Source organism: Parambassis ranga, unplaced genomic scaffold, assembly GCF_900634625.1.
Source record: "Parambassis ranga unplaced genomic scaffold, fParRan2.1 scaffold_21_arrow_ctg1, whole genome shotgun sequence".
NCBI lineage: Eukaryota > Metazoa > Chordata > Actinopteri > Ambassidae > Parambassis > Parambassis ranga.
Window position 1 is genome coordinate 7,752,075 of NW_021144767.1, and position 125,105 is coordinate 7,877,179.

At 41.5% G+C, this 125,105-nt stretch overlaps 1 protein-coding gene across 2 annotated transcripts; it reads right to left on the bottom strand.

Moving 5' to 3' along the window:
• Window positions 1-9,191: 9,191 nt before the first annotated feature.
• On the bottom strand, window positions 9,192-118,754 carry fam184ab (family with sequence similarity 184 member Ab). Of its 2 annotated transcripts, XM_028398406.1 has the most exons (22): window positions 118,153-118,754; window positions 75,494-75,613; window positions 73,655-73,813; window positions 71,180-71,419; window positions 70,945-71,028; window positions 70,591-70,842; window positions 66,244-66,379; window positions 63,744-63,925; window positions 59,463-59,648; window positions 49,408-49,530; window positions 48,344-48,505; window positions 47,687-47,808; window positions 40,676-40,826; window positions 39,014-39,226; window positions 32,907-33,060; window positions 31,477-31,604; window positions 25,383-25,567; window positions 22,975-23,121; window positions 18,649-18,766; window positions 17,417-17,521; window positions 14,574-14,833; window positions 9,226-9,321 (listed from the first exon to the last, which is right to left on the bottom strand). In XM_028398406.1, exons 1-22 carry the CDS (start codon window positions 118,294-118,296, stop codon window positions 9,240-9,242), a joined length of 3,453 nt encoding a protein of 1,150 aa, XP_028254207.1. In that variant the 5' UTR covers window positions 118,297-118,754; the 3' UTR covers window positions 9,226-9,239. The 2 variants fall into 2 exon arrangements, with proteins under 2 accessions (XP_028254206.1, XP_028254207.1); XM_028398405.1 differs by lacking the exon at window positions 14,574-14,833 and having other exon boundaries at window positions 9,192-9,321.
• Window positions 118,755-125,105: the final 6,351 nt, after the last annotated feature.

Consider the following 125,105-nt stretch of genomic DNA (forward strand, 5'->3'; position numbering starts at 1 on the left):
CTAATACTGGACTTTTTTTTTTTACGAAGGTTTGAACTTTGAGTGTTCAAGAGAGAAAAGTGTGAAAATGTTCATGCCAGTCTGGGAAAATTGTATAAAGTGTGTAGTGAGGGGTTTCACAGCCTTAAAACATCTATAACAATTGTAAAAAAAAAAATAAAGCTGACTTTGCGGATTTTGACTATTGTGGGTTATTTTTAGAACAAAACTTTCATATGTTCTGAAAATGGAGTCCATTCGTATAACCCAAAGCAGCTGGAAATCACTGTGCACTGTTCACCGTCTCCTACGGAGGGTGTACATGTTCTTCAGGCCTTGGGTAGCTCGCCATCTGAACAAGAGACCTGGCCAATATGAATTAACATCATATCCTAATGTTAGCTTATCAAAACAAATGCTAACAGCAATATTATTTCCACATAATTCAGTTTTAATATTTCAATGGTAATTGCAGTACAAAACCCCCAAGCCTGAACCCCCAAGCAAGATTCAGGCTCTCTGTTTCTGTAAAGAGACAATGTTGATTTTAAAAGGTGCTATATAAATAAAACGGAACTATATTGAATTGAATCATAGGGGCTGGCACTGAATAATTTCTAAAAGGCACCACGGTGATACAGAAAAACCCAGCAGAGCAGAAATGCTCCCATGACCTACACTTTTGGCGGCCTTCTTGTCCATCTTACTGAGGGTTCCTCCAGATTTTGTTGTGTTGTGGTCTCTGTGCAACAATACAAAATCTTCAGGTTGGTAAACAACATCACAACTGCTGTTATATAAAAAGAAAAAGTAGGTCCTAAAGCAGCAGAACTTCAACAAAACATGGTTTAATCCTGCAATTATGATAGCAACGAAGGGAGATACTCAAGTTCACCGGAACCATAAGCACAACAACGTGAACAGTAATTTCAGTTCTGTATGTCAGAGGCTGGACACTGCGTAGTATCTGTCAACAGCAGTGCAGCACTGGTTCAGAATAGTGGGGTTTTTTTCACTTCACTTCAGCACCAGTTCTTCACATTACCTGACATAGCAAGACACCAGCCTCATAGCCATAGTTATTCCTCGCCGAAAATTGTACTTACCTTTTTTTTTTTCTCCTTGTCTCAGGTCTCCCAGCCATGAAGCACAGCAGCTCCTCTCATTGCCTAGCAATGGCATTCAAACTATTGTTCTTCACCCTCTTTCTTCTTCTTCTTCTTCTGTACGTTTTTGGCGCAGCGTATCTTCAGCATACACTGACCGATTTCAGCCATTCAACTATCAAAAAGTCCATCTCACAGAGGACATTCCAGGTTGACTTTTGAATTTTTCAACTATTTATAGTTTTTCAAATACTAAGCAATTTCGGTGTCAATTTAAACATGGAAGTCTATGAGAGAGCCCTTCAACGAGGGTCATCTGCCAAATGTATCTCCTCCTACAAATCCAGATTTTTTTTTTAGTCATTTTAGTCTTAAAACGCTCATTAGATGCTGCTCTATCAATCTTGCCCTGTATTAATGCCATCCCGTCCTCCATTCTTTCCAACATGGAACAGCTGAGTAGACATTACATTATCGGCTCGTGTCAAATCAGAAACAAGAAGTGTTGCCTAGGGATGTCCTGATCAGGTTTTTTTGCCCTCGAGTCCGAGTCCAAGTCATTTGATTTTGCATATCTGCCGATACCGAGTCCCGATCCGATCCTAGCAGCAAAACGTGTGTGTGTGGCGCACGCTAGGAGATTTGACACACGCAGCCGCTCATCGAGGTCTCGAACCAGGACCTCTCGCGCCAAAAGCGACTGTCATACCCCTACACTACAGAACACAGAGCCACCTTGCACAGAAGGCGTTAACTTTGAGAGTCCTGATAAATATATTTTCGAGTCCTGATCGGGAGGTAATGTCCGATTCCGATCGAGTCTGAAATCACGTAATCGGGCCTGATTTCCGATCACGTGATCGGATCGGGACATCCCTAGTGTTGTCCCCACCTTTTTCCATAATCTTTCATGTCATTGTATTTTGACCTTCAGGGCCACCATAATGCTGCCCCATCAAATAAATCATCAGCCTGGATTAGCATGCATCCCATCTCCTATAGATTTCAATAGAACAGTCAGTCAGTTCCTACAGTGACTTCTTTTAAGCCCATTCTTGTGTATTTGTGCTAAACTGTAACTGTGTTTGTAGCTTTTTTTAATATCCAGAGTAGTTTAAAAAGTTTCAAAATCAGATCTTCAGTGTTTGTTTACCTGACAGCTCACTTGTCTTGATAATTATGTCTCTGGATAGAGCATCAATTAGAGGTGTGAATGCAATGGTGTGGTAGGGAGTCCCTGCGCTGGCTTTGTCACCAAACAGCACACACACACTTACACACTCACCTGGATCATCACACCTCTTCAACATGGGGCCTTACTGGTCTCTATCAATAACAAACACAGCAACAAAACAAGCGTATTATCACATAATTGTGTAAGTAACAACATAATACTCCCACCGAGTCCAATTTAAACAGAATATTTCCTGTTTATTTACTAAACAACAAACCCAAAGGTGCGACATGGTTTAGACTGTAAGGATCACTTTTAGTTACATCATGCCGACTGGACAAAAAACACAAATGATACTTTACTTTATGATCTACATCTGTAGATCTGTGGAGCTGGACTTTAAGACATTGTGTTCCTTCCCCAAAGTGGCTTCTTCAGCTCTGAAGTGATGGAAAAAGTCAACAACGTTTTTGATTTGAACATGACCCGAATGGCTTACGGTACAGCTGCAGGATTATAACAAGGAAATCATGCAGAATCCAACACTTTCACAGTCAGATAAGGAAGTCAAGGGGTGAATTATTATCACCCAACAAACTGTTATACCTATATATATATATATATATATATATATATATATTATATTTATAATATTATACATGCTGTTAATGGAAATGGCCTGTTGCCTGTTTCATTGTTGACATATAGAAAGAATTACAGAAAGTGTTAGATGCTTTTTAAAAGGATTTGGTTTGTGGACTGATCCTTATCCTGCAGGCATTATGATGTGTGTGATTTGTTTAGTTTGATGATGAACACATTTGTTGTGTTGTAAAGAGAAGAGCGTATATTACTTATTCTAAAACATTGATTTAGGAAGCCACATGTTAAAGGATTTAAAACAGCTAAATTATTATTTTCTTTATTGTAATTACCAACATAAATCATCCTTACATTGAGTCTAATCTGGTCAGGATGGCTGGTAATGATATAACAATCACCAAATAATACATGTATGTCTTAAACATAGTGTGTAGGGCTGGTAGTTATCGGTACAGTCGACATGGCCTCAGCCACAGGTAGAACAGGTATCATAGGGCCGATAAAATCGTAACTTTTAGCATATCTATGTATATATATATATATATATATATATATATATATATATATATATATACGTAGATATAGATATCCACTATTATATAATCAATGTTTCTCCTCTCTCTCTCTCCTTCATCCTCTCTGTCCTGTCTCCCTCTTCTTCTCCTCTCTCTCCTTCATCCTCTCTGTCCTGTCTCCCTCTTCTCCTCTCTCTCTCTCTCCTTCATCCTTTTTTTCAATTGCTTACACACTAAAATTAAAGCGATGCCACAATGAACAAAACCTAACACTCAAGGAGCAAAACACTGGCTTAGATTTGCACAAGGGGAAACATCAATGGCCACAGGGCTATTGTCAATGTACCAGGGCAGCGTGGGGGTAACATTACCCTTTGTGCTGCAATTACAAAGAATGGGGTCCTCCACCGCCAACTTGGGTCCTTACAACACTGACCTCATTCTTACATTTTTAGACAGATTACAAAATATCATCACTGCAGCATAACAAAGGGACCAGATGCAATACATTGTCGTCTGGGACAATGTAGCTTTCCATCGTACCGCTCCGGTCCAAAACTGGTTTCATTAACACCCACAATTTACAGTTCAATACCTTCCATCATACTTCCCCTTCCTAAACCCCATTAAGGAGTTCTTTTCAGCATGGCGGTGGAAGGTTCATGTTCTTTAACAATATCTCAAAAAAGAGAAAAAAAATCAAACCCAGACTGCATCATTAGAAAGGCAGAAATGTTCCAAGTGTTTAAGATCGAACACAGCAGTGTGTCAGTGGTTCAAACAGAATCTGATGTATGAACCATTGTATTGCTTGTATTGCTACTGCTAGCCTAGCCGGACCTATTGATTTGAATGGGCCGGTTAGCATGGGCTTTTAAGCTTTGTTTCTCAAATAATGCAAACTTAAATGAAGTGTCCATAACTCTAATAATGTCCTGTTACTCTTTGAATGTTTGCATACAACTTGACAGAAACTTTGTCAATGCAAATTGATTGAATTTGTTGTCCTATATTAGCACTGTGCATTAGAGTATTGTTTTAATGACTTGTAAAATAATATAGTTCAATATTATCGAATATACATATTATATCAATATACACTGATGCACACTGACAGTTTTGTTAATGTATATTGATTAATATTGTATGTGGTCTATTTTGACATTATATTTATTGATGTACATTGATGGATGTTACATTGATATTGAATTGGGAAATGTATTTAATGCAGCTGGTAATTACTGTTATTTGTGTGCACACTAACTGAAGCCCTGTGTCTCATCCAGGCCAGGTTTTGATGGCGATTCATCTCAACTCAAGATGGGAAAAGACTTTTCCACCTCAACCCTGAGGAGTCCCCTTTCCAATAGGCTCGTAGAAAGCTCCTGTAGCCTACACAAACGTTTGCCCCCCTGCATTACTTCTGCCACGTCCCTCTCCACACAGACAACTTCCACACTGCTCCTTTTGGGCAGCTGTGTGGCATATGGACATTGGAAGAATTTGGGAAGTTGAATGAATAACATTTAAGGCACAATCATGTCGATTGTAACCATGTAATGTTGAAATTGATAACTACTTGAAATTTCCATCCATTCAATCCATTCGGACTCTTTGTTTCATGTCTGTTGTTTGTTGTTTGTCTGCAAAGTCCATAATATAAGGTACCATCAAAACACAAACCTTATGTCTCTGTTTCTCCCTCCAGTAGATGTTTCCTAACTTCTGATACTAGCCTGGGCTGTCAATAATAACTAGCATATTTGCTACACATCCATGATAAAATATATATTTTTTTTTATATTTTAAAAAATAACATTGATTATTACAAACAAGATGATATGACACATTCAGTAGCGTGTACACACAGTGCAGCCTATAGGATGATGAAGCATCTGATGCTGAGGTGTTGGTATGAAATTTTGGTTAGGGCCCCTGTTGTTACCTCTTTAATTTGCTACCTTGATACCATGTTACCATGTTACCTAGTTACCTTAGTGTCTCCATTAGTCCACGTTTTTGTTTTTTTTTTAGTTTATGCTAGAGTCAAGTTTATGTCAAATGCCTTTTCTGTTACATGGCTTTGGCTGCTCAATATAAACCCTTCTGGGTAGGGATGCCCCGATGCGATCACATGATCTGAAATCGGGCCCGATTACGTAGTTTCAGACTCCATCGGAATCGGACGTTACCTCCCGATCAGGACTCGGATATATATTTATTAGGGCTGTCAAAGTTAATGCCTCCTGTCCAGCATGCCTCTTTAGCATGTAGTGTAGGGGTATGGTCTTTGGTTAGAGAGGTCCTGGGTTTGATGACCCATGGGCAGTTTGGTGAGGTAGCACACATGTGGAAATGTGCAACCGATGTGGCTGTGATGAACAGTCAGCGTGCTCATTAGGTGCTGTGGACACACACACCGGTTTGCTTGCAATAACAGGCAAAACATTGTAGTAACCCCGCAACGGCACAGGACAGCACAGCCAACATAGCACAAATGAGCCCAACAAGTGACTTGCTACTTGCCTTTGTAGAGAACCCTAAAAGTATCGGATCGGTACTCGGTATCGGCAGATACTCCAAATCAAACAACTCGGACTCGAGGGCAAAAAAACCAGATCACATCCCTACTTTTGGGAACATTGCCTCTCTGCCTTCATCGGAGTCCTCTCCTTCACCAAACCCTGACACTCCACCATCTGCTCTGGTGACTTTCAGCACTGTTCTCCTTACCCCGTTTCTGGAACTCCGCCCCCTACCTGCGCTTGTGTCCTTCCTCAAATCCCTGACATTATCAGTATTTCATTCATTGAGATCTAGTGTGTTTTATTATTTATTTTATTTGCTTAGCAGTGTACTTTTAAAAACTTGAAACTGAGTAAACTAAGTGTCCAGCTGAATGACTAGATGAGCTAAAAAAAACCCAGAAGATCCCTCAGGACAACATCCACCACCTTCAGGAGCATGCCCAGGTGTTGTAGGGAGGTCATACAGGCACATGGAGGCCACATGGCACAGGTGATTTTATTTTATTTTATTTTATTTTATTTTATTTTATTTTATTTTATTTTATTTTATTTTATTTTATTTTATTTTATTTTGTTTAGTTTAGTTTACTCACTCCTAAAATTGTTTCATATTTTAATGTAGCTTGTTATTTGCAAACATTATTTGCAAACATTATTTTTTATTTGGTGATTGTTGTTGAAATTATTGATGAAAATATCCATTCAGATAGTTTATTAGTTAAGTTAGTCAGTTAACTTTTGGGTTGTTGACATTTTATTTGTTTGACATTTACAAATTTTGTCTATAATTTATATTTTAAAGTCAGCTGTTCTTTTATTTTATTTTATTTTTTGAAGGCAGAGGCTTCCATTTATCAGGTACACATGAGGAAAGAATTCCACATTTGTCAGGTTAAGGGGTGTAGGTATACAAATGTGTACGGAGAGTGCCCTCTGCAGGTTGAAACCTTGTAACTGTAGCTAATTTTCCCAGTTATATTAGGTACAAGCTGACATCATAAACCATTCAGCCACAGAAAAACAGAACAGAACAAGAGGTGAAGTTGCTCTTTAATTTTTCTAAAATCAGCTTGCATAAAAACAGTATAGGAAGTGTACACACTCTACTACTCCAGAAGGTGGCACTAATGTGCCAATAATCTGTGGGTCATCTACACTCATCATAAAAATAAAGGGAACACGTAACAGGTGGAAATGAGAGGCAGTTATCAAGACAGCCCCTATAAAATCTGCCTGATGTTTGATCACTTTTGCATTTTGTCAGTGCTCTCACCCCTAGAGGGAGCATGAGGCGGTGTCTACAACCCACAAGCTGCTCAGGTAGTGCAGCTCATCCAGGATGGCACATCAATGAGAGCTGTGGCAAGAAGGTTTGCTGTGTCTGTCAGCACAGTGTCCAGAGCATGGAGGAGAAAGCAGGAGACAGGCCAGTACACCAGGAGACGTGGAGGGGGCCGCAGGAGGGCAACAACCCAGCAGCAGGACCGCTACCTCCTCCTTTGTGCAAGGAGGAGCAGGAGGAGCACTGCCAGAGCCCTGCAGCATGACCTCCAGCAGGCCACTGATATGCATGTTTCTGCTCACACTGTCACCGGTTTGGTGGTGGGTCAGTAATGGTGTGGTGAGGCATTTCGTTGGAGGGCCGCACAGCCCTCCATGTACTAGCCAGAGGTACCCTGACTGCCATTAGGTACTAGGATGAGATCCTCAGACCCATTGTGAGACCATGGCTGTATTTGAAATCACTCCCTAATCACTATTCACTTTGGCCCTATATAGAGCCGTTGCCATTTTGTAGTGCTGTCCGAAATCTTAGTGAGAAATTATAGACCCCATATAGGGCCCTCAATGTATCCCACAATGCATCTTGAAAAGTAATGTCCATCCATATGGGAAGTAGGGAGTGAGTAATTTCGAACACAGCCCATATGCTGGTGCAGTGGGCCCTGGGTTCCTTCTGATGCATGACAATGCTAGGCCTCATGTGGCTGAAGTGTGCCGGCTGTGCCGAACTGGTCATACAGGCACGTGGAGGCCACACACACCACTGAGCCTCATTCTGACTTGTCTTGAGGAACTTCCACTCAAGCTGGATTAGCCTGTGATGTGATTTTCCACTTTTATTTTGAGGATGGTTCCAAATCCAGACCTCCATGGGTTAACAATTTTGATTTACATCGATCATTTTTACGTTGTTTTGTCCTCAATGTATTCCACTATGTAATGAAAGAAGATTTTCAACTGGAACATTTCATTCATTGAGATCTAGGAGGTGTTATTTTATTACAGCTGATGGATAACTGTACTAATATTCTAATGATAAAGCTTTGATTGGTTATATGTAGTTACATGTACACATTTGGATTGATTTTTTTTCCTTTTTATTTACATTTACAGGTTTGACATCACAGTTAAAAAATAAATAAATAAAAATAAATGACAAGCAAAGACAAGTAAATGTCACAATAATTATTTATTAAGCATACACATTATAATAATATAAATATAAAATATGCTATTTTTGTTTTGTTTTGTTTTTTTCAAAATCGGTGAGACATCATTATATCTGTGTTGAGACAGACAGACCATACAAACAGGTTATTTTATTTTATATTCTACCAAAATCTGCCGAAACTTCTACGCAGCTGTAACAAACTCGGCCAACGACGCGTGCCGTCCTAAAATTCAGGAGCCTGTATGCGGAAGGCCCACTTACAGAGAGAGAGAGAGCACAATAACCTACTGTATACTTCTTTATATATATATATATATATGTATGTATATACATATATATATTTCTTACTGTAGTCCAACAATGGCAATTAGCAGCATGATAACGCACCACTCATTTTATTTTCTTAATTCCGAGAAACTGCAAAAAAATGTTAGGTAAAAAAAAAAAAAATGAAACAAACATCGAACATACTGATGGATCATCGTCACTGTACTAAGAGAAAAAACTCGTCCACAGTGAAACAATCAGAGAGAGAGAGAATTCAAACAATCAAATTTAAGATCGGAGTGATGATGAAGATCAGGATCGATTCACCGTCAGCTCAGCCAGCTCATGAAAAGTGAATGACATCAAATTCTTTTGACACGTCCGCCAGAATATAATGAAATCCGGGCCACCACAAAGGTGCAGCTAAAACTGAAGCTAAAGGTGAACTGATCCCTCCCCCTCCCCCCAAAAAAGCTATCAATGACAATAAATAACAAATAGTTTGATTTTTTTTTCAGTTTTTTTTTTTTTTTTTTTTTACATTTTTCTTTTTCAAAGTTTGGTTGACATGCTGAATCCTTTCGTGTTTTGCAGGTTTTTGTTGGTGGTCGATCAAAAGGAAAAGTACTGGGCGAACAGCTCCTGGCGCTGAGCATCTGGGGAGTCCATGGTGGAGTCCTTTGTTTCAGGAGGGCTTCGGTGGGGGTGGGGTGGAGGGGCGACAACCAGCACAACACAACAAGTTAAACACACAAATCAATTTCACTCATGTCTGAAACATGGCTGCCTCGACAGTCAGTACAATGTGAAGCAAACATATGTGTTTTGTTTATAGTGACACCTGTGGCTATGAAGCGAACTGCAGTCTACTTAGGTGTTGATTGATGTTTTTCAGCTCATGTTTGTTGTGCTATGACTAGGAAAAACAAAAAAACACTCGGGTACTCAAAGTGCTTCATACTTCACATTAACCCCTTTTGTGCACACAAGCACACACACATTCACACACCAGTGGTGCAACGTAGGGTTAAGTGTCCTCAGCTTTCCTCAGAACTGCACCTGCTGCTATGTTTTTTTTAAATTTGACTTATTTTTCCTCATTCCTCACACCGCATGTTGTCATGTGTTAACTCTCCTTGTGCTGGTGTAACTCACTTTTCTGTCCACAAGGTGGCAGCAGAGCCTATGTGATTACAAGCATGTGTTTCAGCCTGACCATCGGCGTACTGAAAGAGGACTTCAGCATGACGAATGTCTTTCTGTAAACGTCCTACACCTTGTTATGAATATAACCAGATAAAGCTGCAGTTGTTTCCTGACTCATGTTAATGACACAGAAAACATATTGTCCCCCAAAGTTTACACTAATTAGCTACTATGCATCAAAAATAAACACCCAGAGGAGCCAGTTCTGCCTCTTTAATTGGCTACTTGTAGAAAAAAAAAACAGGCCCCAGGGTAATATTTATAATTCGGAGGGTTATTTTTTTGTTAAGGAGGTCAATTGCTTCCCAAAAGATTCCCTTATGTTTGCTCAGGCTAATGAATTGTGTTTATACTGTAGATAGTCCCAGTTCAGACTGATCAATGTATTAAATGTTTATGTAGGGTGTCATTTTTAAAGAGGAACATAAAACATTGACTGTAGGTTAGCTTAGTAAAAAAATGGGTTACTGACATATTAAAGTGCCATCCTGTCCTAGTGGAGACAATGACATCATCGGGTTAGTCGGTGTGGAGCTACCGAGCTAAAAGCGACACAACCAGTGAAAGGTTGTCCACTTTCATACGTTGTTAATTGTGATGCTAGACTTTTGTTGAGATAATTGTGTACAGAGTGTGCAAGACCAACAAGTCCACTCTGCTCCCTCTGGTCTACTGGCTGTCTGACTCATTCAGCTGTTAGCATTTAGGAAGGCCGGTAAGAAAAAAAACGGGTCTGTGTGCCGTTGACCTGTTAACCTGTTACCATCCCACCGCTGCTAATTCAGCTAATCGGCTGACTGAGTCAGACGCCTGTAGCAACAAGTCCAATGCTGTGCCAATGACCTGCTTTCCTTAGCAAATGTAGAACAGCTGAGTCGGTCTTATAAGAGGGGGAAAGTCAAACTCATAAAACTTGTTGATACAGCAAATGTACCACGGTGTACCTTAAAAACCATCCCAGGTGTCCTCTTTATTATTATGACACCAACAGTATTCAAATACACCTAGTGGCTGCTGAGATATACTCCATTCATTTCGGGGATGTTATTTTCAAACCGAGGCCTTAAAAGTAGACTTATGTGGTGAAAAGGGTTAATCCTGCTTTACTAAAAAGTGTTAAAATCCAGTTTGACATGAATAATCTGTAAAAAAAAAAAAAAAAAGATCTTTGGATGCTTCTGCACACATCTCTGGAACAAGTAAGGGGAAATAAAGTACAGGAGTCGTCGTCTGGTGGAATGAAAATGCGAGAGGAGGTGCAGGGCAGGAAAATATGACGGAGAGGACATGAGAGGAAATTGGCAAAAAGATGAAACGATGAATCAAGGTCAGAGGGAAAAAAAGGGCCAGGAGATAAGAGAGAGGATCAGAGGGAAGGAAGGGAAGTCTGTCCGTTTATGACGATGGCCTCTCTTTACACCTGCTTTTAAAGGCAAATCAAAATGTCTGTAATTGATCAAATTACAGACATGGGGGATAAAACTGGTGCTTCATGCCACTGATTGTTGGAGTCAACAACTAGTTAAAAGATCTTTCGCTGTCATGCTTTGTGTCTTATGTGCTGATTGGTTCATTGACACACAACCCTCCAATTAGCCATAATGCTACCATTAGTGACCTCTGTGTGAACAGGCGCTAATGTGGCTGGGATGTGTTTTTAAAAACACGCTGTTGACTCACTGTACCAACAAAGGACAAGATGGCGCTGTACATGTTCACTGACAGTGTTAATTAACCCTTTAGACAGATGATGCATCTTTTATATTGTGCTAAATACAGTCAGTGTTTCATTTCCTCTTAACTGTCCATACTATATAGTTGATGAGAGTATAAAAAGAAAGCTGGATCATTACTTCACACAACATGAACTTCTCCCATCTTCAAGTTTCTTTGCTCAATTTGTGGCTAGCAAGTCTAACTGACATGCCAGATGTTACAAATAACCATCTGGAAAGTCCTTCTGCTCGTCCTTCTTGAAGCACACCGATGCGCCTTGATCACCTTTGTCGAGCCACAGGCACCTGTTAAGGGTGAATTATTGTGCGACCTTGTGCTCTAAGGCCCCGTTCACACTGGAGAAAGTCAGTCCAGCTAGAGTAGGATTGAATCCAGATAGTCTTTAAGCTGGATACATTCAGACCTATTTTCAAATCTGGCTATCACACACGCGTGTCCACACTCAATCCGGCTTGTTTGTTGTCCTCCAAACCACTAGGTGGCACCTTGTAAAATACAGAGTCCGTTCAGGCCACGTTAGGACCGAGTGCGTGCACGCTTCACGTTTTTTTTGTCCTGTGTCGCTCGTTCTGTTTTTTTTTTCAGTTTAAAAAGCAGTGTATTCCTTTGTAGCCCTCTGGAAAATAAACTCGGGCAAAGCTGTCGTAGTTCGACGGTTGTTTACATACGGCTTTTGTACACGACCCCGACACTGTCCGCGTGAACCCGAAGTATCACGTCGCTAGCCGGATTCGCTGGCTGCATTTGCATTCAGACCTGAGCCAATCCAGCTAGATCCACCTCCAAAAGGTGGATTGAAATCAAGCTGGATATAGCCGGATTCGCAGTGTTCACACTCAAATTATCAGGATATATCCAGATACGGCCCGAATCTCGCTCTAGCCGGATTGATTTCCCCAGTGTGAACGGGGGATATCTGGATATATTCGTATCGTTTTTTGTTTTTTTTCCTGAGTCTGAACAACGAGAATCCGGATATATCGCAAATCCGTGCACGCGATCTTAGCGCGACCTGAACGGACTCTGAATTTTACGAGATGCCACCTAGCGGTTTGGAGGGCAACAAAGACACTCGGTTAATAGGTCTGAACGTATCCAGTTTAAGGGCTATCCGGATTCAATCCCACTCTAGCTGGATTGACTTACTCCACGTGTTAACGGGGCACTAATTCACACAGACTCAGGACGGCACGTAGCTATGTAAACACAGGTCATTTTCATCGCCTTAAAAATGTAACCACCATTTGATTGATGTCTGTAACTGACCAATCAGAGCAGATTATTTTGCCTGCTTGTTAAGAACAAAGAGTGCACGGCGGCATCAGAGTGGATCTATAATATCTGACCTCATACTCTTACGGCTTCACTTTGTTGTGTGTGAGAGCGTGTTGCTGCTGCTCTTAAGATTCCCATCAAACGTAATGTTATAATGTGTTGTGTGGCATTTTGTAACAAGCGTAACAAAGTGTTGGTCCCATAGTAACAGCAGGAAAAAAAACACACATGCAGCAGTATGGAGAGTAATACCCGCTCACACGCATGCTATCGACCTGAACACCAATGCTTTTTTTTACACGTTTTGCTGGCATGCAACTGCATGTTTTAATGTGAGAAGCACGTTGCATAATTCATCATCGCGCGCACACTTCATCATGAAACAAGCGCAGCATTTAAAACAGCAATGAAAGCTGCCACCAGCACCACACACAGAGAGGGGGAGGAAGGACAGGCCATGATAGCAAAAGACAATATCTACTTCATTATAAACTCATTAAGTTTATTTACAAAACCCTCTTGGAGTCAAGTTTAAAGTGCAACATGCTTAAAATTCCCATGAAGAGGAGGATGAAGAATCACAAAAATGGCACAATGCAACAATGACAACAAACAACAAAAAAGCCACATATGAACAAGTTGTATAACTTCCTGAACAGAAAAACAAAAGTGTCAGCATGCAGGACAACACGTTCAGACAGTCATGAAAAATAAAATAGACATGCCCCTTTTTTTGCATTCCAAGGCCATTTATTGAAGCACATGGGACTTCTCTTTGTGTTTATGTTATCCCTCCATATATATAAAAATATATTTATCACATTTGTTCATCAGCATTGACTGAAACTGAGGAGCCAGGACTTGCCAAACCCCCTTTTCACCCTGACACCCAGAGGGGCCCCCAGCTATACTAAGATCATATTCCTGGATTACACAAGTGCTGGAAGACTGCATCTGTTACAGTTACATATGACTAGCTCCTATAGCTAATCCGAATATGGGCAAAGATGTTGGAGCTTGAATGCTAACTTTTGTGTACCGGGCTGTTTATTTCTTGCTTTTGAAGCCAAAGCCCCTAGTGGACAATCATGATATTACATTTTTTTTTTACTAGACGTGTACAAAAATACGCTATGTTTTTTGTCTATATTTTCCACGTCATCTTGCGAGGATGCTAGCGTTATCAATGCAATATTCTTTATTAACTCTGGGTGCAATGACCAAGCGGCAACTTCCAAGGCTAAGAAGTTAAGCCAACGCCTGTCTCTCCCCCATACAACTCCATGTTAAAATGTCCATCTTTATGGTGAGTAACAGGCAGGTTGCACAGTGTGATTGCGAGCTGCCTGCAACCTCCGGCGTATTTGGATTAAGTAGAAGTAAATATATAAGTATACAAATAGTTTAGCCCTTTAAATAATTATTTTAAATGGCTAAAACTTCACACTTGTTTTGTTTTTGTGCTTTTAAACAGACACAAAATTTTGATTGTTCATTGCAGGTTAGTTTTAGGGTTAGCGACCTTGCTTGCTAAGCCTTAAATAGCCATAGTCATTTAAATCTATGTGAATCTGCCACCATTGTGAAGTCAAAAACTAAAAGGGGTAGGGATGAGTGCAGGTTTGACTCAGTCCAATCAAATGTAAGAACCCGCACTTTAAACCGAGGCCCTGTGATTGGATGATTAAATGACTGACATGAGCTGCCGGGGGCTAAGAAAGGTCTCACCTCATGAATTTCTTGGGTTCGGTGGGAGGGGTCGGCGGGGCAAGAGGTTTGTTGGAGTTGAGCTCAAGGTGGTGAAGGGGGGAGTTGGGGATGGGTTCTAGGCGGCTGGGCGGGGTTGGGGGTGGGGGTGGTGGTGGCTGTGGAGGCTGCCCACTCCCTTGACCCACCACGTTCAGGCTCAAACCTGCTGTCTCCCGAGCCCTGAGATTAGGAGAGCTGCCGAATCTGCTGGCTGCTGTTTTCTCATTCTTTTTCTTTTGCTACACAAGAAAACACACAAAGGAAAGGGGAGGGGATGGGGGGAGAGGGTGGGGGGGTGAAAAAAAGGGGAGCAAGAAGGAGGTTTAAAAAACAAAGAAATAAAAATGAGAAGGAATGGAAAACTAGGGGAGGAATGGGGGGGGGGGGCTTTCGGTCGAAACAGTCCAGCCGATGGGAGACAGGAAAGAGCGGCAGCTGACTTGATCATATTTAAAAAATGCTGATTGAAGCAGCAGTGAATGGATCGATCATCTGAAGACTGGCCTCACACTCAGTCTTAAAGCAACAGTCGCTCTGAGCAGAAATGAAAGTTCAGATGAGAGGAGGAGGAGGAGGAGGAGGAGGAAGAGGAGGAGATGTGTCGAAGCAGGAAACATCTCTAACGCTATAACAAATGGCTTGGAAAGCAAAGGGAAAGCTGGAGGAGAAGACAGTTAGGAGGACCGGTCCAAACACATACACACATAAAAACGTAAATAAAAATTTACAGCAAGAAAAAAAAAAAATGGAAGTTATAGAACCTGAGATGGAGTCAACAGTTTAATATTGATCATGCAATGGAAACAAAACACACATGAAACATCACAACCAGGTGAGCTGGAGAAAAAATATCTCCTGAACTAGCTTCCTTGCTGGAAACAAGAGTAATGTTACATAATTCAACCAGCTATGGAAAATCCTAAACTGGTGTTCAGATTATTTTATGCTAGAAGGAAGAAGCAAAAGTTCCTTGTTGTAATCTAATCTAGTTGAAAGGGCGAGCCAGTCAGTTCTTCATCAAAACCTTCAAACTGATCTGCAACTTATACACTAAAAAAAATGCAACAAATGACCGATCAGAATTGAATATTAATATTCGAAGCATACCGAACACATTTTTATAGTTTTTGAGGCACCAGGCATTCACAGGATTCGCTAGCCGCATTTGCTAGCAACGTCATACTTAGGTCGCGTACAAAAGCTGTGTAAACAACCCGAAATACGACAGCATTGCCCAGAGTTTATTTTCGACAGGGCTACAAAGAAATAAATTGCTTTTAGAACCTGGAAAAAAAACGAAAGAACGAACGACACAGGAGAAAAAAAACAAAAGAAGACACGACGTATCAACACGTATCACAACTGTCCTAGCACGGCCTGAACGGACTCTGAATTTTACGAGGTGCCACCTAGCAGTTTGGAGGACAACAAAGAAGCCAGGTTAAGCTGGATTGAGCGTGGACACACATGTGTGATAGTAAATTTGAAAATAGGTCCGAACGTATCCAGCTTTGGAGTGTACCTACTCCACTGCACATGTCTTTTGTTGACACTAGTCTGATGATGGCAGTTTATTCTGCGTCTATTGGTACTGGTAGAACAGAAAAAGGCTGCGTCTATTGGCCTGTGTGTCTTGATAATTGGGGTGCTGCTTGAATAGCGATGCGTACAGATTGTACAATGACCATTTACGTCACAGGTTACGACGTACGCCAACATGCAAGGAGGACGTGGACGTAGAAGCTGTCACACTGTGAAACAGTCATCCTAAATTTCTGATACCGCTAGTATTTTATCTCAGGTTGCCTTTAGTCACAAGACACTGACACTGGCCATCATTGAACCTGTCTCTAAGACAGTTTCAGAGCCACGACCAAAGATATCTCCACGATCCTTCGGTACAATGGTCGTCTTTTGTCCAGGACAGCCCAAAAAATCGTACAGTGTATACCCGGCATTAGAGGTTTCCTTACTCTGATGCACTATGAGTGCTCTGAATTCACAAGACCGTTACCTTAATACATAGAACATAGTCCATCGAACGTGATATCATGCCATGGCGTATAAATAACATCCAGTTGAAGCGTCCGCATGTCACTTTGACCCTATTTTGCATGAATGGACTCAAATGTTAGGCTACTGGTGTGTTATTTCACACTGTTGTTTGGCCACAAATGACAAAACACTGGTTAAAAATCAGCTGACGTCACCTCACACCCCATGCGCTCATGGAATGACAAAGCAATGAAGGTTCGTATAAGGCAGAAGGTTGGGTAGGGTGGTACGGTGTAGTCTTAGGTTCGCCCAACTGCAACTATACACGCCACTAACTGTTTTGCTTTCACTTGCGATAACCTTTTGTTTTAATGAATTTTATCTGTTATTCATACGCCATTTTGGTGATACCAGGGACATGCTTATAAAAATGACTTATAAAAAAACAAGAATACAGAAAACAAGAAAATACAAACACCAATGTTCTTTTCAGTCATGCTGCTCTCTGGCCTGGACAACTTCTGTCCAATAATGGATTTTTCCATCGTCCCTTTATCATCTTCTATAAACTTTGCTGTTTTTATGGGAACGTAGTAATCCTGTCCTTTGCTATAAAACACATTTATTCCCTACAGCAGATTTTCTTGTGTAGAGGGCGATTGGAACAACCCCCATCAATCGTCCTGGTTGATCAGCACAAATGTATATGAAATGACGTGGAGTGGATATCGTCTTTGCTATATGCAGTAAAACAACAGGGACAGGCTTATCATAGATAGTGCCCCTGTGTGTGTGTGTGGTGTGATACCGGACATTTAGGGCCTTACCTTAATGAGTGGGTTGATGACTCCTACATTAGGACTGGCGTTGAACACTTTGTTGAAATTGGTCTCTCTGTTGACCAGTTCCAGCTGGTAGAACTTCTTGTCGTCCTGAGAGGAGAAAATCGCGTTAGCTTAATGGCCCGCCTGTGAGTCCGTGGATGATGACAAAAAATGTAATTTGTTCAGTGAGTTCTATCACGGCTAACGAACACATACTTAAAAAAAAAAAAAAGAATTCTGACAATAAGCTTCATCTTCCCACCTGGATTTAGTCTCTTTGTGTTACCCAATAGCCCCACCCCCATTCCACTCTATGGGCTCTAGAAGTGCAACGGACAAGTGTGCGAAGAAATGTGTACAACTGATGTGTACAACTATGTATTTTCTAACAGATATCCAGATACCAAGTTTGAAAAATGGGATATCTATCTGATGAACAAATCCAGATCAGGCTCAGATTCAGCCCTTCAATTAACCTTGTAAATTGTGTAGACTGAATCTGAATTATTCATAAACCATAATGGCCACAGCAGCACACTGTAAAGCCGAGTTGTTCAGTCGCATTCACAAGGAGTATATTACAACAAATTTGGAAATTTTGTTGTCCTTGCCTATCTTACTTCATCCATATTCTACTGGCCTTAAATGATCCTCATTCAACAAATATGGTGTTCCACTTGGTTGTACCTTGGGTCCTGTCTAAGTCATTGTTTTCCATACTTATACCCCCTAACCCCTAACCTTATAAGACGCCAAACATCTCAGGCCATTGTCAGGTATGAGTGAGCACACTGTAAAAGTGAAACTTATAAAGAACAAAGAAATCCCAAGTCAGCGGACTCCAGAGGACCTCTGCAGAGACCTTAATGAAAGACAGGCAGCGAGGAAGGAGATTACAGAGAGGGAGGAAGGAGTCATGCAGAGGGCAATATGGAGGAAGATAGTTCTGTGGTCTCTACAGTTATTCAAGGAAGATTTCTAACCATCTTGGGTGCCACCTACCATTTCCCTCCTCTCTCCTGTAGCTTAAAATCTGCAGTATTTGTGATGCAACTTTGTAGTACCAACCCAAAGATTGTATTTTTTTTAATGTTCGAACAAAAGACAAATAAAATGACATAACTTAGCATTTTGGAAAGTTGTGTAAATGAAATGCTACTACACCTGCCTACCAACTACCACAAAATACTTTAATAGCTTTGGGTATGGGTATTACCTCCTCGTTTGCCACCTACCACCAGTTTCTTGACCAGAGATTCTCTTTCGGAGACCATGTCCTTCAGCTCAGCGATGATCTGCAGATCCTCAGGGCGGCTCTCTCGGTTCCTAAACTTCTCCTCTGTTCCTTCCAGCCTGCAGGCAAGTGAGCAGATAAAACATCAATCAAAACCATCAATATTCTGAACAAAAAAAAAAGGCCACTATTCAGACAAATTATATTTTTACAACTAACCATCAGCAGAATTGTGTGTATAGTTCCCTGCGTATGCATGCATTCTTAATAGAGGTAGAGACAGGGATTGATCATGTAGAGGATGTCAAGAGGATGCTGATTTTCCCCTAAGTGTATTTTATTTTGAAATCTATTTTGATAGTCTGTCATATTTGAAGGCACTCAGGCAACTTCCTGTAATTGGTTTGGGGTTATAATTGGGGTTAAAAGAAAATGATGAATAGCAGTATTATACAGGCAGGATGGAGCGCATCGATCGCTATATTTGATCTTCCACTTTGTATTGCATGTCAAGAATTAAAAGTGTGCAGATGAGCGAGTCATAAGCTTTCCTTCTATATTAGCTTCTTATCAATAAACACTAATTGTCCTCTCTATAATAAATAAATAAAAAACAAACAGATGCACAGATCTTCTACAAGAACTTTTAAAATCAATCAATGGTTTTCAGAGAACTGTAATATATGTGATAAAAACACCATCTGGCACCATTAGCTCAAAGTAATGGTTTAAAACAAGCACAAACCATCATCCCTCTGCCACCGTGCTTGACAGTGTGTATGAGGTGTTTCATGCTGTGTTTGTCAGGGTTTGAGGGTGGAAGGCGGACACAAGTGCAGGACAGCAGGCAGTTAAATGAAAAAAAACAGTCTTTTATGATACATGACTGTATCAATCCAACTGTTGTGTAAACTGACTTCTTTGTTTTTATGCCAGAGAGAAAAACTTTAACTAATATCAAGGAGAAGAGTTTTTTGCTATGTAAACTCCTCAAATGCCTTTTTCCCTTGTGCAGCTGCAAAGTTGGTCCCACAGAGGCCGGTGTGTTGTTCCAGCTGGTGTTCAGTGTATGTATCTTTGTGGTTGAACTGCAGTTTTCTCTGAGCAGGAGCACACTGAGGCCAAATGTTCGGTGTCCAACTATTTTTCGGCTGAGTGCAGCAGCATCAGCAACCCTTCAGTGAGCAGGAAGACCCTCTGTCACACCCAGCTGGAGTGTCAGTGACACAGTGTCACCCGTGGCTCCATCATATTTTTTGGCTTTCAGATCACACGGACAGAATATTTCCAGGGCTTGAGCAAAAAACGCACCTGCTGTTTCTTTGATTTATACGGAAACCATCAAGCCGATTTTCTTCAACACAAGCTGCAGGGGTGGGGGGGACTCCACTGCATGGTTAAGCTGATAAAAAAAAAAAAAAAACACCGGAGGAGATGCTGCGCTGAAATGTCAGCAGGAAGTTGTTCATTTCTGGTATGGGTGGAGTCTGTGATAAGGTGATGACTTAAGAGTCAGAGGTGTTGGAATATAATATTACTGAAGCTGACAATGACTGATGGTCAAGAGAACGTTCCTGTTATCTATCACTACCTTCTGGTCCTCTCTTAAAAAATTTCTCTCATACTCTCATACTGCTGCAGCGATGTTAGACTATGTTCCTCTGCAGGAACATAGTCTAACTTTTTTTCTAACCCTGAAATAAATCCTGCAGAAGTCCTACAGATTATGATCCGTCAGAAGGAAGACGCACAAGGGTGTACATGCCTAAAAAGACCAAAGGATGAATTAATGGTGACTGGGACATAAGGTTTAGTGGGTTACTCTAACTACTTCATCATGAACTTCTGCTATTGAGAAGCAAACTGGAGACATTTTGTTGCTATGGTTACTTGCGGTTAAATATATTTAAGCCGCTGATGTGTTCTATAAGTGTTGAATGTAATTATGTTTTTTCCAGATGTGAAATTTTGAAGTCCCAGAGGATCGAGCAACACTGGGACAAAAATAGTTCAATATTCACAAACAGGTGGGGGGTAGGGATAAAGAGGGAGGGCGAAGCTGTCATCACAGTAGTGATTAATTAGGTAGGAAGACTTGTTAAGATGTAGTTAATTAGATGAGAGACAGTGGATCAACTCTGACAAGAGACCCAGAAATGCATCTTTAGGGAGAGTGAGGATGCAAATTTGGTCAAAACGAAAGTGTGTAACTTCACTTCACTTCATTAAAGCATCTGTTGGAGACAACACCGTTTGTCAAAGGCCCAGCAGGTGGCGCTGTGCTCTCAGCTGAATGCAGTAAAAGGAGGTCAGCTGAGAGGAGGAAGCTGGCTCTCTCTGCATCTTTTCCTCTCACCCCTGTTTTTTTTTTCTCTTTTGAGTCTCGCTCTCCTGAGATCTGCCTCAGTCCATTTCCTCTGCGCTTTGGCATGAGCTGCTGCCCACCAGCAAGGAATTACCTTTCAACTCACTTCGATCTGTTTAGGTTTTCTTTCTTTTTTTTTCCCCTCTCTCTCTCTCTCTCTCTGTCTACAGATGCATCTGACCAAACCTCATCAATATAACAGACCTCCCTCTTCATCTGCAGGAAATAAAAAAATAAAACACTACCTAGAGTCATAGAATCATTTCTTGCTGATCTGCAAGGTCTTCAGATGAGAAATGTACAGATGCTAATACAGTTTGTGTGATTTCACTCACTTAAATGTAGCATTTTAAGACACCAATGTGAACAGAATGTTTAAATTAAGCTGTTTTTGTGTCTGATGGGAAATTATTCCCTGATGACCCCATATATCACCATGGCATTACCCCTACAGCTGCTAAACTGCATGGCTCACATTGCATTTCTGCCTAAACAATAAATTCATCAGGCGCAATCATCTCACGGTCATCAGACTATCATAAAAAAAATTGCAGCTACTGAAGCTATGAAGATATAAAGCTATTGGAAATGCAAGTATGTCAGGGTTGATAAGGCCAACAATGGCAGGCACAGCAGCTAATATCATTTAGATCATCATGATCCCCAAATGAAACAAGAAAAAACAACCAAAGCTAGCAGCCGGAAATTGATGTAGAACAGAGTGAGAGCCACGGTGACAGTGTTTTGGTATTAGATGGTGTTTTTGGGACTAAATCTTACTCTCATAATTCTCAACATGCTGACAAAGTAAGCCCAGTGCATTCTGGGTGTTAAAATTTAATGACTTCTGTGGCACAGACAACCACACAGCCTCTTCCGTCTGCTTTCTCTGGCCCTGTAGCACCTATGGTCATGTTCAAAAGTTAGCACCACTTCACGACTGAGGTTCAGAAAACTGCATCTGAACAAAGAACAACACTTGTGGAACAATGTCCTATGGACACATGAGACCAAAGTGGAGTAGTTTGGTCTTAATGATCACCACCATGTCTGCTGGACACCAAACACAGCATGAAACATCTCATACACACTGTCCAGCACGGTGGTGGGGGGATGATGGTTTGGCCATAGGACCTGGACACCTTGCAGTTGTTGAGTGGACCATGAACTCCTCTGTATACCAGAGCATTCTAGAGACAAATGTGAGTCCATCTGTCTGACAGTTGAAGCTTGGTGGAAATTGGGTCATACAACAGGACAATGATCCAAATCATAGCAGCTGATCTACATCGGAATGACTGAAATATGACTCAAGGTTTTGGAATGGTCTGGTAAAAGTTCAGACCTCAACCCAACTGGCCTTAAGTCATCTGAACATAAGTGAATGTTCACAAACCTCAATGAACTGAATCAATGTTGTGAAGTACAATGGACCGAAATTCAAGACGCACAAGAGACTGATAAAGTCATACAGGAAACCATTACTTCAACTTACTGCTGCTAAAGGTGGATCTACAAGATACTGAATCATGGAGGTACTTAGTATTCACCACATGTTGTCATTTTGGTTTCATTTAGACTAGGGCTCACATCAGATTTTAATGAAGAGACAAGTGGATCTCCTCAAGTCATGTCGGACAGTTTTGCATTGTTTGTTTTGACAGCACAGTTTCAGACACACAGATCCATTTTTAATATTAATCTTTCATTAAGTTGGAATCAGTTGTCTGAAAAACGTTCGTCATTGTTATTAAATTGATTCCACACATGGATTGGTGTGTTGCCTCCTGCATACAGAATCAGGCCCTGGACCAGTTGTTTGCTGTAAATGATTGGATATGAGCCAGTTCCACCCCCTTCTTTCTCATACTGGACATCACCTTTCCTGTGGTTGACTCGAGTGGATGTGGGTTACAGAACAATAGAAATGTTGTGCTATAGGACGGCACGTTATGTACTTACAGTATCTGCAGGGCGGAGATCTTGTCTTTGAGCACTTCCTGTGCTTTGTTAAAGTCTGACACCATGTTCTGCGTCTCTCTGCTGTGGGCGGTGCTCAGCTCGGTGAGTTCCCTCTCGTGCCTCTTTGTCAGCTCCTGTTCGTGACCACTGCAGAAATAGGAGAGCAGTCAGCAGAGGAAATCGAAGAACCCTACCCTACCCTATGGTAGAATGGGTTACACGGGTCCAGTTCTACAAGCCATGCCAAGATGACCCATGTCATCTCACATCGGACCATTGACAAAATGACCATCTAATAATGTCAGCCACGTTAAAAGAAGCCTTCAAAATAGGACAACCTAATTGTGCTCCAGTGATGCCATCGCTCTACAAACGCATCCCCTTAACTGGGACAAGGCCTGCAGTGTTTACAGGGGCCAACTACGCTGATCTCTGAGACAGCTAGGTTTCTCTGAAGAGCTGTTTTGAGCGTCCAACCATCACTATGTTGGCAGCATCACAGTCCTTCTAAACTCCAAAGAGGTGGAACTCAGGTGGAGCTGAGGCAGGTGGGCAGTTGTGCTGAGTTGAAGGGACATCATAGAAGGGACCTTAGTACAGCTAGTTGCATGTCAAATGGTAGCAATACAGAATATCTTCTTTTTCATTTCAAGCTAATTGTACATGCACTCATAGAGTATGACATTATGACCACCATTTAATTTAATTGCGTATGCACAACATCCTGGTTTAAGACTTAATCAGGACCTGCTTCCTCTCTGTACGTCTCTCAGGAGAAGCAAAATGAGGTGCTTCTTCTCAGTGCCGAGATTAGGAAAGGGAGACTGATGCATGGACTGCATTCTAAATGCATGGAAACATACAAAGAACGGAATTATTATTGTTATTGATTCAGATTTAGACGCTATGACACACATAATGCACAAAAAACACAAATGTAGGATGACGTAAGTGGTATTTATATGACGTCACATATGAATGCAAACACATGTCCAGAAATGTGTGGAATGAATTATTCATCTTATCGAATGCGTTGTATTTGAAGGATTACAGGAATTAATAGGAAGAAGATGATGGAGAAACAGGCGATGGCGATGAAATGAGGAGGGGGAAAGAAAGGCAAATAGAGAGGATGATGATGAAGGGGAAACATTGATGTCTGTCTGCCTCTCATTCTGAGTGGGCCAGCCTTCCCCCCCTGAGGGGGCACACATCTTATCTCTGGCTGCTTCCTCTTTATTTATTTATTAGCCTATTTTTATCCCTGTGACCAGGATTCAGACAGTGATGTTACGTAACAGGGGAGGGAATGTGCTGCGCATGGGCCTGCCAGCAGAGAGACAGAAGTACTGTACACCGGCGGACAAGGCAGCACATCAAACACATGAAATACAGCGTGATTGATTCTAACGAGGAGCACGTTAACCACACAGAATGTTCAAATATTCATAAGATTCCGCAGGGGACAACATGATGATAGATTCTATTTTGCTTTTCACCCGAAATAACCTTTCTGTCTTCTAATCAATGGGATCCTGACATGGATGGAGAGACACTTTCGCTTTGCTCCTTTCATCTTTGTGTATTTTCATCGGGAAGCGTGGGGCTTGCACAAACTATCGTCATCCAAGTGTAATCAGTGAAGGCAAATTCAGCAACATGATGACAAGGCCTCTGACTGTGTCTGTGTGTAAAAGAAAGGGGGCTGTAGATGTCACAGCTCTCTTGAAATGTCACTGATAATGGGATGCCATTATGGGAAATATTTATAAATATCACATTTGACGTCAAAGCTCGGTGTTTGAACAAAAGCGCAGTATGATTAAAAAAGACCGATGTCACTGAAAGCTACAGACATAACATGCTTAACATTCTGGTTAAGCAGTGGGAGTAATTAGCCATCAACACATGTATTACACAGAACACCTCGTCTGATCACGGAATATGGGATTTAATGGAGTTAATTGACCCTAATTGACTAAGATTGATGAAAGCTAGCTCGCTAACAAAGATTAGCATTGGTGTGGCATTGTCTGGGTGAAAAGCAAGACATTGACTCCTTACTCAACTTGAGACAGCACCACATCACAGACTACTTACATGTTGTCTAATATTCAGCTGTTTGGTTGCCAAGGCAACAATAAAGATAAACCGTTAGCTTCTGTTTTTTTTTTTTTGCATGTAAAAAGTGTAAGAAGATCAAATCATTTTGTCACATATACAGTTGTACATAATGAAATGCATAGTGAAACGCTTGAACCCATGACTCTGCAATTAAGCGTCTCATGCTTTACTAACTGAGCTAGCAAAGCAACAGTTAGCAGGGTACAGAAGAAGCTAGAAAAAAAACAGTCAAAGGAAAATGTCAGTTTGATCACTTTTGAAAGATTAAAGATTATAGGGTGTACCGGATCTGCTGATTGGCCTCGCTGCGGATCTTCAGCACCTCTTTGCCCTTCAGCTCCAGCTCTTTAGTCAGAGTGCTTATGTTCTCATTGAGTGTGTGGATCTGGTGGTCCAGCTGAGCAATGTGGTTCTTCCTTCTGGACACCTCCTCCTGTAGCTCGGAGATACGGCCCAGCAGCTCACGCTCCTACAACAGGAGGGGGAACAAAACAAAGATGTTGTGTGAGAAGATAAGGTATTTTTCCCCATGTGAGAGCAATTTGACAGAATTTGTGATGATAAACTGGGGGTAGTTGTTCACTGGAATAGATGTATGCTGCAGGTGGTTGTTATGGTGAAAGAGAAAACGACAACTAAGACCCAGTTTTGCTGCTGATTCATTCATTTCCTTCCAACCTGACAAGATTCCCAAAGCATTATACTGCCACCACCGTGTTTGACTATCAGAATCAGAATCAGAGATACGGGAACCTTGTTCTTTGGGTGGATGCCAAGCATAGAAGCCTCAGCTTTATAGTGCAAATCAAGCCACTGGCATTCTATCTGAAAATGATTTATCTATGTAAATGAGAGTGGAAAGATGTTAAAGGACATTTTCAATATAATTTACAGCATTACCATGAACATAGAGTTCTTTTTGATGATAAGCTTCAAAAATATAATTTTGCACCAAGCTGGTAATAGAATAGAATAGAATAGAATAGAATAGAATAGAATAGAATAGACATAACATATACCTCTAACGGTAGAAATAATATAAAAAGAAAACATTAAAAATCAAAGTAATTTGATGTGAACACTGTAAACAGACACAGACACAGACAGACAGGTAAACAGACATAAATGACATACACCATTAATAAAATGGAGCATGCAATGAAAGTATAAAGAAGTAAATAATTGATCATAAATATAATTTGATCAAACATGTATAATTTTTTTAATGTATAATGATATAATGTATATATCAACTGTATAAGAACGTGAATATTTATTTATAACTCAACATCTGTAGAGTACAAGAAAGCAGAAGAACTTCACCACCACCTGCAGAGAACCTCATCGGTCCTGCTGCAGTAATACAACCCAGCACCACTCTTATAGACGCATAATATTCTTTGATAAAAACCGACACCTGCTAATGTCTTGTTGATATTTTTCGGACTTAAATTATACTGCTATTACAAGCGATTAACATGAACCTGAAAACTGCCAAGTTGATGATGGGGTGCCTCGTGTGCCAAAACCGCGCGTTATGATTAGAGACCTGAACAAGGAAGCAAGATGTAATCTGAAGACTCCCACGTGAGCGCCACTTAGCTCCATCAGAATTCTATTAAACGTCTTTGAGCCATTGTCCGCTAATGAGTCATCTCCCTGCAAATATCCCATTTAAATTGTCCTCACAACAATTTATGCCAAGAGCTGTGTTTACACGTCCGAAAGCCATTAGTTTGCATATATTAACGGCATCTCCCCTTAGCATCTAAACTTGATGTGATTGATGTCCATAAATTTAGGGGATGAATAATCTGTAATTTGATCATTTTACTGGTAAGATCAGCAAACATCTGACTTTATCAAGAAGGAGGTAACATCAAATGAATGGATGAATAAATGAATGAATGGAGACCAAACATCTCTAAAGTAACAGGCTAGGAGTGTCAAATAAAAAAAGAACATTTGCCAGTCCTTCTTTATTTTCATTTTCTTATCCTTGAAAAATAAATAAGGTACTCAAATATTCATAATTAAGGACATTAGCAACCATATGTGGCCATAGGGCGTCCTCGGCCGTAGGGCGTCCTCGGCCATAGGGCGGCTGTGGGCTGACAATGTGTCCTTGGGCAAGACACATGTGTGCATGAAAGGGGTAAATGTGAAGCAGTGTGAAGCACTCTCAGTGCCTGAGTACGTGGATAAGTGCTACATAAGTACAGACCATTTACCATTAAACTTGGTACTGTGCTCTACCCATCGACCAGAGTATGAGTACCTACCTTTGATTGATTCATTTTGCCGCATAAAAATGTTTTTTGGGCACAGATTATTCTGTTTTTGTGATATTTGGGTTAAACCTGGATAGAGGGTGTCACCAGGCAGGATAAGGGCCCTGGAAGTTGGTCTACAGTATACTAACATTTGACACAAAGTAAGCTGGCATGAGAAGCAGATTCAAGAGATGATCTGCCAAATCTGCAGAGGTTTCGGGTTGTCCACTTCTAACCAGAAAGCCAAATAATCCGAGTCCAAGTCTCAGAATCAGTGAGGCGTACCTGCAGGTTAATAAGGCCTCTGTTTTCTTAGTCCACCTGGATAAGGCTTACACTGTGACAGGGCCTTACTACAGAACATCAACAAGATTCACAAGGGGATGATATAAATGCTGCCATTGCGCTCCTAAGAATTCTACAAAAAAAGGGAAGATTTTCTGGACTAAATATAGGAATTGACCATAGAACATAAGATGCCCCCGCTTACGCAGCCTAAAACTGAAAAAAAGATGGAAGAAGATATGCCCTTGTCTTTCTGCTTTAGGGAGAACAAACACCAAGAAAAGAAGAAAAATAATATTTATAAGAGAAAAATGTATTGATGATGATAAGAAAAACAAGTAAAAACATCAGAAATAGAATCTAATAGAAATAGAACAAAGCAGATATTAAACGTAATTGATCAGACGACTCCATTAGATCAGACAAGACAGATAACAATGTGTACGCACACACACACACTTCCTCTCCATCTGTTAAGTAATTGGAAGTATTGGAGAAACATTATTTAACGCAGCGTGTCGACTGCGTGCTGCTGAGCTCTTCCACTCTTGATGACTCCACTCAGGAAGTTTATGTGCCATTAGGGCTCTGCCATAGTAAACAGAGAAGTAATGTAAACACACACGCTCTCGCTGTCACCGCATGCAGCGTTAATAAATTATAAGGGACAAAAAAATTAAATAGGAATTTTGTGTGTTTGCATTAAAGAGAGTCTAAAATATCAAACTACTACTACTACTACAGTGAGGAGGTAGTGTTTGCCAGCCATACCCCATCACTCTGCATAAACCCTCTCCATAAAGTGGGCCTGAAGTCCCTCCCTTTCACAGCCTGTTCCCTTCATAACAGACCCTATCACACTAATAGAAACCGTTTCTTTATTATGTGACGGCCTTTGCATTTTTGCAGCATTGGTAATAGCACCTTGGATTTCCAAGTTTTTGTACCTATTCAGGGTGTTTGGATGTCTTTTGTTGAAGTTAGTCTGGTTGCCACTCTACCTAACATCACATGCTTCTTTTCTCTGAGTGGTTGTATGTCTATTAAAGTGTGTGTGTAGAGGGAGTTTCTTCTGCGTCTTGTTGGTATTGCCCCCTGGAAATCCAACTCAGTTCCAGGCTAATTATTTGTATAGAACAGAGAAAGGATTAAGGATGGCTGGCCAGGCTAGTTATTATTTGTTTTGACCCTGAAACCCCCAAACTGCTGGCGCCTTCCATTTTCACTGTGTGTTCCAGAACACTGCCACATGTTGTTCTGGAAACAAAATGCAACAGACCCACAATCCAGTCTGCAGTGAGTGAGATTGGTGCAAAAACGGTAAGCTGTGTTAGCATGTTTACAGCTTGCTTATCTCTAGTTGTTCACTCTTATGGGTCATTACTTTCTTCCAGCAGTGTAAGGATGTGTTATATCGGAGGTTAGTATTATCAACCAAATGTGGTGTTGTTTTGTCAGAATGTATGGGATGCTGTATTATGACACTAATAAACTGTGCAGACTGTAGTTCCCAGATGACAATTGTATGCCAGGAATACTTGGTGGTGTAATCCCAGGTTTCCACTATAGCCTTGCTACATTAAGTCACAGCTAAGTGAATGGGCTTAATAAAGGCCTGCAGTTTATGGATCTAATGTGAGTTCTAATGAGGCTGGAGAAGAACTAAAGTAGAAACTTACATAAGACTGTATGACTGACAGGGGGTTCAGCCTTTTATTGACTCCCTATTGGCCTCAGATTAGAGGGACTGATGGAGATTCAGGATTATAGACGACCAGCTGTGCGTCTCTGCAAGAACATCTGTATCACAAGGTGATACGAGAGAGGAGCCCATGGTGTTTGGGGGTAATTAGGAAGATTTACAAGCGACGGTAAGAAGGCTGCCTGCCGGCTGGTGTGTGTGTGTGTGTGTGCCTCTGGCAGGTGTATTATGAGACATCATCTAATAATGTGGTCGTCATTTCTGTAATTCAGCCAGCAAAACTTTAAATGTTAAACTCAGGTGACAACTGTCCAGGACTCTACCTGAGCCTGTTTTTATGTAAATAATATTTAATTTCTATGCATCTTTTCATCCAAATACATTTCAGAATGTAATGAAAAAATATTATTTATGAGGTCAGAGGTAGGGTGAATTTTCTTCTTAATTCCCTATTCCCTATTATTCATGATCTTAATCTCTTAAACAAATTCGGCCCTGCTCAACACTATCCAACAATAAATCATTCCTACGAATTTAACCCTTTAAATGGCAGTATAAATACTTGATGTCACGGTTGGTTTTTATAAAAAAATACACACACATAAAATAAGTTTTTTTTCGAACAAATGTTGGGTGGCTGGGGCATTTTTTTCAAAATTAGTCATGGATGTGTCAAAGATTTACCAAATGTTGACTGTGATGCATTACTAGTTTTTTGTGTAGCATCAGGTTTAAATGGTAATTCCCACTTGGGTCCCATGTAGTCCTATTATATAACCACATTTTTAATATCATAGCCATTACTGTTTGTGCCATTTCATGTGTCTGAAGTAGTCATGTTGGCATTGTAAATCTTGTCTGATTAAGTTTTTAATAGCAGTGTTTTGGAAGTATATTGTTCCCAATGGCACAAGAGGATAGTCAATTTTTAAACATGTTGCTACACAAAAACTAATAATGTAACAAGGTCAATATTTTAGCAAACCTTTGACACATCCATGACTGTTTTTTTTTCTTTATTTAGTTTTTGTTGTCAGCCACCCCCCAAAAAAATTTTCTCTCTCTTTTTTTGTGCTTTCCCCCATAAAATAACAACTGTGACATCAAGTAATTAAACTGCCATTTAAGGGCTGGAGTTGTTGCTGGAGATTTATGCAAAGAAAAAAAACATCTTTTAACTTTTTATAGCCGTTTTTTTCGAGGTGGACATTTTTGTTCCTAATGACTCAACAGCGTAGTAAATTTGTATTAATATGTTCTATTGATTTATGAGATGTATGCATATAAATTTGAATTCTAAAACCATTTGTTACAAAACAAAGTGCCATATGCACCAACACAGACAAAATGGTGGTCAGGTAAGGAGGTAAAAAAACAGTCCCTAATGATGCACAAGGGTTAAATGAATCATTTTTCAGACCATGTCTGTGAACAGCTTTCTGATTCCCTACACCCCGGCTGTGTATTATACACAATATTTCTCCCTTGAAGCATTTTAGCAGTGAGAGTAATTTCTCACCTGAGTGTGTGTGAATGTTTGTAATAGTGTGAAAGGGACCCCGTAGAAAATCTATTGAGAGGTGTCTGCACAGTGTGGATTCTCTCCAATCACACTTTTCAATGTGTTTGAGAGGAGTCTATAACGCGACTAGAAAGTCATCCGTTGTATGGCTTTACCTCGCAGTCAGTGTGTGTGTGTGTGTATCTGTAGCTATAATTTAGTTACAGCTACAGATGTAAGAGGTGGTAACACATTCGTAAAACCAACAGAACTATCTGGAAGATTGTCCTATCTGGAAGCTGTTTCTAAAAGACAGGGGACTTTAAAAGAATTGGCATCTGATTGGATGAACCACCTGCCAGTCAATACCCATCAAGTCAATCAATCACAGTCAACAATGTGCGAATGTCCCTTTACTTTGGGTTTTCATTTAGGTTTAGGTGAAGATTGTAGTTTGGGTATATACCTCCAAGAGGTGGATTGAAATCAATTTCGGATATATCTGGATTTGCGTTGTTCAGACTCACAAAAAAAACCTATCGAGATAAATCCAGATACGGCCCGAATCCCACTCTAGCCGCATTGATTTCCCCAGTGTGAACAGGATGAAGTCCTACCTGTGTCCGGTTGTTCTCCCGAGTTTTCTCTAACTCAGCTTTGGCAGCGGCCAGTTCCTGTTGCTGGTTTTGCCTCAGGTGTTCGATGGCAGATGCGTGGATGTGGTTCAACTCTGACCGCAGAGATGCTGGTGGGGGGGAGAGGAAAAAAAACATATGACTATTTCTATATACACACAACATACATACTATGCACACAACTGTGGACGCACAATAAAGCACAGAAAAGGCAGGGGAGAGAAAAAGATAGAGAGACAGAGGTAATAAAAGGATGTCAGGATGTGGGAAGTGAGAGATAGATGGAAGCAGCTCTCCGGTGTCAGGACCATGACATGAAGGTTAATGGAGGATCGTTCATCACGGCACAGTTTTGGTGTGAGTCTGGCTATGATTTTAATGCACTTTGCACATAATTATTTTTCTGACTTGAGGCCTTTGCTGATTTTTACAAACACTTTATGTATATATATATATATATATATATATATATAGCTGTAATACGATTGTTGGTAACCAGGTGCTCTACCCCTTCTCTGTACACACACTTGTTGGCAATAAGGCTGAAAACAGTATCTGAATGAATATATGAATGATGTAGTCGCTGTTAAAAATGGCAAAACGAACGAACCCAGTACAGGGTTTCAGATATTATGCTGCCAACTCTGACAATCTGCCATCTGCATGTCAGAACGTCCAAAACACAGCAAGGTGAAGATGGCGTCCTCTGTAGATTTTTGCTCTGTAAGCAAACTGCAGTGGGTCCAGATTATGTGGGACGTACGACGGAGTTAATAGATTTTATGGTGGCAGTTTATAAACTGGTGGGCAGTGGAAGATGTGGAGGATGTTCGTGAAGATGATCGTGAAGATGTCCTCCAGCTGCTCATCACAGAATTTGAGCACAAAACACAAGGATGTGATGTGGACCGACTGTGCCTGGTTGGTAGAAGGCAGCACCTACATTGCCTTCAGTGTCTTGATCGTGCGATCATTAGTTTTTCCGTATTGCAACCATAGAGATTAGTCAGATTTTTACAATTTACGCCTGGTTCATACTAGGTGTTAAAAGTCACACGCACCCATACAGGTCTGTGTCTAAGTGGGTGGTAACTTTCAGTTCTAGGTTAGACATAATGCTCAGCTGGTGTACTCTGCCTCTAGACTGTCTATGCTGAGCTAACAGAAACAGCTTTTTCCTGTCACCTACCTCGGCTAATGGAGCTGTGAAATTTGTAAGCATATTTAAACAACATGCAGCACGCATAAATTGACAGTCTTCTCACATGTTGACTTTCTACTGACGTCAGCTAGACAATATTAAGTTGTAAATGTATGTATGCTTTGTGTCTTTTTTCAACAACAGCATTGATGAATGACATAGGTAAGTTGTTATATATCCCATCACACGCCTCACACCCTGGACGCCTCACCCAGCATGGCTTTGCCCTCGTCCTCCAGTTCAAAGCGGAGCGTCTGCAGCTCCTGTTCCGACTGCTGTTTGAGCTTCTCGATGCTCTGGCGATGAGCCTCTCTCAGAGACTGCAGCTCTGAGTGGTGATGATGACGGAGTCGTTCCTCCAGGTCCTGATGGAGACAGCGGACGTAGGAACAGAGGAAGGCAACAGGGGAACAGGGAGGAAGAGGATGACAGAGAGTGGGAGGAAATCGAAGAGAGAGTGTGAGGAGAGAGGTGGAGGAAAATAAAGGGGTGGGTGGGAAAAGTAAGAGAAAGAAGAAGGGGTTGTTAGAAAAAGCATTTTCGTTGTGTGACCACCAAACGAAGTTCACCTTCTGAACCAAGATGCTCGGTGAAAGTTGTACAAGCCTTTCATACTTGAACTGTCACAAAAACATTCTAGTGTGGAGTTTTCAGATTAGACTCCGAAGTCCCTCGTGACAGTGGTGGTCTATCATTCAATGCAGACGTCACTGATTTGGACTTTTCTTTCATCTTTGGTCGGAAGTGTTGGGCCCAAGTCTGATCTATGGTTACAAAATTTTCTTCTACTTCCTCAAAAAAAAAAAAGACAGATTGTCTCCGAATCTGCTTCCAGGCCCACAGCCAGCTGACAGCTTGGACATTTGGAGTTTGTTGTGGATAACTGCATAGACATGTTCCTGGGAGACACCCAGCTCCATGCCAAAGTACTGCTTCGTCCTTCAGACCGGCTACACTAAGGACACTTTTTCCAAACTTAAATATCACAAAAGTTATGAATTTCTAATATTTTTTCACTGCATGCACATGAAATCAAAGCTATATAACTCATCTCATTGGACCTTAGTCCACAAAGCGGCCTATGGACCTTGTAGAAGAGGACCAATAGACAATAATTAGACCGGTAATAAGCTGTTGATGTCTCTCTCTTTCAGATGAGCTTCGGCTTCATTATAAGAATATAAACAAACCAACATATTAAACTGACAAGTGCATATACACAGACAGAGTATTAGCATCAGACATTAGCAGTGTTGACTGGAGGGTTGCCACACACACACACACACACTCACAGTGTAATGTTAGACCTACTAATGTTACACTGCTGGCAGCCAAGTGTTTACTCTGGCAGAAAAAAAGCTTGTTGATGTGTGTGAGCAATGTTTGTGTTTGTCGCTGTGAGTTTACAGGAAGGAGGTGTAGCCAGAAAATAAAATTTTTTAAAAAGCATAATTTAAACAATGGATTATCCCTCTGAAAAATAAAGACAGATTTAACACTATCAGTGAACTAGGTAACTAGTACCTTGTATAGCTTCATTGTGTCCGAGATGGTGTGCCACTGACCAGTTGCGTCTTACCGGTGTACCACTGCTAAATGCTAGCACCTAACTGAGTCGGACTTATTGGTAAGGTAAAGTAAATAGTGTGTTTCCAAAATTCATCCCATTGCTAACGATGGGGTTTTCTCATTTTAGTGCTACTAGCTTACCAACCACTTGGTACTCAAGAGATAAAATAAGTGGACAATCTTTTCTTGGCTGTTAAATCCTCACTACATCCAGTGGCAGTACAGACATTGGCTTTTGTTGTATCACTTTAAGCTTGGTAGTCATTGTCAAAGCTGTCACTCCAGGTTAGGTAATGCCTGCCACTGTTACGAGTTCCACACCACCCAACACAGTCAGGTGTCACTGTCTGATAGGACAAGATGGCACTATACATGTTGGTAAATGTGTACCTTCTTTCCGGACTATAGGTCGCACCGGATTATTAAGTTGCACTAGCCAAAAAATGCGTAATGATGAAGAAAAAAAAGGTAGGTGTATGCTAACGTAACAAATTGATGGCTATTCAGCTACATGAAGCATAAATACGAACTTAATAGGTGTCCTTTATGTACCATATTAACAGTTATTCAGATAACTATAGCATAAAGAACATAACAAAACAATTCCATTAAATCCATTGAATTCACTTGAAAAAAAAAACTCTGCTGACTCCAGAGGTGGACAAGCCAAGAGTGCCCTCTAGTGGCTGTCGGCGTGAAAATAACAAACATGTGAAATGATATATTTTATTATACAAGTCGCACCTGAGTATAAGTCGCAGAACCAGCCAAAGGATGAAAAAAAAGTGTGACTTATAGTCCGGAAAATACGGTAATTAAAATTGTGATGATTTGAATTCCTTTTCACTGGCAGTGTCAGCAAAATCATCATCACTGTGATTTGCTGTGAAGCGACTAAAAAATGTGACAGCAGTGAGAAACCCTTAAGCTTGCTCTATAGTCTATAGTCTTTAATGTAGCTCCACTGTCCAGAGAGGGACTTTTCATTTTCATAGCTAATCCTCTCTGTCTTTAACAAGTTAATGTGTGTTGTGTGAATCTCCGGTGGGAGACCATGTGACACTGTGACAAAGTGAGTTTTAAAAGCCACTAATCTTCTCTTGGTATTGATCACTGGTGCTTTTTGTGCTGTGGGTCAGTAAAAAAACATACCTTTTATTCCTTTAATTTAAAGGGAGCACATTAATTAGACGTAATCGTGGTGAATCCTATAATTACAAATTGACTTGAATGTTTTTCCAGCCGCCTCCCTCCCGTCTCCTCTTTGCGATGGTTACGCGTGAGAGGGCCTGGTTGTTCAATCTTCTTTCCATTACTGGACAGTCAATATTTTTACTGTTGGTGGGTGAGTCCATTTAAGTGAGTTAAATGGGTGTGATAGTGAGGAACAAGAATGAGACTTTGGCCTTGGGGTGCTCTGGCAGGCTTTGCTCACCCTGTACACCTCAGAATTCAAGTACAACTTGGACTTGTGTCACATGCACATGTTTTCATGATGACAATGCCATTGTGGGGTGCATTGGGGAAATACAGAGTTGGGTAGTACAAGAGCCTGATTGGGGTCTTTGTGATCTACATCTCCACCAAAGATGGAGTCAGAGGGCAAAGTCTGGAGGTATAGACACCACCTGCAACCTGTGTTCATTCAAGGGTGTCCATGTTAGGATGGTCTTAAACCTGCAAATACATGGGTTCTGGAGCTGGACTTCATACTAGACTGGACCAATGAACACATCCGGAAACACAGGCACCCTTTATAGGAAGGGGAGCTACTTCAAATTATGCTAATCTGCAGATTGTGCTTCAGCATCTTGGATAAAATAATCCAGATGTCACCAGTGCAAAATGAATCTTGTGTGAAGGTTGAGGGTTAATAGAACTGATAAGCTGAGGTTAACAAAGGCCGCGGCCTTAGATGCAGTCTAAACTTGCCACTATGACAGTTCAAATACAGCCTTTAACGACGGCACTGTTAGCATGCAAACTTGTTCTAGTTAACACTGAACTCAAACCATAAAAGTCTGAACAGTCCATCGGCTTGTCGCTATAATATTTGAGCCTATGTATTTTTTTGGTCATGGATTTGTGTTACGTGGTCACAAACAAATGCACTTTCATCATGGAGACAAAAGAAATAACTACCACAAACAAGGCTGAGAGAATAAAAAAATCTGTCAGTTCCTTCATGCACGCTCTGTGCTTCCATCTGCAGCAAGTCGAGCCACATTTGCTTATTAGAATGTGTGTGTGTAGCAGGTATTTGTCACAAATGTAATATTCTCTTGATAGAACTTCCTGTGAACTGTGAAGTGATAACACCAGACGATATGATTGTACCTCCCATCCAGCTCAACAACATAAAATGATCACACACACACACAAAACGACGGATGGAGTTTTCTCTCCCTGCACTGCAGACAGAAACACAAACACCTGTCACGATGAAAGCTTTTAACACTTGGTTTCCCTGCTCATTAACTAAGGCTGTGACAGACCCAAAGAATAGCTGGTTAATTTTGTGGCAGCTCTGAGTTAATGTGCATCTGAGGAGGAGGTGGTGCAGGAGGAAGAGGAGGAGGAGATGAAGGAGGTGTGTTTGTTGTTACATTTGGTTAAATGATGAAAACTGACATTATCATAAGAGCTGTGTGAGTCAGAGGTGCCACGCTCATCCTCATACAGTCTCCCCCAAAACCACATCGCGAGGACGCCGTTTCCTGACCTCCAATCCTGCCTGAAGCATTAATACAATTACAAGACGTCCAAGACGAAGAAGGGATTTGGGATTGTGATGTATGGCTGATACAAATCGACCTTGACTGTGAAATGGAAGGATTAAGCGCCGAAGAACATTTTCTTGGCAGCTCCGGTAGTGTGTGTATGTTGTGTTGCATATTTTGACATTTTAAAAAGAGGAAACACAGAGCTGTCAGTGTGGCTGCTTGATGCAGAAGCTGCCTGCTGTCAGTGAGAGTGAGTAACGATGGTGATGAGTCACTGCCACTCTAACCTTGACTTTGACAAGCCTCCATTGAATTAAATCGCCAAGGATGGCTGCACTACTAACAGGCAGGACAGGAATGTTCATGTACTCTTTAAAAGATGTATGACTTTGCCATAAAGAATGCAGGAAATTGTAGTAATTTCCAACAGATTCTTGTTTTAGTAACAATGCTCACGAGCGAGTCTTGTGAGAGTAACGTCCATGTCGTCATCCATGGGTTTATAAAGAAACATTTGGAGTCCCTGTAGGAGGTTTCGACTGTCTGCCATGTTGGCTTTGTCACATCCAACCTAAACTCAAGTCCCTAGAGGCTGTGGGGTGAACTGCAATGTTGAGCATTTCTGCAAAGGCTTCATGTCTCAGCTAGTGTTGTGAAGTTCGACTCTTTTTACTGACTCAGTTCTTTTACTCTCGAACACTAATTGAACGAATCTTTTTGTAAGTCATGTCGTTCATGTTGTTAATTTTTACAGCAGGTGGCGCTGTATCCCTCTTGTCGTGGCATTGTAAAAAACGAGAACTGCTTCTTACACAGCCTGAGCGGCCTAGCTGTCATGTAACAAAAGAACGGTCCAAAAGAGGACCCGCGGACAAACGAGTCGTGAAATTTCTGTTTCCTGTAATGCTGACTAAAGACTGAGAGAAGTGAACGAATCACTCACTGAGATGACTCATTACTCCTGAGTCATATAAAAGATTAGTTCATATTAAACAAAATGTTTGCGACTGACAAATGACTAGTCTGAGCCACTTGGTCTGCCCTCAGTTCAGCAAGCTGTGTTATAGAAACGTCTAATATAGAAAAGATCCAACAACATCCTGTATGATGACCTGCTGGATAATGTAAATAATTTGATTGCTGCCAGAAGGACTGATTGGTGTGGTGATACATGTATTTAAATATGTCTACTATATAAACATGAGATTATAGTGGAAATGAGAAAAACGGTATGGAGCATGTAAACTCATAAAGGTATCAAGTACATTTGTGCGCCTCATCACTTGCACTGAATTCTCCAGCGATTGCCTAAGAACGTTAGTCGCACATGATTAGTTAATGTCTGCGCGCTCAGGCCCTCAGGAAAGCAAACTATAGGTCTGCAGTGCATGTGTGAAAAGGGCTATGGAAACTGTATTCCCCTGAGATGCCATGTTATTAAAATGTATGCAATAGACATAATTATAAATAAATAAATGAGAATGTGCAGCACTGCAATGTTGAAATGAGAGCAGAATTTGCAGAAAAAGGGCTGAAGTAACTCTGAAAGAATCTTAATTAAAGTTTAATAGAGCAAAGCCTTGTGATTTGTTGTGAACCTGAAATGATTTCTAAAGCTGAGAAAAGATGTTGAGTCATTTAGTGCTGAAATGTGGAAAAAAAAAGTTAAATATGTCAAAAGTCTAAAAAGGTAAAATAAGCTGAAAGAGAGCACAAACGTCATTACAGAGTAGAAAAGGTTCACATGTGAATGTGAGTCTTTTAAATGACAGGAAATGTGCATTTATTGTGAAAATCTGATATTGGAAAAGCTCCAGATGAGCACTCTTTAAATATTGTCCTTTGATAAATTCAGTGCTTTTATTCTGAAGGTCTAGCATTACCATCTTTCCTCCTGTTAACTCCTCTTTCAGACATTGCATCACATCCATTTCATTTTTTTAATTTATTTTATGCAGCCTTATTTAACTGCATCACTGCTGAGTCATTTCAACATCAAGCTTTAAACCAGCAGGCCACCGCCTACCTTCAGGTCGCGCTGCCTGACGTGTTCCAGTTCCTGCATGGCGCAGCGGTGGACCTCCTGCAGGCGCTGCTGTCGCCTCTGGTGCTCCGTCTGCAGCTCGTCCAGCTGCATCCTCAGGTGCTCCCTCTCCTGGCTGAACTGGTGTTGTAGCTGCTGAAGCGACGACTGCGACTGTGAAAGCTGCATCTCCAGACTCTGCTTCAGCAAGGAGATCTGGACAAGGACAGAAAAAAAGTTATAAGTTCTGGGTCATAAGATAAGAGGGAGACCAAGCGAAAGGTGTCAATCGACCAAATATATATAGTACACTCTCAAATCTTGCAGAGCCTTAAGAAAAATCAGCTTGCTTTAGTATTTAAAAGTATTTAATATTGCAATGCACTGAATGTAGCACTACAAACAGGAGGATGCAGTGTGACTCAGAGATTAGACTGTCTAGACAGCTGGGTATACTTCAGGTTGTCAAGTGTTCAGACAAGCACAGTCTGCTTGGGAAAAACTGTATTTAACTTGTGTTATGTCACAACACCAGCACGTCCTCACTCATTAATGACAGAACATCCTAATGGTACTTGAACAGCTCAGTGTTAATGTGACAGCACAATTAGAAAAAGACTGAATGAGTCCAGTTTGTTTGAGGGGTTACCAGGAGAAAGACGCTTATGTCTAAAAAGCACATGGAAGCAGGACTGAGGTTCACTAAACTGCATCTGACCAAAGAACAACACTTGTGGAATAATGTCCTATGGACACATGGTCTTAATGATCACCACCATGTCTGCTGGACACCAAACACAGCATGAAACACCTCATACACACTGTCCAGCACGGTGGTGGAGGGATGATGGTTTGGACTTGTTTTACAGTCACAGGACCTGGACACCATGCAGTCATTGAGTGGACCATGAACTCCTCTGTATACCAGAGTGTTCTAGAGACAAATGTGATCAGTTAAAGCTTGGTGTCAGAATGTCTGAAAAATAAAATAATCAAGATTTGTGGACCAGTCAAAGTCCAGATCTCAACACAACTGAAATGCCATCAGGACCTTAAGAGCTCTGTGTAAATTAAAAGAGTGAGTGCGAACATGATCATATGACGTGATTGACTGCTGCCCTGATTGGGCGTTAAGTAAGTTAAGAGTAAAAAAAACACGACCACATTAATCCCTGATGACGGATGGGCAGGATGGTGCGTTGATGAGCGGCGGCTAACGCACAACAAATACAAAAATCGACATAAATAAAGCCATTGATTCAGCACGCATGATGACCACAAGAGAGCTTACTCATGCTACATTAATACTACTGCACGGTCATTAGCAGCAGCGGCAGCTGTGTTGTGTGTCGTGCAGAGAAGTGCATAATGAATGTGTGTTTGTAAGGAAGGAAAAAAAGTCAATCTGGTAGAGACAGGGAGAACATAAGAGAGGCAGTTGCTCTTATAGCCTCTCTTTTCTTTCCTCTTTGTCTATTGATTTTTACTGCTGGTGTAATTACGCCCAATTGACTACAAGCTGTAGGCATCAGCCATTTTGTGTTTAGGAAGATCTGCTGAAGATATATATATATAAAAACTCTTGTTAACCAGTAAACAACTCTACTACATGTGTTCTACACCTAGGACTACTTTTTGTTTTCCATATTTATGCGTCAGCCGTACCTGTTCCAGCAGGTCCTCCACTTTCCTCTGCCAGCTCTCCCTGGCGCTGCTCAGTTCCTGCTCCTTGCTTTGTGCCAGCTGAGTCAACGCTGTGGTCTTGTCCTCCTCATGCTCCTCTTTCAGCTCTTCTCGGAGCTTCTTACACTCCTGCCTGTAAGACAACACAGTGGGGAAAAAAGTGCATTCATGATTCAGGTATTTGTTTAACAGTGTGAAAAAAACCTAAATGAAACTGGAGATTGCAACTTTTGAGAGAAGTTACAAATGAATAATCAATAGTATCGGTCATTTGATTTTGCCGATACCGAGTACCGAATTCTTTTAGGGTTCTCTACAAAGACGAATGCCAGGCCTTCACGCTCCTCTTCAAACCTATTACCTGTTACTGCTCGCAGTTCTTTTTGCATAAGCAAAACTCGATGCGTGAGTGTGTCCCGAGAGGAGCGCTCGCCACAACGGAAACGACTCATCCAAGTCTTAAAACCAGGACCTCTATCAGCTATCTACAGGCAAGAGACGGGGTCCACCCTGGACAGGTCAGGGGGCTTATACAGACACACAACAGAATAGAATAGAAATACTTTATTTATCCCAAGCTGGGAAATGTTGCTATTGCAGCAGCACTGTGCAGGCACTCGGCAAACTAAAAGGTGTACATGCAATAAAGCAAACAAAAGTTTGAAATGGTTTTTCTCTTCAGTTTTTGTCTACAAGATGTTCCCATCATCATAGCTCACAACAACTCGACAATACCCGAAAGGAGACACTCAAACTGTGCTGTAAACGTAGCTCCAGAGAGTTCAATATCCCTTTCCTGGCAGCAATAAATTGTCCTGAATCATCAGACCTCCACACTCCATCTACTGAGCGACCATCACTCTTTAACACTGCTGCTAACAGCTCTCCGCGTGGCGATGTGTGCCAATGTGTGTGTATGTGTCTGCATGTTGCCAATGTAATAGCTGTGTGGGAGTTGAAATGGCAGCTGTTAAATGAAGTATCCAGGCAATCATGTTTTTGTGTGTGTGTGTGTGTGTGTCTTCTTGTCACTAAGTGCTGGAAAGTGTCAGACTGAAAGCAGACAAACACACACACAACACAGTGTGCACTGCAATGCGGTCGCACACCAGACAGTCACGTTCATAGTGCGGCGCGCTTGGCACGTGTCATCATTCATGTCCTCGTTCGGGATAAAGCATGCAGAAGTTGCACCTCTCTCTACCGCTCTCTCGCTTTCATATACACACACACACAGGCCTTGGGCTTCAAAGAGCCCTGGTCTTCCTAATAAGTGTTGTTCTATAGCATCTGCTGGGCAGATGGAGAGAGGTAAAGAAAAAAAGGAGAGGATGAAGGAACTGTCATAGATGGAAAGAAACATTCAGAGAAAATGTGGGATAATTGGCTGGATCCTGAGAGATATAAGGCACATGTGCTGGGTTAAGGTGTGTCAAATTATGCATATGGCCTTGAGTGTGCTGTGTGTGCACTAAATAAGTCATGTTTCTAATTGAGTCCATCATTAGCTAGTCCTGCCTTGCATTAAGTGTTTTGCGTATCTAGATGTAACACTAATTTTCTTAATGTACTAATACGACATCAATTTGGAGAAGTTGCAGATGCATGCTGGATGTTTTAAGGGAGTATTTTTTATATGGCATTATATATAAAATATATAATGTCAGTCAGTGTGGGCTCATTGCTTTTTTGTGTAAACAAATTAGAGGCTGATCATCCACCATTGATGAGCCGATCATCAGCAGGTGTGCAGACCTCTATATAAACAGATGTTTTAGACTATGGACGAAACTTCCATGATATTACCTGCAGGGTTCTAAAGAGTCTGTGGGACGCTCTGACCGTCGCCATGTTCTCAGCGTCACAGTCTACCTAAACTCCAAATAAAGGCAATTGCAGTAAATCGGTGCTTGGTCACATCCTTAATTATGTGCAGTGTTAAGTCCTAATATGGCGTTCAATGTTCTACAGTGATTAAGATTATTCACAAGTGGAAAACATTCAAGACAGCTGTCAATCTTCAGAGGAGTGGACGTCCAAGCAAATTCACAGCAACAATCATACCCCTACACAAAGCGCCAGAGTAATTGCTAGCCCTAATACATATATATCCAAGTACTGATCGGGAGGTAACGTCTGAAACCACATAATTGGGCCAGATTTCCAATCATGTGATCGGATCTGGACATCCCTACTGTCTACCTCCTCTTCTCCTTCTCTACCCGGCCGACTGTCAGCAGGAAGGTTCTCCTTATGAGCCGGGTCCTGCTCAAGGTTTCTTCCTGTTTTTCCTGCCACTGTTGCTCTTAAGGTGGTTCAGGATCTGGGTCTCTGCGAAGCGCTTTGAGACAACTGATTGTAAAATGCACTATATAAATGAAATTGAACTGAATTGAATTAAATTGAAATGGTGGTGGGACCTTAAGTGAATGCCCAAAAACATCAATGACCCGAAGAAGAATGGACCAAAAGTCCTCCAAAATGATGTGAGAGACCGATAAAGTCATACAGGAAACCATTACGTCAACTTACTTGCTGCTAAAGGTGGATCTACATGCTGTAATTAAATATTATCTGTCCTCCTGCTATTTACCTTGTCAATGTCAAATTCACAGATGGAGGTGCTGAGTCTCAACACTTTTTCTCAAAAGCAGATATCACTGAAAACAAACTTGCTGGAGGCTTTTTAGTCAAACTCTTGTTAAATTCAAACTGCTAGAAGACTCTTTTTATACCTGGAGGCAAAGGCAGTGAGTCACCTTGCAGGAAAAAAAGCAGCAACCCGAAAAAGCAGTATTTATTATCTTATTTGGATTTGAATTATTCAGATGCTTTCTTGCTTTTAAATTGCTACTTCCCTTTCTCCAAAAAAAAGAAGAACTTCACCTCCCCTGTGTTACCGGATGGGACATGGACACAAATTAATATCTAAAAGTACTACTCATATACATTTTTTTCCAGAAATGGTTACATCAAAGTCAGTAGCTAAAGGAGCAGCCCCCTCAACACAGACATGGGAGGGTGTTTGGACAATTATGCACCCTTACCTTTCAACCTATTGACCATTGTTCTAAGCTTGGCCATAACTACCCATGAGGATCTCGTGGTCTAGATGTTGGTATTGTTTTCAAGATGCATATAATAAAAATCATAATAATTGCTATACTTGCTGCAAAGATACTGCCTAACACCACAATAGTTGTGGGAGCAAATGCTTCTAATAGAATTTGACCAATGCAGAGATTTTACTGCAGTAAAGTAGGCCATCATCTGAAAAACTCAGTCAAGCCAGCTGATGCTAGGTTTTTAGGTGCACATGTTTACAAAGTGTTGCAGTGTGGGTGATCTGATCAGCCAACAAAAGAGTTAAGAAAGGTCTAGATAACAGTGTTACATTAAGCTAAACAGCATATCGGAACATATGAACATATTGTTTAATGTCATCTGAGCATGGGACCAATACAGATGCAAAAGTCTGTGGTGGAAAAAGGTTGGGAACAGTGGTGGTAAAGGCGGATGGTGGATCTTTGTGTAGAAGTTCAGGGGTTTGCATCCCTGGGCACCCAGGTGGTTTTGTTGTTGCCCATGTGTGCGATTTTTTTTTTTATTTACTTTTTTCAAAAATTACACATTAACAACAGGATAAAGGTCGCCATTATTGGCTACCACGGAAACAGCTTCCACCCCCAGAGGTGAGAAATACACACAAATTGTTCTGTTTTCAAGGACTGATATATAAACCTCATGTTATATGTCTTCCTTGTGAGGATGGACTGGGGGTCATTAGACCGGGACAGCAACCGGCACGACACCGTCTGCTGATCCGTTGAACTTCCTTAAGTTCCTTAGGTAATCCTGGGGGCGCTTTCAATGATTACACTATCACAGACAAACCTTCTGTTTCCGCTGTGAAACGGGGATTAAAGCCTGCCTCCTTAATTCAGACGGCTCACTAGCCACAGTGTACTCAAATGAATAGATGTTCTCCGGAGAATAAAGAGCTTGGCACCGAAAGACAAAGGAGGGTTGAATGAAAGCAAAATTGAGCGGAGACGGCGAGGAGAACAGGAGTGGCACAAAGACGGGAGCGCTCTTTAAGTATGTTTGTTAACTCTACAGTCTGCTTATAAGATTAGACAACATAATCTGTCTGTGACGGCGTCATGTTTTGTCACCAATGTCACACCAAAGATGGAAACTGCTGCAGTCCACCCCCTTTTGATTTTCCCCTCTATTCTGGAAAGTATACACAGGGTGTAGTTAGCCGGCTGCACATGTTTGGAGAGAAGTAGGTCCCTGGTAGGTGGAAGTGTGTGTTTGCAAATATTTCTGGGGAGGTAATAAAAAAGAAAAAGAGTGCCTGGAGAGAAGCTGCTGACAGATTTAGGTTGTGATGATTCTCTAGATAAAAAGAAGATGATGCACAAGGTTCCTAAACAGTTTCCTGATATTTTAACATCAGTTCTCTTAAACTCGATGTATGACTTGACTCGTATTGGCCTCCTATTTTCGTGCTTTTTGAAAGTTTTGTCTTATTCTTAGAAAGGAACAATATAACTCCAAATAAAATGCCATTGTAGGGTAATACAACGGATAGATGTGATGATAGAAATCCGTACTGAGGGCCGCCTTTATCTACTCATGACGACTTGATGCATAATGTCTTCCATTCATCTTGGGGCTCATAAAAAGGTCTGCGGATTTTCTTTAGTAACAGGGTGCTGATTTCAGAAAAGTCTCACTGCTTTAAGAAACCTTTATTAGTCCCACAATGGGGAAATTGCTTAAGGCAGCCCAGCAAAGAGCGCCATACACCAGTGAGTACACTGGAGGCTATGCAGGTAAAGTGCCTTGCCCAAGGACACACAACAGTGACTAGGGAGGAGTTGGTATTGAACCACCAACCGGTTATTGGACAACCCTTCTATACCACTGAGTCACTGCTGCCCACTTTGACATTGAGCTTGACTTTTGAACTTTTCATTTTTTTTTTTGGCACTTTGACTGAGAGCCATCTAGTTCTATTACAGCCCATTGCACCTTTATTCCACTCACACTGTGCTGTGCGAGAAGCATGGAGGCAGCATTTTGTAGGACCTCAGTAACAGGGAGTAACAGAGTAAGGTGAGCTAGTGAAAACTACGCACATGAAGCACAGCTCTGATTGCAAAATTGGCCTTCGAAGTGCACACATTATGTTGACTTCGGAGAGAACTGGTAGAATAGATAGGGTCCTTAGTGAGGATTTGATCCTGCCATCACTGCGGAAATCTTCAGCTACAAACCTTTTAACTGACCTAGAAAAGGCATCCATGCCTTTGTTTTCTAAAGACTAGATTCTGACATCACTCAAAGAACACTGAAGCCCTCTAGAAGAAGGGCTCTATTTTCTGAGGAGGCTCCGGTCCTTTGACATCTGTCGGAGCATGGCGAGGAGGTTTTATGAGTCTGTGGTTGCCAGTGCCAGTTTTGTTCGCTGTCGTGTGTTGGGGCAGCAGACTGAAAGCAGCGGACACAAACAGACTCAGCTAACTGATCAGAAGGGCCGGTGGTGTGGTGGGGGTGGAGCTGGACTCCTTGACAGCAGTGTCTGATAGAAGGATGCTGTCTCAGGGATCCTGGAGAACAGCTCCCATCCTCTACACCATGTGCTGCTGAGGTACAGAGTACTTTCAGTGCCAGACTGATCCCTCCTAAATGCACCACTGAGCGCCACAGGAGGTCCTTCCTATTCCATGCTTACATTTGTGACTTGCAGTTTTGACTTTTTGATAAGCCAGCATGCAGCCTTAGATCCTTAGGTTTGAGCATTCTGTTTGTTCCAGAGATGAGGCTGTAACCTAGGCCCTTGGGCTTGGAAGGACCAGCTCATGTGATTTGTCTTCAATTATACAAGCTTTTATACACACCCTGGTCAGGTCACCAGTCCATCGCAGGGCAACATACAGACAGACAACCATTCACACTCACACCTACGGGCAATTTAGAGTGATCAATTGACCTAACAAGCATGTCTTTAGAAAGTGGGAGCACCTGGAAAAAAACCCACGCAGGCACAGGGAGAATGAGCAAACTCCAGACAGAATCTCACTTTTATCAATTGATCCTAATTTGAAATGTTGTACTTGTGTACTCTTGTTTTGGTGCTACAATATCAAACGTGCATACCTATACCATCTTTTCTTACTAAACTGACTGGATCTATGTCACTAACTAATAGATGTTTAATTTTTGAGGTGAAGTGTCCCTTTAAATGTTGGAAATCCATTGATTTCCAAGGAGAGAAATATGCAGATGCAGCCCAAAAATGCTCCTGGACAGCACAGGATGGCCATCTTGGTTGTGCTTCAACAGTTCAGACTACAGGGTGGAAATCTGTTTCAAATAAAATGAAATGAAACAAATTCTCTTTCCCTTGTTCCTAAGCCATCACAGAGCAACAAATAGCTCAAAATATCAAATAATATCGAGCGTGACCTTTGCAAAGAGCTGAAGCATTAACTGGTTCAACAAACTTGCAGGCTGAGAGAACAAGCAAATGCGACCCCGACATCCTGAAATAAGAGAAGTCATAAACCAATCTTTAACCTGGAGTAAGTCAGATATAATGTTCTTTCATCTCAACTCTCAAGTGGGAAAAGTGTCTGAGATTATAGATCATTCAAGCATTTAGTGGCTGCCAATGTACAGTGTGAAAAGTGTATGAGGTCACACCTCAAAACAGTCCATTGTGAATAATCACAATTCGCAGGTCTGTGGACGCTAACAGAGACTTTGAGCTAGGGGCTTTAATGCTGGATTAAGCTGAGAAGCTGCAGAGTCCGCCAAGGCGAATGCGCTGTCACGGTAAACGCTGGGAGCCAGGTGACGCCTGTGTGCATGCCTGTCTGTGGCTATAAGTGTGTATGTGTGTACACCGGTTACTATAGGAAAGCGTAATACCTCATTGTTTCCATCCATTCCTAATTTTATGATCTGTACACACACTCCTACCTAAGCGTTTCCGTCCATTTGAGCTCCAGCTCCAGAGCCATCTTGTCCATCTTGAGTTTTTCTTCTTCTTTGGTGGTGATAAGTTTGGCTTCATGCTGACGCTTTTGGGTCTCCAGTTCCTCCTGAAATATCGAAAGAGAAACTCAGTCTAAGTATAACCCCCTCTTTAGGGCACAAATCCAGTTGTGGATTTGTAGTTTCCTGTAGCGTGAAAAAGTGTCAAAACATTCTGGATTGACATTGACAAATGTCAACATGACATGTTGGCTCCTGGCAATGTCAATCCAAAAACCAATGCTGGCATGGAAACTCTGGAAAAAAGTCCCTGTTTCTCTACAGCTGATGGTTAAATTATGTGCTTTATTTATTTTATATAATTTAAGTTTAAGTAAATACCTAAATAAACTGACAAACTGTATAGGAACACTAGACAAGAATCGTTCCAAAGCACTTCTCAGATATGAACTTTAAGAAATTAAACAATTAAACAATTCATTCAGACCAACAGAGACACTCAGTGCAGTATGGCTCTGATGGTATCCCCTTACTTCTTATCTATAGTGGAGAAATAAATCGACTCCACAGGTCAGAATTTTTTATGACTGTTTCTTGAAACTGCACCATGTGATGGCTAGGATCAGGGTTAGTAAACGCGACCTGCAGTGCCGTCAGCAGCGTGCTGGTCTCTCTCAGCCGGGCCCTGGTAGCGTCCAGCTCCTCCAGCAGTTTGTCCTGCGCGTCCTTCAGCGTGGAGATCTGCCCCTCAGATGTTCCGAGGTCCTGCTCCCTCTGCTGCACCTCCTGCTGCAACCGAGACACCTGCAGGCACGAAGAGAGTAAACTCCACACGGTTCTGCGCTTTCAGGCTTTGGCCCTAAAACTACATCAGCATTTTATGCTCGGTGAGGTGGAACATAAGCAAAACTGCTTTCAATAAGGGTTTCCACTTCTGAATTTCAAATGAGCCAGGACCCACATACTTTTTGCTAACGTGGCAACATATTTCTGCAATGCATCCTCAACATTAAAAAGTACAGTTGAAATGAAAGTATGTGCTTGTGCTAAAAAAAAAACATTAATGTAAACAGTGTGGCCGTAGAAGACTATTCAGGGAAATAATCCTCAGCACTCATTATAATGACCAAACCAGCAAGTATATTCAAATATTAATTTCAATCTACCAGACAGGTCACCATCATGAAAATGTCAGAGAAGCTTGTTGCAGATGCAGATGCAAATTAAATTCAAAGTTTAAGCCAAGAGCTCTGTTTAAGAAAGACTCTAAAGCATAAGCATGGCGACCAGCACTGTAACTTAGTGTCACGACTTAGGTGCAAAACATCTGTTGTCACAAAAGGAGAACATGTAAAATAGCATCATATAATTTATTTATTTCATATTTGCTGAGCATAAACATCCCAGCTCTTGGTGGCTTTCTCTCCTGACCCCTGCTCAAATGTGTACAAAGAAATGAATCGATGAGACGTGGTGTATTTCTAAGCATGAAGCTAGCTGCTAGTCATCTTACTTTGGTAACGACAGCTAGCGTGCTTGTAATATAATCTAATAAAGTTGGAAATGCTTCCGCTGTTACATCTATAGTAGTACATCTAACAAAAGACTGTTATCGTCCAACATGGCAGGGTGAAAGTTTTGTGTTCTTTGGTTATTTAGCTAGTACAACTACATACTCAAATAAAATGTCATTTTTTTCCCCCTACCTCCTCATCAGCTGCATTTAGTTTGGATGTGAGCTCCTCCTTCAGATCATCCAGCTGCTGCCTGAGCAGCGTCTTCTGCTCCTCCAGAGAGAGGCGCTCTCTCTCAAACTGCTGCTCCAGCTCCTGTGGAAAACATTCATAAACACACATAAACATAAAAACACTGTGTTCAAAATGTGGTTGGGAGGCGTGGCTTTGGGGTGAGCTCCAAGAGAAAGGGGCGTGTGTTTACTTTCCAAATCTGGCTGACTCTTACTGAGTTTTCAAAATCTCCTACCCTACCTTTAATTCAAAGCAACAGATATAAAAGGTGCGAACAATGGGCATGAAAAAGTGCTAAAAGTTGCACTTCCACTTTTGGCCACTTGAGGCTAGCTCCACCTTAACAGCAGAAAAATATATATTTATATTTATATAGTTATATTAACAGCATTATTCATCATTCAGTGGTGATTGTACGACCTCCAATCGGCAGTCATCACCGTTATAATCTAATACTGAAAAAAGGTATTTAAAAATTTTTTTTAAAAATTTGGAAATGTCCAACAGTAATTGCAAACTTATGTACATTAGTATAGTTTAAAGTTTGTCAGCTCCTCAAGGGGGCCCCGACTGGCTTGGGGAACCCAAGCAGTTGCCTGCCTTGTCTGCTGACAAGCAGTACCTCTCAAAAAGCTAACAAGTAGCAGTTAGCACTTTAGTATAACTATATAAAAAAAGCTGATAGTAAATAGAAAAGTGTTTCCAAAGTGTTTCCTGATAGCCCTTACCACGCCCAAGACACAACGATAGCTGTCAATGATTCCTTACAGGGCCCTGATTGGCCCATGTCTGGCATAGTAGAATTGTGATGCTGGGTTGAATTAAAGGTATGCTATCCAGAGATGTTAGCCTAGTAATGGATGTGATAAAGTTTGAAAATGATGATTCAGTATTGAAAAACAAATATGCTACAATTCAAGAAAATGGATGATCGTGATGTATGAAAGCAGGATCACATGGATCACAGGACTACATGCCAGGCAATCATGGCACAGATCTAGAAATGGCCTCCTCTTTCCTCTTTTGTTTGACATTACATTCAAAGCATTCATCTGTACAAATGTCTAAAAATACTTCAAACATCCTCGTTGTCCTTGACAGAGAGGAGAGCTCTCGCATTGTTACCGTAATAAAGCTTATTATGTCTGCTGATGAATGGGGAACACTTTCTGTTCTACTGTGCAATGATTGCCATTTTCCAAGGACAATTAGAGCTGAGGGAAATTGCTGTAATGCCACATGAAATTTGCCACTATTATTCATTACACAGGAAGATGGAGTTTGTAATGTCTTGTATTAAAAAAAAGAATTAGTACATCGGACAATGAATGGGACTTTGTTCATCACAGAGTAGGAAAGACTTCTCTGCTGGTAGGATAATAACTATCAAACCGTTAGCTTTCCATGCCAACAACAATTGAAACTGACAGCTTAAATCATTCCACTGAATGTTTGAGGTTTAAATAAAATGTACATTAGCATACAACAACAATCTCTACTATATAAAGCTTTGTTTGACGTACTGTGCTAACACGTTACAATCAAGAAGTCCTTGCTGGTTCAATAAGATCGCTACACAGTTTTTACATCCTCCTATTATGGCTATTGGAAATTGCAGATATACAATGGAATAATAACTAAGCACAGAACAAACTTCAAGTTAACATGCATGTTAAAATGGATATGCATGAACATGCTGCTCCACCATAAAGGTCTGTAAAAGCACAGCAGGACAATGAAGCTTCTAGAGTTGTTCTTTAAGTTATGTTTCTGTCCATCTGATGATTGGAAGTCATTGCATGACAATGTCAAGTTTGTACAATGACCATTTATTGAATCGCAGGTGATCGCAGGTTGCGATGTACGTCACTATGAGAGGAGGAGAAGGAGGACGTGGATGCAGGGTGACAGGTCGTAGCAGCTGACACCGCTAGAATTTTATTTCAGGTTGTCGTTGGTAAAAACAACGGCCGTCGTTGAAGCTGTATCACAGTGCGACACAAGACCATCGTTTTAGAGCCACGACCAAAGATACCTCCATGATTGTTCTCTACGATGGTCGTCTTGAATCTCACAGTGTAAACCCAGCATAACAACGTGTGTCCTACCATATCCAAACAGATCCCTTCTCACTGACACCATCATGATGTAAGTACTTTTTAACAAGACACTGACCACGATAGTTCGGGTACAAGGGTATAGCCTGAAGTCAGCAGTGTGAATGCTGGAGCTGGGGTATACGCCTGGGTGTAACTTTACGTCTAACAAACATTCGGTTCTGACCCATGCACCACTCGGACTTAAGATGTAACTTTTACACCTCGTATGGAGCAGGATGGACTAATAATCATAATACTCATAATGGAAAATGATGATCACACAACCTTAAAAGAACAACAATGGCAGTGTGTCTCATTCATAGATCAAAAAATGACATATAAGATGAGTGGTGTGTGACAGGATGTCAATTCAGACAGCGAGTTGATGGATTTTTCACACAGAAAGAAACCCTCTGCTGTCAATGACCTGCACTTCCTGATTTCACTGAGATTGTACGCAAACACATGGGGCTTTTCACAATACTGTGGGAGATATGACCCATACACAGCAGTATGTAAGAAGATTTCTTCAGTTTCCTTCTCACTCCCTCAGTAACACTTATCTTCTTTTTCTTCTGATTTCCGTGTCCTCCATGTCTGAAGGCAAAAGCTATCTTGCGCTTTGATATAAGTGTGTTGCTTGGCAACAATCCTGGCTTTGCATGTATTCATAGTGACATGCATTGTAAGACCAGGCGCAGCTACGGCTTGGTGCACTTGGTATTAATTCCAGTTACATTGCGCTTGTGCACTCCACTTCAACCAGCCATTGAGAAAAACATCGGCATGCATACGACGTTCATCTCCTGCTGAAAGCAACAGTGTAGGTGAAATCAACAGTAATGTTGCAAAGCATGAATCCAAAACAAGGAACTGAAAGATGCTAAAATGCTCAAAGAATAACTGTATATTGATAGTCTCACCAGTCCTTAGACCAAGAGCAAGCATGCACAGCTATCAGATAATCACTAACAACCATGAAACACAGCACCCTGCGTGAATGAATGGATTTATCATTATTTTTCCATCGGCTGACGCTGAAACAGACGGTGAGAAATCCATTATGACGCATCAGGATTTCTGTCATACCTCGCGGCTCGATTTAGAGGGCGAGACCGAGGTAGAGCAGACGTATTCATTTAAATTCACAAAGGCAGCCGTCTCACAGACAACCCTCATTACAATTTAAAGTGATGAAAGAATAGAGGTGATGAAACAGACAAAAGAATCTAGTGACAGAGAATAGATGGACTTCTTCATATCTGAGATGCTGCAGAAAAGAAACTGAAGGAGCACTGAGTGAGAAGCCGCCTCCTCTTCCTCCTCATTGCTCTTACATGCTGGACACTCTGCAGCAACACCTACCAGAACAATCCTAAAGAGGTCTGAACAACAGGGAAATTACTGCGCAGTTCAGAACACAGTAGGAAGGGAATAGGAGTCCATGAAATTCACACTAGCCCAGATAGGAAGAGCTTCTTCGTATGTGGAACGCATATCTAATTACGGCACTCTTCCCTTAATGTAGCTGTCAGCTCTGATCGGTTCTACAGCGGAATATCATTTAAAAACATGTCCTCATTATGCAACTTTGATGCAAGAGAATACTTGATCACTTGCTTTCACGTGGCTGTGTGTGACTGGAATAAAGGATTTGGTGGAGATCTTACATCTCACATGGCTTTTTTTTTCAGGCTGGTGGATGTGCCCCTCTGATGCAGCACAACCTCAAGCTCATTGAACAAGTCCCAGATGTGGGTTGTAGTCTGGAGTCTCATATCAGGATTATGGAAAATGTCTGTTTGTTACTATTTGATTATAAGATATAGGAGGACATTTCTTTCTTGTTAAAACTATTGTGGTCACTATGACAAAAATGAAAAAAGATTGGCCTTGTGTGAGTTAGCAGTGGTTAGCACTGTTGCTTCACACCAAATCTGGCTGGGCCCTTTGGTGTGGAACTTTTGTGTGTTCTCTCTGGGTACTCTGGATTTCTCCCATATACCAAAGAACTGCACATTAACCCAATTGAGACTTTGAAATGTTTGTAGGCATGAAAGGCTCTCTGTCTGTGACCTGTTCAGGGTATTAACCCTGCACCCCTGTGACCCTGTAGTACATTGCAAAGTGGGTGAGAACAATGAAATCTTTGCCATTTTTGAAGAAGGATTTCCAACCAGAGACCAAATCCAATGCAAATTCAGTGGCTCCCGATGGCTTCTGGTTGACCACCTGGAATGCTCACAGTGCTACAGGGGCTGACTTTGCTGATCTCTGCCATGGGAGAATGAGATTCAGAGCAGGAATCTTACACTAGAGCTCCAGTATACAATTCCAAAGTAGTGGTAGTAGTACAAAGTACCTCTACCCTAAGATCAAGGAGGTGGTCTGTAGTCGCCATTACAAGGGACTACTTTCTCCAAGTCCAAGTATTCTATGAACAAGGATTCAATATGCTCCAGTTGGTTCCATAAAACATGACCAACACCCTCTCTAAAAGTCAGTTTCAATTACATATTCTTCTAGATTCCACAGTGGAAGACTGAATAGAAAAGAAACACCTCACAGGGTTTCTATTTTCATACCATCAGATTTTGAATTCACTGAGGATAAAAGTTTTTTTGAAAGTTAAAAAAGGTGATGGAGTAAAAAATATATATAACATAGAATATGCAATGGACAAGCAGTGTAAAAGCGCCATCAAAGAAGCGAGTGTATACGCTATGTATGAGCTTAAGGCCTGTTAGGGTGGCCACACTCTGTGTTAAGTAAGTAGTATTAAAATATTGATGTTTGAAGTTTCAGACACACACACACACAAGGACTGGTGGTCTGCCAGGGTCCCTCAGCCAACGACTCACATCCATCTCTCTCAGCATCAAATCATTTGGTCCTCATTTTGATTACTTTACTTTCCCCACTTGCAGTTTTTATGCGCTGTAAATGTCAGCAGTATTCAAGCAGGACTGTGAATTTACATCCACGGGTTGTGCACTCATTTTAAATGTCAAACCTCCGCAGCTTCATTTCAGGGTTTGTTTGAAAGATTTCCACAATCCCCCCCTCGCTCTCATGTCCTAATCTCATTAGTTCCTTATTGTCTCCATGCTTCGGCGGGGCCGCGTAAAATCTGCGTGTGAAGCGTGGAGTAGCAATTTTAGCATATCCTTAAAATAGCATCCGGAGACGCTCTTATCACCTGTGTGAGTCATCAGGGAGACTGTGTGCAGTCTCTGCGTGTGTCAGCTGCCACATCTCCCAACGTTGTTGTCAGTGAGGATTTATTGGTATTTGCCTTTCTTTGTAACATAATATAACCCTGACAGAAGAAGCTCCCCCCGATGTTCCGCACATTTTCACCAGCTTAGGCTCTGTGAGGTGTCCTAGATGACATTTATAGGTGATAAATATAAATATGCTCCCACGTCAGTAGGTTGAATTTCCTCCTTCGAGATTACCAGCTTCTTAGTCGCTGCTCGGGTTCCTTTTGAAGTATTTTAGTCCAACCTAAACAAAATGCTAATTTTTTTCCCTACTTCCTTGGCCTGTGACGCTTACATATAGCTAAATTCATTTTAACAACCTCTGCAAAGAGACACAGTAATAACAGTGTTTATCCCTTAACCTTTAGTCGGTATGCTAAGGAGGTTATTATTGAACGTTCTTTCCCTTATTCCCCAGAAACAGGTCTACATGCCAAAAGTCTTCTGATCATTCTAATAACCGTGCTAACGCAGTGAAAAGGTTAACCCTTATGCACTGTTCAGGACATCTTTGTCCTCTGAGAGTAACTTTTTGTCTATATGTGAGCAAATTGAATCATTTTTGCTGAATAAGCTTAATTTTACATAAAATCTGTTAATATGATTTTTAAATTTTTCATAGGTCAATAATACACTGTGGGCAAATTTTACCCCCTTTCGTGTTGTTTTACCCTGTTGGTAGGAGGTTAAATTTGGAGGTAAAATTTGTGACAACAACAGGGTAAACCACCAACAACCAAGAATGCATGATTATGTAGTGCCATGGCTGTGCAGTCCAAAAATGTGGTTATAATGGAAGTCTAGGGATAAAGGACTTGTTAAATCTGTTTGTCTTGCACTTTGGTAGAGCCAAAACCTGAAGACAGGTAGACTCAACTGTCAAACACAACACAACACGAAACTTAGAACACAATGGAAGGACTTATGTATATATGAACCCGCTTTGTCCTGCAGTCCAGGGTCACGGGGGGCTGGAGCCTATCCCAGCTAACTATGGGTGAGAGGCAGGCTACACCCTGGACAGGTCTATATAACAATATATTGTGGTATAATGTGTATTAAAACAAACCTAATTTCCATCAGCACTGATTAGAAGTACCTTCATAAGTCACATAAGTCACAGGACGTTAATGACCGCCCTTGATGATCCATGGTTAGCCTTGGCACCTGTTTCAAATTTCAAATGTTAAACTAAAATCTCAAGTCTTTTGTTGATAGTCTGGTTGTTGCTCTGCCTACATCGCATGCTTTGTTTCTCTGATTGCTTGTATGTGTCTCTTAAATGGGTGTATTGGTTGTAAAATTGAATTGAATTGAATTATCCAAATGAGACCAGAGGGAGTTTATTCTGTGTCTGTTGGTAGCGCCTCATAGAAATCCAAGTGGAATCAATAGGTACCAGACTAATTCTTTGTTTAGAATAGAAAAAAATCATTAGGATGGCTGGCTAGGCTGGTCCATAGAAACCTTTCACCGTGTTTCTGTGTTTGGTTTTCTTGTAAATATCTGCAGCTTGTACATTGTGTTGAGATGAAGTCTCTTAAAGTGCCACACTCGTATCTACGTGGCAGTAGGTTGAAGTTAAATAATTATCTAAAATCTTTCACTGACTTATACACATTTGAAATATTGCACTTTTTTTCTTGAACCCCAAAAAAAGATACTGCCATGGCTGCAAACATACCCTCAGGCTGGGGTGGAAAGTAACTAAATAATTGAGTCAAGCACTGTACTTGACAACACTTGACTTGACTTGACACTGACAATTTAAAGGTCCCTGTACTTCTCTTTAGTGCCATTCTGTGCTACTTTACAAATCACTTCCAATATGTTTGCTGTCCTGTTTTTTAATATAGCGAGGGGAAGATGTTGATAGTGGCTTTTTAATTACCTGCTTTTAACCTAACAGCAAAAAAGTAAAGCTACCTAGTGTTTCTTGATGTACAGTAAATCTATGTATCTACTACAGCAATATACTATTTTTTTGTTTTTCTGCTATTTTTTTTTACAGTGTACTCAGTAACTCTACAGTAATATCAGCACTGCCATTAGATCCTGAAAAATGTCAACAGTTTCAGCACTAAGCAAATCCAGAGGCATCAGTCTCGGTGTTGAGATGGCATACACATCGCTGCCCAGAGTTAAGCAGAATAAACCACCTTTCTCATAGATGTCCAATGACTTCAAACACTATGTTTGCTCACCTATATACAGGCAGCACTGCACTCTCTGAATCTTAAAAGGCAGTGACTCTAGTGAAGGCTTGAACTGAACACGCTGGAGGAGCATCGCCTGCCAAATCCGCTGCCAAATGATCCGAATGTTGTTCCCAGCCTTTCTCTTCCATATCAACAAAGACAAGCTTCTGTAACAGTATTCAGACAATACAAAATTTACAATGCTAAATAAAAGTCTCAAGGCAAACTCTGTAAATAGCTGCTCTAGTAAATCCATTTGACAAAACTTCCAGATTGTCTCTAAGAAATCGCTTTGCGCGCATTAGCCTACACGAACACTTCTGAACAATGCCCACACGGGGGTCGACGTACCTTCCTACACACACACACACTGACAGCAACATATACTGTGGCCAGTGTTGCAGCGTTGATCACAGTGACACAGTAAAACAGATGTAAACAAAGCTGGATGTCACTCATTCATTAACAGATATAACATCAACAGAGTCATTTATGACACATCTTTTGGCAAGGCAGCAGCTGCAGAAGGCAGTGACAGCTGACAGCTTGTATTTACACCGAGTCAGTCCTGATCAGTCAGATTTTTAATGATGATTTGCTCATCTTAACAATATGAATTGTTGCAACAGGTGATTTCTACAAATTTAGTCACTTAGTTCTCCATTTGATGACTTTAACCTTATCATGGGCAGGGCAATGATTCCCTTCTTTTTCTCTAAGGGGCAAAGGTTGCTAGGCGGCAGAAGCTCCAAATCATGATACAGATTTCTGCTTTCCCAGTAAGGGGCAGTGACAGATTCTCAAAAAAAAAAACATGACCATGTTAATGATGCCCAGAACCAGATTGACTGGTTATGAAGCGCTAATACTGTGAATGCTAGTTCTTTTAAGTAGCCTGCTGGCTAACAAGTAGAGTGCTGATCGTACAGCATGCACTCAACTCATTCATGGCCCAGTAGAGCCACCTGGACCCACTAGCATGGTAAGCTAAGCTAAGTTAATGAACATTAAACAGCCAAGTAAACTAACAAAATGATTGAGTTAAGACTCACTCAACACTCGCAAAGTGCAACTGAGTGGAATGTAGTGGGCCCCCCTTAGGGAGGTTATTTACCCTCTTTGGCCTCTGCCTGGCCTAGGGCACTATGTAGTTTCCTGTTGGCAAGCACTACCTCTGGCCATAGGGTAGTTTTTAACTGAAAGGACATGCCGTGCAGCAGCTGGCAGACACAGAACTGTCCCGATCCAATCACATGATCGGAAATCAAGCCAGATTAAGTGGTTTCAGACTAGATCAGAATTAGATGTTACCGCCGGAATCAGATATATGTAATGACTAGTAATGACTCCCTGGTGCGTTGTCTAGGGGTGTGATTGTTGCTTTGGGTGTGAGAGGTCCTGGGTTCAAGAGTCCGATGAGCTGTTTCCTTTGCGAAATTTCCCAGTTTGGGGATGGATAGAGTATTTATAGCCTGCGGCAATGCATTTCAGGCAGTTCGAAGTATTGTGCCCATGGAAATGAGTAGTTGGTGCAGTTGCGAGCGCTCCTCTCGGGACACACACAGGGATTTGCTTACGTAAAAAAGAAACACGAGTAGTAATAGGTTTAAAGAGGAGAGAAAAAAAATGCCCCGTGACAGCGCAAAGGCACAGGACATCACAGCCAAGGTAGCGCAAATAATCGCAATGAGTGACCACCTTTGTAGTGAACCCTAAAAGTATTGGATTGGACTCGGTATTGGCAGATACTCAAAATCAAATGGCTCGAACTTGAGGGCAAAAAAAGAATTGGGACACCCCTAGTAAAAACCCAGTCTAAATACATTTAATGTCACTGGATCTAATGTTAGAAGGTTTAAGCAGCTGCCGAGCCAAGCAAATATTAAAACTTTTCTTCATCATTCGCCAGAACTGTTGTTGAAACTACAAATCCTACTTCCACAGATTTCTTGTTTGTCTGCCACAGATTTCATAGCTTCAAGCTGGACTTAGATATTTGGGAGTAACTGTACGAGCGGAAGCCATGCAGAAAAATGACTCCATATGGAGGAAGCAGCTGGTGTAGTCACTTTTTGACAAACATTTTACATGGAAACTTTGGGTCACACAGGGAGTGCTTTTCTCTCCAGGGAGGAGAGAGGCATCAAACAACAGTAAGAGTGGTGGAATAAATATGTAAAAATATGCCCCTTTGTTCTAAAATAAGTTGCACAAACTTACAACTAGTCACAAGTACCTAAAATTGCCCTCTCATCTGTGTCCTCTAGCAAGAGTTTGATGATGCAGAATCAATTAAAAACATACAGCTGTTCATTTCAAACAAACGCTGATTACTCAAGAAGCAGCAATCTGAAAGTGAGTCTGGTGAAGTTGACCATCTGATGCTTCCTATGCTTACAAGTCTTCTTCAATCAAGAGGGAACAACCTAGATTTGGTGTGTGTGTGTACTCACAGCCAGCAGGCGGTTTTTGTCCTTCTCTGCTGCATTGAGAGCATTCTCCAGGGTCACTCTGTGCTTCTTGGCGACTTCATCCAGAGCTCGAGCCTGGCTCTCCTTCATCTGGCTGGCGTCTTCTTCGTATCGAGCTCGTATGGTGTTCATGTCCATCTTGTGGGATGTCTTCTCCTCGAGCAAGGCCTGGCATGCACAAAACGTACACACACACACACCGGTTTGAATTAAGCTCAAAGGTGAGAATGTTGATAGACAACACACATAACACAGAGCTTGGGCTGACATTCACACCATATGCTGTATTATTCAGCCTTTTTTTGCCAGTGTTTGTTTAGTGACTGCCAAGGAATTAATCCTGCATCCTGTCTGTGGTGTCTAAAATTTGATCTCTCTGTCTCTCTCTCTGTCACCAATTCACACTCATATTGGTTTTCCTGCACAGGAGGGGCTGGTACTGGTAATCAGTGACAGGCAGTATCGTTGGACATCTTGTTCCGATGGTCCTTGAATCCACCATGTACGAGCAACTCTAAGCACAAAATCAAGAAATTTCACCACAACAACTTTATTCTACATGTCTAAAGATCAATGGAGGTTAAACTCGTGATGTCACAGGATGCTGTTATGCCAACTAAGTGGCAGCATTTTGTTGAAAACTACGGAGCCCCTGTGATGACATGGTAAAAAAAATCAATCAATCGTGGCCCCCGAAATATGTATAACGCGCGCACAAAATACTAATTCGTGGCCACGAAATACTACTTCGTTCCCACGAAATACTACTTCGTTCCCACGAAATACTACTTCGTTCCCACGAAATACTAATTTGTTCCCACGAAATACTAATTCATTTGCAGAAAATACTACTTCGTGGCCACTAATTAGTATTGTTATTGACAGGGTGCATGGGAGCGGGCTGCCCGACCAGGGAGCACCTTTCCCGGGCAGCAGGGAGCAGCCCGCTCCCATGCGCCCTGTCAATAACAATACTAATTCGTGCAAAGTGCGGTATTCATTCACTCCACATTCACACAGTGGCAGTGGTAAGCTACACCTGTAGCCACAGCTTCCCTTTGGGGAAGACTAACAGAGACTACCAGTGTGCACATACGGCCTCTGCCAAATATTCATTCATACACTGGTGAATGGGCCACCACCAAGATGGTTAAAAGATTCCAGTGGGATTCAAGCCAACCTTCTGGTTATATTGGACGACCCTCTACCACTAAGCCACTGCCACCCCGTTAGTAAGCCTCCAAACAAATAGACGATCAGCTACACCAAGACACCTAAATACAAAGAAACCATTCATCATCAACATTCATCATCAAGGGGGTCAGTATATACAAGGGGGCGCAATAGTTGGATCAATAACAGTTACATGTAAATGTCAGGAAATCTGATTCCTGGACACATGTCAGTGCTCATGGTTGAGTTGAGTCCAGCTGCCGTAAAATTTAAGTGGATAATATTGTGTTTTTTACTTGTGTTTTCACAGTGTCTTCCTCTGAAACCAGCCATGTTGCTGCTTGTTTTGCCACTCAGTCCAGGTAAGGGGGTTTCTAGGGTGGAGGTGATGTCTGCACAATACAAGAAGTTTAATATCCCATGCCCTTACGCCCTTTCAATCTGGCCAGAATCACCACCCACGCCCATCCATCCTCAATCTTCTGAACCAGTTAGAAGTATATTTTGAGCCCAGCATCTAACACAACAGTTGTAAAGGAGATGCTTTCCCAGACACACACACAGGCTAAGGAGAGGAGAGAGACGTAAACCTTAAATGACAGCAAAGGACTCAGAGTGATGAAAATGAAACGGTAGATCTAAACGGGATTTAATGTGGCCCTTTCTCTGCAAAAGGGAGAAATTAACCTCTCACTTCATTTGTTTATGTCACACTGTGGAGTTTTCCCTTATATGAAAGGCCATATGAAAACACAGCAGTCTCACCCAGTTTGACCAGTTTGTTTGATGTTTCTTGGTAAATTTCCAAAACAGCCCTTTGGTTTGGAGCAATTACTGAACACCAGTGTGATCGCTCTCTGATGGGAGATTAGAAGTTGTTTCATGTTGCTGCCAGCATCAGATAATCTGCCAGATACCGACTGGTTTTAAAGCACCTAAATAAAATAGAAATTGCAGAGCTAATTTGTTAAAATTTCTTTTGCATCATCATAATCTCACCTGTTATTAAGTAAAGAACCAAAAGAATAGTCTATAATATTTTAATGGATCTCTTAGTGCCTACTACTATGGTTTTAGCACCAGAAGAAGGTACTCTCACACTTTTCTTGTGCATCGTCAGCTGAACTAATTGATAATACTGTTCCTTTTTTTAGTGTTTTGGCAGGATTTGGCTAATTAAAATGTGGCTGAAGTCATGCAGTGAAAAAGCAGCTACTTTCCTAATTAAATCCAAATATGGTGGCTTCAGATTAGTTTTTTTTTTCCACCGAGAAAATCAACATTCTGACAACAAACTGAGTCCACTGTTGGCGGAGTAGAGTTTGTTGTCTCTGTGTCTCAATACAAGGTCTGACAGCTTTTGTCCTGGCCTTTCTTTTGTTCTTCTTTTATGGATTTAAAGATGGATTTCCAGGGAGCAGTACCAACCAAACAGAGAGACGAGCTTGCAACTTGTAGGCACCATCTTTGCGCCGTCCAGTGGGGCGGAAGCATGATGATCAGTACTGACCTTTTTGGTTTTGCCTTTCTGTTTGCTTTTGTTGCTTTGTTCTTTATTTACCTATTCTTTATTCAAGAATGGAAAAGTCTCCACCTCCTGTCTCTTCCTCAGGCCTGGGTAACATTATTGTTGCTTCCCCTTATCCCCTAGAACGCAACATTGTTCTACGATGGACTGGCGACCTGTCCAGACTATACCCTACCTCTTGCCTGCAGATAAAGTATTAAAGACATTCCTTAGACATAGTGTCCTTTGTCCAACAGTGTCCAACAGAGTGTGCATGCTCTGACACGACAATAAACACAGGGTATAGCTAGTCAGGTTGCTAGAAAGTGTAAAATTGATATGAATCTTAACAATAATGTCAAGCAAGAAATGACTTAGGATTGAAAAGCTGTTGGAGAAGTGATCCAAGATTTCCCATCATCCATTTAAATTCACAGCAAGGAACACTCCCAGCTCTCAGAGGATTACACGGCACAAATGTCAGCGATAAAAGGATGGGAAAACACACATGAAGCAGCAACGCTTGACATTTACTGTCAGCTGCGGCTGGTCTGCTGACTACATTGTTTCTTAAATCATCTGACCTTTAAGCTTTTTTTTTTTAAACAAACTTTGTAAATGCTCCAATCATCGGGTTTGACCTATTCAGCTGTTTAAATATTTCGTTGCATACATAAGATCTATATAATATGTGCCTACTTATGTTCCATACTCTACGAGAACAAAGAACTTTCATCTCGCTCTTGCCCCTTCTCGGAGCGCTTGTTCGGCAGCTCTCGTAGCTTGTTCTTGACACTCGTCTTGCGTTGATGTTGTAGGTTTTGTGTTTTGTTAGTGTTGTTAGTTTAGCTTTAATGGCCTTTGTATTGTACAGTAGTTAAAGGCCTTGAATGAGCACAGATGGGGGATTATGGCCTGTAAAATCACAGGAAAGTCCAAAAGGAAGGAAGAAAGAAACATGATCACGATGTTTGGTTGATACTCCAAAACCAACATGTGGTGTTGTTTGCATGAGTGGAGCAATAAATTCCACCAGTTAAAGTAAGGAGTAGGTATAATTGAGCTCAATTTCACTTTAGTTTTCACTGAAAGGATTAGAGATTAAAATTGGCTGCATGTGGAAAAAACAAACACTACTTTTCTAGGCTGTCATCCCAATTAAGACATTTTTTCGTGCACTATACAGATATACCCCAGAAAGATGTCAATTACAGCAGCTGGTTGTTTCCAAGGCCTAGAAATACTGTGCTGTCCTATTATTATGTTCTCCAGGTGAGGAGAGTGAGTAGTTTTGGGAAAGTCATGCTGCATTCAAGTCACATGGGAAAAAACCGACAGTTCAAATTTGTCTCCTCTTTTTTAACCATTATTTGTAATGCAGTAATCTAATGGCTTCTAATGAGTATTGGTGGGATTTTATAGACAACTCTGTGTTGAGCACTGAGCTATTAAATGTTAGGATAAAAAAAGAGGTCTGGAGAAAAGTCTGCAGATGGGTTTAGTCACTGCATCTTGATAACTTACTGGTTATTCATAGCGGAGTTACTACAGCCTGACATGAATATAAAACAACACACACACACCTTCTCCAGGGATTGGATCTGCTGTTTTTGTCTTTCCTCGAGGGCTTGGCCCTGGCTCAGCAGGGCCTCCCTCTCTTCCTCCATCCTCACCACCTTGTCCTTCAGCCGGCTTCGCTCGTTGTCTAGGTCCCTGATGGCTGCTTCCTGGGTCATCTGGGTGGCCTGCAGGCTGCTTATCTGACCTATGACGGGGACAGAGTTGACAGGCGTGAGGAGACCGCACAGTAGAATGGAATGTCATCAGCATACTGTCATTCTAGGTCATTTTTATAAATGCATCTAGCACATTTTATTCAGTCCTGAATGTGTTTATGTTTCTGATTTCCTTTCAAAGACAACATGGGAGTAGCATCAGAAGTCAGTAACTCACTAAATATTGTTTAGGGACATTAAACACTGCTTCGTTTGTCTTTTTTTCTTTTTTCCAAAAATGTTTAAAAATTTAAGAAATCTAGATACTGTGAAATTTGTGAAATCTTTATATATATATATATATATATATATATATATATATATATATATATAGACTGGTGAGCATCAGAGCCACCATCCAAGATGAAACAGCCAAAATCCACGAGTACATCAGGAAGATGGCCCCAAGCGATGGAATACTTAGTGACCCCCTCCACAGAATGTACCACCGACAGATACAGGAAGTGGCTGACATCGAGAAGTCCTACCAGTGGCTGGATAAAGCTGGACTGAAAAACAGCACAGAGGCACTAATCGCAGCAGCACAGGAACAGGCCCTGAGCACAAGATCGATAGAGGCTGGGGTCTACCACACCAGACAGCACCCCAGGTGCAGACTGTGCAAAGACGCCCCTGAGACAATCCAGCACATAACAGCAGGGTGTAAGATGCTAGCAGGCAGGGCGTACATGGAACGGCATAACCAAGGCATAGTGTACAGGAACATCTGTGCCTGGAGGTCCCAAGGTCAATATGGGACACACCCCCAAAGGTGATTGAGAATGACCAAGCTAAGATCCTGTGGGACTTCCAGATACAGACCGACAAAATGGTGATGGCTAACCGACGGGACATAGTAGTAGTGGACAAACAGCAGAAAGCTGTAGTGGTAGATGTAGCAATCCCATGTGATGGCAACATACCAAAGAATGAACATGAGAAACTGGAGAAATACCAAGGGCTTAAAGAGGAGCTAGAAAAGATGTGGAAGAGAGAAGGTAACAGTGGTCCCCGTAGTAATTGGAACCCTCGGGGCTGTGACCCCCAAACTCGGAGAGTGGCTCCAACAGATCACAGGAACAACGTCAGAACTTTCAGTCCAGAAGAGCGCAGTGCTAGGAACAGCTAAGATACTACGAAGAATGCTCAAGTTCCCAGGCCTCTGGAAGAGTCTGGAAGAGGCCTGTCAAATCAATTGATTATACAGGCTGCATTAAGAGAAGTAAAAAAAAAATTTCATGTAAGTCTTTAACCTGATACCGGCAAATAGGTGGTGTGTTTCTATCAGGTGTGGCCACCTCATGCCACTTATTTAGGTGTAATTTAATTAACACACAACACTTAATTGTTTGAAATCAAGGGCGTAGTTTGATCATTGACAGAGGTGGAGGTGTCCCCACCAATGTCCAGCGATTACTAAATTGTCCCCGCCAATAATTTGATCCCTTCAAAAAAAAAAAAAAAAAAAAAAATTTCACTCATTGGGTTCAGGAAGGGTTAAATTCAGTTCTATTCTTGCGTCCTACCAATAGATATCCTCCTGTCCCAAAGCCCTTGATATTATGATTCTGATTGGGTTATATCAAGGGCTCTGGTCCTACCATAACACTTGTGTATGATTGGCTGGGCCCTGTTTATATTTATTTTTTAGCTTTTTAAACCTAATTTCAAGATTTCATTAAATATTTTAATACTTTTTACACCTTTGTTGTCCTCCTTTTTTGCTTAGTCCCTAACAGTTTCCACAATGCATACCCGATGCTCCGGTTACTCCACATTAATCCCTTCTTGACTGACCTTGACAGGCTGTACGATCTGTATTGTGCTGTCATGACATCTTATTAATCTATCATAAGACATGCGCACAGCTCTGTTGGAAATTGATAACGCATCCTCGGTGAGCGCACAAAGCTCACAGGAACTAATGGGCCGAGTACAATTCTGCGCTAAGCTGCTGCCACGACTCACATGCTGCAGATGGTAATGTTTATGCACGAAGTAATGACAGAGAGACATCATAAGATATTAAATCCGAATCTAACACACAACAATTTCACCCAAGGCGAGTGCACACAAACTGGGTGTAACAGAGAGCCTCCTCTGTCACTGAGAACCTGGGAATGCCATTAACTCCCACATACAGGGATACATGCTATTAATGTTACAAGCCATAATTCCGCAAACAAGGTGAGAGGTTAGCGCATATGTTTGATGTGTTCGCACAAAATACATATGCGCTACATATGACAACAGGGGATAGAGAGAGAGAGGAGAAAAAAGACAAGGAAAGAAGAGGAAGATATCTTACTGGCTTTGAGTAATATTTCAGTTGCTTGCTGCTGAACTCGGTCTCTGGCTGCTTCCAGTTCACATTCAGCCTCCTTCTGACGGATCTCCACAATCTCAGAGTTCTGGGTCACCTCGTCCAGTTGCTTAGTTAGGTCCTGCAGATAGGTGAAACCACACAGCTTTGTTAAGATGAGCTTTTTTTACTGCTGCTTACAAGTTTAACTATGCAAATAAAAGAATGACAGCCAATCCAATAAAAAAAAATGTGAATTTTTTTTTTTATTTCGGGACCTCAGATTTCCACAATCACTGTGCCAATATTAGCATATTGATGGCGCATTAATAATACTGACGATTAAGAACCCAAATGCTGACTGCTGCTCAATTAATACGAACTACACTGCAGGGAGGGATTCGAAATGAACTCACACATACACGCACACGTACAAACACACAGACGCAGTACAGTACAGTGGCTGTGTGATTTAGCTCTTTGTAAGAACTCATGAGAGGCAATTTCACATCTTTCAATCCCATCAAACAGCCGGCCTCAAACTTAATTAATGCTGCTGCGCCTACGACAATGAAACCTCAGTCTGGTGCAACCACGGAGGAGTCACACATGAAATACACAATACACATGCTGATTGATGTGTTATCCATTTTAAATTTTAAACCCATATATTTTTAATTTTCTTACTGTACCAGTACTGCAGGAATTGGTCCTTGTGTGAGGCTTGTAGTTCGCAAATCACTATACATCAGCTGATGTTGATGATGATACAGCTCACTGATGTTATATCATCTCATTATCGTGGATTTGTTGGTATGATGTGACCTTGACCGTGTTTTGCTATTGGTAAAATTAGCTAAGCTTGGTAAGCAAGCTGTATTGTAGCTACACCACATTGATTTGCTATTGTTTACTGATCCTATGTTATGTCATTTGGATGAGTATATGAACCAAGACCCCTTTGGTGGGGTCCTGATTTCTTCACACGTCTGCTTTTGCGTAAGGTCTTGGTGTATGCTGGAGTCTGGTCCAGAAGTAAGGCACGTTATTGTCCAGAACAGACATTGTGAAAAAGGTATTTACCACCTATAATGTATTTTATGGATGTTATATGTTTAATGATGGAGGTTTTTCTCTATTTTCCTTTCTCACACAGTCTCTTCTTCTCCTGCTTCTAGTCTCCATCAGTCTCTGCTCAAGCCACCAATGTGGCATCAAGCTGTTATTTTAGAATGTCTTTTGCAACCCTCTTCCGCCCTGTATAGTGCCAGCCTCAAGTCCTTGATGCCATGCCAAGCCTTCATCTCTCCCAATCTCCAGTCCTAGTTTCTTCAACACCACCAGGTCTAGACCCCCAGGGTTATAATCCTTCCATTGGCCACTCCTCCTAGAACTTGATGGTATGACTTGGGAGTCTAAATGCATGTCCCTGCGTCATTAGTTTGACTGCCGTTGCTAGGCAATCAAACTATTGTTCTTCACCCTCTTTCTTCTATCTTATTCTTCCATACGTTTTTTTCAAAAAATTAAATTTTTCCAAATATTAAGCAATTTCGGTGTCATTTTTAACATGGAGTCTAGGAGAGAGCCCTTCAATGAGGGTCATCGGCCAAATGTATCTGCTCCAACAAATTTCAAGCTACAGACTCCATTTTAGTCTTGAAACCATTGACAGTAAAAACTATGGACAGAGCTTCTCTGTACTCGGTGGGAGGTTCCGGGACGTGATGACCGACGCTATGTTGGTAGCATCACGTCCGCTAAAAATCCAAATATGGACAAAGAGGGGGAGCACGAGCGGGGTTTAGGGGGGCGGGCGATCGTGGAAGCAGGAAACTCACACTGTGATACAGCAACTGTCTGTCACTCAAGCGGCAACGCCCATAATTAGCGGATTTTAAGTTAACTTGGCCGATACTCTTAGACCCGGTTCACACTGGGGAAATCAATCCGGCTAGAGCAGGATTCATATCTGGATGTATGAGTGTGAACACCGCAAATCCGGCTATATCCAGCTTGATTTCAATCCACCTCTCAGAGGTGGATCTAGCTAGATTGGCTTAAATCTGGCTCAGGTCTGAACGAAAATGCGGCTAGCGAAACCCTCAAGCCACGTCATACTTCCAGTTCATGAGGTCCAGGTCATATACAAAAGCTGTATGTAAACAACTGTTGAACTACGACAGCTTTGCTGGAGTTTATTCTCCAGTCCTCCACTCTTGTCATAGACTATAAGGATGAACTGACCATGATGTCAGTGACAAGTTTCTAAAAAGTGCTTTTAAAGGACAGTGGAAACTGTTTTTGTTTATTTGCATGGAGACCTATAGGAATTGACTCAACTGTGGAGCCAGCCCCTCAAGGTATTCCAGGTACTGCAGTTTTGGAAGTTCACTGAGCTCAATGGGCTAAAAATAGTAACTACAAATCCCACAAGAGTCCCACCTTGTTACCATCACATTACTTTATTTCATGGCGTCGCATCTGCCTTTCACACTTATAGAAGCTGGCTGCCTTTCTATTTAGATATAAAAGCGCCTCTTTTCCTTGATTGATTGTTTTATTTTGCTAAAAGCTTCCATCAAGTTGTCCAGACAGGCTTTACCTGAGAGTCCAAACACACTGACAGCATCAATTTGCCACGGCCCTTTAGAAGAGAATTTCACTTGGGGGGAATAACTGTAACTGCATGAATATTCCAAGAGAAGCTTGTGAGCAGTCAGCCATTAATTACGTCTGTCTGAGTTACTCCGAGCGATCATATGCTTGTGTTTCTCTGGAGACTTGCCTACTAAATCATATGCTAACGGAGGATGACAGAGAACAGGAGAAGCAAGGATATGTAGCATCCCCGGCATCAACCAACAACTGTTCGATATTTGATGCCACTGTTTCTACCCACGGAGCGATCGGGCGCTTGTAATTATCCCATCCTCAGACTCAGAAATGTATTAATTATCTAGAGTCTCAATACATTTCTTTTTTTTGGCCTATCTAAAAATGTCCCTCCACCTGAGCAACTTCTGTTTCTGCAAAGGGATAAGAAATTAAACAAAAGATTAAAAATAAGCTGTGAGCTTGTTCAGATTAAATTAAAATCTATTATCTTCCAACCATGAACTCGCAGCAGGAAGTGAAGGATTAAGAGATATGTCCATACACTGAGGCTGTTATTAAGTGATTATTGTGATGTTACCATAACAACAGAAACAAATCAACCATGCAGCGCACAAAAGACAGTTTCTTCTATCTGCTTGTATCAAATGCTATCAAGTGAAGTTGTTGCTGTCTGCTTCTTTATCTGGGTTACAGTTAATTGCCCTGATAGATAATAAATGATTAACATTGCAGCCATGGCTGACCTTGATCGTGTTCGCAGCAACACTAAGCAGAGGAGATTCCTTCCTGTTCTGTGCATTTACAGATAATTTCACACAAGCTTTGCGTCATAACAACTAAAGACCTACTTAATCAGGCCCCCTGCCCCCAAGCACACGTCAACTTTATTTTCAACGGTCGAGATAATCAGGGGAGGCCACAGCAAAGACGATTAAAGCTGTAATCAGGCCTTAAAAGTTAGGCCCGACCTGGACCGAATCCGACAGAATTCGGCCCGAGCCCGACAAGTACATTTTGACTGACAGCAGTATTGAATTGAATTGTATACGAAAGCAACTATCATACGTCTAGACAACGCGCCAGAGGGTCATTGATAGCACTAATACATATATATCCGAGTACTGATTGGGAGGTAACGTCCGATTCCGATCGAGTCTGAAACCACTCTGGCCTGATTTCCAATCACTTGATTGAATCTGAACATCCCTAATTTTGACCATGTTATTTTTAAATTTGTACAATGTAGATAAAGTACACATGCTGTTAAATATTTTACCACTGTATCTGTCTGCCCAACAGTCGGTTCATAATGGCCGCCTGCTGCAGCTTAATAGATCACTAGTGGGCTCTCTGGGACTGGGAACCAGTAAAGTTGAAGAGCATAAAACCAGAAAGCAGCAAGAGGGAGGAAATAAAATCAGCTTCAGCTTGTTCACATTACATTATTTCATCCATTTTTAAAATAAAGGTACTGGCAATAGTGGCTTTAATTTCTGAAGTAAGCTACAATATGAAAAAAGGCTTTGGTTGGACAGGTGCTTAAAGATCTACTTTGTGTTATTTAATCTATAAAGTGACTTGAAAGGTAGCCACTTTACCTCATTTCATCCCATATACCCCATTTTATTTTATATCTGCGTTTTATCTTCTATTACAGACATAAAATTTTGCAGGCTGGTCATAAAAACTTCATCAGAATATGGATAATAAGAGCCAATGACGGGAGGGTTACACCTTGACGCTGCTCTCTGCGGCGTTGAGCGACGACTGCAGTTTGTGGGACTTCTCTCGGTTTTCCCGAGCTTCATCTGTGACCCTGGCGAGCTCTGCCCTAAGTTTCCCAAGAGTTTTCTGAAGAGCAGCCTCCTGAGTCTCGAACTCCCACCGCAGCTCGGCCTCGGTACGTTTCCACGCCAACAGGTTGTCTGCGGTCAGCTGCTGGGTTCTCTTCATGGCCTCCAGCTCGCGCTCATAAAACGCCTGAGCCTTTGAAGAAGAGGAAGAAGAGTTTATGGACTGATTGATCATCACTAAGACACTTGCAGCTGTTTAGGTGTTACAATAACTACAGAGGCTACATCTCTGTACCTTGCTCAGCTTGGCTTCATACTCCTCCACCAGTCTCTTCTTGTCTTGCTTGAGCTCCTCCACCCGTTCCGACAGAGAATCAACCTGTAGAAGAAAAGATGGAGAACTTTTAATGATGAATTGCAGATTAATTAACTGGTTTCTACACACTTGATAGCTTCTGTCCCAGTTTTGTTTGGAATTCCCTGCAGTGGTTCAGTTTCTTGCATCTTTGCTCTACTTTTGCAGTAGTTACCTCTGCTTTATGAAGCTGTCCCAGTTTCTCTTGGTCTTTGCTGTAGTTTGCATTCTGACTCTGGTGGCTACGAAGGAGTTCCTGGATCTCTTGTCTGTGCTGGGCCTTTAGTTCCTCCAGGGCAGCCTTCTTATCCTGCTCGAACTGGGCCTGGGCCTGGCTGAATGTACGCAGCTTGTCCTCAAAGGACCGCCGCATCTCCTCCACCTCCCTCGACATGGACACCACACGCTGCGTGTGCTGGAAACAGGAATGAAAGGCTGAGCTGAAAGGGGTGATGGGGGGATTGATTTATGGGTTTGTAGGCTTTTTACACAGCAGGTGACTTTTTAAAAGGTCCAAACCAAGTAGTAAAGTAACGGCTGGGGGGATTTTTGACCTTTTTGCTGCCAATCTGGATTCTCTAATGATGGGCTAAACTATGAGGCCGCTCTAATTTCCTCAATTTTATGTTTGCAAAGTGATCCAAAGAGTCAGCTGTACTGAGGCACTTTGCTTGCTACACTAACAAGTTCAAACGATACCTGCAACCTGCAAAGGAATTGTATTGGTAGAAGGTATCCACTGAAACTACAAAGCCCAGGTACTAAAACGTTGGTGCATCATCATTATCACTAGGCACCCATTGCTGTGTACTGACAGAGAAAGTAGTTGATCAGAAACACACACAGTATTAAGAGGTAGAAGCAGGTAGTGATAAACATTTCTTCTGGCTGGATTTACATATTTTCACACCTTTTATTCAATTTGGCTGCACAGTCTGAAATGAGCACTTGTTTTCCGTGGAAGCAGATAATTACATAATCAGTGGCTTTGTACAATGTTGCACCTTCACTCACGATTGAGAGGTCTAGGAGGAGCAGGTGAGAACTGTGACTGACAGCTGCATGTTTTTTTTCCCACTAATTCACTAGAACTTTCACGACAACAACACAAAACCTCAAGCTCCACATGGATGCATACATGTTATACTATACTACTGTATTTTTATGATCATAGTGTGACAGACCTGCTCGGAATCTGAATTGTGATCACATCTAGCATTAGAATTAATGGACACAGGACCCATAACTACTCTGCTAATTGGGGTGGAGAATTGAAAAGTCTTCATAGTATAATGCCATACTTTAACTCCTTAAATATCAAGGTGCATTGCTGGTGAAAAAAACTGTGAGTGGGTATTAAGCGTGTTGATGACTGCATGTGTAAATGGCTGGCATCCTTCTCAGTTCATACACTATATTACCAAAAGTATTCGGTCACCTGCCTTGAGTCACATGAACTTGTGCCATCCCATTCCTAACCCATAGGGTTCAATATGATGTCGGTCCACCTTTTGCAGGTATTACAGCTTCAGCTCTTCTGGGAAGGCTGTCCACAAGGTTGAGGAGTGTGTTTCTAGGAATTTTTGACCATTCTTCCAAAAACGCATTGGTGAGGTCACACACTGACGTTGGTCGAGAAGGCCTGGCTTTCAGTCTCCACTCCAATTCATCCCAAAGGTGTTCTATCGGGTTCAGGTCAGGACTCTGTGCAGGCCAGTCAAGTTCATCCACACCAGACTCGGTCATCCATGTCTTTATGGACCTTAAAAAAAAGTTCCCACAAGGTTGGGAGCATGGAATTGTCCAGAATCTTTGGTCTCCTGAAGCATTCAAAGTTCCTTTCACTGGAACTAAGGGGCCAAGCCCAACTCCTGAAAAACAACCCCACACCATAATTCCTCCTCCACCAAATTTCACAGTCGGCACAATGCAGTCCGAAATGTATCGTTCCCCTGGCAACCTCCAAACCCAGACTCGTCCATCAGATTGCCAGATGGAAAAGTGTGATTCATCACGCCAGAGAACGCGTCTCCACTGCTCTAGAGTCCCGAACTCTTCCATTTCATTATGATAGAGCTGACAGTTGACTGTGGAAAATTTAGGAGCAAGGAAATTTCATGACTGGATTTGTTGCACAGGTGGCATCCTATGACAGTTCCACGCTGGAATTCACTGAGCTCCTGAGAACGGCCCATTCTTTCACAAATGTTTGTAAAAAACAGTCTGCATGCCTAAGTGCTTGATTTTATACACCTGTGGCCAGGCCAAGTGATTAGGACACCTGATTCTGATCATTTGGATGGGTGAGCGAATACTTTTGGCAATGTAGTGTATGTGTATTTCCGTGGGTGTTTTGATTTTTGGAGTGAACTGTCCCTTTAACATTCCTAAAACGGCAGCTGGTGGCACAAGGGACATTGCACACTTTGAACAACCATGTCTCCGCAAATATTCAAAAAATGGCAACGGATTCTGAAAGCTAAGAAACGACTCCACTTAGATTGATTTGTTATTAGGGCAAGGACGGCATTCTGCATGTGAGTGGCATAGTGGAACAGTGGTTGATAAGTTTTTATACATCATTTATACAGAGGACATTTTCTGACACATTCATTGAAACAAAGGACAAAAGTATTAGGCGGCCGCCTACCTGAGCCTCGGTACACAGCTGCATGTCCTCCACCCTCTGACGGTAGCTTTCGAACTCAGCGAGCGCCTGTCTCTTCATCCTTTCATGGAGCTCCATGGACTCCTCCAGAGACTGGATCCGCCTCTTTAGGTCCATCTCATCGCTGATCTTGCTCTTATACTGCAACAAATGTGTTCAAAGGTCTGCTTAGAAAAACTGCATCCACTACACTGTATTGTATAAAAAAACCGTGTAGCCAAATCCTTCAAAATACCTCAAACTTCACTGACCTTTTTAGATATGCTAAAAAACAAAAACAAGTCAACAAACACCGCAGTCTCCTTGGCGACTCTAATTAACCATCATGGGTTCTAGCTTTAATTAAAATTAGATTATTAATAGATTGAGCTGATGTGCACGGACTTAAAATTCCTCATTATGATAAACAAATGAACGTGAAAATTGAAAAGATTAAACAGGTTCATTTGATTCACTTCGATTAATTACACTGCATTCAACTCACACCAGTATAAACAACCTCCGGGGACAGTCTGTGGAAAACTGTGGCTTATAGTCACAGGGAAGCAAGTCAACTTCCTCAAGAGTCATGACATATATAGATTTAAATATTTCATATTTACTAGATTAAATATTGATGAGTTCATTTTAAAAATGGTCTGAGGTCTCCAATGGATCAGCTTCTATGTGAGAGATGTAGTTTAGATATGGATGTACACTGATAGTGTCTCATCTTGACCTAAATATGACTTCTGACAACAGTAGGTGTATTTATAAAGAGATCTTTAAATCCAGGAAAAAACAAATGCTTCTTAGATCTCATGAATCAGTCACTGTTTTTACTCATGTCCATATTCATATATACAAATAACATTGACTTTCCCCGCTATGCAGATGATACACTAATGCTATCCCTTTAAATTCCATGACTATGCTTTCGCTTTCTAAAATTAAGCTCTGCTCTCTCTCACCGAAATCCAAAAATGGATGTCCAGGATTTTCTTCCAGTTAATTGACTCAAAATTAGACGTTATCATAATATTTCCAGCTATTTTAACACTACCACTCTCATCATCGTCATCTTCGGTGTGGGTGCTCTCTCCAGTATTATTCAAAACTCTGACCTGTCATTTGATGATCATGTGACCATGGTGACCGCAATGTGTACGCCCAATGTGTACTACTACACCTGAGTGTTATGTCTGACTTAGAACTAGAAATGAGTAGCCGCTCAGACTCAATTCCTATACAGTATACAGTGCCTGGGTGTAAATTTTAGGCGTAAGGAAAGAGCTCTACTACTCCACGTAACTGTTGGACTTGTGACCTAGAGTGTTATCCTTGTGGAAGAGCACACAGAAGCTTTCACCTTGATGCTGACCTCAATAATTTGGAGACTTTGGTTCCAGTGTTTAGATTGTTCCTTGGTCTTTGGTTGGAAGAGGTGCACCCAAGGTCAAAGGCCAACTTCCAGTCTCTCGTTGCCACATTTGAATTCGCAAGCCCGTTCCTTTACCAAGTAGGTGAAGGAACACCCATTACAAGTGTTCCACTTGACCACTGTGTACTTGTGGACCTCCCTTGAGATTGAGGTAGTGGATCCATAAAGACTAATGGCCCTTTTCCTTGGAAAATACTGACTTGCAATTTCTCAAAGTAGAACAAAATGTTTTTGACCGTGAACAGTCTTTGTTATCACATCTCCCTAGACCACAAACTTATCACCCCTCATATATAATACTGTCCATCCACATGGGCGAAGTAGGACGACTACACTTTGATTGGTTAAGAGATTCAGGGTGTTGGTGCTAACAAAGTGAAAGTAAAGTGAGTTGTACACACCAGGAGTATCTTCTCTCTGGTCTCAGAAAGAATCTGCTGCACCTCCTCCTCATGCGCCTCCTTCAGAGTGGCGATGGCCGCCTCGTGTTCATCGTTTTTTGTGTTCAGTGCATAGATAACCTGTAAAAGACAGAAGGGAAAGAAACACATTTAATACAATATTAATACAGGTGGGAGACCGTTCATAGCTGCCGAACATGTTAGGACTGCTGGGCTGGATATATTCTGCTGAAAAATTAATGCGGGCACTGGCTGCGAAGGTAAAGTAAGGAAACATGAGAGTTGAATTACAAAACACATGAAGGAAAGGCTAAGCGATGATTTCATAATAAAGCTCTATAAAGACATTTTGATTGATCTGCTGTTTTTTTCATTATTATTATATTATTTATAAAACCCACGCTAATGCAAAACTCACAACATAAATGCAAGAAACCACAACACAAATGCAAAAGCCTGACAACAGAAATTAATTACAGTGGTAGTTAGTCCCAAAATCTTCTATTTAGAGAAAGAATGAGAAGAAGAAATTGTACATGTTTGGTAAAATGTGAAATGCTGTTCATTAGCTTACAATCATGCAGAAAATTAAATTGTGTAATCCACCAGTTTTGTCAACATCCATTGTGACTATAATTTCAGTTCTTGTCAGATGTATGCATTTGTATTGATTTTGCATGGGTTTTGTGTTGCATTTTTTGTTGTTACAGTATATCTAGGTTGTCAGTTTTGCATTTGTGTTGCCATCATGTGTTGTTTGTGTTGCAGTTTCATCCATCCATCCATCCATTATCTGCACCCACTTTGTCCTGCAGTGCAGGGTCACGGGGGGTGGAGCCTATCCCAGCTATCTATAGGTGGGAGGCGGGGTACACCCTGGACAGGTCACCAGTCCATCGCAGGGCAACACACAGACAAACAACCATTCACACCTGTGGGCAATTCAGTCACCAAGCACTTCTTCAGAATGTGGGAGGAAGCCAGAGCACCTGGAGAAAACCCACTCAGGCAAAGGGAGAGCGTGCAAACTCCACATAGAAAGGCCCCAGTCAGAATCCAACCGGGAACCTTTTGCTGTGAGGCGACAGTGCTAACCACTGCTGTTGCAGTTTCAACCTCAAAAAACAGGATGAGCTAATGAGTCTGCCATCACACCTAAACACATATATAACTGCCAGTACTTGCTCACTGGTGATTCTGCACCAGAAGCAAGAACTGGCAGTACACAACATAGATCGAACACAACACATAGCTTGAAGCCGAGAAGATGGATTTGTGATTTCATGAATGTTGTGAAAATCAAGCCGACCAACGTACACCAAAATAACATCCATATTGATAAAGAGCACTGAATGCCACAGGGAAAAAGGATGCAGATGCTAGAATTTAGCATTCTTTAGCATATTATAGTATTGCATTGCAAATGAGCAGAGATCATAGTAAAGAACTGTATAAAACTGCCTGGTATACAGCTGTGCGGTATAGAGAGCCTTAACGTTTCTAATATTAGCCCAGAAGCATCAGTGATGCCCTACAGTCATAAATTAAAAATTGGATGATGCTGTGTGTTGCCGAGGATAAAAATAACACAAGCAAACTGTTGTGCATGAGATTGACCTTTAAATCTGTCCCAAAAATACATGCAGCCATCCACAGAGCCATAATCTGACAGTGCAGTGATCCCCTCTGCTCCCAGGCAGGGAGAGAGAGAGGAGAGAGAGAGGACACAAATGGATTTCACATTTTTGCTAGAAAAACCACGAGACACTTCTCCGTCCTGCTTCTCCACCCTGCCGTGAGAAACAAAGCTGTGCGATGCCGCTTTGAAAAACCATGTCAATAATTCAGCACGTCGAAACTGTGCGAGGGTGCTAAAGAGCCTTTGTTTACTTCGGACCAAAGTCCATCAGCAGAATTAGAAAAAAAAAGGGAGTGCAGAGAAAGAGGAGGCCAAAAGCTTTCTTTGAAGCAATGACATCTCCTTTTTATGCAACAGCAGATGAAAGCATGGTGTCTGACAAGTGCTGGTGTGTTTATTCCCCACACACTCAACTCTGATTTGCTGACAGCCATACAAGACAGACATTCAAGAAGCGCCCTGACATGGGAGTTTTATCCTCACAACATTTACCTGTTTGTGTTCATCTCTTTTTATGTTTTCTTGAACAATAATTATACTAATTTTATTACAAATAAATGTTTTGTTTTTTTTTAAATCTGTTTGTGAGGCTACACTAAAATATGAAATAATATGAATAAACATTTCAACATTGACACATATGCGCAAACATATACTGTACAACCATGCCAAAGTATCTGGGTAGACCAATGCAGGCCAACCGGTGCAGCTACTTTTTTGTTCAGGCCCCAAAACTTCTTCTTTTTTCCCATGGTGACACATTTTAGGCTATAGAAGAAAAGTTAGGAACCCCTTATTTGAATTCTACGTTTTAATAAAAATAATCTGATCATAGTGGATCTTAGTGTTAGGCACATACAACCCTTAAACGAACAACACATAAAAACATCAAGCCAAAATCTTCAGCTGGTGTGGTTCGGGCATCTGGTTCAGATGCCTCCTGGACGTCTCCCTGGGGCATGTCCCATTGGGAGGAGACCCCGAGGGGAGACCCAGGACACCGTGGAGAGACTGTGTCTCTCAACAGGCCTGGGAACACCTCGGGATTCCCACAGAAGAGCTGGAAGAAGTGTCCAGTGAGAGAGGGAAGTCTGGGCGTCCCTGCTTAGACTGCTGCCCCCGCAACCCAGTCCCAGATAAGCAGTTGAAAATAGATGGATGGATGGATGAAGCCAAAAAGATATGTTTTTGGGCATTGACTTTACAATTGTGTTAAGGTCTGGACTTTGACTGGTCCATTCCAAAACCTTGATTCAGTCATTCTGATGTAGATCAGCTGCCGTGCTTTGGATCATTGTCCCGTTGTATGACCCAGTTTCCACCAAGCTTTAACTGTCAAACAGATGTCCTCACATGTGTCTCTAGAATATTCTGAGCACTAGAGATGTATTCTGGTTGTTTCACTTGCCTTTAACATGTTCCAGGTCGAAAAAAATGTTGATCTTCTGCTGCTATTTTTATTTAGTTTGTTAGAATTGTGATGAGATTGTAGCCATAGCTATGCGAACACAAAATCCTAACTACTATAAGCTGTTGAGGGCAATGTCTTCATAAGTGAGTGATGAAACACCAAAGGGAAAAAGACAAACTGCAAAAAAAAGAGACAAACAAAGCTGAGAAAATGTGGCATGTGTAAATTATTCAGCCTCTAATCATCTTAGGAAGTGAAGAAGCAGTCATAATGATTGGAGGGGCTCCAGTCACAGTCTGTCACAGACTCATCAGCACACTTCTGCAGAAGAAATGCTCTAATCATAATGCTGTGGGCTCTGCTGGTACACACACACATGCAAGCAGGCACATAACACCAGCACAGATCCTAATGAATCAATGAACTCATGTTCAAACTCATCAGCGTAAATTTGCCTGAGAAGCAGTCAGAGAGTCTGTGAGCACACTTGTTATTAAAAGGGCTGCGACTATTAATAATGTGACCAAAAGGTACAGCACATGGGGGTGTTTGTAGTATACATACAAATTCATAGTAGCACTAGGAGCCATCCTGCCTGCTGTGTTTGTGTGAGTACTATATCAACAACACACAGTTTAAGGGGCTTTTATTTAGCCTTAACTGATCCTCTGTAACACTGCGCTCTAGTTGAGGCAGTCCAAAGTTTGGGTGGAATTATGGTTCTGCGTTTAGGCACTGAGACATTCATACCCAAAGTGAATGTGTTCACAAGTTTTGTAGCTATGGCTATGTCACGGTCACTTAGTAGAATTGCATAATTTAGTTAGTACCGTATTTTCTGGACTATAGGTTGCACTGGACAATAAGTTGCACCAGCCAAATAATTCCTAATGAAGAAGAAAAAAACACATATAAGTCCTCAGTATAAGTCCCATACCCAGCCAAAGGATGAAAAAAAGTGCGACTTATAGTCCAGACAATACGGTAACAGCACAGCTGACCTCTGGTCTTCCTGTGATTTCCAGTGGCTTCCTCCAGCCCTGTCTTAAGCATCAACAGCTACTCTAAGGCCAGCTGGGAGATGTAATCCCCTCCAGCTAGAGAGGTGCTCTGAAGGTGTCCAATCAGGTGCCCTAACCACCTCAACTGCCTTTCAGTATGAATGAGCAGCAGATGTACTCTTGTATGTACCCTGTGGAGGAATCCTCTTCTTACTTGCTTGAATTCACAATTTTGGTCTTTTGGTCATTGCCCAATGTTCCATAGATAATAGAGCTTCTCCTTATAGCTGAGCTACTAAGGGGTAGCACTAGGCCTATGGGTGACATAAAATATTATTTAGGCTGTCAAACAAAATCAGGTCCAACACTTGTATCATTTTAGCTTTGTTTTGATCCCCGCTATAGCATGCGGCTAATACCTAAGCTGCTTAATGTGCCACTTATGATATGTGTTTCGACTGGAAACAAATGCCCTGTGACCAAACCAAACAACAACAAGCTTATTATATTTGACAATGGCCCCCAAATTGTCCCAGTCATGTCTTTTAAGGGACAACAAAAACAACAACTGTCCATTGTCCTTTAAATAAATACAGTACAGGACATAAAATGTACAGTCAAAAGTTACATATATATGTACTCTACTGTAACCCAGGAAACTCAACACTGTGACTCCTCTAGGTGCCACTTTAAAGCAGAAATAAACTGCAGTTTATTATTATGTGGAATTAAGGGAGACCTGTCACAGATCACTAGTTCTCTATACATACTTTTACAACAGGTACTGCCCATACTGAACACCACAAGCTCTCCAGGAAACCTATGTCACAGAGGGTTTGACCATCTTTATATAGAGTTTATGATTAAAACATGAGGCTGAACACAGTGCTAAGAGTGCATCTTTCTTAGGTGTTAAAGTGAGAGAAACAGTAGGCCTGTGTGTGTGTGCATCGTATCAGTGATCTTTTCTCATCTCCCCGGGTCGATCGGTTCACGTCCTTGGAGGAATTTGCTTAAATGACAGTGATAGCAAGCAGATCGATAAGGTGACAGCGAAACGCAGCACAAATTTTTCAGCTGGCAGAAAGTCACACCTGAGAAACTCGCTAAGACTTCCACCAGTCCGGTCCCTTCTCGCTGCTCGATGAAATATGACTCAGCTGTCGAACACTGCGAGGGCTGGAGAAAAAATATGACTTTCTCAAAGGAAGTTCTGCTCACTTGAACTTTTTTTTTTCCTTTCTTCTTTCTTATTTTTGTTCTCGTAACAAACTAACCACATGGACTCCATTCTTATTAATAAGGAAACACATTAAACTGTGATTATTGTGGTTGTCAACATAAGCTCTAAAACGGGCTTTTAAAAAAACATACATAAAAAGAATTAATAGTCATGGTTGCCACAGTTACAGCAAGAAGGTTCGATTTCTGGGCTGGGTCCTTTCTGTGTAGAGTTTGCACGTCCTCCAGAACCCATATTCTAAAAGACGTGCTAGTTAGGTTATTTGGTGACACTAAATTACCTGAAGGTGTAAGTGTAAGTGTGAATGGTTGTTTGTCTGTCTATGCTAGCCTTGCCATGGACTGGTGACCTGTCCAGGGTGTACCCTGACTCCTGCCTGTCCCCCCGTAGACTCAAGCCACCTATGACCCTGTTCTAGAGGACAATGCACAGTTCAGAAGATTGATGGAAGGATAGCATGATTACATTATGTCTTCCTAGTTAGCCAGCTATTCCATGTCCTTTTCCCTGGTTACGCCATGACTAATTAAACAGATAAAAGTCCTGAAGGTGGTCATGAGTGTTATATTTGATAGCCGAAACTCTGGAACTCTCACATGCGAGGTGTCTATGCAAGTCAAGGAGGCCATCATTAGGCTCAAACAAACCCATAAGAGAGACAACAAACACCGGGGGGTGGACAATGTCAAGGACATTCTTGAAAGGAAGACAGCGGTGAGATCAACAAATGCAAAAGACCAAAGACCACAGAAAAACAAGTCAAGTAAGTGAGTGATGGAAGAATTCTGTCCATGGTGAAAACAACACTTTCACAACATCTAACCAAATCAAGAAGACTCTGGAGCAGCTGCGCATTTTTGTTTACAGTCAGATAAAGCTTTATGAATGTAAATACAGTGGTGCACTCAACGAGGTACAAACCACTGGTCACACTAGAAAACAGACAAAAAAACTGCCCAGTTCCGGAATAACATTCTTTGGACTAATGAAACCAAGATGAACATGTACTAGAATGATGTCAGAGAAAAGTCTGGGGAAGGAAGGGATCAGCTGATGCTCCATATCATAGCACGTCTTCATTCAGACATGCTCTAGCCAGTGTTATGACATGGATATGTACAGTATGTCTGCCAATGAAACAGATTCACTGCAGTTTATTGATGAATTCAGAGTATTCAGAGTATAGATCTGTACTCTACTCTACTAATACTGTAAAAAAGTGTGTGTGTGTGTGTGTGAAAACAGCTATAATTTCTGAACGATTTAAGCCAAACTTTTGTCAAAACCATTGAATCGAGGCAGTATATAGACATCCATGTGTATTTCTACAAAAATAGCATCTGGTGGATTCTACCACAAAAATACACATCTACAAACATACAGTATGCATCTCATTTGAACGACAGCAGTGTGACTTAGCCTGACAGGGGGAAGAAAGTCATAACTTTTTCACTGGGTAATAAAACACACTCATTCAGCAGTGATCAAAGCAAACAATGCTGTTTCATCTTCACTTCCACCACTCTCAAACCTCCAAGTCTGTCAATCTAAATTGCTTATGAGTGCTATTTATAAGTTATTTTCCCTTCCACTGTCTGTCAGATTGCCTGTCACGTTATCCTCGTAGACATCTGGGGGTTTTTGTATATTGCTAATTTGTTGTTGACATTTCAAAAGCCGGGAGCAAAAGAGGGCTTCACGCTGTAGGTTTTTAGTGCATTCACACATTTTGGGCTCTCGGTTGAGATAAACTGCTGAAATACTGAATATCAGAGCTTTTATGCGGTGAAGCTTGTACAGTAATGAGCCACTACTAGACATGACATCAAAACAGATGTGTGTGTATGTGCATAACGAGATCTTTTTGACTTCCAATATGCACTTTAGGCGGCTGAACACTCAGACTTTTATAGAAATACGGAGAAAACATAATCAACGGTTAAAAGCTGTTGCAATATTCAGCTTTTCTTTAAAGGAAGCAAAAGGTTTATAAGGTACTGCTGAAGGTTAAGTGGAATAGGGTTTGGTTGGATCAGTGTACTGCTGAAGTCTTTGAACTAACAGGATGAAAGCAGCTAAAAAGAAGAGTCCAATAACAAATCTTTTATATATATTTATATACAGTACAACCACGTATTAAAATAAAGCCACAGACCAAACAAAATGTAGGACCAGTTCATGTAAAATGATCCTCTGATGTCCTTACAAAGACTCAGAGACTACATTAAAAAGATGAAAAGATGAAAATGATGATTATCAACCTCAAAGGATCTATCACTGCCAGCCACTGTATCTTCATACGCACACACACCTTATTCATTTCTTATGTCGAGTGCCTCCATCAGCTAGATAACGCTTAATAACAATGTCTAATGACCACTATTTCACCACCATAATGCTAGCCAGCAGTCATGTTCTACCTTGTGGCTCAGAGCTTTGTCTTCTGGGTGCAGCAAGTGTGACTGAGCATTGTCTCTGACACTGTCCCCTGTGTCCGACCCTCTCTTATTATTATTGGAAGAGAATTGCAATTGGGTCAGTGATCAGTTCACACTACCCAACTGCATCCAGACTCGGCCCAAAAAATGCAAACATGAATGACTGTGGGTGGGGTCTGTTCCCTTTCGCACACTTGCAGATTCGCTTCTTCAACCCCCTCGCGCACCAACAGATTTTGGTGCCAACTACAAATGACGACTGTACCCAACTGGTGCAAACTTTGCCCAACAATGCGTAAAATGAGGCACGTTTTTGTCATTTGTTAAAATGCCTTATTTAGCAACATGCTACTAACAGAAATCATAACACCTAGTTTGTGATGCTTTTACAGATGATGTTAGATAAAGACACACATCATGAGCTGCGTTAACGTTAAAAAACTCTGAGTTGGTAAATGTTGTAAAACATAGTGTGTAGTAATAAAAAAGCAGTGTGAATTGTGCATTGATTGAAATGATCTGTGGAGTGAAGTAGGCCTAAAGAATGTAACACAGCCAATAGTCATGATTACCATTGTTATTACCATTACCAGTGTGTTGTTGCTAATTTTATTATCAGAAGGATGGCAGTTTGTAATCTGTAGCTAGGCACCTTTAACCAGACATCCAGGGTTTGTGTCCACCCAGTGCCAACGTGTCGCATAATTGTTGCAACCGCCACTTCCATTTTGTTTTTCACTCTCGATTGGGGTTAAGTGTTAAGTGATTTGTCAAATGTCGGTATGAATGAAACATGTCAATATTTCACATGAAAAATAGCCTTCTGTTCCTTGCAGTCTTGCAAGACCATTTATGTCACTGTGCATGAAACTATTGATCCAAAATCATGTGATTATAAACTGAGACAGGGCTGCATATAAATTGTGAAATAAAATTCAAGCCCAAAGGAAGAAAGTGGTTTCTATAGTGAAGTCCTGCAGATATGAATGACTGAAATTTGGTGTATTGATCTCTGCACACATGGGGATTCAATTTGTGTGGAGGGAGGTCGATGGTAACGCTGCTACGACTATCTATCGACCGGTGTCCTTTTCGCTGGCTGAACCCTTTTAGGAAGGAGCTGTAGTCAGTGACTGGTTCAGCAAACAATTATATTCATTATTACTGCTGCATGCAGAACAAATGTTCTGTCCATTCTCTCTGAAGGAAGGTACAAAAAGCAAAATACAGACTCGGAAATGCAGCATTTTATTATTAAATGGATATTGCCATGATGTTCCATTAGTCATCAGATGAGATCTGATAAGCTTCTATCAGTTTTTTTAAGATAATAAAGTATATATATGATGTGTCTATTGTCCCCTGAAATCCATGAAGCTAATGAAAAAGGTTAATAGAACCAATTAGTGTGTTGTCAATCACAGGTGAAAGCTGCATTAAAAGGGGCTGTCCGCCATATTAATTGCTGCTAAAATGGATTTAAATATGGCTTGCCTGCTGAACTGCAGTGAGGTATATTACGAGGTAATTATCATTATCTCTTTCCATTCATTATATTTTAATCACGGTCAAATGTAATTTCTAATTTTGAATATGAGCCTGCAGCTGCATAAGACATGGGTGAGATTCATTCATCATTCCTATTCCTTCCTCTGACTTTCATGGCTGAATCCTTGTCACACTGCACGTGGGGTGATCACAGTGCCTTGAACCAGTTCATTTCCAGTTAACTAGCCTAAAATTGTTGGGGTTTATGCAACATTGTGGTCAATGGTTAAAACTGCAGACTGTAAATAAGGATGGATGAACACTGCACAACTCTGTGAATCATGGCATCACCATCTTGCTAGTCATTGACCAACTAATAGCTAATCCAAATACAGGCAAAGGAAATATGGAGACTGGCTCATTTAAATAAATAACAATAAATGTAAATAAATTGATTGGCAATGACTAACAAACCAACTGAAGGTGAAGAAAAGACCAACCATCCATTATCCGAACCTGCTTTGTCCTGCAGTGCAGGGTCACAGGGGGCTGGAGCCTATCCCAGCTATCTATAGGTGAGAGGCAGGGTACACCCTGGACAGATCACAAGTCCATCGCAGGTGGACACACAATGCACAAAAACAAATGCTGGTGCTACCTATTGACTGTCAAAACATGGACGACGTTAAAGCGAAAACATCGTATTTGCCTCATGGTGGTTGGCTGCTGGCTAGTTCTAATCATGCTGACCTGTGATCAAGGGTTATTTTTTCCATACGTTCACATTTAATTTGTTTTTTGTTGGCTAAAAAAAGGAGGAAGTGAAATCACAGCCAATGAAGAAGCCAAGCCATTGGCTCAATGTGGATGTGAGTTGGCGTTGGGCTGGAATAATAAAATGGTATTTTCATATACCGGGGTAAAATGTGGAGGGTGTTGGACGGTATCAAAATTTGGATACCGCCCAACCCTACTACGACTTCTACCTTGATCACCCTTCATAACCACAACTGCAAACAGTCATGTCGAATCATTACAGTGTAATAAAGATTTTAACACTTGTGTCATTTTCCCAGACAAAGAAGCACAGATCCCCACGACCAAAATTAGATATAATGAAAAAAAATTTGATCTTCCGAATAATTTGACACCAAGAAAAACAGATACAGACCACTTATAAAGACCTTCATCCAGGTTCTACCTCTTCTCTGCAGTGTGCCGCATCGCATTTCAATAGAAATAAAAAAATCGTATACACACATAGGCAGTGTGCCATCTCATTTCCACAGCCTCTGTGTTATGCGTTTACTGAGAGAGAATTTACTGAAGCACGGAGAGCGATAGGAGGCCTAATTACTTTAATTATAATGCGGGGCTGTGATCTGCTAAACTGTAAGGTGCACCTTAATCCACCAGCTAATTATGGGATGTTCTGTGGCGGTGTGAGTGCTGGTGCTGTTTAGATTGAGCTAAACTGATGAGTAAAAGTTTGTTTTTTTTTTAGTTTAATGTACAACGATCAATTCTTTCAGTTTTTAACCAAATAAAGTGGTGTCGTGACTTGTCGGAATGTCGAAGGAGGGCAAAACAAAAACCCAAGAAAAAACAAAAAAAAAAACAAAATAAAGCAATGGCCACTGCAGACTGTACAGTTCTGTTTTGTTCATGTTTTCTGCTCTGTTTTTGGGGAAAGCTTTCAATGCAGAAGCGTTACATAGCTTTTGGATACTGTTTAATAAATCAAGAGGCCACTCACTGCAGTTTCTGAGACGATAACATTTGAATGCTTCCATTTTGACTTTGGTCTTTGACTGCTCCATTGCTCAGATGGCATGGTTATTATTACTTTTAACCTAAGTTTCCTCTGCTGTTTAAAGTAGGTAGAACATAAGAATAATAAAACACAGAATAATAACAATACATTTTTACATTAACTGCCTTGACTCCTGTCTGTCTTCTGGGCAGACAGCAGGACAGCTAGTGAGATATTCAACAAGCATTCATATCATGCATTCATACATAGCAATAACCATCAAATACTTAAATAGACACCATCAGTTCACACTTGTAACTGGTTAATTTGCATTGATGGACAGTTGCAAAATCATACTGTAGTAACATTGCATCTGTTTACAAAGGTTGTCTGCACTTGATTGCGTGTGTGTCTATTGATTTTTGATTGTTGGTGCAGGGCAACATATATTACATCTATTACAAGGCTAGATCCACCTCTCGAGGGTGGATCTAGCCGGCTTGAAATCAAACTGGATTCAGCCGGATTGGAGGTGTTCACACTCGGAAAAAAACACATCTGGATTGATCTGGATGCGGCCAAATCCTGCTTAAGCCACATTTTTTTCCCCAGTGTGAACGGGGCCTAAATGTAGTAGGGTAGCAGCTAACACCAGCCCATACAGGCCCCGTTCACACTGGGGAAAAAAATGTATATAGCCATATTACGAGGCGCCACCTAGTGGTTTGGAGAACAGCAAACATGCTGGATGAAGCCAGATTGAGTGCGGACACTGTGTGCTAGCCAGATTTGAAAATAGGTCTGAACGCATACAGCTTAAAGGCTGTCTGGGCTCAATCAGACTCTAGCTGGAATGACTTTCTCCAGTGTGAACGGGGCCTAAATACCACAAGACGGGACAGTGAGTCTAGTGTGCTTCCAGTCCAACATAAGAGGAAAGTCCTGTCCTGATACCTTGCGCTGTGCCTTAAGGGCAAGGCCATAGTTGCTATCACACTATACATCAGACATGTGTGCCACGTATGAGCTGGACATCTTTTCTGGCAGTCTGCATATGAAACATACTGTTAATCTCCTCTGACAGTTTTGCACAGTTATTCATTCTCCGCTGAATGTTGCACAACAGCTGTTGTTGCAAATATTCAATTTTTTATATTTTAAATCTTCATAGCATTCAGTGTGGAAGTAAGAATTTATACAGGGAAACCTGCTTCCATACTGTGCATATGACAAGAAATGCTTCAAGATTCTCCAGTCATCCCTGAAGCGGGGTGGAGAATGAGCAAGCCAACCTCCCGAGGGACTTACAGATACAGATTGACAAAATGGTAAGGGATAAACCAGACAGAAGGAGGCTCTTGTGCTGAACATGGAGATTAAATGGCAGTATCATCAGAAAGAATAAAGATGAGAAGCTTGAGAAATGCCAGAAGTTGAAGGAAGAACTAAAAAATATGTAGAAGGTCACTTTGCTTCCGATCACTTTGGGCTATGTAACTTCCAGGTTCCAAGAACATCTGACATCTCTCTCCAGAGGATTGTAGTCTTAGGCACAGCTAAGAAACTCTGAAGAACCCCTCAAGCTCCTAGGCAGAGCTTCCATTAAGGTTGCTGATGATCTCTCAGGGAGAACAACACAAGACAATGGGGACACCCTATGGTTCTTGCAGGATTCGAGTGCACAAGTGCAAGTATTGGGACAGGGCCATAGAGAAGTCAACACAATGCCCCCCTCTGCTTCTACCACATCTAATAAAGACATCTGCTCAGGTTTATTGTGTAGCAGGACAAAACATAAATCTATGCAAGAAAAAGCTCGAAACACATAAGGGATTACATATTTTGAGCATATAGATCCAAGTCTAAACTTTTGGTTGCAGAGGGAGCATCTATAGTTCAGCAGCTGTTGAAAGGAAAGCCAAAACTCTGCAATCTGACTGGATAATTAACCAGTTATTCTGGACATGTATAATGTACAGTAAAAGCACAATCACTAGTGTGAATGTGTGTGTGGTTAAACTGTGGGTGTTACATAAACTGAACAGCAGATACTTGTCTAATTGAATGCAATTGAATAAGCACCATCTGGATGTTGTTGTTAGTTTACTGTACGTTCTGAGTGCATTATTGTTCTTGTTAACACATACACAAACACAGACACAATGAGAACCACTGTCCGTTTGTGTCCAACAAAATGTTTCTGAACTATTTCATAGTTTAACCTCAAAAAGTGCTGCAATAGTGCGTGCGATATGTCAGAGACTGTACACACACACTGAACATAGTGTTTCTGGCTGGATGGATACATTAATGGGCCTTTGTACATTATGCATTAAAGCAGCTTTATCTGTGGCAGATGCAGGGACTCCACAGAATTAAATGAGATACACACATGTATGCCCTCTTTGTATGGCTTATACTTTTATTGTGAAACAATGCTTTTAAAAACAGCTGTTGCACTATAGCTGTTGTATTTAGTGGGTCTTATGTAGGCAGAAAAGAAAGCTAACAAAAGTACAAAAACCCAGAGCTTTACTGTAAACTCTACTACTGACAGGTGTTCCCAGATGGGCCAAAATATTGAATCCCTTCAGCATGTCCCGGGTCTGCCCCACAGCCTTCTCCTGAATGGACATGTCCACAGGGGAGGTGCCACAGTCAGGCATCCGAGCTAGCATCACTGCAGGTGCAGCACCAATCAGCTTGGTTGCATTTACAAGGTTAGGTTTAGGTAAGTAATCAAGGCTTAGGTAGAACTGAACCTTCTCTCTTCACCAACATGTTTTTCTGCCATTTTTCCTGGCATGGTGGCAAGTCCACCCTGATCCTTCACAGCTACAGGAGAGCATAAATTATAAAGGCTATTCATCTGGCCGAAGCATTGTCGGCATCACAGTAAATGAATTCAGAATAATGTTAGAAGGGATGGGTCATCTACCCAGTGGAGATAAGGCGAGATGTGACAGCAGAGTCTTCGAGGCACACAGAGAAGAAAGGTGGCTGCTGGGTCTTTATCGCTTTTCTAGCTTTCAGATTTCAATGATACAATTGGGATGCAGCCTGTGTGCCGTCGGTAGCTCTGTGTGTGTGTGTGTGAGAGAGCTGTGAGGCCCCGAGTTGATTACAGCCTGCTCCTTTCATCTCTCTAAAGGTCTTGGTATTGTCAGGCTTTCACACCAACTCTTTGCCCAGGTTTTATTACCAAGAGGGTTCACCTCTGTATCTTTCTTTCCTGAAGATTTAAGTTTTTCTTTTTTAGTTTTCATCTTCATTTAACCTTTGTTGTCACTGTAACATCTGAAGCAGCACTTTAAGAAAAGATCCATGATAACTGATCATGCTTTCCTTAAAAATCAAAAGTCATATTGATGACTCAACATCTAACTCTTCATGTCCAATGGTCACACGGTGACCTTCATGCAAACAGTCCACAATCTGTGTCTCAATATTCTAATGCAGACTTAGAAGAAAAACAGTGTCCCAATCCTGAGGTCCGAGTCAAGCCTCAAAAGTGTTTTAGGTCAAGTGTGCAACATAAAAACATATTTCTTAACTGTAATCATAATCTTATGCATCTCTTGAAGTCTGAACTAGAAAGACCTTTAAGACACCGCTGCCAACATCCATGACATGAACTAATAACTCAGCAGTACACTAGCACAGAGCTGCGTATCTCCCAGGAACATGTCTGTACAGATGATTCACAACAAACTTCAAATAACCAAGCTGTCAGCTGTCGACGTGGACCTGATAAAAAGCAGATTCAGAGATGATCTGTCCTCTTTGGAGGAGGATCCTGATCCTGTTCTTTCAGTAGAAACAGCATCAAACAGGTGAAGCGCTTAGCCGGCGGCTCGCTACCAGAAATGTGTTGACGTGATTATGGTTCCTGGTTCCTGTCATGTTTCTGTCTGATCTGATCCAGTCAGGCTGGACTGACTGAGAAATAACTTCATCATCTGCTTGCGCTGCTTAGCGAACTGTCTACAACTACCACTATATTGTGGGTTTTAATAGCAACCAAAAATTACCCCAAATCCTGGCTGACCAAAACAAGAGCAGACAGCCATGAACCTGCAGTATACAGCTGCGCAGCAGGCAGCTGACAGCCTTTATCAACTCTGATTAATGCACAGAAAGCAGGAATAAACAAAGACGCTAACATTCTCGTGTGGTTCCACTTCCATCGGTTGCTTTTTAGAGCTCATATCAAAACATTTTTTTTTCTTTCAGTCCCTGAGAAAGCAGCAGAGTGGGCCGGGTGGGAACAGAGGATTAAATAAGTGGAGAGAGTTTATCATTTATCCCTCCATCCATCCACCCCTCTCTACCCCCCGGGAGGCTCTGAGGAAAACACGCTGATCTGATTACATTTGTGTGTGTGTGTGTGTTTCACAGCTAGATGTGTGTGTTTGAAATGCAGACTACATATTCCTGTGCTGATAGATAGAATGCAGACAAAGCTTAGACTCCTAACAGAGGGCAGAGCTGAGGTTTGAAGAACGTCATAGAAGCTGCTAAAGGAATAGTTAAATACAGTTTTTTGGGACAACATTGCTAAGTGGTAGTAGTGACATAGATGCATGGTAATGGCTCAGGCTGTTTGTCCTGTAGTCTGTAATCTCCCAGCAGACCTGAGAAAAAATAAACAGCAGCAGCACAGATCTCAAAAAGGGCATTTAATAATTAAACCACTGCTAAAATTATTCCATTAAAATTGCTATTTGCAAAATAATATTTGACTTTAATTTTGTGTCTGTGCTACAAAATAATCCACTGAGGAGAAAAGAAAGCTGCTTCATGCATCTTCACCGCTGTGTATGTGTGTGTGTGTGCAGCTATCTTTGTGAGAACCAGTTTGAGTGCTAGACCTTTGAAGTGAGGACATTTTCGTAAAGTGAGGGCATTTTGGCCAGACCTCACTTTCGCTCTACTTTTCCTACTTTTTTCAGTGGCCATGATAAAGACTTTAGGTTTAAGGGTGAAGGACAGACAGCTGTACAAGATTGTGTGTCTGTATGTATGTGTGTGTGTGTGTGTCTTTCTATCACAACCTTGATCTCAGAAAATGTCAACGCAAGAGTGAAGAGAGTCCATAAATATGGACAAAGAAAGCAAAGCAAAGGCTTTTCAGCTGCAGCTCTTCTGTCTCTGTCATCAGTTTGAACCTCAAAGGGAGTGTGTGTGTGTGGAAGAACATTCTGGCATCTGCACAGGATTCTGAGAGGATAAGAGGGTTGAAGACAAAACCACTTTTGCAGCACAGCCATACTTCAATTGCATCACATACAGTCCAGCAGGCTTCAATTTAAGTGTTTATCAGCATGAACAGATTCAGGAAAGTCACTACTTTTTAGGGAGCCAATCAGATTGTTGTGGTGATTTATGGGAGTTTTTTTTTACCTCACCAAATAAAGACAAAGTCTGATTTAGGTCTTCCGGACTGCTGCTGCTCTCCATGCACTTGAAAGCGTGAGGTCACAGACTGTTCGGTTTCTACTTCACCTCCACAATCTGCTGACTAGATGATCAGAATCCAGGATTCAGAGAAGCAGATTGAGGGTCTTACTGGTGTCTGTGCAATTTCGAGATGTTGCCAAGATGCCATGTAGCAGTGGATATTCAGCCGAAGTTTCACGGGTAAGGATTAATCTTCAGGATTGTGGGCTTTCCTGCCCAGACTCTTTTCATGTTAAGTTTCAGAATTAGTCGCTGTTATGTAATGTTAAAACATATCCAACTGCCTGCACACATCACTATAGGGTACTTCACTTACAGTTAGAGGTTCTGGACAATAATCATAAGCATTTTTTTTTGTATCTGCAGCTGTGAGTCAGACTAAATTAAAGCTTTCGATAATGACAAAAAGGAATGTGCAGTTTGGTTTTGTTTTGTTTTTTTAAATTAAGCGCTGTGTTTGGTCTGTGGCCCTGATTCATTAAATCTGTGCCCAGACGCCAGGAAAGTAAATTTAGCCGACATCCACTGATGATGTCTCTGAGCCAAGCAATTTAGCCTTTCCTAACCCACAGTGAATAAAAGAGATATGGCGCGCTGAGCAGCTCCAAACTAACAGAAGCTCACATGGATAAAAAATGACTGTATGATAAAAAAAAAAGACAAAAATAGCAATTAACCAGTGAAAATGACAAAAAATGAAGCACTGTCACCTCACAGCAAGAAGGTTCCTGGTTCGATTCTGACTGGGGCCTTTCTGTATGGAGTTTGCACGTTTACCCTGTGCCTGTGTGGGTTTTTATAAAAAGGTGAAACTATCAATCAACAGAACAGAACAGAATGATCAATGTGCTATCAATTCCACAGCTTCCACAATCAAATATGATACAGTGTGTCTATTAATATTGACTGTGTAAGGTGGGACCAGTAACCTATGCATGACAGACTTTACTGTGGTGCATCAGTTACACAAGTGCTGTTTCATGGATCGTAGAATTTTTAAGACAGTTTCCTTACCATAGTATTTCACTTCAAAAAGCTTTTGAACTCCAGATTTTTGTCACACAAATCAAAACTTACCAAGGTCAATAGAGAGAAATGCCTACGTGTCTCTCTAATGTCTACAGATATACAAGTGAGAGAGGTATTATCAACAAGTTCAAAGAGAGTCAAACACTGCAGAACAAGACTGGCAGAAGTAGGAAGAGAAACATTTGAATGGTTCTGGAAAGAAATGTGTCTAAAGAGAACAACTGCCAAGACACAAGTAAATTATTTAACCAAGTCTGGAACTGAAGTGTCAAGAAGACAGTCACTAGAGTCCTGCACAGGAAGGTACTGTAAGGTGAAGTATTCCAGAGACAACCTGAGGAAAGACTACACATACAAAATTAGAGCTCTGTGGTCACAGAGATGTTGGCTTTGGAGAAGGAAAGGAGGATAACCCAAAGAACAGGACTCCCACAGTCAAACACAGTGGTGGCAGTATAATGCTGTGGGGATGGGAATCTTGTCATAGTGGAAGGAATCATGAAAAAAGACGACTTTCTTCATATGAAAGAAAACATCAAGCAGTCAGCAGCAAAGCTGGGTATTTTATCACCCATTGTTGTCTTGTTGGCAGATGGCAACAAAAACCACCTTCTGACCTGCTTCTAGAAGGGTCCCTATGGTCAAATATGTATGTATGGATATGACATGGGCAGAGAGAAGGATGCAGCAGGAGGATCCTTCCCCTTTCACCACTGCCAGCCCACCTCTGCTCCAATAAATATTCCACCTCTTTGCTGGTATTTGGATTGAAAAGATTTGATGGACTCAAATTGTGCCAGGACAACCTTGAACATTTGGGTGATGTAGGTTTGACTATATTTTTACAGTGTATGGATGCAGGAATCATTGGATTCATTGTTTTTTTTTCTAGATGAATACAGCAAATTATTGGAAATGTTAGCATCAAGTGCAGGCTTCAAGGTTGCTAAGCAACAGGACCAGCACATATCCTTCACAGGCCAGGCATTTAACAACACTCATTAAAACCTTGATGTGTCCTAAAGCAAGAGAAGGACACATTTGCAGGTTTAAAACCACCTAAGGGACTGAATCAGGGATCAGTAGTATATCAAGTTTTATTTTTAAGAATACACTTTAAAGCATTGTAGCGTCCTAGGAAGAGCAGCCCTGCTACAGTTGAAAAAGACCAATGGCATTATTATCATGATTGAAAACGCACCAAGACTCTAAATTCACGGTGCTTCTTTTGTCTCTGTGTGCTCAGCGAGGCGTTGTTTCACTCGGGACACCACGCTGCCGGCTCATCACTCAAACACCGGCAGAAATATGGCTTTCATCCCTCTGTGATTTTTTTTTTAAACAACACTTCAGTAGTAAAGGACAAAAGATGGAAAATACCTAAAGGGTGGTTTTAGGTGCATATTTTACACAGGCCTGGTGTGAGGAGAGAAGCGATGGGAGCAACGTGCTGAAGATCAAACTGATCTGACATGATCCGCATAATGGCCAACAGCATACAAAGTGCAAACAGAAAGATCGACATAACAGCTTTCCTGAAATTACAGTAGATCATAAGACGGTAATGTAGCACTGTGGATTTAATGGCTTTACAGTTGGAGTCCAGAGAGAACAAAAGGCATAAGCTGTACATAGTGATGAAACAGAGGCCATAAAAGGCTTTTGTGACATTTAAAACCCCTCTAAAACAGAGACACAGCGGCAGGCTGGGTGCTGCTGACAGCCGGTCAGATGTTTGGCAGCAGATCTTGGAGCTTGATGCCAAGGTTACATTGATTCTAAGCAGGCAGGTGAGTGTTAGTGTGTCTGACTCTAATGGAGGTCCCACAGAAATAATAGACTGTATTGTCCTGGTGAGAAATCTTGTGATTTTAATTTTTGTTAATTCTCTTCAGTCCTAACCTGTGATGTATGTGCTACTGGATGCTTGAATTTGCTGTGGAATTAATAAAGTATCTATCTTATCCTAATGTGGGGCCTCATGCAGATCAGCGGGGAAGGTATCTGTAATCGGTTTTTGCAATGTCTCGTCGATGGGATGTATCTCCAACTCCACTAGTCTGTTTTACTGCCACTCGAGCTTTTTGACACTCAGTAATAGGGATGTAACGGTATTCTTATTATTGCAAAGGTTTCTCGATATCGTCGTGCATTTGTGACAGTATCAAACAATATCAAAATGTAGTTTTGTTTCAGCGGCAGTGCATCACAGCGGAAGGACGTGAGAACTACAACGACCATACATACTTACCTATCGTCCTTTGCGCTCAAATTTAGAACTGCGAAAATGACAGACACTGGTGTCAGTCGCGAAGGAGAGCCAAGCATGAATGTAGGAGAGAGAGACGAATTTGAAATTGTGAATACTCCAGCAGCTTTTAAGTCAGATGTGTGGAAGCATTTCTGTTTTGCTGTGTCAAGAAATGAGAGGGGAGATAAGCTGACGGACACACATAAGACAATATGCAGACACTGCCACACAGGGGTGGCTTACACATCGGGGAATACAAGCAATATGAGAAGCCATTTAACAACTCAGCACCCCAAAGAGTTTCATGAAGAGGTCAGGAAAAAAATCCAGCCAGGCCAAAAGACCCTCAAGGAAGCGTTTACAACCCCATTTCCCCACAACAGAACGAGAGCTCAAGAAATCACCAAGATGTATGACCGAGTCTGGTTTCTCAATCTTTTGTAAAAAGCAGCAAATGTTCACATTTTGGAAGCAGAATGTGTCTGGCAGACACACTTTAGCAACACAGACGGCCCCTTGTTAGGTCTATTTTTGTCAGTGAAAATAAGAAAACAGAGACGGACTTGTCCTTTCAAACTACACTATTGCAAACAGGCTAAGTCACCTCAAGTCAGGTACGAAAATGCATCAAAGACAACAGGTGCATAATAAAATATGCATGAGAATACACAGCAGGTTTATGTACTCCATGTTATATCCTGCATTCTTGGTTTTAACCATGAGAAAAGGACAATCACAGTACACATACTATGAGAAGCCACCCAATCTCAGACTACCGTATTTCCCAGACTATAGGTTGCACTAGCCAAAAAATCCATAATATAGAAGGAAAAAAAACATATACCGGTATAAGTCGCATTTTTGGGGGAGATTTATTTGACAAAATCAGAGACCAAGAACAGACATTACATCCTGAAAGGCAAGTTATAATAATAATACAATAGGTGTCTTTTATGTAACATATGAACAGTTATTGATAACTATAGCATAAAGAACATAACAAAACAAGTTTATCAAACTCTTCATCTCATGCCGAATCACTAAATCCATTCAATTCTTCATCCTCGGTGTCACTTCTGAACAACTCTGCCAACTCCAGCAGGAGACAGGCCTAGAGTATATGCCTATATAAGCCCATTAATATATAAGTTGCACCTGAGTATAAGTCGCATACCCAGCCCAAGGATGCGACTTATACTCCGGAAAATACCGTAACTATTCAGCCTGCATATAATCACACAGTTTGTCCCTCCCGTCTCCTCCACAGGCAGGCAGATAGAAATGCCGTGGCTTCTGGATACAGACGACAGGTGCCACAGCCGAGCCCAGATCAAACTGATAAGAAGGCATTATCTTTTTTTTTTTTTTGGAAAATGCACCTTGTGCATATTTCCTTAGCCACATTCGTACAATGGGCCAGGGTCACGACTGTAGCCAAAAATAGTGACAACGGGCCTTGTAAAATGTTTTTAATGTTATGAATTTGTGTGTTTTGAGACAAGCCATAATTGTTACCTGAGCCCATACCCAGTTTTTTAATGCCTAACATTCACCAGTAGACTGAAAGTCCAAAAATAGTCCAAACATAAGAATATAGATAAATGGACCAACATGTTCTACTTTGGTCATGTGTGGGTGGATGATGGGCCCCTAAGACAATAACTTTAATAAGTTTTACTGCTGTCATCTCAAAATGTTCTGTCAAGCCAGCTCACACTAGGATTTTGGGTGCACTTCTAAACAACATATTATGGTAATAGCGCTCAAGGAAGTGACGGCACATGTGGTCCAGCCAGTCAGCCGGCGCCAGGGAGGTCATCGTCATCATGCCGACATAAGGGGGAAGGGTCCACGCAACACAAAAGAGGGGTGCAAACTAAACTAAACCCTGAAAATAACTGAAGGCCTGCAGCCGTAACATTTGGACTTTAGACTTCATAGACAGATGTGTGTATGTAGATGTGGGCAAAGGTTCTTTGAAACGCCCAGTTCTTCACCTGTCACCATGAAGGCGAAGAGAGAGCAGGAGTGTGTTTGATGTTAAGCGAGCGAAGAAAGAGCTGGCCAACTTCTAGATTGTCCAGAAAAACCCACGTGGGAGTGTATGTGTTTGGAAACAATTTCTTACCGGTCTCAATATGTTTTTGTTTAATGTGGGACTGGAGCCACAGCAGGAAGAGAAAAGATGTGTGTGGGCACATTTTGTTCACCAGGGCACAAAGCAATATTTGCAAAAACTTTGATTGTGAGCAACAGTGGCAAAACTGCAAAATATGCTCATACATTTGTTGGCAATGTGTGGTATTAAAAAACAGGACTGAAGTTAGCTTGCGGCGAGAGCTCTGTCCCCTCCAGCTAAAACAAACGCGTTGTTATTTAATGTTAACGATGGAGAGCTGAAGATTTGGTGCATTTAAAAAGAAACTCTGGGATGAAAAATGCATGAGTGTTTGTCTAATACAATATAAATATCCTTTCCTTTCATTGTAAGGCAATGTTGCATCACAGTAATAATAAAGACATATTGAGCTGAGGCTATCGGCTAAAGTCCTTAGCTCATAAGTGCCTTGTGATGACCTATTAAAAGTAAAATACTTAGTTTTTATTTAAGCTACATCAGCTATAACGTCGGCTCCTTTCAACTATGACAACAGCCTTCTATTTACAGCATTCAGGTGACTTTCCATGCATGTGGTGCCACCGTGGTCGGCCAGTGTTAAGCTGCACATTTGGCACTCTGTCTTCACTTCGACAGCTAAGGTGAACAGAAGCTTCACAGTGTGACGCTCAGTTCAGTTCAAGATCACCTCAGTGAGCTGTGTACTCTTATTATCAGCCAAAAATAAAAACAAATCAAAAAACAATATGAGACAAATAAGACATGAAAGACCACAAAATAGACATTTTTGGCACCTCGGCTAAATGTGTTATTTTTTTTGTTTATTCCTAATGCTAATGTAAAATAACTAATGTAAGTGACCTAGCAAATTCACCCCAAGAGCTACATGTCAGAGCCTACAGACCTCACTGAGCATGCTCAGTGTTAATGTGACAGCACAATTAGAAGACTGAACAAGGCCAGTTGGGAAGGGTTACCATGAGAAAGCCTTCTATGGCTATAAAGCACATAGAAGCACGACTGAGGTTCTTCACACTCCATCTGAACAAACCACGACGATTATGGAACAATGTTTGCTGAAAACCAAACGCAGCAGAAAACTCCTCCAATACACTGTCAGGCACGGCGGTGGAGGGGTGATGGTTTGCACTTGTTTTGCAGCACCTTGCAGCATGAACCCCTCTGAAAAATGGGTCCAAATTCCAATACAGGAAACCAGTTGGTATCTAAATTGCATCAGTCACAAGTCAGTGAGTGGCTAATCTAAAAAAGCTACATTTAGGACCATGGTAGACGAACAAAGGAAGCTAAATTCATCCTGACACCTTATCACAATCGATCAGGGCACACATAGCCACTGAGAGATAAGCACCAGAAAGGAAAAAATAAATAAATATAAGCAGCCTGTGCCAGCTCTGTGTCAGCTCTAGTTGTGTGCTGTATCAGCTAGAGAGCCTTTGCTGGTGGGGTTTTTTTTTTGTGGCATTAGAAGTCAGGCGGTGTCTGTTCCCTCCAGCAACTAGTCCCGACGAGCAGAGAAAGTTTGACCAGCCTCAGCTGGAATATGTTGTAGAAAAACTCCTGTAGTCAAAAGTTTCCATAGCTGCCTGTTGAGGGTTGAAATATATTTTTAGCAACGTGTGGGTAAGTCTGTAATTACAGGTGAGGAGAAGGATGAAGGGGTTAAACACAAACATAGGCACGTATATATGCGCCGTCTGATTGGCAGGGCCTTATCGCAAAAGGTAGCCATGGTAACTAGAGCCAGCTGCCTTTATAAAAAGGGAGGAGGTTGAAAAAAAAAAGGTGATGGGGAGAAAGAAAATCAAGTGAATGAATGATAGAAAAAAAATGACAGCGAGAGATAAGTGGCTGAACACATTTCTAATTCAAACCCTGTAATTTTCTCTCGGCTGGTGACGCACGTACTAAAAGCAATGATTGAGTTAAAGGGAGCGAGGCGGGCAGGTTGGCGCTCAGGTGCACATTCTAACTTGCTGTGTGGGAACATAACACACAGTAGACAGATGAGGACGCTGAGCCATCAGGACTGATTATGACCAATTAGGGCTCCTACTGATTATAAAACTGAGATGGCTGGAAGAATATCACCAAGAAGAGTAAGGTACAAATGAAACATTCATTTAGATGTACATGTTGTGTCCTTCTGTGTACACGCCGGTCTGTGCTAATCCTCAGCCAATGTTAGATAGGTGCATATGGAGAGCTTAAAGCCCGCCCCCCACCACCACCACCACCGTTATCCATTAATGCACACGGACACGTCAACATCAGCCTTTTAAAGCATCCTTTGTGCTGTAATGCACTGTAATTTCACTGTCCAGCAAACAGCCTCTATAGACAGCGATGAGTCATGAGTAGGTTGGGGGTTTTAGTGGTAGACCTTATCTGTGACAAGACTGTATGGTTGAAGAATTCTAAGCAGTAGCAATCATTAATAGACAAAAAAGAGACGCAGCAGCAAAGACGACATCAGGTTAGAGGTATACCCTGCCTGTGGGTGTAAGAGTGAAGCTAAACACAGCACTGCACTGATAGATAAAGAGGACAGCAACCACAGCTAAGAAAATGAGTCGTCCAAAGATATTTGTTTCCTCCACCTGAACCCCTAAACTGGGCTTTGGTTGGTTTTAGAGGATCTCTCCAAGAGGTGTTCTTCTAGCTTGAATTGAGGTATTGATGTACTGTAGGTCAATTCAAATCAGTGCTAGCAGTGGAGAGCATTACCTCCCACATATGGTTCATAGATATGCGTTTCTTTGCATTTTCCTGCCTCTGTTGCTGCTGCTTCTGCCGCCGTCACCACCACCGCTGCTGCTGTTGAGAATCAGGTCAGATGAGTCACCAGCAGCACAGGCCCAAAGCTACAATCTCTCGCTCTCTAATCCACTCTCAAGCTGATGTGATAATGTGATCTCATTCAGCTTGCTCTTCTGTTGACGGCTGATGTCTCGCCGATGTTTTCTCTTACTGCGCGGTCATTTCTTTGGGTTTGACTCATGGAGAAGGTTGTGGTGAAGTGAAAGTGTTCTTGACTGTTTTCTACTGTAGAAATTTAAAGAAAGCGTCTGAGTCTATTATGGATAATGTGTGTTGTCTGTGTATTTCAAGGATTTTTCTTTTGCCTTCTAAATACAGACATAGAGAAGGGCTAAAATATTAGTATCAAAAATGATGTTGACAGGTTTTTTTTGTTAGATATAAGCAGGATTAATCAATGACAAAGAAATGTCATCCTAATATCACTTCAGCTATTTGCAAACTAGTTGTTCAGTGTGACGGTATGATGGCGGTTATTTAGAATCAACCTGACACGTCAGTTGTGGAAGCACTGTGATCAGACTATGGTGAAAACTGACTGATTGGTGTCAATCCACAATAAATAAATGAATAAATACATAAACAATCTTTAGCAAGCCTGATTTGGGTACCAACAATGTCCAACTTCACAGCAGAAATGAACATGTTTACGGCCTGGTACAAAAAACCACTCTGGTCTCAGATGATAGGTTCCCTTCTAGTGTCAATTGTCGGACTTAAAATTACGCATAATTATGGGCGTTGCCTCTTGAGTGACAGGCGGTTGCCAAAGTTTTTACTGTCAATGGGTTACACCCGCTGAGCAGGAAAAAAAAAACTCTTGTTGTGTCAGTACCTGTGACCCATGAAAAATCAAAAACACATCTAAAAAAAGTGAGGTCTTGCTGTTATCAACTGAACAAACAGATGATCTAATTCAGACAAACAACTAAAATCCAGCTGCTGAGACATCAGTCTGACATAGCTGACTAAATGTTTGGTTAAATGCTGTATTGATGACACTTCTATTAGCTATTTAGCGTCTTTCACTTGTTTATTAGGCATTTATTTAAAAAAAACAACCATGATAATGCGCCTTTAATTTCCCCTACAAAGAGAGGGATCATTGAATTTTACACATATTTTAATGTTGTCTATGCAATGATGAAATGTACATTTCCTGTACAAATATTGTAATAAATGATTGTTTATTACTTGTTTTTGTTTGAGGAGAAAAAATGATGATCCCTTCACCCAGACTATGTGCCATCTTTATTTAGCTGTTGTTGCTTTCAGGCTTTGCTTCCTGTATTTTTACCAGCACTGGTATCAGGTACCGGAAGCCTGATTCCCGGCCACATGTCTGCTTCTTCTTTGGCATCACTGTTGAGTCCAGCTTCATATAATTCAAGCAGATAATCGTCTGCTTTACTGCCAGTTTCTTCTACTGAAGGCAGCCATGTTGCTGCTTGTTTAGTTCAGTTGGAGTGAAGCCCGAGCGTTCCCGTTGGGCAAGTGACGTTTGCACACACACACCCTCTATTAGGTGCTATCTTCTAACATTACCGTTTACACAGGAGATTGGGGCAAAATTGACATCTTATTGCAATCAAGCAGCGTTCTGTGTGGCTTGTTCTTGCTCATCAAGTATACATATTGCCTTGTTAAGGTTATCAGTTTTTTCTTTTTGCATATAATCCAAATTCAAATATATATACAAAAATAGACTAAAAAGCCTTGGAAAAAAAAACGAAAAACGCAGAAACATGTAATCCCTAAGGATGCAGCATTAACGTCTCCACCCACTGTGGATAAAGGCAATGATCCGATCTCATTATAATCTGGATCCTCTCACACTCCTGTTTTTCACCTCCCACAATCTATTATTTAAATTTCCAATGAATAATAGCCTTGTCTTTTGTTGGCAAAACACGCAGCAACACTCTCTGTTAATGACTCTTTGTTCGTGTTTGTCCTGTTTTTCTTTACCCTGTGTGTGTGTGTTTGTGTCCAGGTGGTGGCCGGCTTGTCCGGTCGACCGTCTCTCTCCAGCTGTCTCCCTCACCGCACGCGCTAACCCTGACTGACACCGACCCTGCCCAGAGGCTAAACGCAATACAGCAGCTTTAAAAACACCCAGCTTTGCACACACACGACAGACACACAGTAGTTGTGGCAGCTTGATCTAATCTGACCTCTGCCTCAGACGCCTGGTTTTTAGGTGTTTTTTTGTGTGTGGATGTGTCCACAGCTGTTGAATGATGAGGCGTGCTCCATCACCTGCTTTCCCACTCATCCTCCTGTTACTTAGAGGATACATTTCTCTCCGTGAGGTGCATACACATGCATCTGGATGGTATGATCTTGCATGCATCCTTAATCTTTCCGTGTGTGTGTCCTAAAAGATGTCTGCAGTGTGTGCTGCCTCAGCAGAATGACTGCGGAGTCCCCACAGCAGTCTGTTCTTCACGAATGCAGCATTTTACAACAAGTTAAAGTGAATAATCATATTCGCAATACTGCTGATCACTGGATATTAAAATTCAATTACCCATTATGGATATACAAATGAATAAATAAATAAAAATTTAGGGACATCCTGATCAGGTCTTTTTGCCCTCGAGTCTAAGTCTGGGTCATTCGATTTTGTTACTGAGTCCCGATCCAATACGTTCTCTACAAAGGTGAATGGCATCCGAGTCTTGAACCCAGGACCCAAGGTGACATTCATCCCCTTAGAAAAACAAGCCACAGAGTCATTCTGCACTGCTAACGCCTTCAAAATTGTAATCAAATTTGGATTCCGCATTAACGCGTTTATTTTGACAGCCCTAATGAATATATATCCGAGTTCTGATCGGGAGGTAACGTCCAATTCCAATCGAGTCTAAAACAACGTAATCGGGCCGATTTTCGATCACGTGATCTGGACATCCCTAATAAAATGTATACAAAGTTATACAGCTACTCACAAACCTTCGACACCTACAAGGCATATACACAGTTGTCAATAAACCTATTGGTGCTGGAACATATGGCCTGAAGTTAGAGCCTGAAGAGAGGTCATGCAAGCACACACTCATACACATCAGCTGCACAGTTTTCCAACCCACTACACAAGTGAGTCTTTTTACCATATGTAGCTATAGGCAGTTGCAGAAGTGAAATACAGACAGGCTTATATTCACCGGCAGAGTGTTTATTAAGTTTAAAGCCATCCATCCATCATCCATTTTCTTAAGCCGCTTCATCCTGTACTACGGAGTCATGGTGGGGCCTGGGGACTATCCCATCTATCAATGGGTGAAAGGCATTGTACAGCATGGACAGGTCTAGGCTAATCTATCACAGGGCTAATGTATGGAGGCAACCATTTATGTTCACACTTATACCTACAGCCAATTTAGAATCCCCACACAAAATACTTCCTGGTTGCATCTAATTGAACCAAAGGTTTCCCACTGAGGTGTCTCCTGGGATTTCAAAGTGGACCAGCATGGCACAGCATTTCAAAGCCTTCCTTTATATTCCAAACATAAGCAAAATGTGGCTAATGGACAACTGAGAGGGAGCTAGAGCCAGAACAAACTGACTTACTAGGTCATCTGTACCATACTGTGTTGTCTGATTTACAGCCTTCTGCTCGTCCTTTGCCAGCTTTGGGTCAGCTGCTTCAGCAGGAAAATAATTTGTGGTGTGATCACTTTCCGCCGAGCCACGCTGTAGATCACAACCACAGAGCGAGAGGTCGTTGCTCTATAACTGTCCTACCCCACATGACGATAATTAAAATACATCAGTTGTGCATTTTACCTAGGGTACAAAGCTATAATTCCAGATGTAGTGTGAGTTTCCATCACAAAAAAAGAAAAAGAATGATGTATGAATGGGATGATAAGCATGGAGAGAGCGGTAAGAATAGCACAGCACCGGGTCCCTCTGGGAACTGCAGGGCTCTATCTCTCTCTTCTGCTCTCTGTGTTGCTCACACAGTCACAGCACATTGAATTCCATTAGCAGTGGCATCAGTGTCTATAGCACTTGTAGCCTGCAGCCTCTCTGTTTCTTGAGCGTGGGCGTGTGTCTCATCATTTGTTGTAGTTAAGATGCAATGGGACTGAGTAAAGGAGTACAGGAGGACGACAAACATGAGAAAGAACTGGTCCGGCTATGGCTTAAGAGGTGTTGTTTGCGCATGAGTGTGCGTGTGTGCACATTGGTTTAATGGGGTGATAAAAAAAAAAGAAAAAGACAAGGGCAGGACACCATATCCCACCTCTGCAGCTGTCATACAAGCTGAATGTTGAATGTGTAAGAGTTAATAAGCTGTGAACCAACAAATGACTGTCCACTCATTGTGCTGGCTGGAAGTAGCACAGTGAAAAGGCAGCACAATGTCACACACTGTGCTCAGACTAACAGTCCGAATCTGAAAGCTGTCAAATTCATGTTGGATTCAGACAGTTTTTCCTCCCACTGCACTGTTAAAAATATATAGAAAAAAATATCACCACTCATTTTGTGGTGCTGTGGCTACTACAGCAAAACCTTATCAGCCATAACATCATGAAAGGTGAAGCGTGTCAGAACATTTCTAAAACTATAGCCATATAGCAATCTCCCAAAAGTTGTCCAAACTAGACAAAGCACTCAACCAAGTGTCAACGACAACACAGTCGTGGGTGGGTAGGGTGGCTAGGGACCCCTGTCCACTGCTGAAAGCTCCTACAATCAACACATTAGTACTGGACCACAAAGCAATGGAAGAAAGTGGCCTGATCTGAAGATTTACTTTGACATCACATACACGAACCACGAAAGTCTGTGGAATCTGTTGGTTCTTCATAAGCCACAAGGTTCCATTTGGGAAAAGAGTTATTTTACGTAACAGAACACATGACTGTGGGCTCCTGCTGGATGAGTTTTGGTCGTTTATTCACATGTCAGTACTTCTCTCCAAACCATATACTATAGGTGATACACAGAACATGGTCTTGCTTACATGAAGTTGAACTATGCCTTTAATTTTATTGTCAGACTGCAGTTTGGAAATCGTTGACTGCTCTCTACCAGCAGAGATAACACAGTGTGTATACTACTTCTCCTACTCTCCTTTGTCCTTGGCACCATTGAGAAGCCACATCTATCCATTAAGTATCTTTTTTGTCAAACTTTTTCTTTCCAAAAGAACTAAAGCCAAATTAAAGGTAATTTTCTGTCTGAAAATACCACAAGCTACTATTTAATAATCTCCCTGCAATGACTTCAGCCAGGAAAGACAAATGAAAAAGCTAAACTCAGCTAAAGCTGTGTGAGACGCAGATAAGTTTGGATTCATCATTATTGAACATTCATTACTCTTGACTCTGGAGGCTGTGTGAAAGTGTTTATCTTTCATTTCTCTGGATTGGTTTTTTGACTACCAGCAGAACACGACTGACCTTTCATTTTGTTTTAAAGCACAAACTTTATATATATCAAAAAAATACATGTGATTACTTTGTGTGCCTGACTTTTAGAAACCAGTTTTATGTAGCTAAATATGGACTGCAACAGTAACATGACATTTAAACCTATGGTGCAAAATTGAGGCCAAAATATCTCACTATCAAGCTGAAATCCTGGAAGAAGACTCTGGGCAGTAGCGGTCAAGAGATGAAGTCGCATTGTCGGTGTTTCGCTCAAACGCCCGCTAATCATTTTGCCGCTAACAAACTTCTTGCAGCAGCTCAGACTTGTTTTTTGTTGGGTCTACGTCCCCTAACACCGAGGAGGCAGGGACTGCAGCCAGCCACCAGGGGGCAGGCAATCTAGACGCTTGACCTCACTTGTGCATAGCTGTCATGTCATTCATCTTTATAATACAGTCTATGGTTAGCACACACATACTACATTTGGCTCCTGGCATCCTTACCATCCCAGCCCAAGTCATGCTTCAGTGAAAAATAATGTAGTAAACATTGTTGAATTTTTAAAATACATTTTCAGGCATTTGAGCAATGCTTTGTGGCACAGCTGGCTGCAGCTGCATACGGTTTGTTGTGTAGAAAATCTTGTTCGAGTCATTTGAAAACGGAGGGAGCAGTAAAGCGGCAGTTTTCTCCAAGCTCTTAGGTTGTCAGCTGCTCAGAGCAGAGCCGTGTAAATGTAGACAGCCATTTTTTATTTGGACAAATGGAGTCAATCTACAGCTCCCTGGTTACAGAAGCTTTCCACTGTTACCGCTTTATATTTTGATCAGGCTGTTTAAAGAGGCAGATATTCTTATTAAAGCGCTTATCATATACAGACAAACAGGCAATGCTATAGATTATCGTTTTTTCTGTTTTTTATACTCAACCCTGACCTAAACAGATACACAAGAGAGCATCTTACTGAAAAAGCAAAGCGAGGTAGGCATTTGCAGAGAATGAGCTGTTATTGATTGGACATAAACCAGGACTCACACTAAACAGACGGGTGTGAAGGGGAATGGCTGAGTCATGGGTTGCCAGGCAGTCAGAGTGAAGAAAGGTCATGGGGCTCTGTGGATAAATAGCCACCTGGGAAAATCATTACCAATACCCTAATGAGCCATAACAACCTCTCTTTAGGATTTTTTTTGCTTCATTTATTGGTTACAGACAGCGATTTTTGAGAAAATTTCCCATGTGTGATTTAAAAACAGCTTGAAATGTCGATGATGACCATGTTTCCATGGCAACGTCTGATAAAAGCGGATAGGAATTCTCTGTGAATTTTCACTTGCTCACTTTCAAAGTAAAAAAAAAACCTTAAGATTTCTCATCCAGAATATCAATTTGTTCAAGACATATGAACTCTAAAGAAATTCCCTTTACAAATATTAAACAAGTGTGGAGTTATTTTTTCCTATTATTTCCCTCGCCTTCATCTTTGTTGGCTGTAACAATGGCCCAAATAATCCCCCTGAGGGATCGGTTTCATCTTATCTTAATGGGAAGACAGGCTGAAGGCTGGGTGAAGTCAGAGTCAGGGCCCTGCTGTTGTTTGGATGTCCTTTAGCTAGAGGGAAGGACAGACTTAAAAAAAGAGTCATGGAGAGAGGACGTGAAGGCGAGAGGAGTAAACAGGCCTGCCAATTTTAGAAAGAGCCAGAAGGGGCATGGTCTTTACAAAAATGACCAAAAGTACACAAAGAAAGCAATCAACAAAAGAAGAATATTATTCATCACTAACCTGTTTAGTTTGTGTATGCATGCGTGTGTGGACAATTTTATGACTAAGCGCACTAATGACAAAAAGTATGACAATATGCAGACGATTACCATATTTTCCGGACTAAAAATTTAACTTTTTTTTCGTCCTTTGGCTGGGTATGCGACTTATACTCAGGTGCGACTTATATATTAAAATATAGAATTTCACATGTTTGTTATTTTCACCTGGTGCAGGTCAACATGCTGAATCTATCGGCTATCAGAATAGCATAGCATAGTTTATTCATCCCCTATGGAGGTTCCCTTTGGGACAATGCAGATTCCAGTCACAGGGCATTATGGTTAACAGTTATATTACAAGGTAGAAATTCCATTTTACAATAAAAAATTACCAGGATTTAATCAACTAGAGCCAAAAAAACATGTTTTTTTTAGATTTATTTTGAACTTGATTACTTTTATTCCATTTCTCCTTAATTTCATTCAACAGAATAATGAACACAGAAACCTTCTTGCTGTGAGGTGTCAGTTGGGGAAACGGTGCCAACTACTCCACCACTGTGCCACCAATAAATAACACATAAATGCAATTAAACTGGCATTTAGAGGCCATAATATGTGTGTACTTTAATTCATACTACAAAGCTTCGTCTTTTCATAAATCAGCTTAAATAACTACACTAATATCCCCACCCTTTTGACCATTTTAGACACAATATGCAGAGGCATACTCCATCTACTCCAAGTTATGTTTAAACAGTGTGAACCATCCACTGAACATATGTGCCGCAGGTGTGTGGGCTGGGCGATATGGCTCGAATTAAACTCTTGGACATAACGAGCCAGAGCACCAGCATCATGACATCGAATAACATTATAGAAACACAGTGTGCAGCGAGACACATTCACCCTTCATCCACATCCAGACTCTCAGTCCGGCATTAGGCTACTGTCCTCTTGTCTCTCGGCTTGCAGCATTCAGCTGTCTGTATGGATTGTTGACATGGCCCAAACACTTGCATGTTGTTAAAAGATCTTGATTTAACGGTATGAGCTCTCAATCCTTCGATTATGCATCTTACAACCACACAAACATGCAGTGATGGTGATCAGGAGAGAGTGAGACATCCGCATTATAAAAAAATCTTTGGAGCACTGTGTCGGGTCAATTTGATTTGATTTCATCTTATTTTCAGATGAGCACACTCCTACCTAAGATAGAGAGCGCATGTTGTTTTGCTCACCACTGCTCATGACAGTTGAATAGACTGAATTCTATTGACTAAGCTAAGATAAAATGTTTTAAGAGAATTTGCCATGGAAGTGGCCATATTTGGTAAGAGTCACCAAGTTGGCAACACCCGTCTCTGCCTCCCTGCATTACTTGATGTGCATGTTGTAAACTGAACAATGGACAATGATGGAATGACAATAGCAAATTTCAACATATTATCCAACCCTATGGAACACAACACAATCACGAAACTAAATGGTGGCCGATCCTGTTTAAGCTAACCAGTGTTTACATGGCTGTGTGGGCTGTGTGAAATGTAAACCTATAACATGTTGAAGCAACAATAAAAAAAAAGAACTTCATGAAAAACCAATGCAGAATATATCATAAGCTCCAGTCAATGTTAACTTACTACATGTCCTCTTTATTCTATATCCTAGACTACATATTGCTTTGATTGTTGCTTACAGTCATAACTACCAAAGCAACATTACAATGTGTTAGAAATTGAATGTGGCAGGTAATTATAGACATCAAGGATAAAACATACACTTTAGAGCAGCATAGATTTTCCCATCCTGTTGCTGCGTGTCTATGTGTCGATACATCTTAAAGCCTGGCTGCATCATAATCCTTCATCGTTAAAAACTGCTTTTAGGGTGAAATTAGTGTCAAGACTGTGAATCGCAGGGACAATGTGTTGTTGCTCTTTTCAGCCGTGGCGGCTTGTTAATTGGTGCATCATGCTGTTGCCGCTATTAGTTTCCAACTATATTTGTTCAGCTAGCCGTCATACTGAATTTCGTTTAATTATCCTTAAGCCAAGGCTAACGGTTCTCAGGTCACTTTAATGTTATCAGACAATTTAATAAGTTAGAATGAGAGGAAAGTGTGATGCCCAGCTCGCGTGGAGGCTGCCGCCTGCAGCCACGGTTGTTCCTGTGAGCCGTAAAAAAAAAAAAAAACTCATCTAAATGATACGCTCAGAGAGAAGAGGGTTAACAGCTAGATTTGTAGCATTGTGTGCCCTTTGTTCAGGAAAGAGAAAACAGAGGAACAGAATCCAGTGAGTGAGGATGTGTCCCTGGTGGCATGGCGGACTCGCACTACTGCCAAGAAAAGAAGATAAAGTCGGAGCAGACCTCAGCCTCGAAAAACCTCATGCTTATTCCTCTGCCAAAAAGGTGCTTCCAAGCTAAACACGTGGGCTGGTGTCAGGTTGAGGTATCTACACTGAAGGGGCTTTCAGTTAAAATTCCACATCTCTTTCTCTTCAAGATATTGATAATTAACCCTTTCTAATATATGTTTGCATTACAGTTGAAAGTGAGACAGGCTCCTCTGTTTAAATAAACAGTTTTCAGATGTGAAATGAAAGCAGTGAGGATAGCAGGAATCGGGCCCAGAGTTGTCAGTAATGATGGATTGTATATGGATTTTCCAACCGACCAATGCACTGACGTGCGAACACATGCGACTTTTCATAGCTGTTACCTATACAGATTAAAAATGATTTTTTCTTTTTCCTGCAATTTATTTATCTCAAAATACTTTGTGTTTTTGGGCTTGGATATATTAAATTATCCAGCATGTTGAGACCAATCATAGACACATTTGTCATTTGTCGTAAAACACTCTCTGCAGGATGATGGTTAGTGAACAGGTCGGAGGAATTGATCAAGGTATTGTTTGATCAGCGTTTCCTGCAGTGTTTGTGCCAGATTCTCCGTCCGTAGCGGTAGCTACAGTGGTTTGTGAACCCTTTTCCTATATTTCTGCGTAAATATGACCTTAACCATTTAGCAGATTTTCACGCAAATCCTAAAAGTAAACAAAAAAAAACCTCATCAAACAAATGAACAAACCCGGATGTGTCTATTTTATAAATCGATTACGAGGTATTATTGAGTGCCCTGTTTTTCAGATTGTGTACAAATGGAATATTCCAAACTATTGTCACCCCCACTCAACACAAATGACTCCAAAACCAAGTCATGTAATAGGCCGCAAGGTTACAAAGGAACCCAGGGTAACCTCTAAGCACCTAAAGGCCTATCTCACATTGGGTAATGTTAATGTTCATGAGTCCATCATCCAATAAACAACCACGGTGTGTTGAGCAGAACTGCAAGGAGAAAGACACCGTTCTAAATGAGAAGCATTATGCTCAGAGAAAGAATGACGTTGCATTCCAGTATAAGAATTGATCTGTGAAACATGGGGGGTGTTTGGATTTCCTGTTTTGCTGCATCTTGGCTAAGATGTCGTTGACATCATTGATGAACAATGAACTTTATAATATACCAGTGAGTTCAAAAGGAAAGTGTCCGTCTTTGTTGAGCTGAGTCTCAAGACAAAGTGGGTCATCCACTGCCTAAGAACAAGGTTCCTGTATAGAATAGCTGAGTCTTATTCCTACTGAAATGCTGTTGAAGGACCTGAAGCAAGCAGTTCACGAGGAACCAACAACGACCAACCATTGGCATTCCCAGATATGTAATAAAGGATCATTTATCTTAATGAATAAATGAAAGTTAGATATTTAATTAGTTTGATTGTATACTTCTACAATGTGTGGATCACATTTGTGCACAAATGTAGACAATTCTAAATGGCTATTATTGAATTCATGCTTTTAAACTAGTTGGTAACAATGCATGGTGGGATTTTTTTTGTCGAAAACTCCACCTCATAGAAATGATTTCTATACCTACAGTCCTGATGATGATGGTGTCCTTTTGTTGTACATCTACAGCACCAATCAGCTCTGCACATCTGCTCATGCCCACAAGCTGCCTCCTTTCAATATGGCCACCAGATGGACTGTTACATCACCTGAAAGCTCTCAGTTCAACAATCCGGTGCAGCGCCCAGCTTGTTGCAGGCAATTTGTGATAAAGTAATGATGGCCCATTACTAGGAGGAAATATTCTGGTCTTAGTGCTAGTTATTCTTTTGTTTCTTGACATTTTTTTTGCTATGAAAAAGCTGAAACCTCCCCAAGCTAAAAGACGGATTCCTCCCTTATTCGCTGGACTTCTATGAACACAGAGTGCAGGGTTAGAACAAAGAAAGTGCAGAAAGAGATGGAGAGATGAGCAGACAGGTGTAACACTAACCTAAGTGTTCCTTCAGGAAGAAAAACTGATAGCACATTAGCATTTCCTCCCTCTTTCTGTGTGTCTGTAATGCTTAAACCAATATGTGACGTCGTTCGAAAAAACTATTTTAGTTAAAAACAGTTCAAAATACAATTTTTTTTTTGCCAAACAAGCAGCAAAACATCACATATGCAAGAAGCCGCAACGCAAATTCAAAAGCCTGACAACAAACGTTAATCACAACCGAAGTTAGCCGCACGTCGTGTGTTGACAAAACTGGTAGATTCTGTACTCTTCTGCCTACAAAGCAAATGAAGAGGGAGAAATGCAACAAGTGAACATCCTTTCACTTATCAAACGTGCAAAATGTCTCCTCCCCATTCCCTTTGTAGGCAGGTGAGTTCATCGGTTTCATTGTCAGGCATTTGTGTTGCAACTCCATGGATTCGTGTGGTGGGTAACAGTAGTAATAAAACACACTTCCTGCATTGACAGACAAACCATTATTACACTGGAGGCGTACAAGGCAGGCTCTTACAAAACTTTTTCACAAAGACATTGTGTGAGTCTGACATACCAAACGGGGATTATTGTACACCGATGTTGCTTTGTGTTGTGCCTGTTGCTGTGACACCAACAGCTGACTTAAACAAGTCGGAGGAGAGGAGCAGGAAGGCAAGGAAACATTCAAGGTCAAACATTAGGAATGACTCATCGAATCATTTTCCGTACGCACCGTGAGACTTTACAAGCCACTGTGTATGCACACTGTATGTGCGTCCAAGCGTGTGTGTGTGTCAACAGGCATGTCAGCAAAGCTTTATCCATACTGGATAATGCTTCAGGGACCCTCTCTCTCAGTCTCTATCTGTGTGTGTGGGCACATATCTTAATGAAATCTGGCAGAGAATTGTGACAATCAGTGAAGAAGCATCCTGCAGAGGTTAATAAGCTGTACTCCTCACTGCAGCAGCAGGCCACCATGCACACACACACACACACACACACTCCCCTGTGTTTTCAATCTCTCAAAAATTATTTAGAGATTACAAAGCTCAATCTCGTTGGCCAGTGTCTTCTTCACCATAAGGGGCGATCTATCCAGTTTGTCAGCTCCAAACCATCCCTGCCTGCTCCTTGCACTTCCTGTTTTCTGTAATAAATAGCAGCTTGTACCGAGATGTCACTCAGCTTGTGCTGTTTATGAGGGTTCAAACCTGACTAAAAATAAGCCTTAGGCTCTATGTTGTCTGCTCCCTGGATAATAACCTGCACTGTGTCCGATGAGGCTCAGAGGTCTACACCCCTGTCATTCAGCTGAACGGGTTCATCTTGCGTTCTGCCCACATAATGCATCCGTGTGCATAAAAGCTCGTTGTGGTGTCAACTTTCATTTTCTTGTTGCTTCCCGTTGCGGGTGGTAGTGGTGGACTGGCTCCATGCTTATTAGTCATCTAGAGATACTATAGTTTTGTTTTATTGTTACAAAATGTACATTACCTAATTTAATGCCGCACTACTCAATGTGCGAGGTCCCACAGGACTGTGTGAAGTGTCTCTAAGGCGACCCTCCACTCTGCTCCATGAAAAGATACCGACTTTTTTGGCTCTCATCTGCACCAAACCAAGCAGAAAGCCAGCCAGAACCAATAACAGCAGAGAGAATGTGTTCAATTGTCAGACTAAAAGGAGTGGACTCTGGGACTTGGGACATTTTAGTAACCCAAAGCATTTTTCTTCTCCGGATAAAGACAGAAACAGAACAATGTATAATTAAATATCGTTCCTAAAAGGAAGGTTCTCATGAGCTCATGATGATGTCTTCAAAAAATGCTACAAGTCAATTTGCCTCGCTTCAAACTCTTGAAACATGACCTGGACGAGTAAGGATACGCTTTGTTGGGGGGTTGGCTGCATTATGATACAGCAGAGCAACCCTTGTCCTGCAGGATCTCGATAGCATATATATCATACATGAGCAGTGGCACCATTCCAGCACATTCACATTTATTCTACATAAATGATTTTTACATGAACTATAGTCCCAACAGATCGTTCTTGGAAGCACTCCTGGTGTGAAGTCTTTGCTGAGGATGGCACAAAAACACAGCGCAGGCAGAACGCAGCACCCACTGAGACTCCGGACTTATTTAAATCAAAACCACAGTGGGTACAGAAAGTATTCAGTATCTTTGTTATATTGCAGCCATTTCCTAAAATCATTGAAGTTGATTTTTTCCTCATTAATGTCCACACAGCGCCCCATATTGACAGAAAACCACAAAATCGCACAGTGTAAACCGGGCATTAGAGCAAATAAGGATCATGAGGTCAAAGGAACTGCCTGAGGAGCTCAGCGACAGAATTGTGGCAAGACACAGATCTGGCCAAGGTTACAAAGAACTTTCTGCTGCACTTAAGGTTCCTAAGAGCACAGTGGCCTCCATAATATTCCTTAAATGATTTAAGCAAATGGCTGCAATATAACAAAGAGTGAAAAGTTTAAGGTGGTCTGAATACTTTCTGTACCCACTGTATAACTAAATGCAACATTGTACAGATTTGCTTCTGAATCAGCAGTATCAGAGTCTAAAATCCCTATAAGCAGTGCTCTATCCCCAAGTCCTGTTGCTTTGACCATCTGCTCTCAGACCCCGCCCGGGTCACGGCACTACTACCCCTGGATTATAGCATCACACACGTACACGTGGCGCTGCCAAGTGATGACAGCGTTATTTTTGTGCCTAGCAGTTCATGAACAAAAAAGGCACATTATGAAATGACATTGTCAATATTTGTCACATATTTCATCACTTCCTCTGTACACAACAGACGTTTGGGCCGCCATGGGGAAATTGGGGAATAGATGGGGATATTATGAAATTAGAAAGCTGCTAAGCCTCAGATTGGAGAGCAGCTTGTGTGGATTCCCATCTCTGGTAAGAAGCACCACTATAGGGGATAAACAAAAAGTGATTTACAAACCACAGTGCGGGACATGTTTACATTTGAATATATCATTTAATACACACGTCAGAGAATAACCTGGAATCCTCTTATCGTCTTAGTTCGAATGATGATTGCGGCTACGCTGTATGTTGTGTACTGCAATACACTGCATATTATGTACTGCAATAGAGAGTACACAATGTCTGGGCTGCACTATGGCTGTGGCTCAGGCAGTAGAGGGGCTTCCCTCCTAGTTACATGCCGACCCTTTTTATATACTGCAGTACATTGAGGGTAGGTATTGCAATTCAGAGTACAGTATTCCAGCATGATTGGTTGGAATACTCATGTGCAAAATGATGCTGTTGTGCTGCAGCACTACAGAATATGAATTGCAAACACACACACACACAGACGTGCATGCGCACACTAGTGTATTTCACTATCTCTGTCTCTTTCAATCCCTTCGTCCAGAAATACACAGAGAGCTCCGAGGTCTATTTCTGACTCACTTCAACATTAAAGTCAGTCAGGCATTGCTGATGCAACACACACACACACACACACACCCTAGGCTGGGTAATACATTTGTTATAAAGCATTCTCCTGACGATGCAAAATGACATGCTGCCCTCTCTGTTGCCCTCAGCCCTGACTCTCAGCCTATGGAAAAATGTAGGGTTATTCCTTAATGGTCATGCTCTTCTTACAGCACATGCCATTGCCCTGAATTCTAATTTCTATAGAAAACTTGTTGCCATAGTAGCAAAACCCCTACATCGCCTTCTTTTTTTCCACAGACGCACTCAAAAGCATGAGTGTAACTTATGAAATACAGTTTTCACAGTGACAGTGAAATCCTTGCAGAGCCTGAACTTACACAAAGGGCCAGAAAGCAGCTTTGTGGGATTAAAAATTACTGCAAGAAGTCTTTAAATAACAGCAGCAGCAGCAGCAGCAGCCAACAAGTCCTGCATCACAAATCATGAAATCCAGCACCCCAGGAGAATTGCAATCAATGACGGACTTACTGACTGCGCATGAAATCCATGTGAAAGCAGTCCCGATGTGTTCAGGTGCGCAGAAACGATAACGCTGCTGTACCCATGCCCCGCTGTGACTAGAAAGCTGACTTTGATTTTATTCATAATAATCAGAGCAGGAATCATAGAGCGCAGACAGGGGGGGAAAGGAGGAATTAAAGAATTACAGGATTAAACTAGGGCAGTCAAAATACGATGATGAAAAATTTACATGCCTGTGTTAGAGGTTTTAAAGGTTACTGCTTCTTCCTGAACGCATCTCTGACTCTGCAGAGCTCAGCAGTGGCCAGTGTGAGCAGATGGCCCTATCAGCCTACCCCCCCTGCTCTGTTGTGGCCCTAATACAACAAGGCACCGGAGATACGAGGCTCAGATGTGTTGCCTGTGGGGACGCGTGTGGGGGGTCATGTGACTTGAGAACTACCATGCAGCATTGTTTCAGTTGGTGCATAATAGTTTGAAATACGACTTCATCAAAGCAGCATGAAGTAACGATGAGGCAAAAACATGCCTGGAAATATACATAAGAGTGCTCACCGAGCTAAAGAACTTTATGAAAACATTCTTTTCCAATAAGCATCATGCTCGCCTGGCTAGATCTAGATATTTTAAGTACAGCTGATATTGACAGAAAACAGGGCTAGGTGCAAAAAATAACACTTCCTTGACAAATATAACATGGTCGATTTATCTTGGTTTTCTCAGACACTATACAAATAGCCAGTGACAACGAGAGAAGCGGCAATCGTGACTGGAATATTGTTGGTTTTGGGTTGACACACACAGCAAAGAGTAGTAGCACCGGCATTAGCTTACGGGCTAATCTTTATGGATATTTAAAGGCGGTGAGGGAGCAACGTAGCAAAGCAGTAGTAGTAGAACATTGCCATATCCAACAGAGGGTTCTACCAGAGGAAGGGGCACGGATTAAGAGGGGTAATCAACTTATCAATCAAGTTACTCAATCATCAATGTCTGATGTATTCCCATGGCAACAACATTAAAGTCTAAGTGTAAGTTATTCAAAGTGATTTGTCAATAGGCAAAACTTTTCAGCTCAATCAACAGACATCCACTGAAAATGACTCCACTGTCATCGACTGTTATATGGTTGAATCTATAAGGAGAGAGACTATACATGTGATTTTTTAATCATAAAAAATATCATGTTTGAAATGAGTTAATACACCCCTTGGTCCTCCGTACCCTGTGTAGTGAGTGGAAGAGCAGTTTTTGGGCACCACATCAGCTTTAGACTGGTCGTCACTTTGGACCACGCCACTAGATGGGACATGATGAGCATGAGAGGCAGAGGAAGTATACTCATTCCAGTAGTTGACTTGACGTACAGCTAGTCAACAAGGTAAACACGGCTACTGCTTCACTGAATAAGTGCACAAGATTCTGAGGAACTCTGAGCCTCTGCCTTCTGCCGCTGGGGTGTGGAGGCCTGCAGGGCTTATCACCCTGCATCGGTAGGCTGCTGCATGATTTCTGTGCTGTCACAGCATCTGGCCAAGGTAGTCATTAACATCCAGATGGCCATGTGCTGGAGAATTCAAAGGACACCAGTTTCACACTTGTTTCAAAGATAAGTGCCAAAAAATAAATCACAACAAATCTTGTGTTAAATACTAAAAACACCAGTTGTTGACTGTTGATGACATCACCTAACAATGTGAAAAGTATCCGTCTGAGGGCTGAGTATTGTGTCAGCACAAACAGACACACTGAGCATGCTCGTTGAGGCTACAGTCAAACCCTTCAGTGGCTCACACCTGTAAGGCTGGGGCTCTGGAAGAACCCCGCCTTGATGACAGATTGGAGCCACAGACGTGCTTCGACCCAGGGTGAATGCGGTGAGAGTGCGCTTGCTTTGCCTTACAAGTTGGAACCCTGTCATTACGGCGTCCCTCGGGGTAACATGCCCTTGAAAAATCCCACCCTTTGTGTTGAAGACCCTACAGTAAGCTGGTCCAAAGCAAAATCACACGTTTAACCGTTTGTGCGCTCCTAAAAAATTCTGTTAACAAGACGTATTTTTTTCCTAAAGCGAAAGAAGAATGCATATCTAAGTGAAATGTGACACACACTCCTGCAGACCTACAGGGAATAAGGAGAAATGTTATTGAAGCTTTTACCTGTGTCATTTTCAAGCCGTCATCCTGAGAGATCAAAGTTCACAGAAGCACATTAACGTGAGGCGGTGAAGCAAAATGCCAACATGCTGAAGGCTGATTAATCAATGGGCTGAGGATATTAATTAATGTCATGTCTCTCTATGACTCAAGGCTCCAATAGATGCATCTGGCATCAAACATTTCAAATGTATATAGTAACTTTGAGCTCCACCTGCTCTCTGTGAACATTTAAAGTGGATTCATTTATCATAATAAACAAATCACAGCTGTTGGTTCATTGCTAAATGTGGCACTTGAACGCAGCTCGGTCAAAGGTTAGTACAGCTGAGAGTGGGGCAGAGGCCTGATGAAGAGTCCTCACCTTTGTTAGCTGCGCTATTTTCTTGCTCATCTTCAGGTGCAGGTCTTGGGTATATTCCATGGCGATGCCGGACATGCAGGGCGCAGACGGTTTGCCCGGACCGGCGGGGCAGCTGTACTGCTGCCAGCCCGACCCAGACGCCATCTTCACAGTGATGCCTCGGATGTTAGGGGGGAAAAGATGTGGACAAATACTGAAGTGGACGGCGAGAGGAGGACCGTGCGGGTTATCACATCAAACTCAAAAAGCACACATGTAGGAATCCCCTTCAGCCCACAGACTGGTAACAAGCGGGTTCATGTTTGCTCGAACACCAGATGTGTAAATGTGAAGCTCCGGAAACAGCTACGCTAGCATGCTGTCCATTTAAATGTGTCCGTCTCCAGCGGGTCCCGTGCGCTGACACCTGCCGCTGATGTGGAGCTGTTCCCGGGCTGGCTGGCTGGCGAAGGCTGGGAGCCTCCGGAGCTCGGTCACCTTGATGCCGATTTCTTTTTCTTTAACAACGGGCGCCGTTACGAGTAAAACCCCCTCGGTGCATTCCGGCTACATGGAAGGAGAGAGAGAGAGAGTGTGTGTGAGGGAGAGAGAGAGAGAGAGTGTGTGTGTGTGTGTGTGTGTGTGTGTGTGTGTGTGTGTGGCGCAGGCTCAGCCGGTTGGTTGCTGCTCCCTCTGTTGCCATGGATCACCTCAACACTTTATGCTGCATTCACGTAGGATGGGAGCAGCGCTGCGTTCACGGGCACTCGGGAAAAAACGGAATTTAAAACTACACGGACAACTTTGTGCTTGTGTTTACTTTTGTGTTGAATTTCAATCCAGGCCTGAAAGAAGCAGTTCATGGTGCACACGTGATTATCTTTTTGTTTTGTTTTTAAATAATAATAATAATAATAATAATAAGACCGACAGTGGGATCGGATGAACTCACTCCCACTTATCCTCAGTGTTTGGCATCTATTAATCACCTCATACAGAAGACAGGTCTATTTCATGGCAATTATGAAAATTAAAAATAATAATAAATTGCATAAATAATTCCCCCCCCCTTCTTCTAACAGATGTCAGGGTTTAGATGGGATGTCACAGTGTGGCAGACACACAGGGTCTGGGTAAATTTAACAGTACAGCTCCGAGATGTGCGGCGTATTATCATTATTATAATAAAACATCATTACTGATGTGCTAAACAACAATGTATTTCCTAATAACTACTGTTCCTAATGTTGGAACTAAGCTTGCCTAAACCTAAATGCACTACGTTTGAATAACAGTAAATGCACCACGGTGCATTTTGGTGCATCAGTTTAGACCTACGTGGATCTTAAAATACACAGCATCTAATGTCACATGTATGGAATTACTAATATCACTGAAGTATTGCTAAAATATAGGCTCAAGAAAAATAAATAATTTAAAAATAACATATTTGATTTATTTATTTTTTTTAAAAAAAGATTTTTTATTCTTTAACACTACCTCCCACAGTGGACGTCATGCAGAGTACACAGTTCTTCCATGGAAATTGAACGCACCAAGCTGAAATCCAGTGACGTCACTGCATCTATCAAAGCCGAACAGAAGAGGAATTTAAAAAATAAATAAATAACATGACCTGACTGAATGGCAGCTGCAGGCTGTATCTCACATACACATAATCACAGGGATGACGCAAACGTTCGCCTTATGGTTTCTATTTATGGGTCCACATGAATAAACGAAGCCACACCGTGGGTGAAGATGTGTGAAGATGTGTCACTATATTGTGAATGTTTCAAAATAAAGCAGAAATGACCCAGTCGCCGTCACGCTTTTACAGAGAACATGGGACATAAGTGATTTAAAAGAAAATATTATAAATTAGCATATAATACACGGATTAAAAAACAAAGGGAACACTTAAAGAACACAATGTAAAGTCCGTCACTCTTCTGTGGACTCAGCCTGTCCAGTTAGGATCAACACTGATTGTGGATCAGTTTCAGCTGCTGTTGGTCAAATGGAACAGACACAGGTGGAAATGAGAGGCAGTTATCAAGACAGCCCTATAAAGGAGAGGCTCTGCAGGAGGACCACAGACCATTTGGTCTCGTCTGACCACAACACTTTCAGCCAGACCTCCTCGGAATCATTCAGATGTTCAGTGGCAAACTGTGTGTGCTTTTTTGAGCACTGCAGGATTTCAGTCAGTCCACGGTGTACTGTGTTACCAACTGTTTTCTTGGTGCCTGTGGTCCCAGCTGCCTTGAGACCATTGACAGGTTCCAACCGAGTAGTTCTGGGCTGATTCCTCACCGTTCTTATTATTATATTATCACTGAAACGCCACGAGGTGAGATCTTACATGGAGCTCCAGACCGAGGGGGATTGGCAGTAATTTTACTGATTGATTGCTTCTGTGGACAGGTGTCTTTTATACAGGTAAGGAGCTGAGAGGTCAGCTGCTTACCTGTATAAAACACACCTGAGAGCCAGAACTCTTGCTGACTGATCGGAGATCAAATACTTATTTATTCATGAAAATGAGAATTCATTCCTAACTTTTTTTGAAATGCATTTAATTTGGATTGCTTTGGTTATCGCTCTGTCTCTCACTGTTTAAATTTAAAGCTACCATTGAAATTTTTGACTGATCATTTCAATGGGCAAACCTGTACCAGGACAGGACCCCTATATGTACATCCCTAATCAGGTCTTCACAGTATGATTTCACCCATTTTTATAATTAATGTGGTCAGTTGTAGCCTAACATGTAAGGCTAAGGTCAGGCAATAAAAAGCGTGAGGATGGGCTGCATATTGCCCATAAAGAAACATTCATCCTTTTTGTTTCAGGTTTTCTAGGCTAGGCTAAGCTAATGACTATAGGACTCCAGCTCAACATAAGAGTGAGTGAGTGAACAGGTATATTTCCTCGGCTGTAACGGAGACAAAAAGTGAGGCAGGAATACTTACTGGATACAAATTAGCACATTAGCATGACCAGGACATGCATTGTTTACTAATGTATCGAATATACAAGCCACATTTTGGTTCCTATGGCAACAGAAAGCCCAAAAATGTAGCAAATTGTTGGAAATTTACCAATAGCAAACATTATTTATTCTGGTCTGACACGGGGTGTGCACAGATCTCCTCAGGGTTTCACTTTGTCCCCAAATGATTTCTTCTTTTTATAACTTTGTGGGTTTTGGTAGCTAAATGATTGTAGATGCAAAGGATTTCTCAGAGCCTATTCATGCCCCCCTGCCCCTGCTGTGGTGGTGGTCTGTGCGATAACCTTGTATGGTGGAGCACATAGAAGCTTAATCCCTTTATTGATACACCTTGAGGCTCTTTCTTGTTTGGCCTGATATTAAATGCACTCTATGAATACTTACCATTGCTCCCTTTGCACACCCTTTCCAACTGTGTGTGTGTGTTGTAGCTAACTCCGGCAATAAATATTCACTGTCCTCGAAGGTTTAAAGAGTTATTGACCCACAACAAGACAAAGATGAGACAGAAATGAATGCACTCATGTTGGCTTCAGGCTTCAGCAAACACAAGCGATGATAAACTGTGAGTGTGTGTGTGCATTAATTGCACTTGTCTCACATTATGAATCTTAAATGACGAGGGGAAAAAAGTTTTGAAGTGTTTGGATCCTTTCTCCACACAACTCCCCTGACATCCAAGTAGGTACATTCTGATTTCCAGGGTACCAGGAATGCACAAAGAGATATGACGATGGTGGCAACAACAAAGTCTGATTAGCTGGGCTCGACAGATGGTTCTTCCAGTCACCTAACAAGTATTTATTAAGATTTACATTTAAATTGCTGATCTGGGACGCCGATGCTGAATTTAGTCCACCATTGGACTGGAGTATTTTGGTTACCTAGGTAACAATTGCTAACAAAAACATTAAAGCAAAGATTAGAAATGCTACTGTAGGCTACAGAAAGACACAACTTCCATAGCTAACAGCTGGGATGGGTTCTAAACGTCCATAATCCTCTGTTGTTGTCAATAACTTGAAGTTATTCTAGAAAGAAGAAGCATTATTTACCAAGCCAGGACATTCTGAAGGCCACTTTCCTTTGGCATCAGGTATATGTCATTGAGGTGGGCCAGGGGACATTTGTTCATTCTCTCTCTCTCTCCTCATATCAGTAAATCAATAAAACTAAAACACTGTTAGAGGCAGCAGTATCCTTGGCTCCCTATTCTCTGTTTTTCAACTATTTCTGTCATCTGGTAGTGACAGGAACACAATAATATCAGCCCTATGTCCTTTCATTTATGAAATCCCCTCCTGGGACACAAAATCATATTACACTAACTGAGCATATACGTCAAATTGCAACAAAACTGCATGTCTGTAGTGAGGAAGCATAAAAAAGACTCCAGTGCTTGAAATTAATAAGTTGGCAACATCTATAATAATTTACAATGTGAGACCAAAATTATATGCCCCCACCCCAATGAAAATGTCTTTTTCAATTACACTGCTCAAATTTTTTAGTGTAGTATTTTTTACCAAAAGTACTATAGTGTTGTTATTATGCAATGATACTATGTTATATGTGTGTGTATATATATATATAAATATATATATATATATATATATATATATATATATATATTTATATATATATATATATATATATATATTTATATATATATATATATAAGTATATGCTTTAACCGAGTGACCCTGTAACTTGTACTTAAAAGGGAGGACTGGTATCTTGCAGTACTCACACTCAGTGTTACAAGTAATGTTTTGTCTTAAGACTGTGAAGGCATCATGCTAAAAGCAAAAATAAAAAAAGTAAGAGTTTATCAAAGGTTTCCAAGTTTCAACAGCTGGTTTGAGAGGTATTATCAAAACGAAAACAAACATTTGGAAAAAATAGAGAGAAATGTTTCTAATTGTCTTTCTACACTGTACGATTTTTAGCAACCTTATAAGACCATTGGATGACACACTATGCGACGTGAATCTAATAAACTTTAGTACAACGTCAAGTTTGATGCATGCACATTGTACGATGACCATTTACTGAATCGCAGGCGACCACTGGTTACAACGTACGTCAACATGCGAGGAGGAGGAAGACCTGGATGCAGAGTGACAGGTCGTAGCAGCTGTCACACTGTGAGTCAGTCATGCTTAATTTCTGACAACGCTAGAATTTTATCTCAGCTTGTTTTTGGTCGCAAGATGCTGACAACGGCCGTCGTAGAACCTGTCTCACAGTGCAACGTAAGACCACCGATTTAGAGCCACGATTCTCCCACGATGCTCGTCTGCGACAGCCCAAGATCGCACAGTGTAAACCGGGCATTAGACACTAGTGACTAAATCTGTAACAGAAGTGTCAGAGCAGTCGTTAGAGTCCTGCACAGGAAGGTACTGCAGGTCCACTTCTACAAAGAAAAAAAGTCCAAGCCAGACTGAAGTATGCTAGAGACAACCTGGAGACATACTGGAGTGTCACTTGGTGAGATGAAACCAACTTAGAGCTCTGTGGTCACAGAGATGTTGACAGCAGACGTGTTAGCCAGTGAATAGTGACATTATTTGTAGTTTTTTGGATATTTTATCTAATATACTGTCTGATTGGTGCACAAATGAAAGTTGCTAGTTTGTTGGGTGCATGGAGCTGTGGTTGTTAAAGTGCAGAGAAGCTGCTGCTGCAGAAAACTTTGATTTCACTTCTACCTGGCAGAGAGTTATATTTGGAAGTGCTGACACGCTTGTTGGATGTTGATATTTATCATCTTTGTTGACAGTGTGTGGGTATGGAAGAGAGTTCATTTACATGTTGTGGAAACGCAGCCCTAAATATCTTTCACTCTTATTCTTACTTAAATTACTTGCTTATATTTAGGGCCTGAGCCCGAATCGTGTGAGAGCCCTATTGAAATGCAAGCGTTTATTATACTTGAGTGTTATTCCGGTATCGCGATTTTGACCCCCTGAACGTGCTCAAAAACTCACCAAATTTGGCACTAATTGTCCCCCAACGAAAATCGCGACTTGACACTGTCGCTATTGGCGGACGTGGCTCTATGGCTCTGCAACGCCCCCTAAAGTGTGAAAATATTCACTGCAAGTGCTACAGACTCCAGACTCGGTACACTGATGTATCGCCTCGTGACAAGAAAAAAACCTCTTGGACAAAAATTCCATGACCTACAGGAAGTCCGCCATTTTGAAAAAAAAAAAAGCGCCATGTTCCAATTTGTAGAGAAGGACCTGGCTTTTGCAATTGTGTGTTTTGGTGTACTCCTCTGTCTCAGACCACAGCTCTCGCCAGCACTGGGGACAGAGAGGCTGTGGGCCGATAGGGGAGGCGGTGGCTGTGAGTCCCGAGGATTGCAAGGAGTGCAATGGGCCCGTCATCACTGCTTGCAGCTTTAATTATTTTTGCTATTCATGGAGGCAGCACACCAAGCTTTATAAGGCAAGACAATTGAATGTTAAAGGATTATTCATTAACTACTGACTGCTGCCTTTGCTTTAGCTTTGCTTAAACATGTAAACCTTAAGTCTAGACTGTGAAACCATGGACACAATAAACATTATTGGTGGTCTGTGGAGTGGCCATTCCCTTTAAGTTCCACCCTTGACTCCCCATATACATCTCACAATATTACAAGATAATTTTACAAATCAGGAATCCAGTCAGTTTCGTGTGAAAGTGCATTTTGGGTTTTACATTGTTCTCACAGGATGAGGGAAGAAGAAGGGTTAAAAGAGACAAAACCCACTACAAACCTGGTCATGTCAAGAGCTGACCTCTGACCTGTGGTGCTCAAGTGGCTGAGCCGCGTCAATCGGCACCAACCAGATCAGGAAGGCAGGAAGTCAGAAGCAATGGCAGCAGAGAGAATTTGTCAATTTTCAAAATAAAAAATCTGGCTTCTGAAAATATACATCATATACATATACAATATAAAGCC

Excerpts from the sequence above, each read along its gene's own strand:
- fam184ab (XM_028398406.1), bottom strand. The coding sequence starts at position 118,296 with ATGGCGTCTGGGTCGGGCTGGCAGCAGTACAGCTGCCCCGCCGGTCCG. Across the intron at positions 71,420-73,654 it reads AGCTGTGTACCGAGGCTCAG|CACACGCAGCGTGTGGTGTC; the intron begins GTAGGCGGCCGC and ends TCCTGTTTCCAG. Across the intron at positions 48,506-49,407 it reads TAAATGCAGCTGATGAGGAG|GTGTCTCGGTTGCAGCAGGA; the intron begins GTAGGGGGAAAA and ends TCGTGCCTGCAG.